We start from the raw sequence: 112253 nt of genomic DNA, 5'->3' as shown, positions 1-112253 counted from the left end.
TCATCACTTGGCTTTGCTGAATAAAACATCTTTGAAAATTGGGGTGGGCGGGCAACCCACTTTCCGGTCCCCTTCTGTCTCTCTTAGACAGAAGCTTTCTTTCTCTCAATAAATTTTTCCTACTCTTAACCTCCATTGTTCTTGGAATTCATTCTTTGATATTAGAGAACACGAACTCACGTTTCAGATATCTAGTAGGTCTGGGAGTTACATCTCTTCCCCCTATGTCAATTACACAGATAAGGCATTGTTAAAAATAGGATTGGTCTCACGGAGAAAATATTGAAAGCAGCAGGACAGGGTAAGATAAGTAAACTGGGTGTGGATTTGGAATTGAGGTGGTAAGGGGAAACTGAGGTGAAGGTTGGATCTCGGTAATGCTGGGATTTATCTGAATGGAGTGACTTCAGGAAGAGGAGGGAGGCATCACAGAGTTTCACTAGGTCTTCACATGAGTGGACCTCAGCACCTGAGAAGAAATAAAACCATCAGCAGAGACTAGGCTGTGATTCCTGAGGTCTTCTGTATGCTACCTGAGGGAGTCAGGGACTCATTCTCATCCCCATTTGCAGGATGAGTATCCTGGCATTCCTGTGAACCCTCTCCTCATTCCCATTCCTTGTCACGTTGGGATGGATGACCCTCAGCTCTGCCCTCCAGTTCCTTCTCCAGGCGAGGCTTTGTCTTGTGACTGGGTTTAGGGAAGGTGATCACTGAGCATTCGCTGATGTGGCCCCCACATGGTAGAGTGTGGAGCATCCTCCCTGGTGGGCCGAGTCTTCTGTGGGATGGCCCTCTTTTCTCTGTTCTGTACACAACGTCCTCACTTCCTGTCTCTGCACTAGCAGCTGAGTGGAGCTGAGAGGACGATTATTACAGAACAGAGAGGATCCCAGGTCTGATCCAAACCATGGCTTCACAGCACTGTGCCCAGCAGTCCATGGACTCAGGTCCAGAGCCCAGGCTCATTTTTTCCCTGTTAATTTAAAGCCTGAGTGGTCCGGGGATTTAGCTCAGTGGTTCGGGCGCCGGCCTCATAAGCACAAGGACCTGAGTTCGATCCCCGGTACTGAAAAAAACAAAACAAAACAAAAAAAATAAAGCCTGAGAATAAATTTATTCTTAGATTCACTATAACCCACAGTTCATTTCAAATGTTTGTCAACTGCATGTAGCAGCAAAAAGAAAATCACAAAAAATTAATAAAACTATTTCTGAGCAAAGAGAACTGTTGATTTTTTAAGAACACAAATTTCATATGCCCCACAATAATTTAAAATATTCCAAAAATACTAAGAGAAAACTGCCAATGTGGTCAAAACAAGGTGTTCAAGAAGAGGAGACAATGGCCTCACAGGAAGAGTGGAGACTGTGTGCAGAGAATCTCCGTCCAGATACAGCCACCTGTGGAGACCCTCAGCCTACCCTTGCTTCCCATGGTAACTCTTACCCTAGTGGAGCCTGCCTGTCCCCTCCTGGACCTTTAAGGGGTTATGGTAGGTATCATGGGCTCTCTGGACACTCTCAGGGCTGGAGTTCACTACCTCATGACAGGTGCTTTCTGGCTGAAGAATTCCCTCTCCTAAGAGCCTCTCTACACTATTTCAGTGGACACTGTGTTCTGAAGCCATGCTGACCTTTCTCTACCAAGCCCAATATCCCTCCCCCTTCACCCTGTCCCTCTTTCCAGTCTCACATACAAAACAAAAAATGGGGACCTGGGAGGGACTGGCCTGAGGCATGTATGAGATGGACAGGCAGCAACAAGGGGCTTTTGGGGCTACAAGCACCAAACCTCCTGAAATGCACAGTTAAAGACTAAAAGACACCCTAGAGGGCCACAGTCCGCGTAGAATCAAAACACATCACCTTAGGGAATACATGCTCTGGCCCGTGTGCTCCCCATTCTCCACTTGATTACCCAAATTGGCCCTGAGGTCAGTCACGTAGCAGAGTTGTCTGTCCTTCCCTGTCCCCTGCATGGATTCCTGCGTAGATGCCCATCTTTTGCCCTTTATACTTCCTTCCTAGGGCTGTCAATAAAGGACCACACAACCTGCAGTTTGGGGCTGTCGTTAGAGGCCCTCTCACACTGAGGGGCCTTGGTTAAGCAGCTCCACTGGGCCCTCTGGGAGGTGAAACTGGATGTTGAGTCCGAGTAATCTTTCATCCTTTGTTCCACACCACAGTCCTGAACCATGACAATGAAGCATGAAACAGAAGTCACTATGAAGTTACGCTATACAGAAAAAGTAGGATGGCATAGGAAGAAGAAAGCAGTGCTGTCAGTACCAGGAGAAAAAGAGAGAGCACTGTCATTGACATTACAGAATTTGAAAAGATATTTAGATATTTATTCTTAAATAGTATATATTGTCATATTCTGAACATTATGCAATAAAATAACACTTTCTTTTATAACTTTTCATTTCTTACTACTATGTTGAAAATTATATTTCTGTCTATCAAGTTCACTGTCTCACATTTATCCACTTAATATTCCTGTTTTCTTCCCCACCCTATTTTGTGGATGGATTTTGTCTATTATCCCTTTTTCCACTGTAACAAGATCTGTACTCCTATGAAGTGTCTTAGTGGATGCTGTGCACACACACATCTCTTCTTGTGTAAAAACCCAAGGCATAACTGTGTGTCTCTGCCTTTTAAGTAGATAGTCACATTGTATTCCTGTAAGTAATTAAACAAATTTGCATTAAGGTACTGAAAATGTAAAGGGTCAGTATTGTCAGCAAAGAATTCTGTTGCTCCTTTCTTCTTGAGTTCCTTTGCTATAGTTTTGGCATCAGAGTTTTATTGAAAGGAACCATGACACTGAGGTAGAAACTTTCCTAACCTTTAAATAAAGGAAAAGAGGTGCGTGTTGGGCTGTCACATGTGTGCAAGAACTGCTCATACTCACCTGTGACAGAGAGCTCTGCCACTGCTTCTGAACTCTCCACTGGTGGATAGCTCAGTGACATCATTGAGCCAAAGGTGGCTGGGAAGGGAGTGTTTACACCACAGTAATTGGCAAATGCTATCTGTCTGGGCTTGGGAAAATGATTTAGTTCTTGCAGCACTGGGGACTGAACCCAGGATCTTGACGCTGAGCTACAGCCACAGCCCTTTTGTATTTTTTAGTTTCAGACAGGGTCACAGAAAGCTGCCAAAATGTCCAGGCTCAGCTTGAACTTGTAATCCTCCAGCCTACCTCCCAGAGTGCTTGGCGAAGCCTGACCGACCTCCAATGCTGCTTGACAAAGTTCCAGCTGGGGGAAAAGGAGGGTGGAACACATCGCACCCTCATGTTTTATTTTTTCTTGCCATAATGTTTATAATTGTTACTCTGGTCACAGGAGTCATTGTGTTTGTGACTAACAACAAACTCTCCATGAGGCAAATTGGCAATGATATATTGAAATCTGATCTGGCTCAAAAGTCCCAAATTCCTGTTTCTCTCAGTTCTATTGTCACACCCACTTCTAAAGAAACCTCTCCTAAAACTCCCTCTGTTTTCCTGCTACTATAACTCCTTTCTTCTATTGATGACTTTCTTTTACTAAAGGGGTCTTATAAAGAGATTGAAAGGACAGATTTTAGATGTAAGACACAGTGGGAAATGGGAAATAGAAAGAAAGTTAAGACAGATAAATACACTAAGGAGGCAAGTTACTCAGTTTTTCTCAAAGTACTGTAAACATTTCCTGCTCATGGACCATGAACCCAAATAACACTTAAGTAAGATAAATAGAGGTATAGAAAAATAGAGAGCTAATAGCAAACTATATTAACCATTGTGCAGTTTCTCAAGGGCCAGCTGACGACCACAAGTTTGACATTTAATTGATTAAATCTTGCTTGTACCCCCGCTGATATAGAGATTTTGATTAAGTTACCTTCTGTTCTGCTTAGGTGTGGGTAAATAAGGGGACGATTGTAATTTTTAAAATGTATTCATGATGTTCAATGAAATGAATCAGCTTAGAAAAAATATACCCTGTTTAGCAAAAAATAACCTTTACTTCAATAGAAATTGCTAAGGCAACCTAAAATGTAAACATGTTCTTCCCAATGCCTCCCAGCTATTGGTTAAAGATATAAAAATAAATCAGACCCTGAGACTTCTCAGAGGGAACCTGCACATTGCTTGCAACGGTTCTTTTCTCATTGCCGGCCCAGGACCTCTCCCCTTCCTACCCTACATCGACATCGACTGCAGCTGGTCTGCGGCAAGTGCTGAGATTTGGAGACTGTGGCCCACACCTGGCTAAAAGTTTGTTTTCAGAGAGCTGGTTCCCCAGCACAACATCAAGCTGACACTTTAAGTAGCGGTGTGTTGATTCCCCAAGATGGTAGCATTCAGGAAAGAGTGAAGCATTCTGAATTCCCCAGTGGCTATGACAGCATCATACTGGATTTATACTTTGAGGTTTGGAATCTACTTTTACCCATTTATTCAGTTTGTCCAGATTCATTTTCAGAGCCATGGAGACAGACTTACTGGTGCACATCAAGGAATATGGGGATTAAAATGAAATGTAGCACACAGAAGAGGCCCAGAACATGAGGGCCAAAGAGGCACAGTCAGAAACTGGGCCTGGGGATGAACCTTCACATGTTGGGGGTGAGAAAAGCAGGAAGCATCTGGGATCTCAAGTCCAGTAGGGAGGGAAAGAACCACAATTCAAGGGAGGAAGATTCTTGCAAAGCTGCACCCAGCCAGGTTCCCTAACCTGCTATGGGTTTATTCCTCTCAGCGCTCTCAGCTGACAGCCCCCAACTGACAACCCCAGATCTTCTTCCCTGGTCTCCTGGGAACTTCAGATGAATGCCCAGGACTCTGCTGCTCAGAAGATGCACTGTCCTCTCTGGTGTTCACCTCTGGCTGCATCTCAGGTCCTTCTCTGGCTGTGCAAATAGCAGAATCCTGAGGGCCACCAGGACCAGGCCATCCACGCCCATCCACACCAGATTCTCCACTGTGTGACCCTGGGGGTGGGAAGCTGGGAACAGGGGACCAAGAGGTCACAGAGTCAGGGGAGACCAGGGTCACCTGCATCCCTGGACATCCTCGCAGGGCAGCACCTACTCTCGAGGGCGCTTACACCTCTGAGCCCAGCCCCACCCCTGAGAATGTCCTTACTCACCAGCATTGGGATCTGATTTGTTCTTTGCTGGCCCAATTGTCCCAGCTCCTCCTAGGAATGAACATGAAGCAGAGGGATGGACAAGGAGTTCAAGACTCCTGAGTCAGTATTTCCCTGGATTCTGTATTCCCATCACTCCCCTTCTCCTAACTGTGATGTGGTTCCTGTCAAAGCCCCCCTGTGCTGTAGCAAATACACACAGGCATTTAAAGTTTATATGCTCATGGCCAGTATGTGTGTATACACATGCAGCTGTGAATATTTATATAATGATATGTAAGTAAATAAATATGTATCTACATGAAGTGTGAAAATAGTATGTGATTTTGAAACAAACAAATGCAATTTACATTTCCTGATGTTCATACAATGTTATCCATACATAACCATAGACAAATTGAAAAAAGAGTTGAAGGGAACAGTGTTCCTAGTAAGTTAATAGAAATTAATATTGATTTATACAGACCATCGCTTCTCGGCCTTTTGGCTAAGATCAAGTGTGATTTATACAGACCAAAAGTATTCTTATATATACTTAAATATTTTTCAAATATAAAAGTATCAAGTCCTTCCAAATCAATCATTTAAGTTGAAGAACGTTTAAAATTAACTACATAGTGTGAAGCTCCCCAGGTCCATCTGGGCTCCACCTATGCCATGGTGAGGTCCCAGGTGGGGCTTGGAGCCCCACTCCCATCTGGCAATCCACTTAGCCCCTCGGGCACCTCCAAGGCCCAGTCCCACTCCCCCCTCCCCCCACCGCCTCTGGCCTTCTGGCTCTTCTGCTACCCGGTCCCACACTACAGAGGCCCAGGGGATTATAAAGGCCCTTGTCCTGAGTGCCACAAGATAGAGCAGAAGTTAGTAACAGAAAGAGGGCTTTTCAGGCTCCTTGATGAAAACTGAAGCTCAGCAGAAAAGCAAAGAGAATCTCTACAATAAAGGTACATGCGACCACCGTACTTGGTAAGTTGGAGGGATCATCACCTGGGATCATTACCTCCCATCAAAACCTGTACTATCTTCAGGGGAAAGGCAACTGGAACCTGCAGTAGAGCTTTCAGAGTTCAACCCTGCAGGAGGACAGGGAGCTCAACTTGGGACTAGCAGCCAGAAATCTGCCTGAATCTCACAGGTCTGCTGCTGAGACTCATTGACTTGTATATGCAGATGGATGCCTACATTGCCTACTGTGACAGCAGAGACATACCCTGAAGGAGGCCCATTATTTTTATTTTTTGCTATTTACAAAAAAGAAAAAAAATTTTTTCTCTTATTTTTAATTCTTAATTTTTACTTTTTTCTACTCTTTTCAAATTTTTACTTTTCTTTCTTTTATTCTCTCTCTCTCTCTCTCTCTCTCATTCCCTCACTGTCCCACATTGCTCTGCATCTCGCCATTTGTTCCTTTCTGCCCTGAATTTAGATTTCTCATTCATTTTTCTTTTCTTCTCTTTTTCCTTCTCTTGATTATCATTAGTTTTAAAGGAAAGTAAATACAGTATCTAGCCTCCCTGTTGCTGGTAGGTGATTCTGTTCACATCTTTGTTCTTTCATTCTGCCTTTTCCTCTCGCCTTTAACAATTTCTTAGAGTTTGTGTGATCTTCCTGTGTCTTCTGACCTCACCACTAATCTTTCCTGATCTTTCTACCTGTCCCTCCCTCCCCAACTCCTTCTAACTTGCCATCCCGAAGAGGGAAGATGCTATATTGAAGAGTTTATTCACTATAAACATATGTGGGGTTGGTCCTCAGTTTTAATTTAATTTACATAGTTAAATGTGATAGATTAATAACTACTACAAATTGTCATTTTCTTTTTTTTTCTTTTTGGTACCTGGGATCGAACTCGGGTCCTTGCACTTGCAAGGCAGGCTGTGGAACCACTGAGCTAAATCCGTGGCCAAATTGTCATTTTCTAAGCTGCGCTTGATGCTGTGGTATTGCTGATTGTATCATTTGGGCTAACATGTTGTGATTGATCTAATCAGTTTTCCTTCCTGGTATAAGGAAACTAAAATAGCCTCAGAGTCATTAGAGTCTCAAAACCTAAACACAAGCTATATCTGTAAGACACCTCTGAAAAGCAATCATTCCACAAGGGTTTTAAACACAAGCAAGAAAGATACCTACATTAAGCAATTTTGAAATATCAACCCAGGAATTAAACCAAGGACAGTACCAAAAACAAAAATGAGAAGACATTTAAGGAAGGCACAGACGCAGGCTTCCATGCCACAAAAGGGAAATTCTGGGGGAAATGAGGTGGAAAAGTCTGATAATCAACCACCTGGACACCCTAAACTGATAGCAGAGGAAGTAACAAAGAAGATGCATGAGGCTCTAGAAAAATTCAAAGCAGAAATAATCTCCCAGATAAATACAGAGATGGTGAGCAGAGTGAAAGACATGATTAGAGGCTGTAGAGCAGAAACAGCTAAGAAAATAGATGAGATCAGAAACATGCTGGAAGCCATGAATGCCCAGCATAAGAAAGAAATGGAAATCATGAAACAGATTCAAACAGATATTCAGGAGATTAAAAACTCCATTGAAAGCATACAGAGCTGACTGAGTGAATCTGAAGACAGAATATCAGACATAGAAGACCGGATTGCAGTTAAGGACCATGAAAACAGAGATTTCTTAAAGATAGTAAGGGACCATGAGAAATCAATCCAACAGCTGCTAGATGATGAAAAGAAGAATAACATAAGACTGATAGGAGTCCATGAAAAAACCGGAGAAAGTACAATTGACATAAAAAAAAAACTGTTCACAGAAATAATAGCAGAAAACTTCCAAGACAGAGGTAGAGAATTGGACATACAGATAAATGAGGCATATAGGACTTCAACTAGCCATGACCAAAAAAAAATCTACACCTAGACATATAATAGTCAAGATCCCAGAAACCCAACAGAAGAACAAAATTCTACAGGCAGTGAAAGAAACAAATCACCTACAAAGGAAAGCCTATCAGAACCATGGCAGATTTCTCAACACAAACTCTCAAATCAAGGAGAGCCTGGAGTGAAGTATTTCAAGCCCTAAAAGAAAATAGCTTCCAACCTAGACTGTTGTATCCGGCAAAATTATCTATCAAAATTGATGGGGAAATTAGATACTTCCATGACAAAGAACACCTGAGAAATTTCATGAACACCAAACCAGCAGTCCAAACAATTTTAAGCAATATCCTAGAAAAAGATAATGAAGGTCACAACTCCATGAGGCCCAACACAGAGAAGACACCACACAAGGTAAGACACTAAAGGGAAGGGGGCGGGGAGAAATAAGAAATAAAAGAGCCAACAACAGTAAAACATCATGACAAGGGTGAGTTAATATCTCTCAATTATAACTATCAATGTTAATGGCCTCAATTCACCAATCAAAAGAAATAGACTGACAAAATGGATTAAGAAGCAAAACCCAGCAATATGCTATATACAAGAAACACACCCAACTCAAAAGGAAATTCATAGACTGAAAGTAAAAGCATGGAAAACAGTTCTCCACATGACAGGAACCCAGAAAAAAGCAGAGGTAGCAATCTTATTTGCAGACAAAGTAGATTTCAAACCAAAACTAATTAAAAGAGACAAAGATGGTCATTACATCCTTGTGAAGGGAACAATCCAAGAGGAAGAGATGACAATCCTAAATATATATGCACCAAATACAAATGCCCCCAACTATACAAAACAAATATTAATGGACATGAAAAACCAAATAAGCACTAATATAATTGTAGTGGGGGACCTCAACATCCCTCTATCACAAATAGAAAGATCAACTAGAAAAAAATTAACAATGAAATTCTAGAACTGAACCAAGCTACTAACAAATGGACTTAATAGATGTGTACAGAGTCTTCCACCCCACAAAATCAGAATACACATTCTTTTCAGCTGCACATGGGTCATTCTCCAAAATAGATCACATGCTAGCTCATAGGACATATCTAAGTAAAGGTAAAAGAATTGAAGTTATCCCCTGTATATTATCAGACCATAGTACAATAAAATTGGAGATCAATAACATAAGAAACTGCAAAACTCTCACAAACACATGGAAATTGAATAACACCCTCCTGAACAACCAATGGGTCACAGAGGAAATTAAAGAAGAAATTAGACAATTTCAACAAGTAAACGATAATGCCACTACAACATACAGCAATCTGTGGGACACAATGAAAGCAGTTCTATGTGGGAAATTCATAGCAGTGAATGCCCATATTAGGACAACAGAGAGAACTCAGTTAAATAACCTAATGCAGAACCTCAAGCTCCTAGAAAAAGAAGAGCAAAACAAACCCAAAGGTTATACAAGAAAGGAAATTATAAAGATCCGAGCAGAAATCAATGCAATGGAGACTAAGAGAATGATACAAAAAAATCAATGAATCAAAGAGTTGGTTTTTTTAAAGAATAAATAAAATCAATAATTCTTAGGCCAACCTTATCAAAAAAATGGAAAGAAAAGGCTCAGATCAATGCAATTAAGAACGAAAAAGGTGAAGTCACAACAGATTCAGCAGAAATCCAGAGGATCGTCAATACATACTTTGAGAACCTGTAGTCTAATAAAATGGAAAACACAGAAGAAATGGACAGATTCCTAGATATGTATGAAGTGCCAAAGTTAAATGAAGAAGTTATAGAAATTCTAAACACCAAATAACAATGAGTGAAATTGAAAATGTTGAAATTGAAAAAAATTTACCAACAAAGAAAAGCCCAGGTCCTGATGGCTTCACTGCGGAATTCTACAAGACATTTAAAGAACTATTACCATTACTCTTTAAACTCATCAAGGAAATTGAAAGGGAAGCAAGGCTTCCAAATTCATTCCTGGAAGCAAGTGTTACTTTGATTCCAAAACCAGGGAAAGACCCAACCCCAAAAGAGAACTACAGACCAATCTCCCTAGTGAACATAGATGCAAAAATCCTCTACAAGATACTGGCAAACAGAATACAGAGTGTCATGAAGAAGATCATACACCCTGACCAAGTCAGATTTATCCCAGGGATGCAAGGATGGTTCAACATCCATAAATCAATAAATGTAGTACACTATATTAACAGACTCAAGGACAAAATCCATATGATCACGTCAACAGATGCTGAAAAGGCATTTGACAAGATCCAACACCATTCATGATAAAAACCTTACAGAAAATTGGAATAGAAGGTCTTTATCTCAACCCGATTAAGGCTATCTATGAAAAACCAAAAGCCAACCTCATACTAAATGGTCAAAAACTGAAAACTTTCACACTGAAATCAGGAACAAGACAAGGATGCCAACTATCACCACTCCTGTTCAATATTATTCTGGAAACATTAGCCATAGCAATTAGAAAAGAGAAAGAAATAAAAGGAATAAAGATAGGAAAGGAGGAAGTGAAACTGTCATTATTTGCTGATGATATGATACTTTACATAGAAGACCCAAAAAACTTGGTCCAAAGTCTTCTAGACCTAATTGACAGATTCAGTAGAGTACCTGGATACAAAGTCAACACTCAAAAAACAATAGCCTTCTTATACGCAAATAGCAGACCCATTGAGAGAGAAATTTGGCAAATAATTCCTTTTACAATAGCATCTTGAAAAAATGAAATATCTAGGAATCAACCTAACAAAGGAAGCAAAAGACCTCTACACTGAAAACTACAGCACTCTGAAGAAGGAGATCGAAGAGGATATGAGAAAATGGAAAGATATCCCTTGTTCCTGGGTAGGAAGAACCAATATACTGAAAATGGCCATACTTCCAAAACTACTATACAGGTTTAATGCAATACTGATTGAAATTCCAACAATATACTTCACAGAACTACGGAAAACAATCCAAAACTTCATTTGGAAGTAGAAGAAACCTAGAACATAGGAGGCAATTCTGGGCAACAGAGACATGGCTGGGGCTATCATAATCCCCAACTTGAAACTATACTACAAAGCTACTGTGATAAAAACAGCATGGTACTGACAAAGAAACAGACTTGAGGATCAGTGGAATAGATTAGAAGATGCAGAAACAACTCCAGACATACTCAGCCACCTCATCTTTGACAAAGGGGCCAATCACCCTCATTGGATGAAAGATAGCCTATTTAATAAATGGTGTTGGAAAAACTGGATTTCAACCTGCCAAAGATTAAAACTAGACCCATACCTATCACCTTACACTAAATTAAGATCGAAGTGGATTAAAGATCTAAATATTATGACAGAAACACTAAACTTGCTGGAAGATAAGTTAGGTAGAACTCTTGAAGACATTGTCCTAGGAAAAGACTTTATGAACAAAACCTCAGTAGCACGGGAAATAGCAGAAAGAATCAACAACTGGGAACTGGGATCTCATCTTATTAAAAAGCTTGTGCACTGCAAAAGTAACCGCAAACAGAGCTAAGAGACAACCTACAATGTGGGAACAAATTTTTAGCAGCTGTACCTCAGACAAAGGTCTACTATCGAGAATATATAAAGAATTGAAAAAAATCAGACCCCCCAAATTCAAAGACCCAATTCAAAAATGGGCATCCAAAATGAACAGACATTTCTCAGACAAAGAAATAAAGGCAGCAAATAAATACATGAAAAAATGTTCAACATCACTGGTCATTTGGAGGATGCAGATCAAAACAACACTGAGATTCCACCTCACCCCACAAAGAATGGCTGCTATCAAGAAATCAACCAATCACAAATGCTGGTGGGGGTATGGGAAGAAAGGAACCCTTCTCCATTGTTGGTGGGAGTGCAGACTGGTGCAACCACCGTGGAAATCAGCATGGAGATACCGCAAAGAACTAGGACTACAGGTCTCATTTGACCCAGCTATTCCCCTGCTGGGGATCTTCCCCAAAGAATTAAAAGAATCATTCCACAGCGATATATGTGCACCCATGTTTATAGCAGCACAGTCTGTAATAGCTAAAGCTTGGAATCAGCCCACGTGCCCATCAACTGGAAACTGGATAAAGAAGATGTGGGTTTTTTTTTTTTTATAAAATGGAGTACTACTCAGCCATAAAGAACGAGAAACTAGAGACATTTATAGCTAAATGGATGCATACTGAGGCCATACTCTTAAGTGAAATAAATAGGACACACATGTGTAAATACTGAGTAGTTTCTCTAGTGTGAGAAACTGAAAGTGTAAATAATGATGAAAATGATTAAAATGAATAATTGATAATTTGAAATAGGAAAAGGTCCAAAGATGTAGGGGTGGTGGGAGGGGAAGGGGAAAGGGAAGAAGGGAAAGGAAAAATTATGAGAAAGAAAAAAAATGGAAACAAAGTCTATGTAAATAGGGAAGGGTGGAGGGTTGAAGGGTGCACAGGTAATGGGGGAAAAATAAGAACTAAGATGCATCATGTTCAGGTACAAACACCCAATGATAAATGTAAGTGTACTGTATACCTAAAATGTACCAATAAATATATAAATTTTAAAAAATAATAAAATTAACTACAACTTGTACACGTTATTATGAATGAAACTTGAAATATCATCTCAGGTAAGTGAAAATTTTAAATTTTAGATGTCTTAAAAATAAGACAATAGTCCTAAGAATCTATTTAGTCAGACCCAAGTTAAGTACAAAGAAGTCTCAGCAGATACACCAGAGAAACCCACTACCAAAACACAAGGGCAAAAGACAAGACAGGAAGGAAGTTACCAGAGATTACAAAGCAACTATAAATCAGTTCACAAAACGGAAATGGAAGCTTAACCCTTCAATAATCTTGAATGGAAGGGGATTCAATTGTTCAATTAGAAGTCATGGGGTGGAAAAGTGGACTTTAGAAAATGAATTTTTGAAAAATGGATTTCAGGCTGGGGATTTAGCTCAGTGGTTCTGCCACTTGCCACAAAAATCACAAGGTCCCGAGTTTGATCCATGGTACCACAAAAAAAAAAGAGAAGGAAAAATGGATTTTAGAAAACACCAAAGAAGCCAATAATAAAACCCAGCTTCGCACTGCCTACAGGACATCTTGTCCCCTTGAGAACACACAGACTGAAATCCAGGGGATGGTGAAGACATCTCATGAAGAGAGGAACCATAAGCCCGGAGGAAGAGCTGATGCAGTGAGTCAAAAAGAGAAAAGGAGATGAAGAAGGTTATTCTGTATTGATAAGGAAACCCATCCAACAATTGTAAATATATATTCGGACAAATGGATATATATAACAGAGAAAGATGTAAAATACCTAATATATATGATATATATCATAATAGAGTATATATGTATCATAATAGAGTAATGCCTATAAGTACGATTCTCTTTAAAATAATGAATATCTTTGTTTCAATAAACATTTAAAATTTTCTTTTAGTTTCTTCATTGACACATTAAATATTCAAGAACACGTGGTTCAGTTTCCATGTCTAATTTCTGAAAAATATCAAAAGTTTCTCCTGTTTCTGACTTCTGGCTTTATACCAGTATGGGTGTGGATCTCTTTCAAACTTCTCAGAAACACAGAGCAGAGTGGACGTCGTGCACAGAAAGTGTGGAGGACACGTGACCTGCTGGGCAGGGAGCCCTGAGTGACCAGGAGAGCAGGGCGTGGCCCCTCCCGAGTCTCAGGGCTGCGCTGAGTGCAGAGCCCAGCAGGTGACTCAGGAGGGGCCTGGGTGACAGTGGCCTCAGGAGGGCGGCTGCTGGGAGAGCGACAGCCTGGTTCTGACACTGAGCTGGGGACAGCAGGAGAGAGGCGCGGCCTCGGCGTCCTGTCCTCAGTGTGAACTCACTGCCCTGAGATCCCGCACAGCCCACTCCCGCCTCCCTCTCCGGTTCTGTGTGTACTGTCTGGGATGGGGCCCCAGGAGGGAGAATTCCCGTCCATTCACGCCAGTAAGGGCAGGCCTCCCTCCATGCACCTCCCTTCCTGTCTCCTTAATACTGAGTGTCCCTGATCTGTACCAGGGAGCAGGGCCCTGAGGGTCCCTTTCAGTTTAGGAAAAATGGGCTCAGGGTCCTCACCTGAGACTATGAGCTGCCGGGGGTCTCTGGGCTGCGCCAACAGGTGGGGAGCGGAGCTGCGAGAGCCATAGCACCCGTAGGTCCCCCCGGGGCTGAGGTCACAGCTCTCATGGAGAATTCCACCTGGTACTGCTGAGCTCGGGACTCTGATCCCAGATGCAGTGGGGGATCGGCTGCCCCTCCTTGGACAGGAGGAAAGTGTCCACCAGGCTCCGTGACTCACACAGCAGGGCCACATCCTCTCCTGGGGACACCATGGGTCCCGGCTGCACCGAGAGGGAGGCTGTGACAGGCAGCTGTCCTGGAGAGAAGGAGGGGTGAGGGGCTGCCCCACCTCGTTCTGAGCTGAGGCCTCACCAGGCCTTGTCTGAGGCCCCTCGGTCTCTGTCTGTCTCTGTTTCCTCTGACGCTGCCCCTCCCGCCCTCCCCTGTCTCTGTTCTTTTCCCTCCCTGACCCCACCCTCACCCTGGCCATCAGCTCCTGGGCTCCCCAGCAGGGCCAGTGCAGAGTCTGGGTCCCTGACTGAGCCCTGGGCTCCTCACCTGTGACCAGGATGTCCAGGGGCTCACTGGGGGCCGACCACTCGGAGGAGAGGCTGTGTCCACCGTAGCATCTGTAGCGGCCCCCGTGGGAGCTGCTGGCAGGGCCCAGGGGGAGGTGGGCCTGAGAGAGCCCAGCCTGGGGCTGTTGGCCAGGGCGCTGGGGGAGGTCAGGTTCCCCCTCCTTGGACAGAGCGAATCTGTCATAGGCGATGTCAGAGCGACACTGCAGGGTCAGGCTGTGTCCAGGGGCCAGGACAGGGCCCGGCTGGGTGAGGAGGGAGGGCTTCCTGGACAGCCCTGGGGGGAGGCGGAGCTGGGCTGAGGGGCTGCTTCCTGCCACAGCCCTGCCCCTCCTGTCCTGTCCTGTCAATCACACTTGAAGTTTTTGCTCAGGGTGTCTATGGTTCCCTCCACCAGTTTCCTACCTTGTACACCCCCAGGAGGAGGAATCAGCAATGTACTGTATGTGGAACCTCAAAAATAAAAGAGTGAAATATGTGATTTCCTCACCTGAGACCAGAAGCTCCAGGGTGTCACTGGGCTCCGACCGCACCTGGGGATTGTTCCTGTCATATCTGTAGCATCTGAACGTCCACCTGTGGCCGGGGGTCACAGGGTCCACAAGGAACAGGGCCTGGACCTGCCCTCCGGGGCCTCACTGTGAGTCCAGGGTCAAGGAGAGCCCATCTTCTCCTTCCTGAGTCAGAAGGAACCTGTTAAACCTCTGCCGTGAGCCACACTGGAGGGTCACGGTCCCTCCTGAGGTCACCGCAGGGCTGGGCAGGGCTGAGAGGCTGGGTTTGCTGTGGGCTCCTAGGAGAGCAGGAGGCAGCGTGTTAAAGGGACTCACACCTCCCCCACTGTCCCCAGGGCTGGGCCGGGAGGGCGACACCCCTGAGAGCAGACCCCTTCCTGAGGGCAGAGCCTGGGGCCGGGACCCCGAGAGCCCTCTCACCTGTCCCCAGCAGCTCCAGGGGCTCACTGCGCTCTGACCAGCCAGCAGGGCTGCGATAGTGACAGTGATATGGCCCTGCATGGATGTGCTGAGCCCTGACTGTGCTGCTCAGCGGAGCTGCGTCCTGGGAATGAGCACGGATGAGAAGCATGGGTTTAGGGCAGGAAACAGGACTCATTTCCTAACTCTCTGTGTGGGTTTCCTATGCTAACCGGTCCCCTGAATGAACTTCCCTTTTCACTCCACTGAGTTCAATCCTATCTCCCTGTGAGCAAAGTTCTGAGCCGTCCTCACTTTCTCAGAGCCTTGGTTTCTTGGAGTAGAATTTTCCTGAGTTGGGTGCTGAGTTGCATTTCCTGCCTGGGAGTCCTTCTCTGTCCCTGCTGCCTGGACCTTGGCAACTCTCTCTGAGCCTCAGTGTCCTCAGTGGCAGCTGCTGTCTGCACCTCACTCCTAGAGTGGCTGCAGGGTCAGCGATGCCTGGACATGGGGCTGCTCAGCATGGTCAGTTTCCGAGCAGGGAAGCCCTGGGTTTGGGACATGCGAGGTCCATGGTGTGGGACCAGGTATGCGCCAGAACCAGGTCCCTATCTGATCTGAGCATTTAGGAATGGTCCGTGAAAAACCTCTGAAGCTTCCAGATCACCAGGGTCGTGCAAATCAACACAGAAATGAAGGTGCTCAAATAGAGAAGGGTGCAAGGCCAAAGCTGTGAGGCCCTGGAGCCTGGGAGCAGCAAGAGGTCATTAGAGAGGGCTTCCCTCCTCTGTGCGGGCCTGGGTGGGCCAGGGCTGGAGGCCAGGGTTGGAGGCTGAGCTCCTCCCACTTCACAGGCGGACACTGGGCTCTCAGCTCACTGGGGCCATGGTCAGCGCGGAGCCCCCTCCCTGTGTGTGCACAAAACAGATTCACTCACACACTGTCACCCACAGGCCTCGTGGCATGACCCAGGCAGGAGCTAAGATGGAAGTGTGAACACCACAGGAGAGGAGCAGCTGCAGCTTCCCCTCTCATGCTGGATTCCTCAGTCTGCCCTGGAAAAGCCCACGCAGCTCAGGTGCAGGGAGGAGAGAGGCCCAGCAGGGATGGACGGTGCACAGGGTGTGGAGGAAAACAGGAAAGTAGGAAAAAAGGAGTTGCGCAGTGTTACAGTGGTGGACAGTAGCAAGTTGAATTGCCATCATTAAAGTTAATCCTGGTAAATGCAAGCTCGCTTCATTTGCCTTTTCTAGTTCTCTGAGGTGAACAATTTAGTTATTTGAGACCTTTCACCTTCTAACTTTTTTACAGTTGGAATTTTTATTACTACATAAACTTCTCTCTTATTATTTCTTTTGTTTTACTGCATAAGTTTTTATTTTATTTTAAGATCATCGCTGTGGATTGGCCTAGGGCCTCAGTCATGCTAGGACTGCTAGGTCTAGTCCTGCTGAATGAGCTACATCCCAGCACCTTTCAAAGTTTTTCCTAAGACATTTCTAAGAAATTTCATTCTCCAAGTGCCTGCTCTGGCCTGGAAGTTGTTAAGCTCCTGCCCCAGCCTCCCAGATAGCTGAGGCTACAAGCACATACCGTCAAGCCCAGCCCTTTTCCCCCTGCTTGTGTGACTTTTACAGAGTTTTCCTTCCTGGTTACTTTGAGCCTCACAGAAGACATGTTGTCTTTAAAGCACTTGTGCTGTGCTGCTAACTTCAAGCACATACCAAACTCTGTTCTACTCATTCCTGTACACTATGTTACTTATACCACAATCCATGCATTTTCATGTTGTGTATCTGTTGAAACATTTTGTATTATAGTTATTAGTAATTTTGTCCTTTAATTTCTTTAGCAGTACTGAGGGTCACACCTGGGGAACTGCATGTGCTCGCCAAATGCTCCACCGCTGAGTGACACCCCAGCGGAGCTGTATTTAACTCATACAGTAGGGTTAATGTGATCCGTACAGCACAATCACTGTACAGCAGTGTTCCATTTGTCTACGTGTTTACTTCATCAGTCAGTTTTACGGTTTTATACGCTTTTGCTGAGACCTGCACAGTGTAGAGTCCAAAGCCAGGGAGATCAGTGGGAGATGAAGAAAACTGAGGAATAACAAGAAAGAAAGATACATACCAAGATTAAGCGTGAAAGCTGCGACCAGGTGGAACCATAGCCTGATGAGCTAATGGCTGCTTGGAGCGCCACCCGCTCTTTATTTATAGTGGAAGCAAACAGGAAGAGAAGGTGGAGCAAATAGTGCTACGTGGCCTACATGACCAAGGTGGACGCAGTGTGATTGTTTCTTGATCAGGGAATGTGCAAAAAGGGAACATGGAGGACACAGAATGTCACTGTCTCCCGGGGCTGTGCCATTCAGGGTCTGTAGTATGAGTCAGACAAACTTTGACCCTCTAGTCTATGCGGGAGAAAAGGAGTAGGGAGGAGGGGAAGGACGGTCTTCAGGCTCGGCCTGAGGCATGCTTTCATGTTGCTCTGTTGTGCTGTCATTTTGATTTCTGGGTCTTGCAGAACACATCAAATGTCTTATCAATGCTGAGCAAGTGCTTTACCACCGAGCTACACATCCAGCCTCATGCTGCAGTGTGGTGTCCCTTGGTTTAAATGTTAAGAACTCCATTCATTATTTCATCTAAGGCAGATATTTTAGCTTTTCATTATCATGAAAAAATACCTGAAAAAGTCAAGTTAAAGGAGGAAATGTTTATTTTTTAGCTCATACTTTCAAATGTTTTGGTCCATGATCAGCTAGCTGGTTCTACTGCTTTTAGGGCCATTGTGAGGTAAAATAGAAGTAACAGAGGACCGGAAGAAGAGAGAGAAAAGGAGAGAGGGAAGGACAGAGAGGGGCTGCGTGTGCTGCCAGGACCCCAGCCTGTTGGACAGGACTGCCCACATTCAGGGAGGGTCTCCCCTCTCAGCCGGCTGCCACACATGCTAAGCATCTCTGGAAACCCCTCACAGACACACCCACAAATGCCCTGTCCTTGTTTCCCTCCGGTTTTTCAATGCAGTGAGGTTGAAAATGAAAATTGAACCTCACAGCAGTTCTACTGGTGATGGGCTCCCTCACAGCTTGTTTGAGAAAGTTCTGCACTTACCTATTTGAAGGACACTGTGGTAAGGTTCACCCAACCCAGTTTGGGCACAGGTCCAAAAGAATAAAAATCAGGGTCTTCACAAGACATCTGACTTTCATGATTGCAGCCGCATTATTTGCTGCAGCAAAACATGGGAATAACCCAGTGTCCACTGACAGATGAGCAGGTTCAGACAGTGAATAGTATTTACCCTCAGAGATGACAGGAGTTTAGCTTGTGGGACAGCACAGGCAGTGGACACTGAGCCCAGTACAGAGGGGCGGACACTGCGTGGTGTCACATGACTGAGGAATCCACACCATGGAGACCATGAAAGCCAGAGTAGCACCTCCCAAAAGGAGAAGCTTCAGCTCCACTAACAACAGCACAGCACCCACAGAAGTGTGAAAAGTTAATATTCATTAGAGTTTCAAAGCTTAGTGGTTACACTAGGAAAAGTGGAGGGTGGGGAATGGGAAATGTAAAAAAGCAAAATCTGAAAAATTAATAGATAGGACATGAAAAGGAAGACAGAGAAGATGGGGGTCCTGTTCAGAAGTAAAAGGAAATTAACTGCGATAGAGAACACTAACTGGAAAAAATGAACAAGAATAAGAAGACAAAGAGCCAAAACTGGAGAAAAATGTAAGAAGGATGAGAAAAAATGTTGGAAGGGAAAAAAGTAAAAAGTGGGAGAAAAACCAGAAAAAAGTGAAAGAAAATGGGAGGAAACCCCCAACTCTCCCAAAAGGGAATGAAGAAAAGTTAATAATAGGGCTCCCAGCCTGGAGGAGGCTTCTGGGTAGGCGTGACACAGCTCCCAGCATGGAGGAGCCCTCCAGGTTGGCATGCCATGGCTCCCAGCCTGGAGGAGGCTTCTGGGTAGGCGTGCCACAGATCCCAGCACAAAGGAGGCCTCTGGGTCAGTGTGCCATGGCTCCTAGCCCAGAGGAGACTTCCAGGTCAGTGTGTCACAGCTCCCAGCCTGGAGGAGGCTTCTGGGTATGCCTGCCACTGTTCCCAGCACAGAGGAGTTGAGCCGCATGGGTGCCAGGACCCTCCTTCCCACCTCCCGGTTGAAATGAGAAGACAGGTAAACAAGCCTCAGAACCAGACTTCCAGATCACTTACAGCAACCCCAGAGGGAAACAAGATGGAACACTCTGATACTCAACCACCTGGACTCCCTGAACTAGTAACAAAAGAGGATCTGGAAAAAATGAAATCCGAAATAATTTCTCACATAACAGCAAAGATTGTGCCCATAGTGTAAGACATGATTAATAAACCTAGATAGGATACAGATAAAAAATAGAGGAGCTGAGGAACATGATGGAATCCCAACATAGGAAACAAATGGAATCCATAAAACAAATGCAAACAGATTTCCAGGAGATTAAAATGTGGGGGCTGGGGATTTAGCTCAGTGGTTCTGGCACCTGCCTTGCAAGCGCAAGGTCCCAAGTTCGATCCGTGGTACCAAAAAAAAAAAAAAAAAAAAGAAAAAAGAAAGTCTATGCAGCAGAATGAGCCAATGTGAAGACAGAATTTCTGATATAGAAGATAAGATTGCAATTAGCAACCAGGAAAAGAAAAAATTCTTTAAAATTGTAAGGGACCACAAGAAATCAATCCAGCAGCTGCTAGATGATGCAAAGAAAAATAACATAAGGCTGATTGGAGTCAACGAAGAAACAGAAGAGAGTGCAGATGACATTAAAATCTGTTCACAGAAGTGATGGCAGAAAACATCCCAAGCAGGGGAAAAGAATTTGACATATAGGTAAGTGAGGCATATGGAACTCCAACTAGCCTTGATCAAAAAAAATCTACACATAGGCATATAATTGTTAAGATTCCAGAAACTCAACAGAAGAACAAAATTCTGCAAGCAATTAGAGAAAAGAAACAAATCACATACAAAGGAAAGCCCATCAGAATCACAGCAAACTTCTCAATGCAAACCCTCAAGGCAAGAAGAGCTTGGAGTGATGTGTTTCAAGCCCTAAAGGAAAACAACGTCCAACCCAGATTGATGTACCCTGCAAAACTATCTTTCAAAATTGATGGTGAAATAAGATACTTTCATGACAAAGAGCACCTTAGGAACTTCATGAATACCAGAACCAGCACTCCAAAAAATCTTAGACAAAATCCTAGGAAAAGACAATGAGGATCACAACCCCAGGAAGCCCAGCAGAATGAATTCACTGGGCATGACAGGAAATTAAAAGCAAAAGAGGAGGATCAAACAAAAAGAAAAGGTCATGACAATGATAACTCAATACATATCAGTTATAACGATCAATGTTAATGGTCTCAACTCAACAATCAAAAGAAATAGACTAGCAGAATGGGTGAAGAAGCAAGATCCAACAATACGCTGTATACAAGAAACACACTTAATTCAAAAAGAAACTCATACACTGAAAGTTAAAGGGTAGAAAACAATACTCCATGCAACATGAACCCGAAAAAAAGCAGGAGTAGCTATCCTCTTTGCAGACCAAGTGGATTTCAAACCCACAATGATTAAGAGAGACAAAGAAGGACACTATATCCTTGTAAAGGGAACAATCCAAGAGGAAAAGATGACAATCATAAATATCTATGCACCAAACACTAGTGCACCCAACTATATAAAACAAATACTAATGGACATGAAAAACCATATAAGCACCAATACAATAGTAGTGGGGGACCTCAAAACCCCATTGTCACAAATAGATAGATCAACTAGACAAAAAACAAGCAAGGAAATACTAGAACTCAATCAAACTCTTGAACATATGAACTTAACAGATGTTTACAGAGTGTTTCACCCCACAAAATCAGAATACACATTCTTTTCAATTGCACATGGGTCTTTCTCCAAAACAGATCACATACTTGCTCATAGAACATATTTAGGTAAGTGCAGAGGAATTGAAGTTATCCCCTGTATATTATCAGACCATAGTGTGATGAAATTAGAGATAAATAGCAGAAGAAACTGCAAAAACTTCATAAACACATGGAAATTAAAGAACACACTTCTGAATAACCAATGGGTCACAGAGGAAATTAAAGAAGAAATCAGACAGTTCCTTCAAATAAATGACAATGACAACACAACATATTGGAATCTATGGGACACAATGAAAGCTGTCTTAAAAGGGAAATTCATAGCAGTGAATACTCATATTAGGAAAACAGGGCAAGCCCAATTAAACAACCTGATGCTGAACCTCAAGCTTCTAGAAAGAGAAGAGCAGGACAGACCCAAAGCTCATACAAGGGAGGAAATTATAAAAATCAGGGCAGAAATCAATGCAATGGAGACTAAGAAAACAATACAAAAAAATCAATGAAGCCAAGAGTTGGTTCTTCAAAAGAATAAATAAAATTGACAAACCCTTAGCTAACCTCATCTGAAAAAGGAAAGAAAAGACCCAAATCCATGCAATTAGGAATGAAAAGGGTGAAATTACAACAGACCCAGCAGAAATCCAGAGGATCTTCAATACCTACTTCCAAAACCTATATGCCAAAAAGATGGAAAACACAGAAGAAATGGACAGATTCCTAGACATGTATGAATTACCAAAGTTGAATGAAGAAGACCTAAAAATTCTAAACAACCCAATATCAATCAATGAAATTCAAAACATAATTAAAAACTTACCAACCAAGAAAAGCCCGGGTCCTGATGGCTTCACCGCTGAATTCTACAAGACATTTAGAGAGGAACTATTGCCACTACTGTTTAAACTCTTCAACAAAATTGAAAGGGAAGCAATACTCCTGAAATCGTTCCTGGAAGCAAGCATCACCTTGATCTCCAAAGCAGAGAAAGATCCAACTGAAAAAGAGAATTATAGGCCAATCTCACTAATGAACATAGATGCAAAAATCCTTAATAAGATACTGGCAAATAGAATGCAGAAGATCATCAAGAAGATCATACACCCTCACCAAGTGGGATTCATCCCAGGGATGCAGGGATGGTTCAACATACACAAATCAATCAATGTAATACACTATATCAATAGAGCCACGAACAAAAACCATATGATCATCTCAATAGATGCAGAAAAAGCATTTGACAAAATCCAACACACATTTATGATAAAAACCCTACAAAAAAATTGGAATAGATGGTCTCTACCTCAATCTGATAAAAGCCATCTATGAAAAACCAACAGCCAATATCACACTAAATGGTCAAACACTGAAATCCTTCACACTAAAATCAGGAACAAGACAAGGACATCCACTATCACCACTCCTGTGCAATATAGTTTTGGAAACATTAGCCACAGCAATTAGACAAGAGAAAGAAATAAAAGGAATAAAGATAGGAAATAAAGAAGTCAAATTTTCATTATTTGCAGACGACATGACACTCTATATCAAAGACCCCAAGAACTCCATCAAAAGTCTTCTAGACTTAATAACCAAATTCAGTAAAGTAGCTGGATACAAGGTCAACACACAAAAATCAATAGCTTTCCTCTACATGAACAACCGACTCACTGAGAGAGAAATAGGGCAAACAATTCCTTTCACAATAGCGCCCAAAAAACTGAAATACCTAGGAATCAACCTAACAAAAGAAATCAAAGACCTCTTCTCTGAAAACTGTAGCACTTTGAAAAAAGAGATTGAAGGGGATATCAGAAAATGGAAAGACATCTCTTGCTCTTGGGTAGGAAAAATCAACATAGTGAAAATGGCCATACTTCCAAAACTGCTATATAGATTCAATGTAATCCCAATTGAAATCCCAGCAGCATACTTCATGAACCTTGAGAAAACAATCCAAAAATTCATTTGGAACAAGAAAAAACCCAGAATAGCAAAAGCAATTCTAGGTAACAGAGACATGGCAGGGGGTATTACAACCCCCAACTTGAAACTATACTACAAAGCTACTGTGATAAAAACAGCATGGTACTGGCAAAGAAACAGACCTGAGGTCCAGTTGAACAGATTAGAAGATGCAGAAACAACTCCAGACACACTCGGCCACCTCATCTTTGACAAAGGAGCCAAACACCCTCACTGGAGGAAAGATAGCCTCTTTAATAAATAGTGCTGGAGAAATTGGGTTTCAACTTGCCAAAGATTAAAACTAGAACTATATCTCGCACCATGCACTAAACTAAAATCAAAATGGATTAAAGATCTAAATATTAAAATAGAAACTCTGAACCGGCTGGAACAGAGGTTAGGTAGAACTCTTGAAGACACTGGGGTAAGAAAAGACTTTATGAACAAAACCTCAGTTGCCCATGAACTAGCACAAACAATCAACAAGTGGGATCTCTTCTTACTAAAAAGCTTCTGCACAGCAAGAGAAACCACCAGCAGTGTGAAAAGAAAACCCACAATGTGGGAAAAAATTTTCACCAGCAGTTCCTCAGTCAAAGGTCTACTATCTTGAATCTATAAAGAACTTAAAAAAATCAGACCTCCCAAATTTAAAGACTCAGTCCAAAAATGGGCATCTGAAATGAACTGACATTTCTCACCCAAAGAAGTAGACATGGCAAATAAACATATGAAAAAATGTTCAACATCACTGGTCATTCGAGAGATGCAAATGAAAACAATGGTGAGATTCCACCTCACTCCAGAAAGAATGGCTGTTATCATGAAATCAACCAATAACAAATGCTGGCAGGGCATGTGGAAAGAGGAACCCTGCTCTACTGCTGGTGGGAGTGTAGACTGATGCACCCACTGTGGAAATCAGTATGGAGATACCTCAAAGAACTAGGACTGGAAGTCCCATTTGACCCAGCTATTCCCCTGCTGGGTACCTTTCCCAGCGAATTAAAAGAATCATACCACAGCGATATATGTGCACCCATGTTCATAGCAGCACAATTTGTAATAGCTAAAACTTGGAAACAGCCCAAGTGCCCATCAACTGGAGAGTGGATCAGAAAGTGTGGGGTTTTTTTTTTTATAAAATGAAGTACTACTCAGCCATAAAAAAATGAGGAATTAGAGACATTTACTGCTAAATGATGCACATTGATACGATACTCTTAAGTGAAATAAATAGGACACACATGTGTAAATACCGAATAGTTTCTCTAGTGTGAGAAACAAAGTGTAAATAAGGACTAAAAGGTATAATAGATAATGTGAAATAGGAAGAAAAGGGGCAAAGGGGAAGGGGAAGTGGGAGGGGTAGGGGAGAGGAAAGAAGGGAATGGAATTAATGTGAGAAAATGAAGAATGGGAAAAAAAGTCTTTGTAAATAGGGAGGGATGGAAGGGTTGAAGGGAGGGCAGGGGAAGGGGGAAAAATAAGGACCAAGAGAGATTATGTAAAGGTGCAAATTTCCCATGATGAATATCATTAGATTGTACACCTAAAATGTACCAATAAAAGGATACACAAAAAAAAATAAAAAGGAAGAAAAGTTAATAATAGGAAAATCCAAGAAGTTAAGGAGAAAAAAAATCCTGTGTTATTGAATAAGTGGTTTCTTCCCACTATCTGCTGTCCTGGGATCAGGCTGACATGATTTTCTGTGCCTGGCTTTAGGCCCATGGTCCTGAGGGGCTCTCCTTGGCCAAGAGTGCCCTCTGTCTACTTCTCCAGACTGTGGTTTCCGCCCAAGCCCAGGCCCATCCTTAGCTGCTCCTGCTGGTAGAAAGGGAATTCGATCAGCCCTTGGCTCCCTGCCGGGTGTGGGGTGTGGGGTGTGGGCCACAAGGCGGGGCTCCAGCACGCTGCTGGACTGGGTGTTCACAGTCTGGGGTCTGCTGCCCCCTTCTATCCTGGGTGCTGTCTGTATCCTGTCTCCGATTGGCTGGTGCATCTTGGCCTCTCCGGTGCTGTGTCCTGCTCACCTGGTGCAGGTCAGCTGTCTCACATCAGACTTCTTTCTTCTTATTCATCACACCACCCTAACTTTCTGGGACACGAATCTGAAATCTGAGTCATTTCTGTCCCTAGTGCCCCGCTGTTCCTTGGGCACCATTCTTCCTCTCCACCCCTTGCTCCAAAAAAGGGGCTTGGCACATCAGCAGTTCTATGTGTTGTACCCCCCATTCAAGATGGGTGACCAGTTGTCCACTGCTTGGCTGCATCTGTTCTGACCATGAAGATGTGCTGCTTGGAATACTTCTCAGACATGCGTTATCACGTTTGTGTCCAGAAAAAGAGAAGAGAAGATTCTTAAAGTAGAGAAGAGCCCGCAGCAGAGGATGAAGGCAAAGCAAAGTGGTCACCAGGGCTTGAGATTGGCATGAGCTCACTGGGGCAGGTGGTTCTCTCCCCCCACCCCCTGCCATGAGAAAGAGGACAGGAACCCAGGGCCAACAGTGAGAGCCAGCACGAGGGCATGTATTGGAAAGGGGGCTCTCCAAATGGGAACGCCAAGGGATGACTGAATTTCAGTGAAGCAAGTAAATTGGTCTTGATGAAAGCAAAGAGCAGAGGGGACATGAAATCTTAAAACATAATTAATACTTAAAATTGCCATAATTATTTCCAATTATTTGTTCCTCAGTACGTGTGTACACAGTAATTCACCAACTCAAGGATGACTTCAAAAACCTCTACACAGTGCATGTCATCAGTAAATGAAGGTGCAGAAAACATGGTGTTTATGCACAATGCCACACAATTCTGCCATACAGGGCACACTTCAGTCGTGTGCAGGAAAAGCGTTGCACCTTGAGACGATAAGTTAAGTGAGATGAACTAGACACACAAGTGAAACATCACATGGTTCCTCTTACATGAACAACCCAAAGTACAAATAATTTAAAGTGCAAAATAAAAGAGAGATAGTAGACACAGAAGACAGGTGTTTTGCAAATGGGAAGGGGACAATAACGGAGGGAGGGGAGCAGTTGAAGCAGAGCAAGGACTGAGATGTGTTCTGTACATGCACCAACTTCCCTGATGTGTGGTCATCGCGTCCTGCACACATGTACTCATAGAAAATTTTACAAGAAAAAATATAGACATAAAAACGCTGAAATGCATCCTAAACAGCCACTGAGAAGTCACACGGAGAAATTCATTCTGTGCCTTGAATCTGCTTTGTACTCACCAAAGCTCCTGCCAAGGCTGGGCTTCCAGCACGGTGGGGCCAGGGCTGGAGACCCAGATGTGCAGGACTCCTGGGGGGTGCTGCTCAGGGAGTGAGTCCTGGCCCTAGATGAGCGGGTGCTCACCCAAGAGGCACTGTCCTGAAGCAGACCTGGCACCTCTGTTGCTCTCTGTCTGCCCACACCCACTCCTGCCTGCTCTCTGCCCTGCTGTGGTAAAACCCGGCTCTAGGACAGACGGTGGCTCTGTTCCACTGGTCCTTTCCACCAGAGGGAAAAAACCACAAGGACCACACACAACACCAGAAACTGCGAAGTGTTTGATGGGTTAAGGTAATGAAAGCACCAACCTAGAACCCGAGCCTCAGAAAAGAGTGCTGGAAAGTGTGAAAGAGAGTTTCTCTGACAAATGAAAGTTGAGGGTTCTGAGCAGTAGGCCTGCCAGAGAAATGTGAAGCTCTGTCCCTGAGAGACACAGAAAATGACAGGAGTCAGAAACTGGAAGCGACACATAGAAATCAAGTTCCAGATAGGTGCCGGGATGAATTCTGTTAAACACTCAGGAGGGAAACTACCCAGTTCTCCATTTCAGAGGACGGAGGCAGAGGAAATGCCTCCTGACTCATTCTACGAGGACAACATTGCCTAACAGTGTGCTGACCCCAGCGAAATCACAGGAAAAGGAATCATTGCCAACATCCTCATGAACACAAATGCAAAACATTCAATAAAGTACATTCTCATGCACATTACACCACCCAATCAGTGACAGATGTCTGTGACAGTGGTCCCCAAGACTGTCACCCTGTCACATCAGAGCCAGCACAGGTTGTGTAAGTTCCTTCTGTGTTTGCACAAGGACAAAGTTGTCAACAGGCATTTCTAGAGCACGTCCTGTCCTAAGTGACTCTGAGCATGCGCCAGTGATATGAGCACTTCTGAACTCCGCTTAAGCAGGATGATGTTGGCATCGTGAAGTTGGCCAGGAAAGGAATGTTACAGTACTCAGTGAACACCTCAGGTCAAGGCTGTTTTAAAAAGTGATTTTTAAGCCAGTTGTAGTGGCAAATGCCTGTAATTCCAGCCCTGTGGGAGCTGAGTCAATGATCCTAAATTCGAAACAAGGATCCCAAATTCAAAACAAGACTGAGCAACTCAGCAAGACCTTGTGAAAAATCAGTGCATTGAGCCCAAGTCATTAGATTTCAGGAGTGTGAGACCTAACTAACTCCATTTTAAAGTTTGACTCCATCTTGGAATAAGACAGTAAAGTGGCCTTGACATAAATTCCACTTCACTGAAGTCAACTATTCCCCTAGTCTCCTTTGTGCCCATAAAATAATGATAAAATGTCCTTGCTGTGGGACAACAGATAAAAAAAAAAAGACACAGCTCCTAACTCAATCCTCTGTCTGCCCAGAAAACAGACGCTCCCGGGCCCATTAGCTATAGAACATTCTGTCAATGTGCCGATTGTTCCTTTTTCCCATAAAATCTACATGTAGCCACCCCTCAACCCCCCCGATGTACACCCCATGCTTGCTAAATATCAACCAATCATGTAACTGCTAAATGGAAAATCCCCAAACCTTGCTGTAGCCACAATAAAAACCCTGCTGATTTGAAATTCAGGGCTCTCAATCCTAATCCGCTGTGTTGGTGACGGTTGAGTGCCCCTGCTTGAGCTTGAATAAACGACCCTCGTGTGTTTACATTGGAATCGACTCCTTGGTGGTCTTTGGGGACTTCGTGATCTGGGCACAACAAGGAGAAGCTGCACAAAGATCATCTGATGACAGCTAATGGGTTTCCAGGCCCAAAAGGGGGTTAGGACCTCTTTTGGTATGAGTTTTTTTCATTTTGGAATCATAGTTTTGCACACTTTTCTGTTATTTGAACCAATTCCAGGTTGTCAGCTGGAAGGATGGAGTCTCATTCATACATGTTGGGAAGTGTTGCAATTACAATTAAATGTCACATGAAAGTGGAACAGGGTATGAAGCATGCAGAAGTGAGACCGGAACTTTGCCTATGGGCTGCAGCCTCACAGATGGAGCCGGGAAGAGAGGAGGGGCCAGCAGCAGAGCCAGCAGCAAGACGGGCAGTGACACTGTGGCTCTGTGGGGAGGACCTCTGTCCATCACGCCTGCTGGTTCCCCACGCTCGCATCACATGTGCTTCCGGGACATTTTCTCAACAGAAGCCCCCAGGGCCTCCTGAGACTTCAGGTTATTCCCAAGGTTCTGGCACTCCGAGTAGTAACTGCTGTTTGTTGTCTTTACCTCCCGGCTGCATCTTGGGTTCTTCCCTGGCTGTGCCAAGCCTCAAATAGGAGAACCCCGAGGGCCACCAGGACCAGGCTGGCCACGCCCATCCGGATGAGATTCCCCACTGTGTGGTCCTGAGGGTGAGAGACTGGGGTGGGGATGCAGAGGGTACAGAGGTCAGGACAGATGAAAATGATTCCAGGATCCCTCGTTGTCCACCCAGGCCACCTGTCTCCCCCAACAGGCTGGGTTCTGTGTGTCCAGTGCCATAGCTGAGAATCCTCCTTCCCCTGAGTCTTGGGCTCTGAACTGTCCTGGGATGAGCTGATGGTCTTGGTCTCCACAGCTCCTGAGAACCAAGGGTAAGGAGCAGGACGTGGGAGGCATTGGAGACCGGAGCCTCTGCCCGAGCTCCACAGCCTGTGTCTCTTTCTCCTGAATAACTCTGTGTGGATCCTGAGTGAGCCCTTTCCATGCTGCAGCGAGTTCCCCTCAGGTCTCCTCAATGGAGTTGTCAGGCTCCCCATGCTCCGTGAGCACAGGTCTTGTGTCTGAGTCACTTTGGAGCAAAGTGTAGCTCCTGGGATGAGTGGGAACGATGGTTTCTGAGTTCGGAAATAATTGAGCCATTGAGTGCTGCCTGTCAGTCAGGGACACAGGAGACAAGAGCTACTCCCCTGGAGAGGTCTTTCCCTGAGTCACCAGCTGGGGACCCGAGGTCCAGCAGTGAAGGCTCCTGAACATCAGGAACATGGAGGGTGGAAGTCAGGGCCTGCCTCCCCTCACCACCCGGGGAGCCCCTGATCTTTATCATCCAATTACCCTTTTGATAACTAATTACCATGAAATAGGAGACACTACAGTGCAGTACACACTCCCACACACACACACATGTACACTTACACCTGCAAAAGCATATATGTTCTACATGTCAGTAATTCAGAGCTGTATAAGAAATGAATTTCTACCTCTTAGAGATATGAATCTATGTTGAATGACCAATAATAAACAGATAAAAGTGTTCCAGTTGAGCAATACTGGGAATTCAGATGAATGCTTTAGATATGAACATGTGTAGATGCAGACATATACAATTTATATAATTAACCCCCACCAGCACAGAGGAGGTGAGCCTCTCCCAGCACACAAGAGAAGGTTTCCTGGCCGCCATACCATCCCTGACAGCAGAGAGGAGGTGAGCCACGTGGGCGCCAGCAGCACCCCACCCCTCCCCATTGAAATGAAATCAGAAGACATGTAAACAAGTATCCAAACCAAACTTCCAGATCATCTAAAACAACCCCAAAGGGAAATGAGATGGAACACTGTGATACTCAACCACCTGGACTCCCTGAACTGGCAATGAAAGAGGATCTGGAAAAAATGAAATCAGAAATAATTTATCAGGTAACAGCAGAGATTGTGCCCATAGTGCAAGACATGATTAACAAATCTAGAGAGGACACAGATAAAAAAGTTGAGGAGCGGAGGAACATGATGGAATCCCAACATAGGAAACAAATGGAATCTATAAAACAGACACAAACAGATTTTCAGGAGATTAAAAACTCCATTGAAAGTCTATGCAACAGAATGTGAGGACAGAATTTCAGATGTAGAAGATAAGATTGCAATTAGTGACCAGGAAAAGAAAAATTTCTTTAAAATTGTAAGGGAACATGAGAAATCAATCCAGTAGCTGCTAGACAATGCAAAGAAGAATAACATAAGACTGATTGGAGTCAATGAAGAAAGAGGAGAGAGTGCAGATGACATAAGAAAACTGTTCACAGAAGTGATGGCAGAAAACTTCCCAAGCAGGGGAAAAGAACTTGACATACAGATAAGTGAGGCATATAGGACTCCAAATAGCTGAGATTAAAAAAAAATCTACACATAGGCATATAATAGTTAAGATTCCAGAAACCCAACAGAAGAACAAAGTTCTACAAGCAGTGAGAGAAAAGAAACAAATCACATGCAAAGGAAAGCCCATCAGAATCACAGCAGACTTCTCAATGCAAACCCTCAAGGCAAGAAGAGCTAGGAGTGATGGATTTCAAGCCCTAAAGGAAAACAGCCTCCAACCCAGATTGATGTACCCTGAAAAACTATCTTTCAAAATTGATGGAGAAATAAGATACTTTCATGACAAAGAGCACCTTAGGAACTTCATGAATACCAAACCAGCACTCCAAAAAAATTTGACAATATCCTAGGAAAAGACAATGAGGATCACAACCCCAGGAAGCCCAGCAGAATGAATCCGTCGGGTGTGACAAGAAATTAAATGCCAAGGGGGAGAATCCAACAAACATAAAAAGTCATGACAATGATAAGTCAATATGTATGAGTTATGACCATTAATGTTAATGGTGTCAAATCACCAATCAAAAGAAATAGACTGGCAGAATGGTCAAGAAGCAAGATCCAACAATATGCTGCATACAAGAAACACATTTAATTCAAAAAGAAACTCATACACTGAGAGTTAAAGGGTGGAAACAAAACTCCATGTGACAAGATCTCCCCCCCAAAAAAGCAGGATTAGCTCTCATCTTTGCAGATCAAGTGGATTTCAAATGAAAATCTGAAACACTCTGGTCCCAAGAATTTCAAATAAGGGATAGTCAACTTGTATGTACAAATCTATTGTGAGCATGTGTTTTCATTACTGTCAAGTAAAAACTTAAGAACAGGACTGTTGGTTCTTAACAGTAATACAAGAAATTTCTATATTGTTTTCCAAAATGGTTTTGTCATTTTACATTCACATTAACAGTACTAGAATGTCCTATCTGGTTTACACCTAAGCTGACATTTGTTCTTGTAAAACTTTTAACTTCATCTCCCTAATGAGTGTATAATTCAATCTTGTTATTGTACTGATTAGTATTTTTCTGATTCTAGTGTTGCACACCTTTCCTTGTGCTGTACTGGCTATTTATCATCTCGTTGTGTCTACTTTTTAATTGGGTTGTCTCTTAATGAGCTGTAAGAGTTCTTTATATATTCTGGTCATAGGTTATATGCATGCATTATATGGTCTTTTTAAGGACTACTCATTTTCTTAACGATATCATTTAAAGTTCTAAATTTTGATGGAATCTCATTTATCAATTTTTTTCTTTTATACATCATGTTTTTTGTATCCTAGGTAGTTCTTGCCTACTCTAAATTCATAAACATTTTCCCTTATAATTTCTTCTTAAAGTTTTATAGTTTTAGTCTTTTATATTTAGGTTCATAGACACTTTCACATTATTTTTATGTATGGAAATAAAGGGTTGAGGTTAATTTTTTGTATACGGATACCAGGTGTTCTAGTGCCATTTGCTGAAGACACTGTCTTTTCCTCGGCTCTTGAATTGAGTTTATATTCTATAAAATGTTAATATAAATAATCTTTCAAAACTCAGTGGACCATATATGTGTAGTTCTATTTCTCGATTCTCTGTTTTATTCAAATGATCTATATGTCTGTCCTTACACCAACAGTGCCTTGATTAATGTAGCTTTAGAGGAAGTCTTAAAATTAGGTACTAAACATCTTCCAACACTGTTTTTTTTTCTTTTTACTTTTCTAGATCCTTTGTATTTCTACATAACTTTCAAATTTCAATATCCAATTCTTCATTTATAGCAAGCATACATAGATCTGAATTTTTATGTATACCTTGTGTTTTCTAATCCTGCTAAATTCAAATACAAGTTCTAGGGGCTCCTAGAGATTTCTTAGTATTTTCTCTGTAGATGATCATTTCATCTACATAAAAAGATTTTACTTCTACCTTGCCAATCCTATCCTAATTGTGTCATTTTATTGCCAGGCTATTTTGGTTTGGGCCTATGCTTCAAAGTTTAATGGACAGATGAAGAGTAAGCATCTCTGCCCTTGTTCCCTGCCTTAGGGAGAAAGCATTGTATCTTCTCCATTCATATAAGGCATTTTTGCTGGAAGTATGGAGTACATGTCTTTGATTTGTTGAGAAGGTTCTGTTCTACTTCTAGTCTCCTGATAGCTTTTACCATGAACAGCTGTAGAATTTAGTCCAATATTTTTTCTCCAACTACTGCCAGGATCATATGGCCTTTTCCTTTCCTCTGTTAAAATGATGACTTCTGGGGGTGGATCTTCCAATGCTGAACCAACACTGCCATCCCTATAATAAAACCTCTTTCTACATACTGCCAGATCTGACTTCTAATAGTTTGTTTTGTTAAAAAAATTTCTATCTATGTTCATACTTTTTTCTTCTATTATCTTTATCCAGTTTTAGGATTAGCACAATGTTGATTTCCTAAAATGAGGGGAGAAGCGTTCCTTCTTTTTTCTGCTTTTAATGTTTGATATAATTTATCAGTTAAAATGCATACGAGCCTGTTGTCATATAAGTAGGTTTGCAAGCTAGGAGTATACTTTCTTTAATAGGTGTTACTCAAATTTTATATTTCCTCCAGAGTTAGTTTCATTAATTTGTCTTCCAAGATACTTCTTAGAAGTTGTCAAATTTATTTCAAAAAGGATTTTTGTAATATGTTTCTTGTATCCTTTTAAATTCTGTAAAATCTGTGGTAATGACTTCTAGATCTTGATATTGTAATTTTAAAAATGTATAACTGATATTGTGTAACAGGAAGTAAAGGTCTAAAGGAGCAGGGGAAGTGGGAAGGGTAGGGGAAGGGAAAGAAGGGAAAAAGGGCCGAGGATTTAGCTCAGTGGTTCCAGCTCCTGCCTCGCAAGCACAAGGTCTGGAGCTCTGTCCCTGATACCAAAAACAAAAACCAAGGAAAGAAAGGAAAAGAAAAAATATGAGAAAAGGAAAAAAATGGAAACAAAGTCTTTGCAAATAGGGAAGGGTGGAGGGGGTGAAAGGAGGGCAGGGATAGGGGAAAAAAATAAGAACCAAGTTACATCATGTACAGGTACAAGATCCCAATGACGAATGTAACTGTATTTTATACCTAAAATCTACCAATAAACTTAATGGGAAAAAAGAACAATTTATATAATCAATCACTGCGCATGTGCGTGATTGTATCATAGTAGATCTATGTGAAATACACATGTATATTTGAAGCAGAAACATTGATCTCTAATTTAGAAATAAGAACAATTCCAGAGCTGGGTGCAGTGGTGCTCGCCTACAACCCTAGCACTCAGGAGCCTGAGACAAGCGGGCTGGTCCTAGTGCGAGGCCAGCACTGCTCACTCAGGCCTGACGCTTCCGCGCCCTCCCCGCCTGCCCCTCCCCCGCCCCGCCTCTGTCCTCCCGGGCAGGCCGAGCTGTGGCCTCAGCAGACCTGTGTGCGGGGCTCGCCACAGAAACTGCGTGGCTTGTGTGAGAGAGAAGGATTCTAACCCCTCGCGCTTTCGTGCCCCTTCTTGTTTCTAGGACACTGTGGCTTCCTCTCACCACGCTGAGACCCCAGGTCTGCTGGGTAAACTCATACTCCTGCCCGGTCTCAGATTTTGGATCCATCCAGGTCACAGAGACTGGGAGAAGCCGGCTCAGGCAGGGCTACAGGCAGAGCACACCTCTGAGCACGGAGCTGCCACCCCAGGAGGTCTGATAGACACTGAAGGTCACATCACGTCCGTGCTTCCCCTGCTCAGACGGAGAGCCCAGGGCAGGGGAAGGGGATTTCTCAGAAGGTCACCCTCCCCCAGAGAGAGGCTGAGCCAACAGGAAACGTCCCAGGCCCCCACATCTCAGTTCGCAGTGCTCAGGGAGCGCTCTGCCTGGCACCACTGAGCTCTGGGCTCAGAACTCAGATGGAGAGCTGGACTGGCTGTGGGTCTTGTAGATGCCAGGAAAGTGTCCTTGGCCCTCTGAGACTGACACAACAGGGTCACCGTCCACCCTTGAAGACAGCAAGGGTCTTCGCTGCACCCAGAGGGAGGGAGCCACTGGCAGGGCCCCGGGGGAGGTGGGCCTGAGAGAGCCCAGCCTGGGGCTGCTGGCCAGGGCGCTGGGGGAGGTCAGGTTCCCCCTCCTTGGACAGAGCGAACCTGTCATAGGCGATGTCAGAGCGACACTGCAGGGTCAGGCTGTGTCCAGGGGCCAGGACAGGGCCCGGCTGGGTGAGGAGGGAGGGCTTCCTGGATAGCCCTGGGGGGAGGCGGAGCCGGGCTGAGGGCCTGCTTCCTGCCACAGCCCTGCCCCTCCTGTCCTGCCCTGGGGTCTCCCTGTATCACACGCAGGGTCTCCGACTCAGGAGCCCCAGGCTCTCCTCATCCTCTCTGGGGCTGTCCTAGGGAAAACGATCCCCACGACTTGTTTGGTGCCCAGAATTACATCAAACAGAGCTAGAGCTTCCTCACCTGAGACCAGGAGCTCCAGGGTGTCACTGGGCTCCGACCATACCTGGAGTTTGCTCCTGTCATAGCCGTAGCATCTGAACGTCCACCTGTGGCCAGCGGTCACAGGGCCCACAGGGAACAGGGCCTGGACCCGCCCTCCGGGGCCTCGCTGTGAGTCCAGGGTCCAGGAGAGCCCATCTTCTCCTTCCTGAGTCAGAAGGAACCTGTTAAACCTCTGCCGTGAGCCACACTGGAGGGTCACGGTCCCTCCTGAGGTCACCGCAGGGCTGGGCAGGGCTGAGAGGCTGGGTTTGCTGTGGGCTCCTAGGAGAGCAGGAGGCAGCGTGTTAAAGGGACTCACACCTCCCCCACTGTCCCCAGGGCTGGGCCGGGAGGGGGACACCCCTGAGAGCAGACCCCTTCCTGAGGGCAGAGCCTGGGGCCGGGACCCCGAGAGCCCTCTCACCTGTCCCCAGCAGCTCCAGGGGCTCACTGCGCTCTGACCAGACAGCAGGGCTGCGATAGTGACAGTGATATGGCCCTGCATGGTGCTCTGTCATGGATGGGACGGAGAAGTTGGCCTTGTCCCCAGACTTCGGTGACATCAGTCTGTCCCAGGGCTCCGGGCTTCCCTGTTTTTCCAGACGGTACTCCTGGGCCTCCAGGCTCCCCTCACACCAGAGGGTCACCGGCTTCCCCGTGGTATCACAGGTCCTGGCTCAGCCCAGAGCCTGGGGGTGGGGAGGGTCCCTGCAGGGAGTCACAGCTGGGGCCCAGGCCCTTCCTCCCCCCTCAGATCCCAGCTCTCAGCCCCGGGACCCTCCAGACCTCCCCAGCACCAGCCCACACCTGCTGTTCTCCCTCCCCACTGCCCAGGGGTGGCCCCTTGTCCCCAGGAGGAGGAGGGACCGGCACAGCTGGGGACACACTCACCTGCCTGCCCTCGGGGCCTGGGGCCCAGACTCAGCCCTGGAAGAGAGCTCCCTGTGAGAGGTTGGCCCTGGAGCCTGAGCAGGTCCTCTCCTCCCCGAGCCTCCTGAGCCCCTGCTCCCCCGATGGAGCGGGGCTGGCTGTGGGGTGGGGTCCTGGGGTCCCTCCCAGAGCAGGGCGTCCCCTCCCCTCTTCCGGTCTCACCCAGGCAGAGGAGCGCCCAGAGGCTGGGGGCCGTGGTTTCTTCTCCCACTCTCCCTGGCTTTGTGGAGGGGACCACAGTGTCCCGCAGGACAGAGAAGCAAAGGGCGCGGCCACTTCCCGTCCTGGGGTTGTTGCGGCAGCGCCCCCGCAGGAAGGGGACCTGCTGCCCCGGGGCCTGCTTCTCTCTGCCCCAGCTGAGCTTGGTGTGGGCACCAGGCTCTCTGCAGACTTCAGGCGGGATGAGGTCTTGCCTTAGCCTGGCCTCCCTCTCCCTGATCCATCCTCACCTCACCAAGTGCCAAGACCTGGGAGCAGATAGACCCAGAGCCTTCCTGCGCTGCCCCTCCCGGGTGGGGTGCTGAGGGCCGGTCCTTCCTGGCAGGGCCTCCCCACGGCCTCCCCCTCCCTCAGCCCGTCCACTGCCCAGCTCGGTGCTCCTCACCCTGGCCGTCGTCTCCCGCCCTGGAGACGCTGGGGAAGATGCAGGTTCCTGCTGCAGGTGACGCCGAGCAGAGAGGCGCTGAGCCCTGACTGTGCTGCTCAGTGGAGCCAGCTCTGTCTCCTGCAGGAGCTTTCGGGCCGGGCAGACAAGCCCCGTCTCTGCAGACCGCCTGTCTGCGCCATGCTGTCCTTCCTGCCACCGCCCACGCCAGCCTCCAGTGCTCCCGGAGCCCTCACCATGTGCAGTCTCGGTGCCAGGTGTGGCAGTCACCAGGGAAGCTGCAGCCTCCTCCCCTGGTCACGCGGTCAGAGGACAGGTGCTTCAGCATCAGCTTCCCAGGTGTAGGGAGGGGAAAAGGGGAAGACGGGATGCAATAACGTGGGAGGGCGAAGCACCGGTATGGGGGAGGGCAAATCTGCAGGACGGATTGGACACAGGCCGGGCACAGGGCAGGGGTGGGTGGGTCAGAGCTTCCTCAGGGAAGAGGAGCATGACCTGAGAGGCACCCAGGTGTGGCCCCCTCTCCCGGTCCCCCTACACTGAGACGTCCCTGGGCTTCATCTTTAAGGCAGCAGAAAATCTTTAAACATGGACACGTTACTGAGCTGAGAGGAGCAGCACCGGTGGGAGTGGAGGCAGCAGGGCTGCGTTCCTCGGAATCCCTGGGAAATCTCCAACAGGAGTCTGCACCCAGCGATGCGCCTGTCAGGAGGCTGAGGGGCGAGCGTGGATTCCCTGTGGGTCCTCACGCAGCCCTCACTCAGGAGTGTGTCCGCGGTTGCGGGGCTGCAGCCGGAAGACTTCGGCTGTCGGGGCTGAGCGAGGAGGCTGGAAAGTGCCCCCAGGCCCTATTGTCCCAGGAGCCACTGAAAAGGCCCAAATGGACAATGACTCAGAGTGTGTGTGTGTCTGTGTGTGTGTGTGTGTGTGTCTGTGTGTGTGTCTGTGTCCATCTGTCTGTCTGTAGCACGGTGGGAGCTGGGTGGATGTGCTCAGGGTGGAGCTTGTTACCTGGGCAGAGTTTCCCTCTGTTGATCCTGCACAGTGATGCTTCAGGCAGTTGCTGTTACTGGAGGAAGCCAGAGCCCTGTGACCCTTCTGGCTGGCGGAGGGTGGGGGCAGCAGCGTTCCGGGAGAAGGGGGATGAATGAGAGAGGGGGAAGCAGAGTGGGGTCTCAGGGCCCCTGGGAGGAGACAGCCTTCCCGGCCTGTGAAGGACCGGAGGGGACGACTCAGGACCCAGCTATCCCATTTCATCTGCACTCCGCTGCTCCCATGAGTCACTGCACTCTATGGTTGTGCTTCCTGTAGTAATGGACACCTGGCCACCCCGGGATCAGTTCTGTGTGGCATCTGCCTGTCTGTGCTACAAGACAGAGCCTTGCTGGTGAGATCCCCAGGAAGGAGCCTCAGAGTGTGGCGATCAGGCTCAGAGAGCCACTTCCTTATTCCACATTTCCCGCCTCCCAGCTGGCCAACTGTCATGGCTGGAGCAACCGCAGCCATCTTGCAGTCAGAGAAGCGCGGAACGTTGTGACCCAGGTCTAAGATTGTGGGACAGAAATAGGGAACCTGCACCTCTGCCGACCTCCCAGAGCTACCAGAGGATTTCTGGTGGGGAACTGGAAGTCCAGCAAGACACTGGCAGAAGAGGGAACATTAGAGTCAGGCTAACCAGAATCTGTGGCTGATCCAGTGTGGGTGGACAGCATGGAGGCAAGGATGGCCACCTGCTCTCTGGCCCAGGACCCATGACGTTCACTGAGCAGAGAAGGAGTGCGAGACAGAGGTCAGCACTGTGGAGGAGCCTGGCCCATCTCTGATGAGCTGAACTGGGGAGTCTGGACAGGGCCCATTGCAGGCTTACAGGGGTGAGGGGCAGAGGGGAGAGGATGGAAGGGCAGTGCTCCTGGGTGGCAAGGTGGGTTAGGGGCCCCAAGAGCCAATGGGATTCCTGTGGGGTGGAGGGGACTAGGATGCTGAGGATGGGGCTCACCTATCGGGGTCCCCAGCCTTGAGCCCAATCTCTTGCCTAGGGGCTACAAGGCAAGTTGAAAGAAAGACACTGAAACAAGACTTAAACAGAATACTGGGATCTGGGACTGTCCAAGCTGAGCTGGCAGCAAAGACACCAGGCACCTAAGCCCACAAGTATTTATCGATTACACAAGTATGGGAAGAAATGGGCAGGGTGTACGTGAGACATCTGGCAATGGTGTGTGAGGCATCTGGTGACAGCAGTATCACAGGCAAGGCTCATAAAGGGGGCAAGGGATTCCTGCAGAAGGAACAAAGAGAGACCAAGATCGGGTTGTAATTAACTAGTAATCCATCAAGTCAGTGGGGAGCCCGTAATTCAAGGAAAGAAATTTAGTTGGAGCCACATTGTCCTTGGGCATGATAATATCTCACTGAGGCCCTGCAGATTCATAGACCAGGACTTAGGTCTCTGCTACAGCCTTTGGTGAGGGGCTATGCTCGCCTATGAGCCATCCAACATGAATCACCTAGGCTTCAGTCAGACTCCTAATATAATAGAGCCAAATTATAGGGAAGCAAGAAGCCTGTGCCACCTATAGCCTGCCAGTAAACTAGGCAGTGGGGTCAGCTACACTCACCCTCCTGTGTGTGGATCATCTGGCCCAGCCAGAGGCCTAGAAGAGAAGCCCAGTGAGAAAGATGCCCACTGCCTGGCTCCTTAAACTGGGTGTGGTCCATGTGGTGCAGGAGGCTGTGGCTGCCTGTGATCTCCACCTTGATCTGTGCTCCTCTCTGTGAAGAGTTTCCTCCACCACAGCACAGTCCACACAAGGCCCAGGTGACTCCATCCAGTCCCTTGGACCTGCTCTGTTCCCAATTTCCAGGACACAGCAGAGGCCTCGGGTCCCACCAGGCTGGCTCAGACCCAGGTGACACAGGGGCAGGTGCTTGTAGGGTGACTCCTCCCCCAGGGCTCACAGTCCTGGACCAGACCCGGGACCTGGACCTCCCTGAGTCTCCAACCTCCGTCCCTCAGACTCACCAGGGCCAGGAGAGTGAGTGGCTGGGGTACGTGTTCCTGGGTCTCCAGCCTCTCTGTGCATGTCCTGTGGTGGGAGGACTGGCCCTGAGCCAGGGAGCATGCAGGGTGACCCACAGGGCCATGTCACAGGCAGGGAGGCCCCTTCCCCCACGTGAGACACAGGAAGCCCTAGGTGTCCAGGAGGCATTTGTTTCTCATGAGGTATTTAATAACTAGGCTGAGCCCATGTGTGAATGAAACTCTCGTAGTGCTCACTGGTAATTCATGGATGGGTACAGAGACACAGGGGTACTAGATGGGTGATAGATTTCCGAATGATTCATAGATATAAATGGTAGATGGATGGATGGAGGATGGAAGGAAGGAAGGAAGGAATGAAAAGTGAAAGGATAGATGGATGGATGGATGGATGTGTGGATGGATGGATGGATGTGTGGATGGATGGATGGATGGATGGATGTGTGGATGGATGGATGGTTGGATGGATGGTTGGATGGATGGATGGATGGTTGGATGGATGGTTGGATGGATGGATGGATGGTTGGATGGATGGATGGATGTGTGGATGGATGGATGCATGTGTGGATGGATGGATGGATGGATGTGTGGATGGATGGATGGATGGATGGATGGTTGGATGGTTGGATGGATGGTTGGATGGATGGTTGGATGGATGGATGGATGGATGGTTGGATGGATGGATGGATGTGTGGATGGATGGATGGATGTGTGGATGGATGGATGTGTGGATGGATGGATGGTTGGATGGATGGTTGGATGGATGGATGGGTGGATGGATGGGTGGATGGATGGATGGATGGTTGGATGGATGGTTGGATGGATGGATGGATGGTTGGATGGATGGATGGATGTGTGGATGGATGGATGCATGTGTGGATGGATGGATGGATGGATGTGTGGATGGATGGATGGATGGATGGTTGGATGGTTGGATGGATGGTTGGATGGATGGTTGGATGGATGGATGGATGGTTGGATGGATGATTGGATGGATGGATGGATGGTTGGATGGATGGATGGATGTGTGGATGGATGGATGGATGGATGGATGGATGGATGGTTGGATGGGTGGATGGATGGATGGATGGTTGGATGGATGGTTGGATGGATGGATGGATGGTTGGATGGATGGATGGATGTGTGGATGGATGGATGCATGTGTGGATGGATGGATGGATGGATGTGTGGATGGATGGATGGATGGATGGTTGGATGGTTGGATGGATGGTTGGATGGATGGTTGGATGGATGGATGGATGGTTGGATGGATGGATGGATGTGTGGATGGATGGATGGATGGATGGATGGATGGTTGGATGGATGGTTGGATGGATGGATGGATGTGGATGGATGGATGGATGGATGGTTGGATGGATGGATGGATGTGTGGATGGATGGATGGATGGATGGTTGGATGGTGTGTGGATGGAGGATTGCATGATGACACACAGGTGTAGGAAATCAGGCTGCCAAACATACAGGCTCGGGCTGTAATTCTAACCCGGTCCTGTTCTCAGCCCACACCATTCCACACAAACCTTAGCTTCTCCTCGTGCAAAGGGAGAACGCAACACTCCTGGAGAATTCGTATTAACATGGCCGACCATGTGGCACAAGCACGGGGAATGAGGCCTCTGGAGAGGACCCTCACCCGTTCCCAGCCTGCTCCCCAGGGCAGGTGCTCCCTGGATCAGCCCCGGGGCCCTCGCCCTGGCCTCTGCCTGACCTCTCCCTGGTCTCCCAGTCCTTCCCTCCTCTGTGCACGGATGTCTGCACCTCCCTCCAGGCACACAGGGAGGTGGGCTCTACATTTCCTTGTCCCACAGCCCCGAGGCCATGCCTGTTCAGCAGAGCCTAAGGTCCTCCCCTTTTCTTCCCATCCTGCCTTTCCAGGCAGCGGCAGCGCTGGTGGATCCTGACATCTCCAGCAGCCTCTGCTGTCCAGGTCACCTGCTTGCCCTGAGAGGAAGTGGAGAACCCGGCTCTTCCCAATGCCCCTATGGCCAGCAGGGACCACCCAGGTGGGGGACTGGCCCCATGAGGCACAGACAGACCAGGAGATCCTGACAGGAGGGAGGAAGGAGGCTTCTGGAATCGACTGCAGAGGGACTGTCCATGCACAGGCCGGCTCCCAGGCAGAGTTGTGTGGGGAGCTTCAGACTCCAGAATACCTGCGGGGAGAACGCCGGGGAAGGAGACAGAAACAATATTCAGTGGGCACTGGGGAACCAGGAGGAATTGTCTCTGGTGGACAGGCTTCCTACCATGGTGGCCAAGCTTTCATTAATCAGCACGAAGCACGGGGGAGGGGGTAGTGCACTATTCTAGGAACAGGGACTGCAGGAAGATTACAATGGGCAGATGGGGACCAAGGTAGCTTCTCAAAGGGAAAAGTTAAGGTCCTTCCTTCCCCAGCCCCCTGCCTGCATTTTTCATTGTCCCCAGTAGGAGCTATCCTGGCCCGGGAGTGCTGTGATCAGGGCTCTCCCGCACAGCTGCAAGTCTAGGTCGCGCCTACTTCTCTGCTCCTGAGAGGTTAACGCCGACCTTGGAACTTGGGGGTGCTGTCATCTGGCCCCCACCAATCCGTGCATATCGTGGCTGGTCCCCAAGAGGGGGTCCGAGGAGGAGAGCAGGGCCCCCAGGGTGGGCTGCGGAGTCCTGGGAGACCAGCTGGGCTTGGCCTCTGCAGGGCTCAGACCCGCCGTGTCCACGGACCGATCGAGCCCAGGAGGTGAGCAGGCCCAGGGCCGCGTCTCTGCGAGGACAGCCCGGCGCCCTGAGCTCAGCCCCTGAGAACCAGGGCTGCCTGAGGCTGAGGAACCCCTCAGGACCCCCCACTCGGCTCCCCCACTCTCCGGCTTCACCTGGCTCCAGGGCATCGCGCGCCTGGTTTCCAAGATCCCCGCGGGCTCAGCGTCAACCTCCACGCGGGTCCGCGGAGGTGCAGTGGGCTCCTCATCCATCGCCCAGGTGAGGTCTGCGGGCCTGGGCTCCTCTAGCGGGGCCCTGGGGGTGGTGCCGCGGGCGCCCCTCCCCCTGCTGTCCTCTCTGTCCCCAGGGACCCCACGCTGCCTGATGCGAACCCCGCAGGCCTGAACAGGTGCAGAACTGAGCCCGCTGCTTCCCCGCCACGGTGTGGTCCTGTGGTGGCGATCCTGACCGTCACCCCGTGTCCGGGTCACTGAAGTGACCCTGGGCGTGGGCTCCGGGGAGGGGGGCGCACCAAGAGTCCTGTGTCCCGCGTGCCCGTGTCCCGCGTGGGCGGCGCTGGGGAAGCAGCGATGCCTGTGCTGCCCGCGGCATCGCCTCCTCTCTCCCTGCGGCAGGGGACACACGGGGCCGGGGAGATGACCGGTGAAGAGACGGACAGCAGGTGGCCGCGCGACAGGGAGACGCACAGAGGGCGGAGCGGAAGGACAGGGCGGGGAGTGGGGAGCGGGGAGCGGACCCCGAGCGGTTAAACTGAGGACGCGGATGTCAGAGCGCGGCGCCTTTTATTTGGGGCGAGCAGCGCCAGCTCCAGCTCCGAGAGGACAGAGGCTCCAGCCCACTGGATCTGACCTTGGGACCCGCCTGCCTCGGCCTCTGTCGCCAGAGAGGGGCGGGGCTCCGGGGAGGGAGGCCCGCGCCTGCGCACGCACAGGGTAGGGGCTGCTGGGTTTCTAAGTGCGCTTTTCACGCTCACGAGTAAAACACTCGTCCCTATTTCAGTGTTTTTACTTTAATGAGCATGCGCGCGGGCGCACACTCTCTATGGGTGCAGTGTGCGTGCTGCCCCGTGTCTGTGCCTGTGCCCTACTCCCAGCCCGCCCTGCAGAAGCTGCAGCCCTCTGACTCTCCTGAAAGGCCTCCTTTGAGAGTCGCACGCACCCAGGCTCCTCTTTTCCTCTTCTGTTTGCTTTTTGGGGGAAGTGCGCAGTGAAGACGGCACGCGCGCCCCCTAGTGGTCAGAAGGGGAATCACCGGAGAGAGGAGAAGCTGCCGTCTCCGAGGGGGACTCGCGCGTGGACTGCGTGTGCCCCTGTGCGAGTGTGCAGGTGTGAGCAGGGGCAGCTCCGCCTTCCCCCAGCTCCAGTCCCGCAGACGACGCCGCCTCCACCCCGCCCCGCAGCCACAGCGGCCCGCCCGACCCCAGCCTCGAAGACCAGCGAGTTCAGGGCAGCGGAGCAGGGGTGTGGAGGCGCCCGGTCCGGTGTAAGTCGCCAGGGCGCATGCGCACACCGAGCGGTCGCGGGGACCCCCGAGCCCGAGCCTGCGCCGCGCCAGGGCCAGCGTGGACCTGGGGCCCTTTAGGGTCCGCTGGGCAGGTCTGCAGGAGTCTGTGGGAGAGCGGTTCCCTGAGACGCGCGGGGCTGCGACTGCAGCACAGGTGAGGGAATCAGCTGAGCGGCCCTGTCCGGGCCTCTGGAGACAGCCAGGGTCTGTCGCTGGGTCCCTGGAAACAGCCAGGGGTCCCTGGAAGCAGCTGCCACACGGTCTCCCAGGACCGGTCACTGTGGCAGGGACCCTGGGTGGGAATCTCCTGGTCTGTCCAGGCTCCAGCTCCAGGCTGGAAACAATCCTCAGGCGGGTCTTCCATGCCCAAACCACGCTGACTCCATTCAGCTGAGCCTTGCAAGTTGACCGTTAATCAATCCACCGCATCTATGTGGCAAATCGGAAAGATTGGACCCCTCCAAAAAAGGGAAAGGAAAGCTTTCTGGTTGCAGTCAGGGATTACAGCAGAGTCGGGGGAAGACGGACCTGCAGGGCAGCGCCTGTGTGCAACCCAGCAGTGACCAGCGCGCTCTGACAGCAGGAGGTGGACCTCGTTCCACTCTGCCCGAGGGCGCTGCACTGCGTGTGGGTCTGCTCCCGAGAACCCGCAGCTGGGACGCGGAGAGCAGAGCAGAGCTTCCTTTCCAAGTGACTTTCTTCAGAGCCGGGCGGCAGTGCCCGCCCAGCCTGTCGCTGCAAACAAAAATGTGCTCATTTCCAAGTTGTTATATTTCAGCAGAAACCGTAAGAGCACTCGATAGACAGGACTCGGTTTCCAGGGTCCAGAGAGAGCGTAATTGCAGCATTTGGCCCTTCACTTTTTCAGGCTGGAATCTGGTTTTTGTCTATTTGCTCTGTTACTTGAGCCGAGTTCTAGATTCTCTGCTAAAGCTGGAGTCTCTCTCCTGAGCATCAGGAACGTGGCCCTTGAGCAGACAGCACCCAGGGCACCCGGCTGGCGGTGAAGGGGAGGCAGCCCCAGGCATCCACCCAGTGCCCCTGGGCTCGGGAACAAGTGCAGCAGGGCACGAGACGCACAGAGGTGAAGACGGGCCTGGCCCTGGGGCACAGCCCCGGTCAGGGCCCAGAGAGGACCTGAGGGGTGGCAGCGGAGCCCAGGGCAGGGTGAGGGGAGCACAGGGCTCAGCGGGAGAGGGCGTCCACCCAGCACCCAGACGGGCCCTGCTCTGGCGACCACGTTGGACTCCCTGCACATTTTCAGCACCAGGCCCTCAGCTATGCAGCAGCTCTCCTTCCAGAGCGTGCTGGGCTCGGCAGATTTATCTGTCTGTGTGTTCAGAGGATGCGCAGTGAGTGCTCTCTGGTGTTCACCAACTGGCTGCATCTCGGCTCCTTCTCTGGCTGTGCCCAGCCTGGCATAGCAGAGTCCCGAGGGCCCCAAGACCAGGCTGGCCAGGCCCACCCGGATGAGATTCCCCACTGTGCCATCCTGGGGTGAGAGGCTGGGTGGGGATGCAGAGGGTGCAGAGTGAGGACAGCCCAGGACACCCATGCAGCGAGTCATCCTGTGGCCCTGGCAGGACGCATGCCCTGTGCCCTCCCCATAAGGGACCGTCCTCCTCTTCACCTGTTGGGCCAGGACTGGTGCTGCGCTGGGCTCAGCCGCCCTGAGAACCAGGAGGGTGGGAGGCCGTGTGAGGGGTAGCAGGGACCTGAGCCACACCTGAGCTCCACATCTGTGCTCTCATCCAAGGAAACCCTGCGCGTGGGTCCTGCCCGGCCCCAGCTGGTCCCCTCGGGACTGTCAGCCTCTCTGCTCTGTGACTCAGAATGGCTTTGAGGATCACTCTGGGACAGGTTAGCCCAGCCTCAAGAGCTCAGGAAAGGGAGAAAGGTCTCGGGTTCCAAATCATTGCGCTGTCATGAGTGCTGCTGTCTGGTACACGGGACAACGTGAGCGCAGGGCCCTGGATATGGAACTCCCTGAGTCCCCCTCTGAGGACTGGGTCCAGGGGAGGGGCTGGTCCTCAGGCCCAGGCTCCTGACCACCAGCTGGGCCTCTGCTGCCCACCTCACTGTAGCCTCTGTGAACTGAGCATCGCACGGACAGGAGCACCCAGGACGCTGCACACGCATTCGCATGGACATGCACGTGTGTTGTGTTTGGTGGGAATATTATTGTCCCAAATCCATACGAGATGACATTAATACATGCAAACGAATGACTTCCTTATGTATCTGTGTTATTGAGAAAATACACAGCAGACGGAACCCTTACTTAGAAGTTATTAAAATAGTTGAAAAAATTCAAAATTACCTATGGATAAACAGAATTTTTGTAACCAATACTCCAGAGTATTTCTAACCTCCAGTAGTAAATCTGAATTTTAAGCATTTTTGTTAAGACTTAATATTAAGAAGTTACTCCTTTTAACTAATACAGAATCCAACTTCCTGCAAATAGAATTACTTTCTTTCACACCATAATGCATATATCTTTAGATATCCACAGGAGAGTATTAATTTACATTTCAGAAAAACAGCAACAAGGCACGCGTGTAAGCAAAACATGCACAATAGAGTCATAGGCCGTTGCACACGCGCCACCTGAGTGACAGGCTCTGGGTGACAGTGACGAGTGAGCGCAGTCCCTGCAGCGCCTCAGGCTCTGAGCACAGACAGACTCTGGAGCTGGCTGCTTCCCCACTAGGTTCGGGCTCAGCCTCACCCACAGGCAGCCCCACCCGGGCCTGAGAGGAGGCAGCACCACCGATGTGGTAAGGGGCGCGGAGCTAGGGCACTTGCCTGGCACAGGCGAGGCCTCAGGATAAGAACAGAAAATAAGGAAGACACGAGGTATGCTGTCTGGAGCATTTCTAGGTAAAGTTTGGAAAATCGTCTCATAATTAAAGTACAACTATAGCTGCCTAAGGTCCAAGGTTGCCTGGCCCAAGAGCCAGCTCTGGCGGGTAGAAACATGACTCTGCTTTGCCTCTGGTCACAGCTGAGGCCTCAGTGGTCTGTGAGGCTGTGGTGCTCAAGGGTACAGTGACACCAGCTGAAGACTCCCTGGTTCCCTGAGAACCCAGTGGTGACGAAGAAGAGAAAGTTCTCACCTGGGGAAGGGTGAGCTCCTTATCAGCCCAGCTCACCACCTACGGAGGTGGGAACGCTGTCCTTTCCGCCCTTATCAGCATGAGGTCTGCAGCAGCACAGGATCACACGTGAGATCACGGCGCCCCAAGTCACCTGATACGCCCTCCAGTCATTGTGTGCACCCCGTAAATAGTGGGAGTCTCGGTCTTTTCCCCTGAGGCCCTGCCCTCCCGGCCCCACATGCCCTGAAATTATGCAAGTCTCTGTTGTCTTTCTGTTGGCCTCACTGGCCCCTTTCCAGGCAGTTGGACAATGTTGGCCTGGGACAGTGTGAAGGCTGGAAGGACTGTCCTTGCGTCCTGTCCCTGTTGGCCCAGTCACCTCTCTCCCCGACAGCCCTGAATCTCCCCTGTCTCCGAGTTAGGCCTGGACACCTCGTCCTCTCCTGTCCCATCCGGGACCACACTCAGATCCTTCAGGAAAGTGGGGCCAAGGCCATTCGGGACTCTGTGAGGCGGAGCTCTCAATGGAAGAGCTGAGCAATCTTCTGGGATCCATGCAAGGTGACGCTGAGCCAGTGGAGCTCCACAAACTGTCTGTGTCCACAGCACTGCGACTTCCTCTCCTGTGCTGAGACCCCTATGCCGATAGCTAAGTCACAGGCCCCTACCCCTTGGCTTTTCCACCCTAACTGTGAGACCCGCCATCTTGGCCTGTAGCTGAACTCTCCTCATGCCCTTCCCTTATAAAGTAGATGTATTCCTAACTGCTTGTTCTGCTTCTGTAAACTTGCTTCATCGCTTCTCGGAAAGAGATAGTGCCTGGTGCCTCCCTTTACTGTAAATTGCCCTAACCTGACACAGCGAGATAGCTGAGTTGGGAAAATACTTTTGCAACTAGTCAAAAACATGTTAACCTCCCCTTGAACTTCTCTTCTTAAAATAACACCTATAAAAGCTATGCTGCTATGACACCCTATATAAACTGTGCTGTTCCAGGACTCGGGGCCTCACTTCGATTAGGGAGTGGAGTCCATGCATGTGAATAAACTCCTTTCAGTTTTAACTTTGTCGTTTGTCCCAGTGTTTGGTGATTTACCACCTCGATTGGTACAACACTAACAAGTCAATTTTGGGAGAAGCAGGACTGGCCAGGGAGGAGCGGAGACCAGAGCAGGCCGAGGATGCCCACTGCAGCAGCCAAGAGGGTCAGTTGCGCGTCCACAGAGGTCACCAGCAGGTATTTCCCGCTTGCTGAGGTGCGGAAGCCCCAGAGGGAGGAGGAGGCGTCTCAGAAGCTCACCCTCCCCGGGAGAGGCTGGGCCGGCACAGACTCAGCCCAGCTCCCAGGCCCCACAGCTGCTCCTGGACTCAGCCCCTGCCTCCCTTCTCCTCATGCCAGGTTCTGGTGCCAGCTGGGCTCCTGGGGTCCTGCCCAGGGAGGGAGGGACAGCCTCCACTGAACCTCTGCTTGCATCCCTCCTGTTGGACTGAGCCTCACACACCTCAGAGTAACACCTGCCCCGTCCTCCGAGACCCAAGAAGCCGCCATCCTCCCTGCATGGCCACCCATCCTGCTCTGGAGACAGACCCTCCATGAACCCTGGAAACAGGACTCTCATGAGTCTAGAAACTTCCCTCAGGTCAGGCTGAAGGCACCTCCAACACCTGTGGAGTCAGGACCTGCGGTGAGGCCAGAGCACGTGCAGGAGGTGATTCCTCAGTGAGGATGTGTGGAGGAGAAGGCAGGGTCCCATGCCCTCAGCCCTAGCTGTCACCGTGCTCCTCTGAGGCTCACCCATGTCTCCTTCCATCCCTCCACCCCTCTCACCCCATGTGAGATGGCCCCGGTGGGCGTGCTGGGACGGGAGCCCATCTAGTCTGACCTTCTTAGGGCCGTACTGCACTTGTCCATCCTCCCTCCATCACGTCTTCTGGTTTCAGAACTGTCCTGAGTGCAGGGACCCAGGTGACCATTCAGTTCACAGGGGACAGTGCAGGCCCCTCTCTGAGACCACAGCTCTGGGTGGATGCTGTGCGCACAAGGTGAATCACATGCCGCAGGTCACCCAACGGAGGAGGCAGACCCAGGGAAGGGACCAGGGCATCTGACCTCTAACTTTGTTTCCTCCCTGAGCTGGAGCAAAGGACCCTGAATGCCTGCTGTGGCCCTGTGCCCTTCCCTGCACAATGTCACCATCACTGCACAGAGGGGACAGGATGAGCAGCAGGGAGGCCTCCCCTCCAGGGGTCACAGCAAGGGCAGCACTGGGAGGAACTCGAAGGTCAGGGCCAGGCCTCTCCCTTACGCCTGGAGAAGCTGAGGCCCACACAGGAGGGGCTGGCCCATGTCATCATCTCCGGGGAGGCTGCACTGGCCCCACGCCTCAGCGCCTGCCCCTGGGTCCCTCCCAGCAGAGCCCTCACCACTCTGAGGTCCTGGCTCTGGGGTGAGGGGCTGATCCTCAGAGCCCCCTGGGGTGGGAAGGGATGTGAGGGCTGAAGGTCACTTATCTCTACCGTGTAGCATCTTGGCCCCACTGAAATCACAGGGCTGCTCACCTGGCACCAGGAGCTACGAGGGCCACTTGGAGCTGACCGCACCCGGAGCTTTCTCCTGAAATAGCTGTTGCATCTGAATATCCACCTGTGGCTGTCCACCTGGAACAGGGCCTGGACCTGCCCACCAGGGTAACACAGTGAGTCCAGGGTCCAGGAGAGCCCATCTTCTCCTTCCTGAGTCAGAAGGAACCTCCCACACCCCAGCCGTGAGCCACACTGGAGGGTCACGGTCCCTCCTGAGGTCACCACAGGTCTGGGCAGGGCTGAGAGGCTGGGTTTGCTGTAAAATCCTAGCAGAGAAGGAGGCAGCGTGTTAAAGGGACTCACACCTCCCCCACTGTCCCCAGGGATGAGCTTTCAAAGGGCATTCTCCTAAAAGGAAGCCCCCTTCCTGAGGGCAGAGCCTGGGGCCGGGACCCCGAGAGCCCTCTCACCTGTCCCCACCAGCTCCAGGGGCTCACTGCGCTCTGATCAGACAGCAGGGGTTTGGTAGTGACAGTGATATCGCCCTGCAAGGTGCTCTGTCATGGATGGGATGGGGAACGTGGCCTTGTTCCTGGGCTCCAATCAGGTTGGACTGTCACAGACTTTTGCTCTTTCTTCACTATACAGATGGTCCTTACGGTTATTACCTTCAGGGTGAAGGGAGATGTGACTTTAAGCCTGGCTCAGCCAAAAGCCTGATATTAGCCCTTACTATCCCCCAGGTGAAAAAAACTCAGACAAGTTACAAAAAGACAGAAATAGATGAGCTACATGGACGAACATGTGAGATTCCCAGGGTGTGAGCTGAAAATAACTCACTAGGGCTAGTTGTAGATCAAACACTGGTGATTATGAAAGTAAAATCATAGACAATTTCTGTGCAATTTTTTCCATACCCTGGCCCCCGGAAATCCATACAAGACATTCAAAGACATTTAAGGGAGCTTTTGAACATGGAATCATGACACATTGATGACACAATGTGATGACACATTGAATCATTCCAACAAATGCTGCTGATTTACTTGCTTGGATTTGAAAGATGCCTTTTTCCACTTTGTATCAATCAATCAGCCCATTTTTACATTTCAACGAGAGGATTCTGTTACAGGGATAAGAGAACAGCTCACCTGGACTAGGCTTCACCAAGGGTTCAAAAACTCTCCTACCATCTTTAGAGAGGCACAGGCTACTGAGCTCACAGCTTCCATCACACCAGCGGACAGCTGCACTCTGTTGCAATATGTAGATAATCTTCTGACAGCCCCAGACTGAGAGGACTATTACCAGGAAACTGAGGATCTCCCGAATTTAATCTAGAAGGCTGAATATAAGGTATTTTAAAATACAGCACACAGAAAGAACAAAAAACAAGAGTCATTTATAGCTAAATGGATGCATATCGAGGCCATCCTCTTAAGTGAAATAAATAGGACACACATGTGTAAATACCGAATAGTTTCACAAGTGTGAGAAACTGATAGTGTAAACAAGAGTTAAAATGATTAAAATGAATAATTGATAATTTGAAATAGGAAAAACGGTCCAAAGACAAAGGAGTGAAGGGAGGGGAAGGGGAAAGGAAAAGAGGGAAAGGAAAAACTATGAGAAAAGAAAGAATAAATGGAAATGAAATCTATGTAAATAGGGAAGGGTGGAGGGGGTGAAGGGTGCACAGGTAATGGGGAAAAAATAAAAAATAAATTATGGCACAAATTTGGGGATGAGAGGTTAGATATTTAGGCTTCATAGTGACACAGGGGGAACGTCAGCTAGGCATGAAACAAAACCAGACTGTCTGTGCCCTCCTAACCCCATCACCCAGTGCCAAATAAGAGAGTTTCTAGGGGCAATGGGATTCTGCCTTGTTTTAATCTCAAATTTATCCTAAGTCCCTATATGAAGCCACAAAGGGACGAAACAAAACCCTTCCTCTGTAAAGCTTATTAAGGGGCAACATTTAAAAAGCTTTCACTCAATCAAGCTTTTCTAAACAAAAAGAAATGGCCATAGGAATCTTAACGCAGGTCATGGGATCCTGGCATTGCCCAGTGGCGTGCTTGTGAAACCAGTCAGACCCTGTGGCCCTGGGATGGCCTCCGTGCTTCAGGGCACTAACTGCCAATGCCCCTTAGGAGATTTTGTCCAGCTCGCCACCCCCAATCCAAAGGCAAATTAAGGGTGATTTCTGTGAGATGGAGAAATGAACCTTAAGGTGACAAATACAGGCTTTGAGAGTAGTTCTATAGGATATACATAGCTGGGTACAAGAAAAAAGGCCCATACACCTAACAGACCCAATACCCCTTTCAAGCCCTGGGACTTTCTTTGAGTCAAAAAATAAAATCCATCCACTCTGGGGCCCATATGAGATGGGCCTTATACTGATCCTGTCCACCCCCACTGCCATTAAAGTTGCAGGAACTGTGTCACTTCTACCACAGTTCACTGAAGACAACAGCTCAAGACAACTGGACCAGATAGCAGGATCCAGGACACTGAACCAGCTGATCCTGTGATGAGATCAGCCTGCCACTGGTAACAACAGCCCTGCTCCAGTCACCACAGAAGCTGACTGGTCTATGTGTAGCTGAAGCCTGAGAAAACAACAGCCCTGCTCTGGTCACTCGACACTGACCAGTCCACAAACGGCCGAATCTTGAGTATCAACATAGAGCCACAACGCTTATTCTCTTCATTATAAATCTCCCCTGCCTCTTATCCCAACATTCAGTTGGCCGTAGAGACTCTGATAGACAGACACACCACCACTTGAGTGATGGCCTTAACCAAGTACTAACCCCTGCTCAGTAGGTTGTACTGAACACCTCTTTAATGCAAACATTGATAATAATAATAATGATGATAAAGATGGTGCTCTCTATTAAAAGGTGTTATAGAAGTATCAAAGGGGGAAATGAAGCAGGACTTAAAGAAAAACAAGTTATTCCCAGCCTTGGGCAGCCCCCTCCCTGATAATCCCCCATACCTGTAACTCCTTGTTCTGGTACAGATAAAATCGACAACTAAGTCCTGTAAACAAAGTTTGTAATACTCTTTTACTCATAAGGCTCTATCTTCTTTCAAGGCTAAATTCCAAAACTTGTCCTGTTTCATAATCTCCATCTATGTCACTAGAAAGATCAGCCTCTTTAACTAAATGTACAAAGCTGAAACTTTTCTTTGTTCAACACTGTTCCTTTGCACATTAGTCCATTGAGCCGGTGTTCACTTAATACTTAGAATAAAATCCTCCCATTTCCCAGCGGTTTCTCCTGTTTTGTTTATCCTGCAGCAGAACATGTTCAGTTCATGCATTTTCCTCTTCCTGTATTCCAGTGCATGCATACCTACCAAATATTCAGAGATTTTGCAGGATGCAGTTTGTATTTGGCAGTTTCGAGCAACATGAACAACAGTTCTGTGTTCTTGTGATTGTATCCTGGTGAGTGTGCACTGTTTTCCCCAGGTTATGTACTTAACAGTCATGGCTGTGTGTCTCTTCTTTTTTACTACATAATTCCAAGCTCCTCATGGATTAAGTTTTTTTTTTTACCTTTAATCCTTGATAATTTCCAACATGGTCTTGCTAATTCCTTTGGCCTCTAATGTGGATATGCAGGGTCTTTCCTGCCTATTTCACTGAAACGGTTCCATGACACTGGGGTGGAGAGCACCATGAGGACAGCATGGAGCGCACACCCTGAGCCCCCAGAGACCCTGTGAGGGATGATTCCGGGCCTCACTCCCAGCTCCTCATCAGTGAGGTCACCCTGCACCTGGGCTTGGTGCAGGGAGCATTCACACCACAGACATGCAAAGGCCATGAAGCAGCGCCTTTTAAAACCTGCTTCTCAGAGTGGGCTTTTCCAGCTCGCACCGCGCCGACCCCTCAACACCAGGCGTTGGTTCCAAGTGGCTCCTGGAGAAACCACACAGGAGCCATTCACGAAGAGCAAGCTGTCTCAGGGCATCGCTGCGGATTTCCTGGTTATGGGCAGGAATCTGACTTTTGCCTATTTCTTGTGTTCTTCAAAGCAGATTCTGAGTTAAAGCTGAGGAAATAGACTCAGAGCTGTATATTAGGGAACGTGCTCAGTATAAAATTGGAAGACATGTCGGAAGACGAGGACTTAGAGGTGCTCAGGGTGAGGAAGGAGGGAACCCATCAGAGACAACCAGCAGCACCCGGAGTGCAGCAGCTTAATAGGGAAGAGGCATCTGGAGATGACCCGGACCTTCCCTGGCCCACCCTGCACTCCCCTCAGACTCCCAGCAGACAGTGCGCTCAGCTGAACCCTGATTTCATCACATTCACCTCTGGGGGTCGATCTCACTCTGGCGATGGCCCTCCCTGGTGCTCACCCCTGGCTGCATCTCGGGTCCTTCTCTGGCTGGGCCGAGCCTCAAAAGGCAGAACCCCAAGGGCCACCAGGACCAGGCCAGCCAGGCCCATCTGGATGAGATTCCCCACTGTGTGGTCCTGGGGGAGAGGCTGGGGTGGGGATGCAGAGGGCACAGAGGTCAGGAGAAACCAAAGTCACCCCAGACCTCCTGCGTGTCCACCCAGGCCCTGCACACCCTGCACAGAACCCGAACCTCTGTTCAGAGCACACACTGCTAAATCCTAGCCCCTTCAGGAAAGAAGACTTTGGTCACATACCAGGTAGAGAACCACAACCAGTGAGTGACTGTTTAGGGAAGAGGGAGCACAGAATGGGTACTAGAAGAATGCAGTTATAAATACCAGCTATGCCTCTGTGACCACTTACAGAAATGAGGGCTGCAGTCTTGAGTTTTTATTCCTATTGGTTATTAATATTTTTTAGGTTTGTGTATGATTTTATATACATACATAATACATGTATGTGATTATATATGTACAAAATATATCAAATCCTTTTAATGTGTTTTGTTCTTACCCTTTTATTATGTCATGAAGAACAGTATGAAACTTCCTCAAAAAATTCAAAATTGAATTACTGAACATTCCAACAATACCATTTCTGAGTATAAACCCACGGAAATTGAAAACAGGCTTGAAACAGTGTTTAAACACTGATGCTTACTGGAGCAATATTCACAATAGCCAGAAGGTGGCAACAACCCAAATGTTCACATTTTTATCACGAATGGGTAAAGAATACGTGATATATACGTACTAAGGAATATTGCTCAGCTTTTAAAAGGAAGAAAATTGTTACATACCGCAATATGGATGAGCTTGGAGGATATTATGCTAAGTGAAATAAGTCAGTCACAGAAGGACAAATACTGTATGGCCCACTCATAGTATCTAAAGTAGTCAAAATCATAAAAACAGAAAGTAGAAAGGCGTTTGCCAAGGACTGGGGGAAAGGAAGGGGATTTAGTGTGCAGTAAGCATAAAGATTCGGTTTTGCAAGATGAAAAAGTTGTAAAGATCTGTTACACAACAGTGTGAATAGAGTGGACCCTTAACTTATGAACTCAATTCGTTCCTGAGGGCTGGCTGTATGTAACTCAAGTTGGTCAGTGAAGGCTCAGGCTCCTCTACACAACCTTCCAAGTCTCTCTCCTGTACACAGGCAGATCTCAGTCCTTAGAGAGACACTGGCCCAGGATTTCTCAGCTAGCCCACACAGGAAAGGATGTTGTCATGTTCCTTCCAGAACTCTGTAAGGGTTAAATCTGTATCTGAGACCATCTGGAAGCACAAGCAGCCAGCATTTGGGTCGTAACTCAAGACTTTGGTTGCAAGTTAAAACTAAAATCCCAGTTGTGACCCAAATTGTTCGTATGTCAGGCTAGTTGTAACTTGAGGGTCCAGTGTATATTGAACAGTATTAAACTGTTAAAATGGTAATTTAATGTTACGTGATTTTTGGCCACAATTCTTTTAAAAGTTTATTTTCTACCTAGATGAGGAAGAGGATTCTGCTGCTCACAACTCCAAATCTTCCTGAAGTAGGTGCTATTGTGTCTCTGATGACGAAGCTGACCCTAGACCCCCACCTGCTGGGATCTGAAGTTCCCTGACTTGTAGAGGACAGCTTAGGGGCAAGAGCAGAGAGACCCACAGTTAACCCACAGGATAGGGGTGTGCTTTTTCCAGGGAGGATAAAGTGAAGACAGGTGCCGAGGACCATCTGGAGACCTGGTATGTCTCGGACGCTGCTGAGGCGTCTTCAGTGCCGCTTCTCATTAACCTCACAAGCAGTCCTTAGGAAGCTGGTGTCTCGGTCCCATTTCACAGATGAGTGATGATTGGCTAAGACTAAAAGTGCCTTGCTGGGTCCCACAGGCGAGTCAGTGGAGCTGGGACTCCACGTTCACCTACACCCACCTGTGGATTTGCCCAAGCCCCCCGTGGGCATGTCCAGTCGGGGGTGACCCCCAGAAATGAATCCCCCCAGCACCCACCAGTGGGAAACAGGTCGCCGTCCTGCAGTCAGGGTGTGCAGCGGCCCTTTCTTGGCCCTTTCTGCTTCTCCGGCTTTCCAGTTGACACTCTTTCTCTGCAGAACCTGCAGCGGCCCCACCCCCGAACTCCTCCTGGTGGGAGGGGTGGTACAAGCTTTGGGGCAGGGGCAGCACAGGGAGGTGCCTCCACAGGAATAAGGAAGCAGTCCCGACGCCTAACAGGGCACTCAGGGACGACACAGTGATGGACACGTGCACTCCTGGGTCTCTTTCCACGGAGGTGAACTTTATCCCCCCCTTTTTCCTCTTCCTGTTGGATCTGGGTGGGGCTCTCAAAGTCCTCCTGCTTACTGGAAATCCTAAGCCCAGCCTCAGGTCCCTCTGATATAGGAGGAATATAATTCCAACCTGTCAGGTATCAGATGCACCAAGTTCTTGTCCTCCAAAATCAAAGAAGGAATTCCAAGGAACGATGGCAGTTAAGCGTAGGAAAGGTTTACTGAGAGACAGCTCCTGAGACAGGAGGGGTCCTGGGTGACCACTGGGGCCCACTGTCAGGGGTGATTTGTACAGCAGTCACAACGTGGGTCCAACTGCTGTCAATCTGTAGGATGACAAGTACAGCTGCTTAGCTAATATTGACCCAATCAGGAAGCGGGCCACACAGCAAGGTACGTGGAAAGAACAGAGGCATTTTGGGGTGGGATGGGTCCGGATGCCGTGGTCACCCACCTGGGCGACTGATGTCTACCTGGATTTACTGACCGGGCGCTGCCAATCACAGTATCGTTCCAAGCCACTGCTTGTCCCTCAGGGAGGCTTGCAGGCCTGGCCGCTGCCTCTTTACCTTGAGGCCCGGCCATCTTCAGATGCACCTCCAGCCCATCCTGAGGTCTTTGTTTTCGTGCTGACTTCCTTGAGAGCCCCGCTGCTCTCTGACTGTGTATTAATTTCCAACTCAGCTGCCTGTAATGACTTCACTGTCACACCTGACCCGGAGCTGCTGAAGAAAGGTGCTTGCGCTTTCCGCCCGACTCTGGACTTTGGCACAGGCCCTGCCTGATGACTCAGTTTCCTTACCTGCCAGTGAGGGGGTGTGGGGTAACAGCACTGACATCACAGGCTGGTCTGAGAGCCACAAAGGGCAACGTACTACTCTTCCAGAACCATGCCTGGCTTTCCGTTTGACCTGTAGTCCTGGGCTGGGATCCTCCAGCCTCCCTGCCTGTGCTCCAGCCAACCCAGAGCTGGGGGCCTTCGCGGAGAGCTGCTGCATCCGGGGTCCTGCAGAGCAGCCTCCCCTAGCCCTGGTCCAGATTCCTGCACATTCTCTTCTCACTGCGGGGCCACTGACCACCAGCTACGCTTCCAGTTAGAATAAATTACAATTAACATTTCAGTTCCTCAGATTAGAAGATGCAGGAACAACTCCAGACACACTCAGCCACCTCATCTTCGACAAAGGAGCCAAACACCCTCACTGGAGGAAAGATAGCCTCTTTAATAAATGGTGCTGGACAAAGTGGGCTTCAATTTGCCAAAGATTAAATCTAGACCTATATCTCTCACCATGCACTAAACTAAAATAAAAATGGATTAAAGATCTAAATATTAAAACAGAAACATTAAACCGGTTGGAAGAGAGTTTAAGAAGAACTCTTGAAGACATTGGTGTAGGAAAAGATTTTATGAACAAAACCTCAGTTGCCTGTGAACTAGCACAAACAATCAACAAGTGGGATCTCTTCTTATTAAAAACTTCTGCATAGCAAGAGAAACCACCAACAGTATGAAGAGACAACCCACAATGTGGGAAAAAATCTTCACCTGCTGTTCCTCAGTCAAAGGTCTACTATCTAGATTATATAAAGAACTTAAAAAAATCAGACCTCCCAAATTTAAAGACTCAATCCAAAAATGGGCATCTGAAATGAACTGACATTTCTCAGACAAAGAAGTAGAAATGGCAAATAAATATATGAAAAAATGTTCAACATCACTGGTCATTTGAGAGATGCAAATGAAAACAATGCTGAGATTCCACTTCACTCCAGAAAGAATGGCTGCTATCAAGAAATCAACCAATAACAAATGATGGCGGGGCTGTGGGGAAAGAGGAACCCTGCTCCACTGCTGGTGGGAGTGCAGACTGGTGCAACCACTGTGGAAATCAGTATGGAGATATCTCTTCTTTTTTTTTTTTGGTACTGGGGATTGAACTGGGGACCTTGTGCTTGCAAGGCAGGCGCCAGAACCACTGAGCTAAATCCCCAGCCCAATATGGAGATATCTCAAAGAACTAGGACTGGAAGTTCCATTTGACCCAGCTATTCCCCTGCTGGGTACCTTTCCCAACGAATTAAAAGAATCATACCACAGTGATATATGTGCACCCATGTTCATAGCAGCACAGTTCGTAATAGCTAAAACTTGGAAACAGCCCACATTCCCATCAACTGGAGACTGGATAAAGAAAATGTGGTTTAATAAAATGGAGTACAACTCAGCCATAAAAAATTAGAAATTAGAGACATTTACTGCTAAATGGATGCACATTGAGGTGATACTCTTAAGTGAAATAAATAGGACACACATGTGTAAATACCGAATAGTTTCTCTAGTGTGAGAAACTGAAAGTGTAAATAAGGACTAAATGTATAATAGATAATGTGAAATAGGAAGAAAAGGGGCAAAGGGGAAGGAAGTGGGAGGGGTAGGGGAAAGGATAGAAGGGAATGGGATTAATATGAGAAAATGAAAAAAAGGAAACAAAGTCTTTGTAAATAGGGAGGATGGAGGGGTTGAAGGGAGGGCAGGGGAAGGGGGAAAGATAAGAACCAAGAGAAACTATGTAAAGGTGCAAATTTCCAATGATGAATGTCATTATATTGTACACCTAAAATGTACCAATAAAATAAAATTGTTTTAAAATTTCAGTTCCTCAGCCCGACTGCCTTCCCCCTTTGGACAGGGCCTTTCTATGTTGCCCAGGCTGGCCTGAAACTCAAGGTCTTCCTGCCTCAGCTACCTGAGTGCTAGGATTATAGGCCACCACGCCCACCCACTAGCCACACTTGGAGCGCTCAGCAGTCACACAGGCCCGTCAGAGTGCACAAGTGGGTAACGGAATAATCCTGCCCTTCCCAAAAACTGCAGACAGATCCGCCTTCCCTGCTCCGGGGGCTCTCGCTGCACTCACTGCACAGACCACACCCTCCCCTTCCTCTCTGCTGCCAGGTGCAAATCCCACCTGCACAGATGAGTTGCTTTAGCTCAGTTGAAAACAATTTTCTATGCCTCAGTTTACACATATGCAAAATGAGGCTAGAAGTAGCAATTCCCGACCCTCCCATTGTTATATGGAAGGGTCTCATATTCCTGGAAGGCTTTAAACCCCAATAAATGTTAGCTGCTATTGTTACTTATAAGATGTGATCAAAAAATATACTGAATGTTTCAATTTTTTAAAAAGTAAAAAGGCACATTGCCATGAATCCCCTCAGTGTTCTTGCCATTTTCTGTAGCAGCTCTGCAAGTCCTCTTTCATCAGTGTCTAGCTGAGCTGTGACAAGTCACGCCGTGCCGATGCAGTGCCACTATGGGTGAGGGCACATGCACTGTGTGCATGAGCTGCCTTTCCACTGGACGGCACTCGGCAGCAGCGCCACAGCACCCACAGGCGGGAGAGTTTGCATCAGCGCCTCTCTCCCCTCTGGCCTTTCCTCCTGTCCCCTCTCAGGGTGTTCATGCATCCTCTGTGGCATTAAAAATTATTTTAAAGAAAGAAACAAAAATAGCAGCAAATGTATCCAAACTAACCATGGGAATAAAAGCTTTCCACGGTGGGGTCACCTGCAGGCACCCTGACTCTGTCCTTCCTTTCCCTCCTAGGCGGTTCCCTGCACTTCCTCCCCTCTCTGCAGCCCACCTACCTCCCATCTGCCCAGCCTCAGCAGCCTCCGCCGTTTACTAAATCCGGGGGCCTTCTGTTGTGTTCCGCTTCGCTGTGCTTGGGCTGCTTCCGAGACCCAAGGAAGAGGACCCAGCTTCCTCTCCAGGCCTCTCGGATGCACCTTTCTCCCCCTCCTTCTCTGGCTGCTGCCAGGACCTGGCTAGGGTCTCGTTACCTCCTCTGATCTCTCAGATGGCGCCTTCTCAGGCGCTTCGTCCCAGTCTCCGGCTTCCCGTGCTTCCGCGCAGAACTGGCCAGGTAAGCTGTGGGTCCCGTGCAGAGGACAAGATGAGGTCTTGTCTTAGTCACTTTCCTCCTCACTGGGACAAAACACGAAGGCCCTGAAACTTGAAGGAGGAGAGTTTATTTTGGCTCACGTCTGTCGTCCACGGTGGGCTCCAAGGCAGGAGGGCGCAGTGGGAAGGCCTGGCAGAGGAGACGCTCACCTCGCGGCGGCCTGGAAGCACAGAGTCAGGGGAGGAGCTGGGAAGGGAGATGCACCCTTCCTGGCCAGCTGCCGCCTCCTAACACAAGTCGGCTACAATCCAGCCCCCTTCCAACACCGGAGGCTTGGGGGCCATTTTACATCTAAAGCACGACGGGCCCCTTCTTCAAAACGATGAAGAACTCCAAGTGCTTGACAGGTGAGCTTTCTGGGGGACCCCACCGCCCACGCCCAGCCCCAAACATCCCCGCCAGGATGAGCCCTGAGGGTCACTGCAGTAGGCAGAATGCCCCCATCCCTGCACTAATCCCTGGGCCGAGCATGTTCCGTCACACAGTGGAGCAGTCTGTGGGGGCAGCCGGGCTGCAGACCTCACGGAAGGGGCGATTCTGGCGCGGCGGTCTCTCCATCCACCTGGCTACCGTCTTCTCTCCGGGCCTCCCGTCAGACGCTGGTCTGGGTGCTGCTGCAGGCGCGTCCTTGGAGACACCTTAGCATCTCCAGTCCCACTCTGTTGTTCGGCCCTAAGTGAAGGAGTTACTTGAAGATATTGTGGGAGGCTCATGTCCAAGCCTGGAGAGGCCCTGGAGCCGCAGAGTGTCCCGAGAAGAAGAAACCTTGCTTCCTGTCTGCAGCCACAGCCCCTCAGCTCCAGTGTGGCCAAAGTCATGCAGTTTTCGTCCTTGAAATGATCCTCCCTACATCTGGTTCTTGTTGGCTTTGGTAGTGCTGGGGATCAAAGTCAGACAAACACCCGGCAGGCAAGTGCTCTAGCACTGAGCTACACCCCCAGCCCCACATTCGTCCTGTGTTAATAACGTGTGCAGCAAGCACGGCACAGCGCATGAGCCTCACAGGCATGCTCGCCAACAAGCCCGACGCCCGAGGCTGCACAGGGTATGAGTCCATTTATATTTGACGTCCAAAACAGGCAAAGCCACAGGACCGGGGAACAAGAGTACTGCTTCCCCCACGGGCTGGAATGGAGAGGGACTGGGCTGGGCGCTTCTTTCCACAGTAATGAAAAGTTTTAGAATAGAGAGAGGTAGCGACTGCATAACAATAGGACTCCACCACCTGCCACTCAACCGTGCATGATTTTTAGAAGGCGAATTTGCTGGGGATGGTGGTGCAGGCCTGTAATCTCAGCACTTGGGAGGCTGAGGCAGGAGGATCACCAAGAGTCTGAGGCCAGCCTGGACTGCATGGTGACTTCAAAGCCAGTCTCAACTGCGTTGATAGACCCTGTCTCAGAAAACCAAAAATAAAATAGTGAATTTTATTTTATGTGAATTTATATCAATAAAACATATTTGATAGAAGTCTTTAATTCAGGCATAGTATTTATCACTATTTCTGACTTTCTGGTGAGCACTCCGCCCCCTTGAGTTTTGCTCGGGATTCTGAGCTCCGGCCCCTCCCCCATGCAGAACCCAAAGGGACCCTTCTAACACCTGCCCCTGACTTGGGGCATCTAGTCGAGTCCCATCTAGGCTCCCAGCTGCCCTCCAGCAAACTCCAGCCTGGCTCCGCCCTGCACTCCTCCGGCTTCCTGCCTTCTCCTGAGGCCCCTCCTCCCCCCAGGCCCCGGAAGCACCCACCCCCCTTCCCCACGCGGCCCAAGGGCGCGTCCTTGCTCTCTCGGGCCCACTCCTCTCCAACCCGAAGCCCCAGCCACCACCCAGCTGTCCCTGACCCAGGCCCCAGGCCCCAGGCCCCACTCCCTGCCCTGACCCTGGTTCCAGCACAGCCTCTCTCAGGCCCTGGAAGGACCTTACTGACACCGGAATCTCACTGCGCTTCCACCATGGCACAGGTGTTCAGTGACCTGATGACTTCTACGGACGGGTGGCTCAGGGAGGGACCCTGAGTGGGGTCCTCCTCACACGAGGCCTGGGCTGTTCCTCACCTATCACTGCTGGGAGTCTCTCTCTCTCTCTCTCTCTCTCTCTCTCTCTCTCTCTCTCGCTCGCTCGCTCGCTCGCTCCCACCACACTCCCCCAGCAGCGGCTGCAATCTGGAAGAAATTACTCTTCTACACAGCCAGACTTCCCCCGTTTCAGGAAATTCCAAGCTGGGCAGGGAGGGGGGCTGGGAAGGGGCTGCCCCATTGCTCCTCCTCCCTCTGCTCTCCTCACGCCCAGTCCCGGCTCCTCCTGCCCTGGTCAGCAAGAGGAGCCTCAGCTTTGCCACCGCTGCTTTCTAGTCCTTCAAGTCCTAAAGGCCAATGTTTTGGGGATAAGGAGGCCTGGGTGGGGCCTGTGGCTTAAGTTTCTCTGCTGCTGGACAACAAACAGCAGGACTCCACTCCTGCTTGGGCTCCACCATGGCCCCTGAGAGGGGCTGACACTCCCGGGTGCAGGTAGGGAAGGTTCTGTCACTGTCACGGGTGGCACCAGGACTCCCGGGCCTGAGGGAGGAGGCTGGGCCCGGACCCCTGGGCCTGAGGGAGAAGGGTGGGAGCTAGGAGTCCTGGGAACTGAGAGGCAGGAGGTGGTCTGAGGCAGTGGCCCTGAGGGTGGATGCCTGGGCCCCTCACCCCCTCCCGGAGCGACTTGACACCTCATTGCCAGGTGAGATCTGCCAGCCAGGAGGAAGGAGGAAGAAGGGCAAGTGGGCGGGTTAGCAGGCAGGCGAAGGTGGACTCTGATCCCCGGCTCAAGGAGGACCAAGCACCCTCAGGCTGTGAGAACCTCGAGGTGAGGGTCGGAGGTGGGCAGGGGTCCTGGATCCAGGGGGAGGAATGAGCATCAGGGGCCAGCAGCGGCCGTGAACTCCCAGCCCTGTGGCCCGGAGTCACCAGCCTGTGCTTGCCGGCAGCCTTGCCCCTCTCCAGGGTTTCAGAACCAGCCGGGCCAGTCTGCAGTGGCCAGTATTTCCACCCAGGCTGGGGCCACAGCACAGCGGCAAACCAGCTGTGCCCCTAGCCCTGTGGCTGGAGCTGGAGCCGGCCTTGCCCGGGCAGGAAAAGGAGGGTGGGCCGGGCAGGGCCGGGGCTGGTCTCCGCTTGGAGCCAGGGCGCAGGCCCCGTTTGCTGTCTCTGCAGCTTTTATGTTGGCCCAGAACCACAGCCCCTCTGTCCAGGGCCCGCTGGTGATGAGCTTTTTCCAAGAGTGACCTCACTGAATGAAGCCCAGCAACCCTGGTGGAGGGAGATTCGAGCTGTTTCCCCGGGGACACCCTGGGGAGCAGGGAGTGACTTGCCCAGGGCCTCAGAACTGGCCGGGAGAGAGGCTGCATTCAGAAGCTCTGTCTTACTCATATTTGCTCATCTGCAATGGAAAAGAAATGACAATTCAGGATGCAAGGAAATCCCTGGACTTGTTTTGTTTTGTTTTGTTGGAGACAAGGTCTCACTAGCTAGTCCAGGCTGGGCTTGAACTCACAGTGATTCTCCTGCCTCAGCCTCCAGAGTTTTGGGATCACAGGCGTGTGCCACCAGGCCTGGCTTGCTGGGCTTTATGTCAAATCCAAATGTCATTTTTTCAACTTGGCTGCGCACCCTCTCCTAGAAGCAGCCACAAGCAACACAGTATCAGCCTTAGACTTCAGACTTAATCTGCCTGGGCAGGTGCCAAACCGCTCCTCAGCGCTGGCTCCGGTGTGACCCAGGGCAAGTCACTGCACCCCTCTGGCACTGCAGCCCGAACACATCCCTAGATCAGACAGCAGAGCTGTAGTTTCCCCCTCTCTGGGTCGCCCGGGGGTTAAGTGTGTTCGTCTGCATGTGCTGAAGATTCTCTGTTATGCCTCCTTCCCCTTCCGAGCAGGAGTTCTGACTCTTGGTTCACAGAGGTAAACGAGGGATCAGGTGAGGAAGCTGGTTCAGGGCCCCACAGGGAGGAAGGGACAGAATTTGACCCCAGGGACATGATGTCAGAACCAGCAGTGACAGGGGCCTGTCTGCAACGCCAGGACAGAAGTAGTGAGCCCAGGTAGGGCAGGGCCCAGGAGAGGTGACAGCCCCATGTCAGAGAAGGAACATCCAGAGGGAGCCTCTGCTTATTAAATACTGTGTTTGCTGGGCACAGCGCTACAGTGCCCCAATTCTTACCACAAAGACTCAGAAATGTATTAGTGTTGCTGTTTTCCAGATGCAGTCAGAAATGAGGCCAGAAAGGTTGAGGAGACTGCTTAAATCTATGCAGCACGGGCAGAGCCAGACCCACACCTGGCTTTCCACGTGCTGCCCTTTTCCTGTGGTCTACTTCGGGTCAAGCGCTGAGGGTAGGGCCCCGCTGGCATCTGGTGGGGCTTCTGATCTTAACCTGAATCAAGATTCATGAATGAATCCAGTTCAGCATTTAAAAATAGAGTAGAACAGAAAATATCAGACAGCCTACCACCTGGGGAGCAGGACACAAAGCAAGACTTGGAAGGGTCTTGTTTCATAAAATGCTTGTTTCTGTTATGGAGAAGGTGGAAGTGATGGTTGTGTTAGGGTACAATAAGCTATGTTTACTTGTCCAAGTTAAGGTTAGAGAAGTCTCCAAAAAAAATGCATTAGTGGCAAATTAAGACTGGTTTTCCCAGGGTTCGGGGGAGAGGTGCTTGTGGGGCAGTCCTCAGAACACACCCACCTAAACTACTGCTAACCATTTGGCTTTCTGTCCACATCACCTCCTACACCTCCCAGGGAGCTTCAGTGGAACTCTTCTGTGCGTTCTGTAAGGGAGGTGGTGTTATTTTATCCACTTTACAGAGGAAAACAAATGGGCTGACCCCAACTCATCTAGCTGGCAAAGGGCCAGCTATTCTATTGGCATAGAATGTTCTCATCATAACAGTGGTGGGCCGGGGATTTACCTCAGTGGTTCTGCTGCCTGCCTCGAAAATGCAAGATCCCGAGTTTGATCCCCGGTACCAAAATAAATAAATAACCAAGTGAAAATAATGAAAAAAAAAAAAAAAGTTGTTCCACAGAAACCGCGGGGTCCCAGGACATGGGCAGATGCGTTTCTATTTACCATCCAACCCAGGGCAGCTGCGTGGCACTAGCCACTTAGTTTACAATTCACAACTTCCAGCTTCGCCTGGATACCATTCTTGCCCTTTTTTTATTGTAGGGGAATTGGTATTAATGTTTTCACAAAATATGAGAAGTTGTACTGTTAGGTCATGGTCTCTCAAAACCGGGTAACTAGATGTGGAAACATACGGATCCCTGGGGCCACCCCAGACGCCCACACTGGGCTCTCCAGGCTGGCCCGGATTAGGACCTGTGGACACTGAGGAGCTGTCCCTGCACTGCCGTCTTCATTGTGGTTCCTGGAAGTCGCCGGCTGGAGTCTTCTCAGACAGGTGGGGAAGCGCCCTGCGGTTTGTGGAGGGTGTTTCCTGCTGCCACGCCTGCAGGCTCAGGGTGCTCAGGATGGCGCCGAGGGCATGCGGGAGCCAGGCAGGCCTGGGTCGACATCTGATATTTGAGCCCAGCAGCCGTGACCCCGTCACCTCACAAAGCCTCAGTTTCCCACCTGCAAAGTGGAAATGATCCGCCCAGCTCCGCAGCTTGCACTGACCCCCCTCCCCCCGCAGATGCCGGTGCTGAAGCAGCCGGGCCCAGCGCAGCCCAAGAAGCGCAGCCCAAGAGGCGGTGCGCTGTCCATCTCGGCGCCGCTCGGTGACTTCCGGCACACGCTGCACGTGGGGCGCGGCGGCGACACCTTCGGGGACACCTCCTTCCTGAGCCGCCACGGGGCCGCGCCGCCCGCCGCCGAGCCCCACTCGAAGCCCGCGGGGACCCCGCCGCCCCCGCCCGCGGCGCCCCCAGACCCGCTGCTGTCCTTCCACCTGGACCTGGGCCCCTCCATGCTGGACGCCGTGCTGGGCGTCATGGATGCGGGGCGCGCGGGAGCGGCTGCCCAGCCGGAAGCAGACGCACGCCCTGGGACGCAGCCCCGCCGGGGCCCCCGCAGCCGCCCCGACGCCCGCCTGGAGCTGGACCGCGGGCTCGGCCTGTAGCGCCCGCCCCGCCTGGGTGACATAAACGGCCGAGGTCTGCGCCAGGCTCCGTCTGCTCACTGGATGCGAGGGGCGGGCGGGAGACCAGGGAGGTGCGGCTGAGTCCCGCTCAGCCTTGCGAGGACAGAGCGGGGAGCCACGAGGCCCTCCACAGCGTGGTGCCGCCCTTCAGCCCCGGCGGGGGGAGCCCCTTGACCCTACCGTGGGTCGGCGGCGCCGGCAGCGTCCCTACTCGGGGCTGAAAGTTCCCCCTGACCCACGGGCGTCCAAGCTCTTTAGGGCCCGAAGAGGCAGCGGCGCACCGGAAAATACCGCGGGCTGGGGAGGGCCCGATCCGCTTCCCACGGCGGCCCGGATCGGGCGCCTGTAGATCAGCCGGGGTGGGTGTGGCCGCAGGCTCGAGGGCCGGCGAATTCAAATCAGCAGCCGGGGCGGGGCCGGCGCGGAGTCTGGGAAGGCCGTGTAAGCAAATCAATGTGCAGGGTGGGGCCAGAGCACGGCCGTGATGCCACCCGAGGTCCCGGCCAGTGTGGGTGCTGCCGCCTCCATGGCCGAGGTGTCCCCAGGCCCCAGCGCCGTCCCGGCAGGACTGCCCTCGACACCCACAGCGACGGAAGGGGAGCCAGTGCTGCGGCCCGAGGCACCCCCGGCCTGCCTCTTCCGGGAGGGCCGCTGCCGCCAGCCCCACTCCGGAGCTCCCGTGCCGCCCGTCCGCCCGGCGCAGCCAGAGGTGGGGGCCAAAAAGCCGCCCCTGCGCACGGCCGCAGCCGTCATCCAGCGCATCCTCTGGGACCCGCGCCTGGACCCCGCCGACTTCTCGGTGGGCTACGCCGACCGCTTCCTGGGCGTGCGCAAGGAGCCGTTCAGCGCCTTCTGCTGGGACCAGCCGCTGGCGGCGCTGGGCCCGGGCGTGCTGGCCGTGCCGCAGCACCGCGTGCGCTACTTCCGCTGCCGCGGCCGCCTAGTGTGGGACCGCGCCTCGCGAACAGACCTGGTCTTCGGCTCTGGCTCGGCGGCCGGCCGCGGACCCACCATCCTGGACTTGCTAGACAGCGAGGACGCCGCGGGGAGCTCGGAGCCGGCCGACCCCGAGGACCCCGAGCCTGGAGTAGAGAAGCAGGACGACGACCCCGGAACGCAGCTGCGGGACGAGGGAGCCGACCCCGCGGACTGATGCTGGGACGAAGCCCCCAAGGGGAGTCTCGAACGAGTGCGGCGGCGCGGAGGCCCGCGGGGAGGTGGAAGCCTAGTGGGGTCCGGGAGCCTAGGCCCAGGCCAGAAGGACCCCACGCACTTAGTGGCCCTCATGGTGACTGAGCCCAGCCTACAGGCGGAAGTGCCGCCGGCCTGCTCAGAGTTCCTGGCGCTGCTGCGGCTGGCCGGCCTGGGGAGGTGGCAGCGGCTGCAGCACTGAGACACGCCCTCCAGGACCTTGTACCCTTGAGTCCCCATGTGCTCTGCGCCCCACCGACCCCCACACTGCAAGGCGTGGCTCTAGAGCTGAGCAGGAGGCCGACCGCGGAGCAGCACCCCCATCCACCCTGGCCAGGTGCCCTGCGGTTCCCCAGTCTGCCTCCCCAAGCCTGGGTCCTGCCAGTGAGGAGCCGGGGGACCCAGCCGAAGGGAAGGGCCCCTGGGGCGACAGGCCAGATGCACCAGGCACCGCAGACCGGCGGGGCAGAAAGGACGAGGCGAGCGCGCTCTCTCTCTCTTTAATTTTGGCTTCTCGCAAGCTTCCAAATGGTGTCAGAGCTCCAAGGAAAGAATGAAGGAAGGCGGGAGGGGAGGGAGGGAGGCAGAGGAGGGACGCCTGGAAAGGAAGCCTGACAGTCCAGCGGTTGGCGAACTCAGCACATCCTCCAGTTACATGGCAGAAGAGGGAGGAAGGACCGAAAAGAAAGGGGGAGGAAGGAGAAATAACTTAAATAAACACACACACAAAGAAAAGAGAAGGAAACATGACGTGAGCTGGTGATCCATGAGGCGGGGAGGGAGGAAAGGTGACCGTTTTACCTGTGCTGAACCAGGGAGGGCTGGGGAGCGGAGGCGGGAGGGAAGGGGAAACCGGAAGAAACATTGGGGCGGGGAGGAGGGGACACGGAGACAACTTAGTACAACTTGAGCGGCGTGGCCCGGCTGCGTCCCGCGCTGGCCTCCGGCATCCTCAGGGTGGCATGGCAGCGCTCGTCTGGCGGCGGCGGCATTGGCGCTTCCGGGGTGGGGGGCCGAGGGCGCGGCACAGTCTCTACGCAGCTCCCCTCACCCCAAACTGAGGCCCCGGAGGGCTGCGCAACAAGAGTCTGTGAAGAGGCCGGGCGACGGGCGCGGGCTGGACGGCGGGCGGGCACCCGGGGCGGCGGGCGTGGGCTGCACGCCCCTCTTCTGTCCGCCGGCCCCGCAGCGGACGGGCCAGCGCGCCGGGTCGGTGCCGCAGTACAAGCTCGAGAGAGAGAGAGAGAAAACACTGAGACAGCATTAGTGGAGGTACCGGTGGACACGGCCTGCAGACCCCACCCTCTGCCGCCCGCCTCCACCCACGCACCCCTCTGAGGCAAAAAATAAAAATGTAGAAAAATCTCTGTACAGACTCCCCGGTGGGAAACGGGGCAGGGACTGGCTCTTCCTGGAGCCCACTCCCCCAAATTTAATTTACAACCCAAGTCCATGGCTCAAAAAATCTGCAAGGCGGCGCTGGGGACTGCAGTCCCCGGCCCCCCGGGCTCGCTGGGTGCTCAGAAGGCTGGCAGCTGCGCCAGGCTGAGGCGGCAGTCGATGCTGGAGCTGTCGGGGCCCGTGTAGGCCAGGCCCAGGGGCTCTAGGAAGGCCCGGCAGGCAGCCTCGCCCTCGAAGGCCAGCTCGGCCTGCAGGTAGGAGACGGGCAGCGCTGGGCGGAAGCTACGGAGACAAGAGGAGAGAGCGATGAGGCGGGCGTGTGGGCAGGGCCCCGAGCAGGAGCAGGGAGAGGCGCCCCCGCGGGCAGCCACAGCGCTTCCTCAGCATGGGCCCTGCGGGCCGCCCCGCCTCCCGGCCACACCCCTCAGGGCTTGGGGGGCCCGGGGTAGGGCTGGTGGCCCCAGTCCCCAGCTGTACCGCCCCTCACCCACACTTACCTGTCCAGAAAGGAGAGGGAACAGGAGTGGAGGGGCTGGAGCCAGACCACCCCGAGGGAGCAGCGTGGGCAGAGAAGGCCAGGGCCAGCGGCCTGCCTGGGGTCAAAGTGCCCCAGGGCACAGGTGTGAGCAGCGCCGTTAGGGAGTGCGCAGCCAACAGCTGTCTGAACAGCGTCCTGCTGACCGGGGACCCTCGCTACAGGCTGTGAAGGGGCACCTCTCCTTGGAACAGCACTGAGTGGCCACATGTCGCAGGACCCTGGTGCCTCTTTTCTGCTACCGGGGCAGCTTCCCACGCCTGCACCCACAGGGCTCTGGGATCTAAGGGGGTCTTGTCTGTCACAGGCCATGCCAACCTCACAGGGAGGAGAGCTGAGGAAGTGAGGTCAGCGATGGCCATTCACAGCTGTGCCACGGCCCACGGCCAGGCATACATAAAGGGGCGGAGAAATGACTGCTGCCCAGCCAGGTGCCTGAGGGCTGCACGTCACAGGCAGCAGCTGTGAGGCCTGTCTCCTCCCTCCCCAGCCAGGGGTCACTGTGTCCCCGTGCTCTTCTGCCCCTGCCCCTGCCCCGGCCCCAGCCCGGCCCAGCCCGGCCCGGCCTCTCCCTGTCTGACAGGAACTACAGCCCAGCTCCTTAACCTTCGGGCGCGTGGCCCCTCCTTAGCCACCAACCACCCCAGGGCTCCCTAACCCCCTTTGACAGAGGTTCCTGGGGCCCAGGGAACCCCCTGCGCCAGGACTTCTCAGCCTGACCAACACCACAATAACTAAGGCTTGGGGCCAGAAGGCTGCTGCGGGCTGCCCCGGGGGCTGGGTTCCTGCAGCATCCCTCAGCCCAAAAGGCAAACCCTTCTCCTGACGCTGTGGTCCCCCGCAGGCATTTCCACCCCACAAATGATGAGGGGCCACCACAGCCAGGGGGCGTGGGTAAAGGATGCACTCAGTCATTGAGGGCCTGGCTGGTCCCTGTCACACAGTCCCTCGGCATTTCTGCCACTCCCAACGGAGCTGAATGGGAACTGGGCCTGGTCTTGGGACCAGAGCCACAAGGGCAGGGCCCCTCCTTCCTAGTTTGTCTCTAGTATGGGAGCACTGAGGAGCTGCACCAGGCAGGCAGAGGCCTGCAGGGTGCCCCAAGCCCTGCTCCGCCAGATCCAGGCTGACATGAACAGGAGGAAGAGAGGCAGAGGGGAAGGGACAGGAGCAATGAGTAAGGGGGGAGAGATCAGAGCAGGGGAGGAGGAACTGAGGAGAGTGAGGGAGTATGGAGGGTGGAAGGAGACTCCAGCACGGGCAGAAGGCCCAAGACCTCCAGGAGCACAGAGAGGGTGAGAAGCGTGGCAGGGCCACAGCAAAGTGCCACATACGTTTTGATCATTGCCTTGAGGGCAGCCTTGCGCTCCCGGTCTGCAAACTTGTCCACGAGGTAGCCAGACATGCAGGGTGCGTGGCAGTAGAGGCGGAAGAAGCGGTGGTAGTTGCCCAGGGCCCAGGCTGCCCGCAGTGCCAGTGCATGGGCCACACAAGGGTCTGCCTTCAGCTCCCGTGTGAGGTACGCCAGCTCCGTGGTGATGTCTGCGCCCAAAACACACAGGCCAGTAGGCAGGGTGCCACCCTAGGCACCCTGGGGCGGTGCCAGGGCCCAGGCCTCGCACCTCCTGAGTTCTTGGTGAACATGTAGTAGAGGATCCGGTAGGCAGTAAACTCGCCCACATTGCCTGGCAAGTTCTCTGCGTACAGAGACTTGAGCTGTGTCTGGCACTGGTTGAACTCTTCGTGGTCACCCTGAGGGCAGGAAGGTGGGGAGGGGAGGAAAAGCAGGTGAGGCCCAGGCAGGTGCACAGGTGCGGAGGCCACAGGAGGCGGGGAGGCCTGCACGGGCGCGCTCACCTTCTCCAAGGCGATGCGGGCGTGGGTCTCATACACCTCCACGGTGAACTCCGTGCGGACACCTTGCACCTGGGCGGCAGGGACACAGAAGTCACAGGGGTAGGGAGCCAGGACGCCACCCCAGGGCCCTTCCCGGGGTCCTCCTCACCGTCAGGTCCTGCCGGATGGACTTCATCTGCTCGCAGGCGAAGGCATAGTCCTGCTTCTCCTTCCAGTGGGATTTGACCATGCACAGAGACTTCTTCAGAACCTGGCAGGAATTGGAACAAGACTCATGGGAAAACAGGCAAGGGCAGCTCCTCGAGCGGAAGCATTCTCTTTCCCAGCACTCAGCGTCCTTGAAAAGGGAGGTAACGCAGAAGGCAGGTGTTATGGCTGTGTCTGATGTCACCCTAAAGCCTTGGGCGGTCACAGGGGGGGCTTTTTCGGAGGTGGCTGAATCTAGAGTGCGATGCTGGGATTAAGTGTGAGGGATTACTAAATCAGGCCACTGACTGGTTTGGCACAGCCCTAATCCTGGCAGCCTAGACAGAGTAACAAAGGAACAGAAAGAAGGCGCTAAGTTCCTTGCTTGCTTTGCTTCCTTCCGTCTGCCATGAGCTGTTGCCTCTCTGGGGCACTCCTCTGCCGCGCCACCCTGCCTTGGAGCCAGCTGACTATGGACTGAAACCTCTACAAAGTGCAAGCCAAATAAACCTTTCTTCTCTTAATTTTGGGCGTCAGGTATTTTGTCTCAGTAACAACTAAAGCAACTAAGACAGCAGCTTAGTGACTCACTGCTGCCATAAAAATCAAAGGCACCAGGGCGCATGCGTCCCCTACACCATTTCCTGCCACACGCAGGCTGCACCTTTGCCCTGGCGTGGAGCAGTGATCACCCCACTATGGCCCCGGCCCAGGAGCCTGTGCCTGGGAAGGCTTTAATGTCCCTTGGCAAGGCTAAGGCTGCACGCCCTCTGCACAGGGCTCCAGGAACTGGGGTGCTGGGGCCCTGCTGCTCCTCCCCAGCGACCCCCCAGGCCTTAGTCCAGCAGCTCTCGGGGCGGACCTGCCTTGCTTGGGACTTACTGCCACGGGGCGCACAGTGGAAGGGTCAGGGGCACAGGTGAGACGCAGGTAATGCTTGGTGATGTCTGGACAGGTGCCCACGATCTGCAGCTCCTGCCAGTCAGGGTCAGCTCCACCACTGTCCAGATTGCTCATCTGCAGCACCAGGGGCTCAAGGCGCAGGCGGCGGGAATGCCCGTGCTGGAAGCGGGCCGCTCGCTTCTGCTTCTTCAGCTCACGCTCCGGGTCCTCACACTCCAGCGCTGCCATCTTCTTGCGGCTGCGCTTGGTAGGAGCCAGATCGTGCCTGTGAGGACGGAGGGCATGAGGACCGAGGTGTCTCCAGCCACACTCTGGCCTCGGCCAGCTGCCCAGCTGCCCAGCTGCCCACCTGCCCAGGCCTCCACCCCGCCCGCCCAAGCCCGTGATGCAGCCCCAGCCAGTCTCACCTCTTCCCTCGCTGTGCCCTGCCTCGGCCCCGGTCCATGTGGGCCCCTCGACCACCCCGGCCCTTGGGGGGCGGGTTCCTGCGGGCCACAGGGTGACACTCGTTCCCCGAGTAGGAGCTATCGGAGTCCGAGTGGGAGTCACTGCACAAGGAAGCGGGAGCGTCAGGTCTCAGGCAGCCCATCCTGCCCGCCCTCCAGTCCTTCCAAGTTGGCACACCTTCTCCGGAAGTGGCGTGTGGGGGATCTGGAGGAGGAGCGGGAGCGGGAGTCCGTGCTGGAGGAAGAGCTGTTGTCCTTCATGAAGACATTTCGGTTGCCGAACTTGGCGAAGCTGCTGCCCCGGGCTCGGCCAGCACCCCCAGCCCCTGGTGTCCCTCGCTGGGACTGGGCACCCCCGCCCCTGGTCACTGAGCCTGCCCCCCTGGGAGGGTGAAGGCTGCTAGGGGCCTCCCACCGCTTCTTCTTGGGGCTCTCAGCCACAGGCTCCCTGGTCAGCCTGGGGATACAGGAGGGCAGGGCATCACCAATCCAGCCACTGAACCACGGGACTGCAGGCCCCGCCACCCCAGGACACGCCACCTGGGAAAGGAAAGGCACTTACCCCAGCGGTTCGGCTGCTGCAGTGCAGGAGAGGGAGCAACCCCAAGGTTCTCTGTGGCCGGGGATGCTCTTAACCACCGTGCAACCCGTGCCCACCCAGCCCGCACGCAGCCCCACTGCACCCCAGCAAGCGTCCCGGCCAGGACCCCACACCCGAGGCCCCAGCACTCTGGCTCCTGCTCTCTGGAGCCCTACACCCCACAGCCTGGCCTGCACAGCACCACCCGCCTGCTGCTTCCCCAACTGACCCTGGCAGAGGCTCGCGGCTCCAGTCGATGGTGTAGGCCGAGCCATCCTGCAGCCGAGCCTGCAGCACCTCCTTGAGCAGCTTCTCCGTCCGGTCCTTATCTTCCTCTGACTCACAGGCTGTGAAGCAGCGCTCCACGTACTCCTTCATGTCCTGTGGCCAATCGTCAGGCTTCCCAGACAGGTTCCCCCGGGGGGAAGGCCCACTATGGGGGCAGAGAAGGGCCTGAGCCTGGAGGATCCCAAAGCCAGCACAGACTGCCCAGGACCACTGTTCAGGGCCAGGGCAGGGACAGCAGATGACCCTCACCTGTGGTTCTGGGCTTTCTCCAGGCTGGGCTGGGGGCCAAAGCTGCTGTGCTGGCCCTCTGCGCTGGAGCCAAAGCTCTGGTTGGTGACAGCAAAGGGCCGCTTCTGAATGTTGAACTTGAGACCCCCGGTCCCAGGGGCTGCTGTGGGGACAGCAAAGACCGAGGTCAGGCCCTTCCCAGACTCATCTCGGGCACCATGGTGATAACAAGCAGGATGACAGCACCAAGGGCAGAGGGGTGAGGGACTTGGGCCCTGGGGAGAGCAGCCCCCAGCAGCCTACCCCATGTGTCAGGACCGAAACACCTAGGCCCCACACACCCTGTGCATCCCCACCCAGAAGCTCTGAGGGTCCTGCCCCAGCCCCTGGGCCTCAGGAGGCCTTGCCTACTCACGCTTCATGCGGTTCCACAGCTGCTGGCCCTTCTTGGGCTTGGCAGGCTCGGGGTAGGCATGTGGGCCATAAGCCTGGCCTGCAGGGGGGCCCGCCTGGCTGTGCTGCGTGGTGGGCGCTGTCCCAGGCTGGGGGCCACTGCTCAGAGCATGGGCCCCATGGGGGGGGTTTGACGGCTGTGGGGGCTGGGCCGCGGGCAGCTGCTGTGGAGAGGCCTGGTAGGCCATGCTGTCATCCATGCCGGGGACCGGGGGCTGCAGGGGAAGCGGGTCTGAGCGAGGAAATGGTTCCAGTCCTGGCCTCGCCACTATGTTACTCAGCACTCAGCTCTGCAAACCTTCCAGTCTACCACTCACATCCTCCCACACTTCACAACCCTTTCCACAGCTGAGAGGACTAAGGTTCAGCAAGAGCGGCAACTTTCCACGCCTCAGCTTGGACATGGCATGGCCAGCATCTGACACTGCAGTCTGACTCCACTCCAGTGACAGTGCTGACAGCACACCCCTCCAGTGGTGCCCTGAGCACAGACACATGACCAGGAGCACCCAGAAACCCCACTTGGGTCACTGCCTCCCACGGAGAGTTGCCTGAAATGCAGAGGTCACAAGGCTTGTAGGATAGTACTCGGGAATGAAAGAGCTGGAATTGAGCCCCAGGTCTATCTGTCTCTGAGCCCCGTGCTCCACATCCCTCCAAGTGCACTTAAATGCAAAGCCAGACTGCTTGTGTGCATGCGTGCGTGCATGTATGTGCACGTGCTGGAGGAAAACAAGACAGACTGCCATGTTACAAAATGCTGCAGCCCCTGACCTTGCCCAAGCCCACCACCCTGCTTTCAAAAACTATGCTTTAGTTCAATCCCCGGTACCAAAAAAACCACAAAACTATGCTTTGTCCTCCTCACTGTCAGATCAGAAGCTGCTTGTGAGGAAGAAAAAAAGGGGGGGTTGGTGAAGTAGCTTAAATAATGCAGGCAACTCCCCACTGCTAGCCTCCCAAAACCTATGTCCCCTGCTCAAGCTTGACTGGGAGCTAGCCGGGCACAGCATTACCTGGTTCAGAGTCCCTTGGTGCTGGGGTGCTGAAGGCTGCTGGGCGGTGGCTGAGCCATAGGAGCCAGCCATCCCATACTGGGAGGGGGAGCCATAGCTCTGGTACATGCTCTGCCAAAGTCACAGGGAGGGGTTAGTGGCAGGCCATCCTTGCCCTCTTCTGCCTGCTCAGACCTGTATACAACCCGAGGCTACAGATCCCTGGCTCTTTGCTCTCCAGTATCCAGAGACAGCAAATCCTCGTGTTGATGAAAAGGAAGCACCTATGTCCACCCTCATCCACTAAGATAGCTATCAGAGAGTTCTATTCAGTAAACACTCATCAAGTGCTAATTCTAAGCCCCACAGTAATGAAATAAAAGGCAAAACTAAGTTTCAACGAAGCTTGCACTGAAGATACACACACAGCTGTAGCCACAAACACACATGCCCTGCAATAAGTAACATGAGAGGAAGAAGGCAAAGGAAAGGAACAGAGCTGGGGACACTGCTCTCAGGGAGGCTTCTGTCTGGAGAGAGCCCCTGAAGGCGCGCTATCTGAACAGAGACCCCATGGTGGGCACAACAGGAAGGAGACGGCTGCAGCAGAGCCAAGCACGAGTGGACGTGGCGTATGCTGATGTCACAGTCTCATAGCGATGACGAACGGGCATGAAGAGGGGAGGGGCCGGAACCAGACTTGGAGGCTCTCAGGGCCCTGCTGGAACCTGGGATTGACTTCAAGGGCTACGAGCTACTTAAGGGTTTCTGAACAGCCTGGCCACTATGTGCATCCCATCGACTCCCCCAGCCCACCCTGACTGCAGAGGTCCCCTGCCCTCCAGCCAGACACTCACCATGGGATAGTAGTAGCTATAGGGATAGGCATAGTTGTACTGCTGGTACCACTGGTAGTACTGCTGCTGCTGCAGAGCTGAGGCTTCTGCCTGAGACACATACTGTGGAAACAGAGGCCCCCAGCTGTTGGCACCACGTTCCCCAGAAGGCAGGTTGCTTCACTAGGGATAACTGCTGAGGGAGGGAACTGCCCTGACCACCAGACTCAGGCACCCAAGGGACAAGGGACCCAGCCTCCCTCTTCAGGACCACACCACCCCCTTGGTGTCTCAAGGAACAAGACCCCACCCTACATCCAACTTACAGATCAGAAAAGCATCTTTTTAACACTATCCCTCAGAGCAACCCATCCCAGTGAGAAGAACCAAGCCGAGTCCTTCCCCATTCAGGGTTCCCAGGCCTTGTGGCCTCCTCACTTGTGCACTGGCCACAGGCCCATTGCTGCTGGCCTTTGAGCTGCCAGCAGCTCCTGCTTTGCTGATGCTGGCCAGGGCCTGGCGGGCTTTCTCCCACTCAGGGTTTTCATGCATGGGGGTCTCCATGCCATTCTCTCTGCCAGCCCCAGCCACCATGCTGTACTGCGAAGACCTGCAGAGAGGACATCAAGTCAGTCTGTGGAAATGTGGCAGGAAACAGACACCGGGCCTCGAACCTCAGATTTAAGCTCCTGACCTATCTGAACCTAAGTTTTCTAATTACACTGTGCTTAGAAAAGCCCAGAGCTCTCCATGAGAGATAAGGAGACTGCCTACTTACAGGACCTATCCTGGAGCCTGGCCTACAGCAGGCAGTAAACAAACCGAAGGGTGGCTCATGTAATTTAACATGGGATCTAGCATCTAGCAGACCTCAGTAGTTTAAGAATGAGTGAACTGGCTGCCACCACCTATAGTCATCACACTGTATGAAAATAAAGAATTAGTAGAAAGGCAAATGACTGGGTACTAAGTGCTGGAAGCTGCTTACTAGTTATAGTTGCTTGAAAGAATCACCATAGTTCTGAGGTGAACCCTATACAGGAACCCTAAACAGGTGAACCCTAAAACAGGAAAGCTCACAGATGAAGACCTGCCCCTCTCTACACCTCAAATATGTCCCTCCCTTTGCGCCTCACCCCGGGAAGGACTGCTGCACCTCTTTCTCCAGTCTGTATGAGGCCCTCCTCAAAGGACAGCACTGAGTCATTGGATTTTGCTCTTTTTCCCGCCCCACCAGCCTCTGTCCCTCGAGCCCCACTAACCAATCTGTGTTACGCTGGTCACCCACATTGGCAGCCATCTGGACCTTGGGGTGGATCTGGGGAGCCAGACTGCTTTTTCACTGTCTGTGAGAAAGAGAATGAGTTAGGGAAACCCTGGAAGGAGCATGGAACATGGAGAGGGGAACATGTGGTGGACTCATGAGAAGCCAGACGAAAAGTGGTATTTGAGGTATTGGGACTTTTGAGATCAGAGCCAATGGGGTAAAGACCTGAAGAGAATTCTGGGTGTGGAATGAAGGGGCTAGAGTATGAATATGTAGCACTGGCCTTCCTGCAATGCTACAGGGGGAAAATCAAGGGTTTGAAAACCAGGAGGCTTAAAGGGGCTTTCCAAAGGAAAGAAAAGTCTGAGATCCACAAGGGGAAAGGGAGGGTGAAAGGCAAGGGGAAGGGGCCTCTAGGACACGGGGTCTAAAAATAACTCCAGACAACAGGGATTTGAGAGGAAGCAGGAGGAGGCTGCTCCAGTGAGCAAGGTCTCCAAGAACCCTTAAGGCTGAGAGCCTGGGAAGATGGAAGCCACTTCTGGGGCACTGTGAGGGAGGAACTGGGAGAACACTGGTGAATGCAGGAAAATTTGATAGGGGGATTTCTGGAAGTTCCTCTGAGAAGAGGGGTAAGTTCAGGTGCTTAAGAGAGAGTCTCCATTTGAAGAAATAAGTTCTCAGAAAGCAGAGATTCATTTTAAAACACTAATCTAAAGGCAGAGAACAGACTTGTTCCGGAATTATTAAGGATAGGATAGAGAGTATTGAAAGAAAAAGACCGTTTAGAAGGTTAGGGCTGAGGGGCCTCTACTCCTGGAAGGGCTGAGAAGCAGGAATGAATACTGCTGGAGAACCCGGAAATGCACAGGTGGCCAAAGACGGGACAGAACAGGAACCTTAACTGGGGAGACCTCTAGAAAAACAAAGACCTTAAAGAGGGCGCAGAATTTGAGTGGAGGAAAGGACCTTGGAGTGGGGGAACCCGAGAGGGAGCCCCAAAGCAGGAAAATAGGAATAAGATTGGGGGTGAACGGGGACAGGAACCAGACAAGAGGGCAACGATCGGGTAAGCACCTAATGACCCGCAGGCCCGAGGAAGGGGAAGGAGGACGCTCTGCCTGGTCGCCGTCGCCGGGGCAACACGGCCGCCCGCCGAACCGGAAGTCAATGGGGCTTGGGGGAGGCAAGCGCTACGCGCCACCGAGTTCTGAGAGGCAGGATGGAAACGACAGCGCACGCGCGCGCTGGAGTCGGGCGCGAGCCCACATAAGCGCGCAGGCGCAGAGGCCGCCCGGCCGCCACACCCTGCCGACAGCCGCGCGAAGTCTGTTGGAACGACGGCCGAGCAGGCCTCTGCCTCTTGGGCGCGGGACCGAATGGAGAGGCCGTCCCCGCCCGCCAATCCCCACACAAACCAGGTCTGTCCGTTTCCAGGACTCCTCAGCAGCGACCCAAGGTGGTAGCGTTACGGCCGCGAAAACGCTCAGCTACCCGGCAGGCTCTTGTCTTCTTTGGCTTCTACGTCCTGACCGCGGCGTCATGACGTCATGAGAGGCTTCTCCCCGCCTCCTCCCTGGACAGCCAATGGGAACTGCCCGTTTGTTTTGAGCCCGCCCTTCCGCACGCAATCACGCGGGAGGCGTGGTAATACAAGCCAGAAGTCGGAGGCGGGGACGGTGGCCCCGAAGGGTCAAACGCACTCAAATCATCCGGCTTTCCGCCCTTTCAAAAACGCTTATCTTTGGGCCAGGGATTTAGCTCAGTGGTTCCGTCGCCTGCCTCGCTAAGCGCAAGGACTTGAGTTCGATCCCTGGTACCAAAAAAAAAAAAAAAGCAAAAACTCTTGTCCTGATCCAGTGTTTGGCAGCCATTATTATTCCTAAAATGTGAACTGGAGTGGTGAGAACTGTGGGACTACCCACAGCATCGTGACATGTAAGGCCAGGGAAGAGAATAACGAGCGCAAAGGGTGAAGACTCCTCACCCGGAAGGGGAGCTTTCCTAGTAAAGAAGCCTAGGACGGCGCACCTGGCTTGGGGAAGGGCGAGTTCAAACCCGGGGAGGCTGGAAATAGGCGTAGCCTGTGGGCAGGGCGCCGCGGTGTGCGAGACGGGGGATAGTATGTGGGGTCCTGGCGTGGAGCGAGGCTGAGGGCCTGGACCACGTTGCATATGGGCCTTTAAGACTCTACGTAGCTAGTGTTTCCGAGTGTGCCCGTGTGTCTTCATCCAAGACCCACAAATGGCCCAGGTCAGGGACTGGTCACTGTAGTCATAGTAGGTGTAAGAACAGTATTCAAGAGGCAGTTTTCCTTCCCACTGTCTACTACTAAGAACTTCTCTGTGGATAACTAATAGCATTGTAATAACTGTTTTCATGTTGTTAGGGTAAGCAAAGTTTTGATTTTTGTTGTTTTTGAGACAGGATCTCACTGCAGTTCAGGCTGGGCTTGAACTCACAATGATCATCCTGCCTCACCCTCCTGAGTGCTGGGATTATAGGCATGCGCCACCACGCCCAGCTAATGTAAGTATTTTTAAACAAGTTTTGAAAATTGGACTATTTGTTGGAGATAATTTTAGACCTACCAAAAACGTTGCAAAGCAATAGGGAGTTAAGCATACTCCCTGCACCTGTTTCAGTGTCATCAACTCACATTACTATGGCTTGTCAAAACTGAGAATCTGTCACTGCATATTGCTCGCAACTGGGTCCTTTCGATACATTTTCCACTAATGTTCTTTGTGTGCCAGAGGTGAATTAAGAGTACCGAAACAGCATTTAGCTTCCTTTACATGTTACATCCGAGTAAGTTTCTTGAATGAATGATACTCATTTGCTTGATGAGGCAGCTGAGGCCAATAGGCCAGGTGACTCGCCTGGGTCCATAAGAGGGGTGAGCAGCAGGACCAGGGTGTAGGGGTGTCCCCTGCCAGCCAGGTGAGCCCGGCCTTTCACCTTGTAGCCCCTCTCCATTTGTCCTCTCCTCTGCAGCTCCCTCTAAAGTCTCAAACTCAGTCCAGAACTGCTTTCTCAGAGAGCCCTGCTGTGTGTGCCGTGACTCCTTGAACTTCTCTTACTGAACTGTGATTGCATGGATTAGCAAACGCCCTTAGATGCCTCTGCTTCTCTTTCTGGAAATTGATTGCCAAGAGCAGTCAAGCTTTGATTTTTCTCAATACAGGTAGGTGGTTTCTTTCACAGGCTGTGGCAGTGCATTTGCATACCTGTTCCTGCACTCCTGGCCAGCACCGGATGGCCCTCTTTAAATTTAGCTCAGTAGTGGAAAATTTTAACTCAGTAGTGGAAAAATGCAGTTGGTGGTTGTTTCACATCATGTTTCCTAATCATTAGAGTTTGAATGTCCATTTATAGACCCTGGGATTTTCACTGCATTGAATGTTCATTGTAGTTGCTTATTTTTAGTTTTTGGACACATTTGTAGATTATGTATTAAGAATAATATATTTCTTTGCCATGTGTGTTAAAGACACACGTATTGTTCACCAGACTGTAAATTTGTCTTTCCTGGCTTTATGATACCTTGTTTAAAGTGCCCCCCACCCACCATCTGGATGTATAAAATACAAATCTCCTCCTAATTTCCTCAGAGTACTTGTGTTCTTTTGCTGGTACACATTTAGATCTCACCTCTCTCTACAGAAGTCTCTGGGAGATGGAGAGTGAGTTGATTCAGCAGCGCCGCCGTAAAGCAGCAGCGCTTACAGGAGCTCCTGCAGTTGGTCTTCCATCCCGTGTATCAACATGCACACTCAGCTGTTTCCAGCTTATCCCTCGCTCTGGTGTGGGCCGTGTGTCTGCCTTCTGGGATTGGAACTGCCGCTGAGCCTGAACAGGAGCAGCACTGCCACACAGGCCCCAGAGGGGAGGCCACCCCACCTCTCCTCAGGAGCAGAATCCAGGGAGGGGAAAAATAAGCACCCAGTCGCTCATAAAATAAAGACTTCCCTTTTATTTTACATCACCTCTTTTCCAAGTTTGTGCCGCAAGTTCAAATCTGGGGCTGGAACCCAATGGAATGCGGCAGGGGCGGAGAGAAACATGTCCCTGCCTCAGCTCAGTTCCACCGGGATGAGACTGGCAGTGAGGGGCTTGGGCTGGCTCTGTGCCCCTCCCCTGTCAGCCGTGGTCCCTGTTCTCCCCCTGCAGCAACCACCAGGGCTAAGGAGAGATGGAGGGCAATGGGGCCAGGGCACAAGGCAGTCCTGTGTGGGGTGTCCATGGCCAGGAGTGTTAGTGGTCAGAGCCCAGGCAGGCCAGGTTAGTGGGGTCTCCTCTGGCAGCCAGGAAAGGAACTGCAGAGAGAGGCAAAGAGAGTGTGCTGATGGCCTGGAGGGCCACCAGGTACACACCCACCCAAAGGCAGCCCCTTAGGGTGCAAGAGGGGAGGGCCGGGCCAGGAAAGGGCCAGGGTGTCACCTGGAGCTCACCGAGGAGGGGAGACAGGCTCCAGGCTGGCAGAGAGAAGGGGCTCAGATAGACGACTGCCACTGAACAAAGCGCTTGGATTCCTGCCAGAGAGACACAGGGGACAGGAGATAAAGTGAGACCTGCCTTGTACTCTGGACCTGTGACCATCTTCCCTCAGAGCCAGGGTCCAGGCCCAGCCTCCTCCCTCGGACCCAGGGGTCCAGGCCCAGCCTCCTCCCTCAGACCCGGGGTCCAGGCCCAGCCTCCTCCCTCAGACCCGGGGTTCACACCTGAGGGTTGAAAGGGTCATCATCCTCGGTGTCATCGTAGTCATCACTGGGGTGTGATGGGAGTGGCAGAGAAGCAGGATGGGGACCCATCAGGAGGCCACACCCTCCCCAGTAGTGCCCCGGGGGGTGCCTCCTGTCCCCTCCCCCAGGACCCTGCCCTCTCTCCCCTGCTGACCTGGGCGTGAAGAGGGCCCAGGCTCGGGGCAGGCTGCAGAGGGTGGTGACTAGAGCCCCGGCAGACAGGAGGGAGAAGAGCAGCAGGAAGAGCAGGCCCTCCAGAGCGTCTTCGCACAGGCCTCGCAGCGCAGCACTGTAGTCCTGGGGCGGAGGGAGTGTGTCAGTGCTTGCACACGGGCACACCTGATCTGCCTGGCTGTGTGGTGCTGCACAAGTCACCCCGCCTGTCTGCGCCTCAGTGTCCTCCCCAGCAAAGGGCTGTGTGAGAGTGGAGAGTCATCAGCATGAACAGGCCTGGGTCTCTGCTGGGCTGCAGCCCCTGCTCCCCACCCTGTTTCACAGCAGCCCCCTCAGACGCTGAACCAGCCGTGACTCCACCCAGTGCCCGAAGCCAAGTGTGCCTGGGTACTCCATCCTGTGCAGCATACGGTGTTGAGCAGTGTCCCCGGCCTCTACCAGCTAGATGCCAGCGACATCCTTCTTCCTACAGTTGTGCCAGCCATGTCTACACACGTCGCCAGGGCCCTGGGTCCCTGGGCTTGGACTCGCATGAGGGTGACAGCCAGGGACCTCTCACTTGGTACAGGCAGCCAGTGCTGGTTGCCGCACCCACCAGCCCAGACCCAGCAGGACAACCGTGACCCTGAGCCAGGAGCAAGGCCTGACCAGCACCTGCCCTGCATCGGGCATGCTCCCCAGACCGAGAAGGTCATTCTAGACGACAGCGAGCAGTGAGACCGGGAGATCAGTCCGCAGTGCTCTGCAGAGGCCACGAGAGATCAGGCACCAGGCTGGCAGAGATGGGGCCAACAAGGAACTAGGCGGATGGTCCACTGGTCAGGCAGGCCATTGGGCTGGTAGGGGTGGGGAGGTAGACAGTTTTGACGCCAGGGAGCTAGAGTTTAATCTGCGTGCAGGGGAAGCCACTGCAGGGTTTTAAGTGGAGCGAGACCTTGATCGGATCGTGGTCTGAAAGCATCACCAGCTGCTGGCTGTGGGTGGACAGATGGGGTAAGGGGGGACAGGAAAGAGGCTCCTGTGCCATGAGCCAGGGGTGAGGATGGCCAGGACCTGGCAGTCACAGGAGCCCTGCTCAGAGGGCAGCAGGCACACTTATGATGCCCTTCCATCCTCACAGGAGCCCTGCAGGGCAGAGACCAAGACCCTGGATGCTGCGGCTGTGAAGCACAGATAAGGCTACTTTTGCAGAGCCACACAGGCTGGGAAGGGAAAAGTTGGGGTTGGAGCCACATCTCTCAGGCTCCAGAGCCAACCTTTCTCCTTGTCCCTGATGTCCCTGCCCCCGACAGGGCCCTTCCCTGGCATCAGTAACAGCCTCCCCACCCCGAATCCCCTTTGTGCTCCCTCACCTCCCACCATACCCCACCAGCAAGTTCTGTCTGCTATTCTTCTGAAGCCCATCTGGACTCTGATCACTGCTCGTGCAGCCTCACTGCTGCCATATGTAGGAACCTGGGGTCCAGGTCACGTGGTCCAAGCCCAGTGTCACATGGTATATCAGGGAGGGGCAGAGACCCCTGCCCATCCTCTTCCCTCCCTTCACAAAGCAGTCTTGCGTTGGGTGTGGTGGCCCAGTTTTGCCTGGGCCGTAGAGCAGTGCTGGGCCCCAGTGTGCTCTTGTGGAAAAGAGCAAGGACCTCGACAGCCTTCCCCAGCCCAGATGCCCTGCAGTCCTGAGCGCTGACTCGGTGCCCTGTTAGTGCTATGGTGTAGACCGTGCCTCTGGATTCGAATTTCAGTAGCCAGCAGGCCATGGTGCAGCGTACATACCACCCGGAGGGTGTGGGCGGGCCCCAGCACAGCCGGGCTCCCTGTTTGCTGAATCCGGTGTCCCTGTCCCGGGGCAGGCCAGAGTGGGGAGAGTGGTGGGGAGGTATGTCTCCTCCTCCTGGGCAGAGGACTGGGTCTGAGCTGGGTGGGTGAAGATACTCCTGAAGAGGAGGGGCAAGCCTGGGCAGCGGGCAGGAAGGAGAGCCCAGCAGCCCTCTGCCAGGCCCCCCTTAGCTGTGTGACTTGAGCAAGTCACTCAACTCTTCCCCCCTTTTCAGGTCTTCAGCATGGGATGAAACAGTAGTTCATTCCTTGTGTTCTTATGAGAAGTGAGTGAGGTAGTGTCTGTGAAATGCCACAGAATTGGGTGCATGGGGACCCTGTATGTGCAGGCTGTTAGGCCAGGAGGCTGGAGAGCAGTCCAGTCAGGGTTTTAGAATACATGTGTTATGGTTTAGATCCAGTTTGTCCTCCCAAAGCCTCATGGCTTCCACCTTGATTTCAGAAGGCCTGGGAGGCCAGGCAGTGTGCCCCTGAGAGGGCAGTGGGTGAAGCCACAAGTTCAGTGGAGACCCCAGGAAGCTGGAGAAGCCAGGAATGTGGATCATCTGAGGTGAGTCCCAGGCAGGAACATAGAGATCTTGAGGGCTGCGATGGGCAGTGCTGCAGAGGCACGGCTGCCCAAGCCCTGTGGAGCTCATACCTTGTTATAACGCCCTGGGGGCTGGACACAGAGGTACACGATTTCGTGTTTGCCCTGGTGGGTTTCAATCTTGCTTTGATCTCATTCTTTACATCCTCCTATTTCTCCCTTTTGGATTGGGGATGTTTACTCCATGCCATTGCATATTGGCAGCATTTAACCTTCTTTTTTGATTTTTAAAGGGCTCACAGCTAAGAGTTTGCCTTGAGTCTCAGAGAAGACTTTGGACTCGGACTATTCAGTAATGCTGGGACTGTTACGATATTGGCGACTCTTAGAGATGAAATAAATGCATTTTGCATAAAGACAGGCACGTGACTTGGGGGCTTGGGTTGGAATATTATGGTTTAGATCTAGATTCCCCCCCCACAGTCTTGTGTGAACTGAGCTAGGGCTTTGGGGGGGTGGTTGAGTCATGGTGTGCTGTACTCATCTGAGGATTCATCCACTGGTGAGCTCGGTGGCTGAGTGTGCTGTTGGGAGGTGGAGCCTAGAGAAGAGAGGTCACGGGGCGTGAGGTGGACAGGTCCCTCTCCCTGCCTGGCTCCTCCCTCTCTCTGCTTCCTGGCCACCGTGATGTGAGCAGCTTCCTCCACTCAGGCCCTTCCACCATGCTGTTCTGCATTTGAGCCTGCCGACCGTGGGCTGGAACTTCTGTAGCCAGGAGCCAAAGTAAACGCCTCCTCTGCATTGTAGGTATCGGGTATGGTGTCTTCGTGGTGGGGGAAGCGAGTAAGACAAAATCCACTGGTACACGAGGGTGTGCTTCCTTCCAGGCTTCCAAGTGTCCCTGAAGGGCGAGTCCATCCCCACCTTTCAGGTGAGTAAACCGAGACTCTGCTGCTGGTGTGCCCACGGCCCCACAGTGCGGCAGAGCATGCTGGACTGAGCCCTCCCTGAAGTTCTGCCTGTCCTGCCCTGCGGCACACCTGCACGGGTTCTCGTCCACTATCCTGGCTCTGAAAACAAGGAAGCTGAGGCACGGAGGGGTTGGGGGACCTGCTCGGGACTTGGGCCCAGGCTCTTGCTCCAGATCTCAGTAAGCTGTGACTCTCGAGGAGGAGGGAGGGAAGAGAAGAAAGGAAGGAAAGGATGGGAGAGCGGGGCGAGGAAAGGAGGGAATAGAGGTGGTAGCGGCTGATGGAAGGACCGAGAATAGGCTGTTAACAGGGAGAGAATAGGTCGCGGCAAGTAATGCACGCGGACGGAGGACAAAGACAGCGGGAGACGCCGGACAGAGGAAGGAGGCCCCTCTGTGAGCCGAGGCCTGTCTCCCTTGGGAGAAGGTCCTGGGGAGGGACACAGACCTTGTGCAGGCCACGGCAGTGCAGCAGTGCCACCAACTGGTGGAAGTTTCCCTCTGTCACATTCAGTGTCTCCTCCAAGGACAGCAGAGGCTTCTGTGGTGGGAGGGGGCCGTTACCCCACCAGCTCACGAGGCTACCCATCAACCCGGCCCAGCCCAGCCAGGGGCCCCACCACCATTCCCCTGGCTTCACCCCATCTCGCCAACCCGTCCCTTTGGTGGGTTCCACCTGTACCCCACGGGGCCGCCCGGGCCCTGTGGTCCAGTCCACTGACCTGTGCAGATGGGAACTGGGGGGCAGCTTCTCGCTCCAGGCCCTGTAGCTGGGCGTGGATGTTGGCCAGAGCTCGCTGGGACAGTGTCAGCCTCTGGGAGAAGACAGGAGGGAGGACCCATGGCCAATGCCCTGCCCCCTTCCCATGGGGGTCCCCACTTGTAGGCCCCTCCGTGCTGTTTCCCTTGCCCACAGCTCTCACCTGCTGGAAGGGGTTGGAGATGGCCTGGCTGCACAGGAAATAATAGTTCAGGATGTCTGCATCAGAGGGGGAAGGGGAGGCTGTGAGCCTGCACCCCAGGACCTTCCCTGGGGGAGGTGGGAGGGCAGAGCCCAGGGCCACTCCCAAGCCCAGCTCTTGGGGTTCTGGGGACCTCGCTCTCGCCAAGGCACCTGGCACAATCAGCTGCGCACATGTGCTCTGCCCCTTCTCCCACGGCCTCCGCCCCAACACCTGTCCTCTGACACCAGCATTGTCACCCGGTCACTTTCTCAGCAAACCAGAGCAGGTGCCGAGCACTCTGGAGAGCCGTACTGCCCTCACCCACCCAGGAGGACGGCCCTGGGAAGCCTGGGGAAAGCGGGACCGAGGCAGTCACCTGAGCTGAGCCCTGTCTCCTCTTGGGTCAGGTTCAAGACGTAAGTGTCTGGATTGGAGCAGAAGTCGCTGAGACCCTGGGTGAGAAAGCGGGAGGGTCGCCAGCGCCAGATCCTCAACATCCGCTTCTGGTCCCCGGCCTCCTCCTCAGGCCCACGGTCCAGGCCCAGCCTCCTCCCTCAGACTCAGAGGTTCAGGCCCCAGCCCATCCTTCCTTAGAGCCCAAATGTCCAGGCCTCCTGCCTCTGCCCTCCTGAGACACAGGAAACTCTCCCCAACCTGGAAACTTCAGTTGTGTCCCCAGTCTCTCCTCTCAGTCTCCAGCGAATATCGGACCTCACCCTGCCTAGGACCCAAGAGTCAGGGCCCCAGAACTCACCACAGCCGTGGCTGCCTCTAGGCCCATGGATCCCCAGCTGAGGACAAGCACCAGGAGACTCACGGCCGTCATCCTGGAGGGCGGCATGGGGTTGGCCTGGGTCCTAGTCCTTCACGTGTCCCCGTCGCTTCCTGCACCCAGTCCTGTCACACCCCACCCCACCCGACCAACCTCTGGAGCTTGGAGAATCCAAGTTGGGGCAGAGAGAGATGGGGGCCCACCCCTCGAGTGGCCCCGGGAGCCGCTGGCCACTGCTCTCAGTTCTGTGGGGTGCAGGACTTCCCAAGCCTGCGCACAGTGCCTGGCCAGCCGCCCTCTGCCCCATCTGCGGCTCCGAGGCGCGGGGTCGGTTCCAGGGCTGAATTATGTCTCCCCAGGCTGAGTGGGGCTGGGGGTGAGCACTGAGGGGCATGGTCAGCAAGCCAGAAGGGAACTGGGGTGCAAACCAAAGGCCCGCCCACCAGGACAGGGAGGATAGAGGGCTCTCCCAAAGTTAGGCTGACCACTGTGAGTCCCAGCTCTAGCACCTCCCAGCTGTGTGGCCCTGAACAAGTGACCCAACCTCTCTGACCTCCAGTGTCCTGTTAAACAAGGACAGGAGCACCTGCCTCAGGCTGGGCCGGAAGAGTGGCAGTAGAGTGAGCTGTTAAACCCCAGGGAGGGTCCTGTGCGTCACCACCCCACAGGGCAGCCTCTGCTGCAGGCCCTTCCACTCCTCGGGAGCCTGATGGGGAGCCAGGGTGCCTGACTCAGTGGATAGCTGGTGAGCCTCGGCTTTACTGCAGGGGAGGCTGGTAGGTTGCCCACAGTCCATCCCAGGACTCGTCCAGCCTTCTCTCTGCACTCAGCTGCAGAGGGATGGTGCTCCTTGCCTAAGGGAGCCACCCGCAGAACGCTGGGTCTGGCAAGCACTGAGGAAGCCTGGCCAGGGTCCCTCCCCGGGAACAAGCCAGCGGCAGGCTGCCCACACTCACACAGCCACCAGCCACTTGCTCTGCTTCGCCAGGCCCAGGAGGGTGAAGAGGCAGACCAGGAGCTCCAGGAGCAGCAGGAGGACGTACGCCAGCCACCTGGGGGAGGGCAGGGGCAGCAGAGCTCAGGACAGGCCAGCAACACCCTCAGGTCACCTGCAGCTCGGCCAGCCCTGACTGGACCTCGAGCTCTGTGACTGGATGTCTGACCTGGCCTCTCCTCTCTGTATCCCCTGCCCAGCCCTGCAGAGTGGAGATAGCTCAGCAGGCACCACGATCTCATTGAACAATCATGGGGCTCAGCATCTAGAAGCAGCCCAGCCCTCCACTTAACTAGCCTGATAGCTATCCCAGGGCTTTAACCTCCCTGCTTCAGTTTCCCTACCTGTAACACAGGGAGCACAACAGTAACTGACTTTCAAAGGTGGCGTGATGAATGAGTCAGTGCACGTAAAGTTCTCAGCAGAGATGCTGTGCAGCGACTTACATGTCATCCTGGGCACGAAGCGGGGGGCTTTATGGTCCTCAGTAACTAACTGGATGTAAGAGAGTGATTTCCCATGATTACAGGGGAGGAGGCACGGTTGCCACAGCTCGGTGCCCAGCACACCGGAAGTTCCCGGCACACTGGAAGTACCCAGTAAACAGTGCCCTTTGCAAGGGTCCCAGCTTGGCCCTCACCCCGCACAGCTTCCCACACTCTCCTGGAGGCTCTCACCTGTTTGTGGAGGACACCCAGGTGTGGGCACTGTTGAGTTGGGGTTTTTTTTTGGTACCGGGGATCGAACTCAGGACCTCGCACCTGCGAGGCAGGTGCGGTGCCACTGAGCTAAATCTCCGGCCATGTGGGCACTTCCGGAGTGGGGCATCCAGAAGATGCTCCCTGGTGACCATAGCTCTGCCCTGCCCGGGCACTGTCCACACAGCTGTCTCTCCCCCTCCTATGCCCTGCTCCCGCGGCGCTAGGCTTGGCCATGGCACAGCACCTCCCTCAAGCCCAGGCCTGCCTGCCTCCTGTTGTCTGATGCCCCACAGGACATGCTGTTTCAGCCAGGTCGCAGGAGGATCCAGGTTAGGGTCTTCAGCAGCTCAGCCCCCAGCCCAGGGCAAGTGAAAAATAATCCCTAACCTACGAAGCCGTGAGGACCCCACCCTGCTGGCTGCTGGAAAGGGCGGCCACTCCAGAGGGCTCCTTCAGTCACCACCTCCTGGGTGTGGCCCTCCCGACCTCCAGACAGAACTGCCAGCCCGGCCCGTGTTTAATTTTCTCCGGAGCTCTCACCACCCACCACCTAGCAGCAGCATGTTTTGCTCTCTTGTGTTTGCTTTTTCTTGGTGCCGGCCTGTGGCTGGGCAGGACTTCCTGCCGTGCACCTCCTCCCCCGGCCCACGCCTGGCACGTCTGCGTGTTAGGGACACCTTTCCGCGCGCACCATGAGCACTGCCTTCCAAACACTCAGCAGGTACAGACTCACCCTCCACCATCCCAAGGGCAGCGCTCCCACAAGGCTTACTTCCCTGGTGGGGAAACTGGGGCACTGGGCTGGAAAGTAGTTTATTTGAGGCCACGTGGTTAGGGAGTGGCCGCCTGGAGCTCAGGTTCCTAATCACGCTGCTACTCCCTCCCTCTCTCCCCAGAGTGCTAAGTGAGTGAGTGGGTTACTTGCCACATCAGTCCAGGACTGACAGCACGCGCAATTTGCGCAGTTAGCCAGGAATGAGTGAATAGAGAGCGGCCGGCGGGGCTGTAACTGGTGAGAGAGGGAAAGGGTGACTGTGCGCGTGTGAGACAGCCAGGTCACAGGCCCCACCGAGACGAGACAGCAGGCTCTATCAACCCGTGGCACTGACCTCGGGCGCTGCAGTACTCTGTCGTGGAGGGCCGTCCTGGCCCTGTGGCATGGGGCACAGCGTCCCTGGCCTATACCTACCAGACACCAGTTGTGACTGCCCAGACTGGGGCTGACCAGTCTGAGCCGCTGTGCAGCGGGAGGGCGAGGGTGCGCTCACCTGTACTCCTCCACAAAGGACACGTCTTCGGCCACCTGCAGAGGGCTCAGGGGCACTCCCTGCCAGAAGGCCAGCCCCTGCAGCTGCTGGGCCACCGCCTCTGCCTGCCGCCGAGCCCCCCGGGCAGCAGCCACCAGCTCTGTGCGTGGCGTCAGCACCTCCTCCAGGGTGGTCAGTTCTGAGCGCACCGCCTTGTCCAGCCCCTCCACGGTCTCCAGCACCTGGGGAGGGCAGGGCCTCAGGTCTAGGGAGGGTGTCCCAGGGACAGGTTTGGGGTGAAGCAGGATGAGCAGCAGCAGGGGTCTGAGCCCTGAGGAAGTTCCCCGGGACTCAGGTCCTATCCTAGGAGGCCTGTGCCTCTGTCAGGTCTCGGATGAAGACCCCAGCCTCATGAGGGACTAGGTTTGGGGTCTTAGGTCTGAAGTCTGCCTCTGCCTTCTGGTGTCTGGGTCTCAAGTCTGGGTCCTGGGTCCAGCACCCAGGGGTGCAATGCAACCAGACAGGAAATCTAAGGTTGGTGACAGGGCTGCTTCTCAGCCTTGGCCTGGAATCTGGCCTGGGGGTCTCAGGACTGGGGTCCCCAAGCTTGCATTTGGGCCAAGGATCGATCAGGTCAGGAGCCCTGGATCCAGCCCAAGGACAGGACCTGCAGATCCCTGTGTTGTCTCTGTCTGGTTGGGGCTACGAGTTGAAGTCCAGGCCTGGGCCCGAATGTGAGTCCAGGTCTGGGTCTGAGCCGATGTGGGGGCCGGTGCAGGCTTCTGAGGGCTGGACACAGCCCGAAGGCTGCACATCTGATCGTCACTTCTGAGTCTGTGTCTTGGCTCTGAGTTTGGACCCCTTTGTCCTGGAGTGTAGGGCCCCACACATAGGTGCCAGCTCAGGTGTGGGGCAGGGTCTGGCCAGCGGCTGCCAGGCCCCTCACCAGGTGGTCAATGGTGCTGAGTGTGTGGTTGGCATGCAGCAACGCCGCGCTGAGCTGGGACACTCCATCACTGGTCTCGCTGTTGCCATAGAAACCAATGCCAATGCCAGCACTGAGAAGAGAAGGACAGAGAGGCGATCTCAACCGGTCCAGGGGCCTTGGGGGCCACCGACCCCCACAGGCACCCCTCATCGGCCTCCTCTTCCCGGCCTCCCCTTCGGCCCATCCCATTGGTCCAGCCCCGTGGGAAAAGAACGGCTCCAGCTTACCCACCCAGTCCCAGTCACCAAGGTAACGGGAAGGCCTCACTCCCCCAGCCTGAGAGACGTCATTGTGATGCTAATGGTGGGTGGAGGGGTGGAGGGGAAGGGGCCCTGGATGAGGGGAACTCGAACCTCCCCAGAGCGGAGAGGAACCTGGACGAGAAGTCACCCCTCCCCATGACGACCTGCCCCACGGCCTTTGCCGGTGTCCAGCAATCTCCGCACCGACCCGGGAGCGCAGAGGCCTCAGCCCCTGCCCCTCCAAGGTTTAGGCAGCCCTGACCTTCGTCGTCCCGGGGCTCCTCCCAGGGCAGGGACCCAGGCACCAGCATCTCCTGGGGGACACAGCTCTGAGCCTCCGAGCCCCACCCAGCAGCCCCAGCATCAGGCAGACTGGGAGAGGAGTATGGGAAGGCGGGAGGGAGGACAGGGGTTGGGCCAGCAGTGGGGGGCCCCAACCCGCGGACACACAGAGCTCCATTGTGGAGCCTGAAGGTGGGGGCCTGCAGCCCTCCCCCGCCCTCCCACAGCAGCCAGGGGCGCGAGCCGGCAGCCCTCAGAGTTCCCAGCCTGGCCATACGGGCCCCACCCCCGCCCTGGGATGGGTGCCCAGTGCCCCCAGCCGCATTGTTCGAACGGACAAAGTTCCCCTTGTTCCCAGGCTGGAACAGTGGGGTGGGCTGGGTCTGTCGCCCACTGGGCCTTTGTCCACCTCACCACCCACCCCGACTCTGGAGAGCCGGGCGAGGAGGCACCTTGGGTAGAGGGTGCCCAGCCTCCAGGCAGCCCCAACACACGCCCTCTGCCCCCACCGCCAGGGAGTGTGACTCAGAGCCCAGGCAACCTGCTGCGGGAGCCTGGGGTTCGGGTTCCTCACTGCTGGCCGTGGGCCTGCGCGCCCGGGCCCCCAAGCCCCTAATCCTCTATCTGTGCACCTGATAACTGTCCTGGCCCCATGGGAGCAGCCCCCGGGGCGGGGAGGGGGGCTGGGCTTGGGCCTCGGTACCCGAAAGTTCAGGGGAGACCCTGGCTGGGAGTCAGCCCAGCTCAGCCTGAACCTCCGCTTGCTCCGCCTCCACAGCGCAGCCCTGTGACCTTGAACACTGCCTCCCCTACCTCTCTGAGCCTTTGTCTTTCAAAGCGGGCACAACGGGGAGGCCCGGCAGGTCCAGTGGGAAGGGCCCTTCGTGAACACCTGGCACGGTCTGCCTCCCTGACTGGAACACAGGCTTCGAGCACAGGGCTCCTGGGCCACCGAGTCCAGTGCTGGTGTCGGCTGAGGGGCACTCACAGTCACTGCCTGAATGGGCGATCGCTAATGATCACTCACTGAGGACGGCCCAGAGCCAGGCCCTGTGCGCTCACCTCGCCTTGCTGTTCCAGCTGCTGGCTGGTACTGCGAAGCCCACTGTAAGATGGGGCACCTCGGCCGGAGAGGCACATCGCTGCCCAGGCCACACTGCCCACCCTAACCGCCCTCGGGAAGGCCACTTATCCCGCAGATCTCAGTTCCCCCTGCTCCACCCGCACAGGTCGGGTGGGATTCTCCTTCCTGTCTGGGGCCCCCCACACCCCAGGACCAGGGCGGGGAGGGTGGGAGAGGGCAAGCGTGGGGCCCCTGCCCACGCGCACCACCCTGGGGCCCCATTACCAGCCGACGAGGAGAGCGGCAATGCAGCTCCAGGTGACACAGCCTCCCCCGGGCGGGGGGCTCTTGGCCCCGGGGGGTTCGGGGGACCGGCAGCAGCAGAAGCGGATGAGGTAGACAGCGATGAAGATGAGGCTGAGGGCCAGGCCCAGGCCCGCCAAGGCCGCCACCAGCATCAGGGCCTGGGGAGGGAGACACAGCCTCAGAGGGCCCCGAGTGTCCCTGGCAGGGGCGGCCCACGCTGAGGACTTTCAGGTGTGTGGGGACAGATAGGGTCCCGCCCTCCTGAGGGGCATCTGGGGCTCCAGGATTTAGGCTTAGACTGCTGGGGGGGCTTCCCACTGGGGAGCCCAGGCTCCAGCTCTGCGCTGTCCCCCCACCCCGCAGCTGTGCACCTTCCCCTCTCTGGGCCTCCCCTTCCTCCCCTGCAGCTAGGCCCTGGGAGAGGAGGTCTCCCACAGGCCTGCCGAGGCTCCCGAAGGTGTGGGGTCTGGAGTGGGCACACCCAACCCTGCGGGGTGGGCGGAGGCTCCCTCTTCCCTCCTCCCTGCTCCCCTGATGCTGAGCTCACACGCCCACCACTGTGAGTCTCCCCCAGGGACCGGGGGGCGTGGGGACAGCGTGCTCTGTGACAGCCAGTGTGCCTGTGTGTGTGAGCACGCGTGTGTGTGCACTCAGAGATGGGGGCGGAAGGTGAAGAGTGAGCACAGGGAGGGGAAGAAGAGACAGAGATGGAGTGGAGAGAGCAACAGCAGCACCGAGACAGGCAGAGTCACAATCCACAGGAGCCCGGAGCCCGCCCGGCAGATGACAGTTCCTGTGTTCCTGTCCACCAGAGGCCCGGAGTGGGGCGGGGTCTGCCTGGTGACCTGGGCATGAACAGAGGGAGGGGGCTCCCTCCCCTAACCGCCCCCAGTCTGCCGTGTGTCCCAGTGTGTGAGGTGTGCTTCTGCCTGGGGGATTATGTGTTGTCGTTGAGCTTGCTGCCATGCGATGGGGAGATCCACGTGTGAGCGTGAGTGTGTGTGTCATGGCGCGGAGGCTGCAGGGGAGCACTCTGGAGGGCATGTGTGTGTTCCCGGCACAGCTCCCGAGTCTGTGGGTGGGGCCTGGTGGCATGTGTGTGTTTGGGAGGCTGAGAATGAGCACAAGTGTATGAGTGTGTATGTTGTGTGCCTGTATGGGAGCATGTGCAAATAAGAGTCAATATTTGTGTCCTGTGTGAGCGTGTACATGTGTGAATGTGGGACTGTGGATGTAAATGAATGTGAATGTGTGCAAGTGCGTGCATGTTAGGTGTGCATTAGCACGTGTGTAAGCATGTAGGTGTATGTGGGAGTGTAGCAGACATGTGTCAGGTGTGTGTGTACTGTGTACGTTCACGTATTTGTGTGTACATTCCTGTGTGTGTATGCATGCAGGTGTGTATATATGCATGCATGTGATGTGCACACGTGAGTGAGCGGTGTGCGTGCACACGAGTGCGTGCGTACGTGTATACTCACAAGTGGATGTGTAAGCACAGGTGACTGCGTGTGTGTGAGTGCGTTATGCGACTGTGTGCCCCTGTGGCCCTGACCCTGCGCACACGGCGGTGTCCCGTGTCCCGGCCGGGGCCCTGCGTGCACCGAGCTGAGCACACCTCGCCTGGCCGGGCCCCTGGATGCGGGGGGCGCCGGGCTGAGCTTGCAAGCGGCGGAGGCGGCGCTGTGTAAGCGCCGTGAGCGTGACCGGGCGCGCGGAGGCAGAGGCGGGAGCGCGACTGCGCGGCCCTGACCCACATAGCGCGGCCGGCCGTGGCGCTGCCTCGCGGAGGCCCTGTCCTGGACGACCCGGCCGCTGAACTGCGCCCCGCACCCCAGCCGCGCCCGGCGGCCCGTCCGGCCGCTCACTAATCTCAAAGTCAAAGACTTGCGTTAAACTGGGTCAGGGGACAGCGCTCCCCGCTGGAGCTGCCGCCGGGCCCCATTCCCGGGCCCCGCTTCCCAGGTCTCCCCGACGCCCGCCCCTTCGTCCCGGACGCCCCAGCCCCTCCCCATTCCGGGTCCTGCTCCTCGGCGGATCGGCGCCCCTTCCTCCTCCCCACGGCACCAGGTCCACTCTCCGGGCGCGCCGTATCTGGGGCACACTCGCCTGCTCCGTCCTGTGGGGGAAGGGTCCTCCCTGGACGCCCCCGGCACGGCTCTGGGCAGGTCTCGAGACCCCGCGCCCCGCTGGCCTGCCCCCTCCCCCGGCCCCAGGACTCGGGGTCCCGGCCCCAGCCCCCCGACAGGGGTCCGACCCTACGCCCGGCCCAGGGGAGCTCCAGGCGCGGCGACCTGCGCTCCTCTCCCTGAGACACCCCGAAACCGCCGCCGGCCCCTCCCGGCGCGCCCCACCTGCTGGTACCCCTGCTCCTGAGGCGCGAAGCCGCTGGGCACCGGACGCAGCTGGAAGTCGGCGCGGGGCAGCTGGTGCAGGAGGTGCACCCAGGCCGACGGCCGGTAGCCCGGGGGCGCCCCCATGGCCCCGGGAGGGGCAGAGGGCCAGAGGGAGCCGCAGCCGAGCGGGGCGCGGGCGGAGCGGGGTCTGCGGGCTCGGGGAGCGAGCGAGAGGCGCGGGGCGGGGATGGGGCTCGGTGCTGCCCCCGGCGGCCGCGCGGGGAACTGCGGCGCGGGGAGGCGCCACGACTCGCCCTCCACCTGGCCTGGCAGGTACCGGGCTGGCGTCAGGAGGGTGGCAGCCTTCCTCGACCGCAGAAGGGCCGGGCTCTGTGGCGCCACCTTGGGCCAGGACGACCCCTGTCTTTACGAAGCATCTTCAGGGCCTCATGAATAGCTAGTATTTGCGTAGCAGTTTACAAGTCATGGCCAACGCATCAGTGAAAATGCCCGCTCCCTCTGACCTGCATGAGGACATAGCTTCTACCCACATAGCTTCCTGTGTGCACAGGCTACTGCACACGCACTTGAAATCCGGAGCCAGTGCAGGGGCCCCGCCTCTCCATGAGGACGCTGGCGGTGCTCTGTACAGGGCCCCTCCGTCTCTCGAAAGGATGCGTCCAGTGTTCAAGATCTCTCCCAACGAGGGAGTGCTTCCCTCCGCATCAGGACCCCGGGCCTTGCCCCTCACGGTACACTTTGCAGGGTATTTTCAGCCACTACCTGCGCTGAGTCTCCCTGAACAACTAATGCCTCACAGATAGGCAAGGAAGAGGAGCCTCGGCGGGGGCTGGACGCCGTCACCAGGCCGTGACTCTTGGAGCTAAAACCAGGGTTCCCGAGAGTCCTGCCCCGGGGTCCTCCCTGCTGTGGAGCCCCCCGGGGGGTTGGGATTGGAGGGAGGGAGAGAAGGCCGTGAGTGATGTTTGGTTCCAGAGGGTAGAAGAGGGCTAGGGATGGTGATGGTGACAGGAGACTGGGCAGAGGGAAGGGGCTTCCCCATGACACACCCTCTCACATTCACCATCCCTCAGATCTTGGCCAGCCTCTTCAGTGCTGGCTGCAGTCGTGTCCTTCACCAGCCCCAACCAGGCGGCCTGCATGGGGCTTGGAAGTGGAGAACAGCCTGCGATGCGCAGCTGGAGCTGTCCTCCGTGCCCCCGGGCCAGTGCTGCCCAAACTCGGAGTCTTTGTTTCCCTATCTGTCAAATGAGGGGATAAACATTTGTCAGTGCTAAGTGTCCCTCTGAAATGGGTGAGGGGAAGCCAGGCTCTGGCTTGGACAGTGGCTGGCATCATGCCCACAGGCTTCCAGACCCCCGAAGTGAGGGTAAGGCCCAAGCGCCTGTGAGTAGGAAGCCATCTGAGGGGCTCGTGGAGTCTGCAGCTGGAGCACCCTCAGTGGCTCCCCGCTACCGGTGGGACCAGTCGGCCTCCTGGCCCAAGCTTGTGCACCATCTGCCCTGTGCCCACCACCCTGGAGGCATAAAGGTCCGCGGTGGTAGCTTTCCAGCTGGCAGGCCCGCAACCCACATTGAGAGACAGTTTCACATCCTGCTCCACACGCACACCACTCCCTCCACTCCCCTCAGTGAAATTGCGTGAGTCCCTGCCTCCCTCTCTGCTCCCTCGTCCCTCTGCCCTTTCTCTTGCCTCTGTCTGATGTCTCTCCCCTGTGTGGCTGGGCCTGAAGGTGAGCCTCTTTGGAGGATGGCTTTAGGCTACACCAGTCAGACCCACGGACCCATGTGCAGATTGCTGGCTCGACCTTTCCCTGCCACTGCCCCGTCTGTGCCTCCTGGGAAAGACAAGTGCTTACTCCACGGCAGCCCTCTGCAGCTGAATACTGCTCCAAAACCACCTGAAGCTCCACAGGTGCTAATGCGGGGCCGGGGCACCCGTGAACCCCCAGGAGAGGCTGGCTCAGACCACGTGACTGGTGCCTACTTAGCTCCAGACAGTGCCTGCCATATGGGAAGAGGGACCCTGCATTGCCAGATGTTCCAAGTTTCCAAGAGAAGACATAAATCTGGGTATTTTTAAACACAAAATCCCTCAGCTTTTAAATGTTAAAACTAATTCAAACACAAAAAAGCACTGTGTGGGCCAAATAAAATCTGCCCGTGGGTGGGCTAGAGCTGGCTGGTCTGTGAGCCTTGGTTCAGCCAAGTGCGGAGAGGCGGGAGGAGGAAGAGGGCCCACGGCAAAGCTGAGAAGCAGCAGCTGGAGGTGTGGGGGTGAAGCTGGGGAGAGGAACCCGCGCCACCTCCTGCAGGAAGCCTCCCGACCGGCTGTCCTAACAGGTGGCCGCATCCTGGGTGGAGGATCCCGGGTGGGCTCCCCACAGCTTCGACTCTGTGGGGCCTGTGCAGTGGAGCTGTGAGGGCACCAGGAGCGATCGCCAGTGCTCGGTCCTCCATGAAGTCAACCAGCAACAAAGGCAATCAGGCCTTAGTGACCTGTGTGTCTTATAGACATTCATTTGAGTGCCCGTCATGTCCCAGGCTCTGCGTTATGCTCTGAGACATTGAGTGAGGAAAAAGTCTCCCATCGGTACAGCAGATGTTCCTGGAGTGGGGAAGGCAGAGAGCGCGCCAATGAGTGGTCAAGTGCAGCCTCCACTTTCAGCAGAAGAAACAATAGCAGGCACCACGCGTGTGCTGGCGGGAGTGGCTGCCACCCATAGAAGATGCTCGGGAACGAGCCTCCCTCCACGTGGGGCATTGGAGCAGACTGAAACGAAGGATGGGCACAAGCAAGCTCGGGCCTCACCTGGCCCTCCTGTTCACCAGCCCGAGACCTAGACCGTTTCTTCAACTCGTCCTGCCTCAGGTTCCTCACCTTGGCCTTAGCGGCTTCCACTGGGCGTGTGAAGGCTCAGCGTGTGGTGTGGGCAGAGGCCACAGAGTGAGCGCGTAATGTGGCTTAGCTGCCTACCACTGACCCTGAGGGTGATGACGACTTTATTACTGTAGTGATACATCCTCCAACTAGGAGAGAATAAAGTGCGCAAATCCACAAGTACAGATGCCTTCTATTTATGACTGGGGTAAGTCCCAACAACCTCATTGTGTGCTGAAAATATTGTCAGTTGCGAATGCACTTAACAAATGCACCCAGACCTGCAGGACGTCGCAGCTGGCCTGGCACCCTCAGATACGCTCAGAACTCGTACGTCAGCCACAGCTGGGCAGACCACCCCAACACGCGGCCTGTGCCACAGCGTCGTGGGCAGTTTATTGAGGACTGCACTGAAAACAAGCAGAATGGCTGTGGGAAAGCATTCACACCTTCGTGAAGCTGAAACTCCGTAAGCGGCCCTCGTTTGGGGATCAGGTGTAAGTAAGAAAGTGACCGGGAAGCATTGAGTAGATGAAGCTACCTAGTTGCAGGTGTCCAACTGCCGTCCTTACAGCCCTTCTTGCTCTCCCTCCTTTTTTTTTGCGGTACCGGGGATTGAACTCAGGACCTTGGGCTTTCGAGGCAGGCAGCAGAACCACTACAGCTAAATCCCCGGACCCCCTCCCTCCTTTTCTTCTCCTTCTCCTCCTCTTTCTTTCTCTCCCTTCACCCTCTTTTATTATTAAGTTTTTGTTGAATACCTAACAGTTGTCTGGATCTATGTTAAGTAATCCCTGAATAGTTTCTTGATCTCACTGACTGCAAGGAAGAGACAGTGAATTAAAACAAAGAAACAAACAAAAAGAACTTTATATGCCCTTCTTTCCTTCCTGCCTGCCTGCCTTCCTTCCTTCCTGTCTTCCAGCCTTCCTTCCTTTATTCTTGTAAATGGTCATTGAGTGTCTGATAGCAATCAAGCTCTGTGTTAAGTAAGTCCCAGGATCTATGAATTTAAAAAGAAAAAGAACCCATTCATTCATTCATCCATCCATCCATCCATCCATCCACCCATTCATCCCATGTCTTTATTGGACACCAATATCCTAGGCAACAATTCTTAGCCTTTAGACTCAGTGCTGAAGAAACCAGCTCTGCTCTAAAGGAGTTTATTTTGGTGGCAGAGGGGGACCAGTAGGGAGCAGACATGTAGCCATAAGCAGCTTGCTAACAGGGCTGTTGTCACAGCTAATTTTACATCGCCTTCTGGCCTAAGGGATGCCCAGGTAGCTGGTAAACTGTTGCTGGCTGTGTCTGCAAGGACGTTTCCAGGAGAGACTGCATTAGGGTCAGTAGGCCGAGTGAAGAAGAGCACTCTCCAGTGTCAGTGGGCTTCGTGCCCTCTACTGAGGGCCCAGATAGAGCAAAACGGCAGAGGGAGGGCGGGGCACTCTGCCGACCTTGGACATCTGCCTTCTGCCACAGAAGTGGCAGCTTCTGGCTCTCAGGCCTCCAGGGGCTTGGACTGAATGGCACCACCAGCTCCCCTGGGTCTCCAGCTTGAAGGCAGAATGTTGTGGAACATCTCAGCCTCAGTAATCGAGTGAGCCAAGTCTCATAATAATCCTTCCCTGATTTATCTACCTGTTTGTCTGTTTGTCTTTCTGTCTGTCTGTCTTTCTGTCTGTCTGTCCGTCCATCCATCCATCCATCCATCTGTCCATCTGTCCATCCATTCACCCATCCATCCATCCATCATATTGTCCTGGTCTTTGGAGGACCTTGACAGAAACAGCTGGGCCCATCTGCTACGAGACACCAACACAGTCATGAAAAAGCCTGAATGCAAAGACTAAAAGGATGAACACGAGCGTTTGCACACTGTTGGCGAGGGTGAAATGGCACACACACATTAGAGAAGGGCCCGGCAGTTTCCTGTATGTCTAAATGCACTGTGCTCCAGTGGTTCTCTCAGATGTTTACTCCTGAGGAAAAAACACACGCTGAGGTCTGCTCGAGAACAAATCACAGTGGCTTTGTTCACCTCAGTCCCAGGCTGCAGGGCCCTGTGTGCGGGGAGAGTGGGGAAGGCCGGGGCTGCGTCCACGCGGAGGGCGCTGCTGGCAGGAAGAGGGCGCCTGACAGCACAGAGGCCAAAGGAGGAGAGGTGAGTCTGGCTGGGTGGTGCCCTGGGCATGGGGCAGCTGCTGGAAGAGGTGAGGCACTCGGGGTACCCAGGGGCCTGCACTGGGGACCTGAGCACTGAGCTGCATGCGGTTTGCCTGGAAGGGCTAATGATGCGTCTGCTTAGGTGCTGAGGGGAGGTAGAGCAGCTTGTGCAATTTCTTTGCAAATGAATTTTTAAAAAAAAGAAAGGAAGAAAATAGGATTGACCAGTGGAGGGCTACACATGTAATAAGGCAAATCAAGAAAAACGCTAATGGTGGACTCCAGGTGGTGGGCATCTAGGTATCCACTGTGACGTCCTTTCTGCTTTTTTTTGCTGTGCTTCAAATTTCCATAATAAAATGCCGAGGAAAAGACTGGCGGGCTGTCATTTGAGCAGCAAAATCAGCAAAGTAGTATTGAGTGGTAACCCCCAAGACAAAGTGAGTCTGTAATAATATACATAAATGGATAAAAAAGTAATAAGTGGGGGGGTGTAGACAATCTCTCCTGCCAGAGAATCCCAAACGATTTCTGCAGCTGCTGTGCCCTCGGAGAGGCGGGGCGCGGCTCCCACTCTGGGGTGGCTGAGGGCGCCTCAGCCTGGGAAGTCTGGGAAGGAGGGGGGCAGCTTTGGGGAACCCGCCGAAGGCTTTCTCAGCCTGGGACCCAGGTCCACCCCGACAGCACGCAGGTGCCTTGCCGTGACCCGGAGGGCACGGGCCTCCGTGGCCTTTTCCCCTGAGTCCTGCAGCCCGGCTGGGCCTGAGCACACCAGACAGAGCCTTGTGGAGGAGGACTTGGCAGAGAGAGCGGCCGGCCCGTCCTCCACTCCGCCAAGGTCAACGAAACAGTGCAAGTCTGAGGGGCCGTGACAGCAAGGGGAGCCGCAGATCTTGGGGGAGAAAAGGACAGCAGGTTGAGGTGAAGGGAATCTGGGTAAACGTGGGCTGCCGTCAGCGCCGTGACAGGACTGGCCCGTCAGCTGTGACAGATGCGTCATAGGACCGCGCACGAGGTGTGAGCCACAGGGGCAAAGGGCCACGGGAGATAGCTCTGTTGTCCTTGAGACTTTTCTGTCAATTTAAAATTATCCTGAGATTACAATCTTACCTTAAAAAAGCAATCCAAATTAAAAAAAAAATATTAGGAGAGTTTACAGAAATGAAGACGAGAGACACAGTCATCAGGAAACAGCTCTGTCCTCTCCCCCTGTCTCTTGCTTGGCCCTTCTGAGCCTCTTTCCATCCAGTGGCCTCACTGGGAGTCTGTGTTCCCGGTCTTCCGTGTCCTGCGGGATGCCTGTGTCCCAGGGGCCCGGCACAGCATGGATGGGGCCGCTCTGGACATGGGCCCTCGCTTTCTTTCTCACTGGGAAGCCAGGTGCCAGGGGCCATGTGCAGGTCCTGCTCGACCTCCTCCTCAAAGCTTCCTGAGGATGCCGGGGCTGGGAGGCTGCAGAGATGAAGAGGGACACTGCCCAGCCTGTGACCCTCCATCCTGCCACCTACAGGAGTGTCAGGAAGGTCCATGAGATGCCCGCTGGGCAGGAGCACCGGCCACGACCAGACGCTGGGGAGAGAGGACTCGGGATTGCTGGGAGTCGCAAAGCTCCCCGGGTCATCTCCCACCTGGCGTTCCCCGTCCCGGGTGGCTCTCTCTCTCCTGCTGTCCTGCTTCAACCCCTTCCGCCCCCGTGTTCTATGATGCAGCCCCGGGCCTCTGTGGCCCCAGGCAGCCCTCTGGGCCGTCCTCAGCGCCCAGAAGCTTCCTCTGTCGGCACAGCCGCTGCCGCCCTGTGGGAAGCCGGGGAGGCGGCTCTTGTGCTTTGCAGGTGGGAATGTGTGAGGCACGGGTCAGCACCTTGAATAACTTCAGTGGCTCTGGGCATTGGCTGCCCCTGGGTGCCGGCTATCTGCCCCGGGTGGCTGGGGCAGGGGACAGCAGCCAGGGAGTGACCCTCGGAAGGAGGTGGGGGTGCCACTCAGTTAGGGGCGCCATGGGCACCGCTGAGTTGTGCCCCATCTCTAACCACCGACCAGGCCTGAGCTGGCCAAGCCCTCCGTGGACAGCGAGGCCCTGAGGTGTGAACCACCAAGGCCTGACCAGAGGCACAAAGAACACAGGAGACCTGCTGCTCAGGATCCACCATGGACCCGCGAGACGCTCACCCCCCGATCTCGAGTGTGGATGGCAGTCGCCAGGCAGACGCAGGCTGAGCGATGTCCCCGTGATGTCCAGGGCTGTCTCTGAAGGACCTTGCAGGTGTGGGGCCCTGTAGGTCTCAGAGGTGGAGCGACCACAAGGAGCCATAACACACCCCCAGGGGCCCCCGAGGGGAAGGAGGGCTGGGGTGGGCCGCGCAGAGATGGGGGTAGAGAGCTGGAAGGTGGTGGAGGGGCCCAAAGGCCAGGGCGCAGGTGGCCCCCGAAGCTGGAAAGGGCGGGGAAATGGGTCAGAACCACAGGGCTTCCAGGCGGAACCAGCCCTGCCCATGCCTTGACTTCCAAACCTGTAAGAAAATAATAAATCATGATAACTCGAAGCCACAAAGTTTGAAGTGATTTGACACAGTGGCAGTAAGGGCAGTAAGAAGGAAGCACAGTGAGGGCTCTGGAGAGGAGCACTCCTCAGTGTCCGGGGACATTTTTGTTGGCACACAGGCAGGGTGCAGGCTGATACCCCGAGGAGGCCGTGGGGCTGCTGCCCAGCAGGCCTCCCCACCGGCCCCAGAGAGCTCCAGCCCAGACATGGAGACGGGAGACGAAGGCACCTGCTCTCAGAGCCCGGCTCCTTCCTCCTGCCCGAGCTGAGAGGCCCCAGGCTGCCTGTTTCCCACCCTCCGGGGGACCCCAGAACAGCGGCCCCTCTGCCTGGCTTCCTGGGGATGGTGGCCAGAGTGGGCATTGGAGGTGATCCCGAAAATGCCAAGGGCTCTTCCAGGTGGCAGGGCTCTGGCGAGCTCGCTTCTCCTGTGACTCCAGTGCCATGGCGGAGGCCCCACCCTCTTGACCTCAGCTAAACCCCATCCAGTCACCTCCCAGAAGTGAGTCCTCTCCCGTCTGCTTAGGGGTTCAGAAGGAATCTCCAGAAAACTAAAACTAGAAATTCCATTGGACCCAGCTACTTCTCTTCTAGGGATTTAGCTGAAGGGGTTAAAAACATCATATTCCAGTGATCCGGGCATGGTCACGTTGATAGCAGCACAACTCATAATAGCCAAATCTTGGAAGTGGCCTATATGTCCATCAACAGAAGAATGGATATAGAAAATGTGGTATTCACACACAATGGAGTACTACTCTGCCATAAAGAAGGAACACTTGACTCATTTGTTGGAAAATGGAGGCACCATGAGACCATAACGTTATAGGAAGACCACCTTTTGTTTACTCGCTCATTAGTGGACATCTGCCTCCACCACTTGGCTCTTGTGAACAGCGCTGCTGTGGCCGTGGGTGTGCAAACCCCTCTCTGAGACCCTGCCTTCCACTATTTCGGGTACACGCCCAGAAGTGGAGTCACTGGGGCTTGTTTCTGTTTATACATTTTGCTTTTTTATTTTGATCTTTTTATTCTGAAGTAGTCTTAGAATCACATAAGAGTTGCAAAGATGATAAGAGAGTTTCCATCTGCACCAGCTTTCCAGGGGCTGGCGTCTCACACAAGCAGGGCATTGGCTGGAACCAAGACACCCACATTTCGTGAACTCTGTGTGAATTCTCGGATTTCTCCACTACTGTTTCTCCGACCCAGGATCCCGTGGGCACCCAGTGGACATGTCTCCTAAGTCTCCTCTGGGCTGGGGTGTTTCCTCTATTTTTCTTGTCTTTTGTGGCCCTGACACATTTGAAGCCCAGGGCAGGTGCTTCACAGAGCCTTCCTCGGTTTTCAGGGTGTTTCTTGTGATTGGACTGAGACTGTGCATTTGGGGGGAATAACACGGGGCGTGTGCACCTGTCACGACTCAGCTGGCTTTCCCCTTCATTGATTGACTGATTGATGGACTTTCTTTGGTGGGTGAGGACCCGACACATGGCACTGCCCTCTGACCACACACTGGATAGGGCCCCGGTGGACCAGGCTCTGAGGAAATGTGACTGGGGACCACTGGATTCGGCCTGGCCGGGAGAGGCCTTCTGGAAGTGACAGACTCTGGCGTCCAAAGGTGGAGAGTGGGGTGCGACAGCAGCAGGCAGAGGAACAGCCAGTCAGAGGCCCTGGGCTGGGGTCAACCCGGAGGTGGGAGGGAGAGGCGGCAGCAGGGGCCCAGAGGCCAGAGTGAGCAGAGGGCACCAGAGTGAGGTGCAGCCTGGCCAGTACCGCAGCCCAGGGAGGAGCTTGGAGCTGTTTGCAGGCAGCAGACGCCGTGGAAGGGCTGTAAGCAGTGCTTGCCGGTGGCGAGGCTGTGAATGCAGCTTGGTGGAGACGCGCATGGGCCCGATGCTGCGGACGCTGTAGCTCCAGCAGGTGGAACAGACTAAGTCACTCCATCTCAGCATGACAGGCACACAATGCCGCTCCCCACTGGGGAGGCCGCAGACCCTGCAGACCTGAGTGGCCCTGAGCAGTCGGGACAGGTGTGCTTTACTGCACGGCCAGGACGTTACACTCTGGCCCTGGCTGTCTCCCCTCTTACTCTTGCTGGGGCTCTGGCTTTCTCCCTGAGGAGAGCAGTGCCATGTAGGAGACCTGCTCAGAGAGAACCGGCACAGGCAGAGCTGGCCAGTGGAGTGAGGGTGGCCCGAGCCCTGAGCAGGAGCCTCTTGCATCCCCTGGGGAGTGAACTATGCAAGGAGAGGTACAGTGCCTGCCAGACAGACAGCCTGGGCTCAGCTCTCACTCTGCCTCTCGCCAGCTTGGTGACACGCGATGTGGGGTCATTCACCTGCAGAGGTGTCGGTTCCTGTCTGCCTCACACAGGGCCATGCATGGATGATGCATCAACACCGGTCACCAGCACGGGTGGGTGGTGGCGCTTCTGCAGCAGGCCTGAGCGGGGCCTGTCGATGCCCAGTGGGGCTAAAGTTGGCATCTCTGCCCTCATTCTGTACCTGTCCCCTTTGTACCCTAATATCTGGGGTCAGGTCCCCACTCGGCTCTGCATGCATGCACGTTAATCACTTTACAAGTCCCCTCTAAAAACCAGTAATGCAAGATGCATTAGCCCAAAATGTCTCTAAATGGGCTCATCTCCCTTCCCAGAGAAGAGCAACTGAGGTGATCTTCAGGATTTGCAGGGTCAGGCGATCGCCAGCATTTACAACACCACTTCCAGATCCCTGGAGCCCTGCTAGAAGTCTCCAGATTGTCCTACACCTGCAGCCACCTCAGACCCTGGGGAGAGCTGTGGCTCAAGCCCACCCCATGATGAAGCCACCCCCATGCAGGAGCAGACACCGCGTGATGGGAACCAGGCTTCCCCCCAAACAGGAGCCGTCCTCTCTCAGGGAACTGAATTGCCCCTCAGGGGACGGTGGCTCGCCCAGGGCCTAGCAGAACCTGTCCTGAGATACCGATCAACTTGGCCATGATAACCTGTGCTTCCAGCTGTGCAGCCCCTAGTCCTTGCCTTTGTTCCCCCTTTCTACCAAGCCCCAAAGTTCCCTCAAGCCCCCTGGAGTCAGGTCTTGGCTGAAATAGGCCTTAGCATTCTAAAGACTTCTGAGCACACAGCTCAGAGCTGCCAGGTCCATTCACATTGCTGTCCAGCCGTCACCACCGTCCACCTCCAGGACTTCATTCATTTTCCAAACTTAATCACCATATCCATCCCATAGCTCCTCATGCCCAGCTACGTCCCAAGCTCTTCCCATGCACCACTTTACTCTCTGCCTCTATGAGCTTGAGTACTCTAGGGACCCCATCAACACAGAGTCCTACAATATTTGTCTTTTTGAGACTGGCTTTTCTCACTCTGCCTGATGTCCTCAGTGTTCATTCATGTTGAGCATGTGTCAAATTTTCTTTCTCTTTAGTCTGGGCACTGTTGCATGATACAAAGTGTTAGTGTTATGGCTTATGTCTGGATGTCCCCAAAACCTCACATGCTCATCTGTGGGGCTTTTTGGAGCTGGATGGATCTAGGGTATGTGATACTGGAGTTAAGTGTATATGGTATTAAATTAATCCATTGATTTCAATTAGCAGAGCTCTAGATGTGGCTGTATGGATTTACTGGAGACAGAAGCCCCACTCTGGTTATGGGTGGCACCACCCAAATGTCTTATAGCCTGGGTGGGATAAAAAGCAGCTGCTTGCTGCTTCACTGCCTCCTGCCGGCTCTGCCATAGACTGTTTCTCCTCTGCCACCCATGCCACCTTGGAGCCAGCTGACTATGGACTGAAATCTCTATAAACTGTGAGCCTAAATAAACCTTTCCTCCTTTAACTTGTGGATGTTGGGTATTTTGTCTCAGCAATGAGAAAAGTAACTAAGACAGTTAGGGTTCACTAGTGGAACTGATTCTATGTGTTTATACAAAGGATTTCCCAGAGAGTTTTTCAGAACTGGAAGCACAAGCCTTCCAACAGCTTCCTGTGGAGTCAGAGGTAGAAGAGGGCAAAGTTGCTCTCTGTACACTGGAGAGCTGGAGGGTCCTCAGCGACCCTGTGAGTGAGACTCTGTCCCTGCCATCCTAGGCCTGAGGTTCAGAGACACTGAGCCACAGAGCCCAGGTCACACAGCCAGTCGTCAGCAGAGCTGCGATTTGAGAACAGGGTGTGCAGCCCCCCCAGCCAAACCCTGTAACTGCCAGCTTCACGAAGAGCTGGAAGACTGTTAAAAATAACCCATAGTGGTTGTGCAATGTCCATGCCCATGAGCAATGTAGAAGGGCTCCTTTTCCTCCACAGCCTCACCTGCATTTGCTATTGCTTGACTTCTTGGTGGTATCCAGTTTGTCTGGGGTGAGATGGAAGCTTGATGTTGGTTTAACCTGTGTTTCTCTCATGGCCAGAGATGTTGAGCAATTCTTCATGTATTTATTGGCCACTTGAATAAATTACAATAACTCAGTCTTGGAAGTAGCCTATACACCCATCCACAGGTGCATGGATGAAGAAAATGTAGTGTTTGCACAAACTGGACTACTATTCTGCCACAAAGGAAGATAAACTTGAGTATTTGTAGGAAAGTGGATGCACCTTGGGACGATAATGCTAAGTGAAATAAATTAGACATCCAAGCTTGAACATTGCATGGTTTCTCTTCTATGAGAAACTCAAAATATAAACAAAAAGAAAAGTAAAAGATAGTAGGAAAGAGGGAGATACTCCTTTCTCAAGTAGGAAGGGGGCCAAGAGACAGAGGGAGGGGGGAGGGGATGAGAAAAGAATTGAGATGTGTCCTGGCTGTGTGCCACTCCCCGCAGGGAGTGTGATCAGTGTGCAAACAGACACTAACAAAAAAAAAAACCAGATCTCCTCTGAGACCCAGCGATTCCCTCATGGGAGCAGACCCAGGGTAAAGGCAGCATTCACACATGGTCTGGGACGAGGGGGTGCACGGCCATGTTGCCCCAGAATCCCAGGCAGAAGGCAGCCCAGGTGCCATGGGACAGGAGGGACAGACGTGCCACACCCCCAACGCGCACGGGAACACAGAGAGCTGGACAGGAGGAGCCAGACAGGAGGCCTCACGCTCCTGAGAGTTCAGGGTTCTGTTGTGTGAAGTGCCAGAGGGATCAAAGTCAATCTGTAGTTGACAAAAACGAGAGGAATGGCTGTCCCTCGGGGAGAAGGCCAGGATTTAAGGAGGAAGGCATACCCCGAGATCTTTATCTGGGCGGGGCTTGGGTACAGGATTGTCAAGCGCAGCTAATGCTATGTATCAGATGTGTGCATCTCGTGAGATGCAGATCCTAAAGAGAAAGAAAAGAACTCTAGGAAAAATTGCTGACGTACTCAGGGCAGAGCACACTGACACCCGAGACTTGCAAATGCAGCCCACACACTCAGAGTGGGCTGGTGAATGGGGAGAGGGGGCAGCGACAGCGATAACAGAGCAGAGTAAGGCCTCGTCGGGCGGAATCCAGGCACTCCAAGTCCTGTGAGGATTCTCGGACTCTTCTTCGTGTCTGAAAAGATTACATAATGGAATACTGAAGGAAAGCTCAGCCTGTGACAACTTCTCACCCACAGGCCTGGCTGTCTCCTTCAGTTACAAAAAAATCTCCAAGCACCTGGCACAAGTGTGGGCAGGAGGTTTTATTTAAGGACTCACCTCGGTTGGCAGCAGGGGCTGTGCACACAGGAGCCGCCTCCTGTCTGGGGAGAAGTCCCCACAGTCCGTTTCTCAGCAGAGGCCTGGTCTTGGCTCCTTGGGTGGGAGCCAGGGCCCCGGCTGTGGCCTCTTCCAGGGAGTGGGCTCAGGTCCTGGGCTCCACCAGGCATCTACTCCTGGTTCTCTGGGGGAAGCTGAGGCAGAGCTGCCGGGGCCATGCTCGTGTCCAGGGGCCTTTCCACCAGGCTGCCCTCCGGCCTGGACTGGCTCTGTCCCTGCCCTCCCCTCCTCTGGCTGCTGCTCTTTCTTGGAGGTCGACTCTCCAGGCGCCCTGGATCCATGAGGTGCCAATGCCTTCGTAATTGATTCCCTGTCTGTCTAAATCAACCAGGCCTTTCAAAAACGGGTGCCTGCCATTTTTCCTAAAGAATGCAACTTATTAATTGCTTAATGGACAGAAGGGACACACGCCTGTCTCAGCCAGCAGCAGCACAGGATCCGTAGTTCTGGAGACAAGAGCAGGGGGCTGACACGCCACGCTAGGCACGTGTGTGTGCACACTCAAAGGCCACTGACACCTGGGAGGTCAGAGGGGAAGCAGCCCAGCCTTGGTGCTGGCACCAGGTCCCAGCTGCCTTCAGGACTCTCTGGGGGTGGAGTTTGGAATGGGCGAAACGGTGGTTAGCACCAAGAGGCAAAGCTAAGGGCTTCTAGGTTTCTTCCCTTCAATACACTGCGACAGTAATTTACCGAGCTCACTTTTACATGGATGGTGAAAATTAAACCAGAATTTATGGCTAAAATATTATGTTTTTCTCTCTTGAATTTATTTGCTAATTTGTCTTCAATGTTCTGGTGACTTCTGGTTCTTATTTTCTTGGTGTCCTTGATGTCCTTATCCTTCTTTGTATTTGCCTGCCTTTTGTGTGTGTGAGGGGGATCGAACTCAGAACCTTGTGCTTCCGAGGCAGGTGCGGTGCCACTGAGCTAAATCCCCGGGCCTTGCCTGTCCTTTTCTAAAGCAGATTGATTTGGAGCAGGCTCTCCCAGTTTTCCAGGCTGGCCTCTCGGGTTCCGGGTTCCGGGCGGTCCTCAGGCTGCAGGACCCCAAGGAGCCCGACCTGCGGCCGCACTGCGCAGGCTTGCGCGGCTGTTCAGAGAAGCCCCTGGCACACGCACAGTTCGCTCATTCTCAGCGCTCTCCCCCGTGTACTGTGCGTGTTCCCGGTGGTGCAGCCATCGCCACGACCAGTTTAGGACCTCTCCGTGCCCAACAGGGATTCCAGGCACCGCGGGACAGTGCTTCGCTCTCCACGCCTTCCTGGCACCGGGCTGGTCCCACCCCGCGCTGTCGTGCACAGGGCGTAGCAAATGGGAGTGCGGGCTGTGGTTCCCTTTGGTGCCATCCCCAGGAGTGGGTCGCGGGAGCGTGGACAGGAATTTTAACACAGGCATCACTAGGTGCCGGGGTACATCCGGGTTCCAACAACCTATGTCAGGTCTGAAAGGGAGGCTGAGGCAACGTCCGCATGGAACAGAGTTTCAAGGTTGTAGTGCCAGCTCCTGAGCCAGCTTTTCATTCCCTCCACGGCGGAGTCCCGGTGTCCCTCCGAAACCCGCGTGTCCTGGTGTCATGTGTGGCCTAGGCTCCAGCGCAGGGTGCAGCACTCCCATGGGGTCGGCTGTCCTGCCCGCTGCCCGGGCTCCTGCCCCAGCCAGTTTTGCCCAGAGCTGGGCCTGGGGAGCCGGGCAGGATGACAAGCACAGATCCAGTGCGGGGGAAGGGGGACGCGAGGAGACCGAGGATTCCTGCAGATGGGGACCTTGCGACCGGGCCCTGATGCCCTCCAGCCAATGGCTGCACATGAACTCCAGTGCTTCCAGGGTGTAGGATCGTGACTGAGGGAATGGCCGGCCATCTGAGCAGGCCGCAGGGTGTCCGACTCTGCACCCCGGACACTGGGGAAGGACCAGCTGCGGAGGGGAGAGCAGGGTGCACGGTGGAGCCTGGGCATCTAGGGAGGGACACCCTGGCTCTGGGGAGGTGGACACACAGGACACGAGCACACCCACGGAACGTGCAAGCCCGGGACAGGCCTGGTGCGCTGCGCTGTGACTGTGGTGTGTGGCTGTGCACTCACTGCTCGCCACCATCGCTCCCTGGCAGGGACACTGGCAGTGGGCAGCTGTGGGTGCAGGGGCAGAGCACACGCGGTCTTCATCTGTCCTCCTGTCTGGCTGGGAACCGTAAAACTGCTCCCAGAAAGTGTGGAGGAAGATGCGTCTTGCCCTCAGCACCCAGACCCTGGGCTGGGTGACTTGGTAGGGCAGGGTCTGTGCTGTGCGTCAGCTCTTCTGGGTGCCAGGACCCCTCTTCTCTGGGGGTGGTAGGCAGAAGTGTCTCAGGCACCGCCTCGCACTGTTTGGGGCCCTTTTATTATCACTGCCAACTCTGTGACAGCTTGGCACTTACCCAGACTTGACTGTAATTACCCAGCTGGTGCTGGGAGTGCCCGCACAGTTGCCAGCTAGGCCCCAAGACTGTGCCAGCGAATCTTCCAAACCCACAGCCCAGCCAGTGCTCTGGCCTTGAACAGAAACTCAGCTGCAATGGCCGGGGGAGTTCAGTCATTTATTAGGAGGAGTGCACTGTGGCCTGCAGCTTTTCAGCCTCTCTTCCACTCGCCAAGAACACAGGACTGAGTTTCTGTCTCATCCTTAAAGAGCTGACAGTGTGCAGGGAGGAGAGGAGAAGGGAAGACATTGTATCACCCAGTGAAATGCGAGAGCCAGCAGGAACTCAGTGGAAGGTGAGAGGAAGCCTGTCAGGACCACCGTGGACGAATGCATCAGCTGAGCACTGCACAAGTCTGGGGTCACTGGGCCCAAAGTGTGACTGTGAGGGGCTTGCTGAGACTTCTAGGACAGGCATCCGGGGGTCACCCAGATGCAGGGCTTGAACAGGAGCAAGGAACCACGGCCTCTGAGGGAAGTGGAGGGGGATGGCTAAGGCTTCTGCAAAAGTAATATCAGCGTGTG

At 53.1% G+C, this 112253-nt stretch overlaps 6 protein-coding genes and 1 long non-coding RNA gene across 41 annotated transcripts; 3 read left to right on the top strand and 4 right to left on the bottom strand.

Annotated features, from left to right (window-relative positions):
• Positions 1–1098: 1098 nt before the first annotated feature.
• On the bottom strand, positions 1099–38124 carry LOC101716592 (leukocyte immunoglobulin-like receptor subfamily A member 6). The gene is given in 12 exon segments (XM_087201002.1): positions 1099–5003; positions 5148–5198; positions 14163–14258; positions 14261–14338; positions 14341–14463; positions 14706–15002; positions 15216–15518; positions 15661–15784; positions 35433–35692; positions 35835–36099; positions 36302–36337; positions 36945–38124. Coding segments are annotated over 10 exon segments (1599 nt in total). The 5' UTR covers positions 35974–36099; positions 36302–36337; positions 36945–38124; the 3' UTR covers positions 1099–4875.
• Positions 38125–44277: 6153 nt separating this feature from the next.
• Positions 44278–61510, bottom strand: LOC110346047 (leukocyte immunoglobulin-like receptor subfamily A member 6). Its single transcript, XM_087200910.1, is given in 9 exon segments — positions 44278–45646; positions 45649–45944; positions 46816–46958; positions 49493–49505; positions 49597–50155; positions 50300–50433; positions 60380–60467; positions 60582–60661; positions 61449–61510. Coding segments are annotated over 9 exon segments (1446 nt in total). The 3' UTR covers positions 44278–45575.
• A 733-nt stretch (positions 61511–62243) lies between these two features.
• On the top strand, positions 62244–66654 carry Cdc42ep5 (CDC42 effector protein 5). Of its 12 annotated transcripts, XM_021246163.2 has the most exons (4): positions 62244–63011; positions 63223–63348; positions 65794–65950; positions 66185–66654. In XM_021246163.2, the coding sequence occupies exon 4, from the start codon at positions 66185–66187 to the stop codon at positions 66608–66610; it is 426 nt and encodes a 141-aa protein (XP_021101822.1). In that variant the 5' UTR covers positions 62244–63011; positions 63223–63348; positions 65794–65950; the 3' UTR covers positions 66611–66654. The 12 variants fall into 12 exon arrangements, with proteins under 12 accessions (XP_021101822.1, XP_004866746.2, XP_021101823.1 ...); XM_004866689.4 differs by lacking the exon at positions 65794–65950 and having other exon boundaries at positions 62244–62465; XM_021246164.2 differs by lacking the exon at positions 63223–63348.
• A 25-nt stretch (positions 66655–66679) lies between these two features.
• Leng9 (leukocyte receptor cluster member 9) lies at positions 66680–68567 on the top strand. The gene is given in 2 exon segments (XM_004866699.4): positions 66680–67989; positions 67992–68567. Coding segments are annotated over 2 exon segments (1209 nt in total). The 5' UTR covers positions 66680–67115; the 3' UTR covers positions 68327–68567.
• Leng8 (leukocyte receptor cluster member 8) lies at positions 68307–79377 on the bottom strand. Of its 4 annotated transcripts, none has more exons than XM_021246122.2 (17): positions 79216–79377; positions 77793–77876; positions 76969–77140; positions 76552–76653; positions 75716–75826; positions 74662–74914; positions 74268–74409; positions 73960–74163; positions 73713–73763; positions 73329–73607; positions 73112–73252; positions 72684–72969; positions 71764–71865; positions 71616–71684; positions 71381–71510; positions 71093–71300; positions 68307–69505 (listed from the first exon to the last, which is right to left on the bottom strand). In XM_021246122.2, exons 2-17 carry the CDS (start codon positions 77828–77830, stop codon positions 69343–69345), a joined length of 2451 nt encoding a protein of 816 aa, XP_021101781.1. In that variant the 5' UTR covers positions 77831–77876; positions 79216–79377; the 3' UTR covers positions 68307–69342. The 4 variants fall into 4 exon arrangements, with proteins under 4 accessions (XP_021101781.1, XP_021101784.1, XP_087057094.1 ...); XM_021246125.2 differs by having other exon boundaries at positions 73329–73405; positions 73713–73728; XM_087200968.1 differs by having other exon boundaries at positions 74268–74406.
• A 49-nt stretch (positions 79378–79426) lies between these two features.
• LOC106007874 (uncharacterized) lies at positions 79427–81780 on the top strand. Of its 2 annotated transcripts, XR_001182435.3 has the most exons (4): positions 79427–79735; positions 80225–80326; positions 80795–80984; positions 81464–81780. It is a non-coding gene; the product is annotated as an uncharacterized LOC106007874 (long non-coding RNA). The 2 variants fall into 2 exon arrangements; XR_015447328.1 differs by lacking the exon at positions 80795–80984.
• On the bottom strand, positions 81754–96189 carry Ttyh1 (tweety family member 1). Of its 20 annotated transcripts, none has more exons than XR_015447322.1 (15): positions 95945–96145; positions 93570–93748; positions 91656–91767; positions 90731–90951; positions 90572–90647; positions 88724–88819; positions 87750–87822; positions 87372–87447; positions 86975–87002; positions 86774–86866; positions 86500–86592; positions 82697–82839; positions 82522–82567; positions 82241–82332; positions 81754–82116 (listed from the first exon to the last, which is right to left on the bottom strand). XR_015447322.1 is itself a non-coding variant. In XM_021246134.2 (15 exons), exons 1-14 carry the CDS (start codon positions 96068–96070, stop codon positions 82294–82296), a joined length of 1401 nt encoding a protein of 466 aa, XP_021101793.1. In that variant the 5' UTR covers positions 96071–96145; the 3' UTR covers positions 81754–82116; positions 82252–82293. The 20 variants fall into 20 exon arrangements, 16 of the variants coding, with proteins under 16 accessions (XP_021101793.1, XP_004866764.1, XP_021101795.1 ...); XR_015447324.1 differs by having other exon boundaries at positions 86975–87030; positions 95945–96144; XR_002389913.2 differs by having other exon boundaries at positions 82252–82332; positions 86975–87030; positions 95945–96144.
• Between the last annotated feature and the right edge of the window lie 16064 nt (positions 96190–112253).

Source organism: Heterocephalus glaber, unplaced genomic scaffold, assembly GCF_053883595.1.
Source record: "Heterocephalus glaber isolate CG9 unplaced genomic scaffold, H.glaber_assembly_v1.0 deba00001745, whole genome shotgun sequence".
In the NCBI taxonomy this organism is placed as follows: domain Eukaryota; kingdom Metazoa; phylum Chordata; class Mammalia; order Rodentia; family Bathyergidae; genus Heterocephalus; species Heterocephalus glaber.
Note: the sequence above shows the minus strand (reverse complement) of the source record. Positions and strands in the feature narration are given on the sequence as shown.

What these genes read in the sequence shown, in the direction of transcription:
- Cdc42ep5 (XM_087201056.1), top strand. Translation starts at nt 63,172, where the DNA reads ATGCCTGGGCCCCTCACCCCCTCCCGGAGCGACTTGACACCTCATTGC. An exon ending in CAGGCTGTGAGAACCTCGAG is followed by an intron (nt 63,349 to 66,184) that starts GTGAGGGTCGGA and finishes CTCCCCCCGCAG; the next exon opens with ATGCCGGTGCTGAAGCAGCC.
- Leng8 (XM_021246122.2), bottom strand. Translation starts at nt 77,830, where the DNA reads ATGGCTGCCAATGTGGGTGACCAGCGTAACACAGATTG. An exon ending in ACCAAGGGACTCTGAACCAG is followed by an intron (nt 74,915 to 75,715) that starts GTAATGCTGTGC and finishes CTTCCCCTGCAG; the next exon opens with CCCCCGGTCCCCGGCATGGA. An exon ending in ACACGCCACTTCCGGAGAAG is followed by an intron (nt 73,253 to 73,328) that starts GTGTGCCAACTT and finishes TTCCTTGTGCAG; the next exon opens with TGACTCCCACTCGGACTCCG.
- Ttyh1 (XM_021246132.2), bottom strand. Translation starts at nt 96,070, where the DNA reads ATGGGGGCGCCCCCGGGCTACCGGCCGTCGGCCTGGGTGCACCTCCTG. An exon ending in TCCTTTGTGGAGGAGTACAG is followed by an intron (nt 90,648 to 90,730) that starts GTGAGCGCACCC and finishes GGTGTCTGGTAG; the next exon opens with GTATAGGCCAGGGACGCTGT. An exon ending in CCCAGTTCCCATCTGCACAG is followed by an intron (nt 86,593 to 86,773) that starts GTCAGTGGACTG and finishes CTCCCACCACAG; the next exon opens with AAGCCTCTGCTGTCCTTGGA.